At 42.0% G+C, this 121,896-nt stretch overlaps 1 protein-coding gene across 2 annotated transcripts; it reads left to right on the forward strand.

Moving 5' to 3' along the window:
- The first annotated feature begins 9,826 nt into the window (after positions 1-9,826).
- On the forward strand, positions 9,827-109,547 carry PAMR1 (peptidase domain containing associated with muscle regeneration 1). Of its 2 annotated transcripts, XM_050758749.1 has the most exons (12): positions 10,026-10,338; positions 43,841-44,017; positions 49,360-49,488; positions 67,374-67,488; positions 71,291-71,508; positions 74,008-74,115; positions 89,539-89,589; positions 99,419-99,631; positions 101,424-101,490; positions 105,010-105,242; positions 106,554-106,846; positions 108,482-109,547. In XM_050758749.1, exons 1-12 carry the CDS (start codon positions 10,266-10,268, stop codon positions 109,016-109,018), a joined length of 2,214 nt encoding a protein of 737 aa, XP_050614706.1. In that variant the 5' UTR covers positions 10,026-10,265; the 3' UTR covers positions 109,019-109,547. The 2 variants fall into 2 exon arrangements, with proteins under 2 accessions (XP_050614708.1, XP_050614706.1); XM_050758751.1 differs by lacking the exon at positions 89,539-89,589 and having other exon boundaries at positions 9,827-10,338.
- Positions 109,548-121,896: the final 12,349 nt, after the last annotated feature.

The following is a 121,896-nucleotide window of genomic DNA, read 5'->3' on the forward strand; positions in this document are numbered from 1 at the left end:
TAAAGGAAAAAGTGTTCCCTGCTAAAAATCCTCATGATTCTCCTTTACAGCCTATTGAAAGAGCTTTTTCTCCTGTCAATTTTCCAACCTATGACCTCAGAGGAGGTAACTCCTGCTCCTTTAAGTCCTTACTCCTCAAACTAGTACACAGACCAGCCTTTTTGGGGGCATGGCTTGGGACCTTGTTAGAAATGCAAAATCTCCAGTCCCTGTCTCATTCTTGGTGGGTCAGAATAGTGCCTTCTCAGGGAAGCAGCATTGGGAGGTTGAATATGCAGGGGTTTCAGTAGTTAGATTGGCCTTGGTAAGCTACTGCCTAGGCTGTTGTGGCCTGTGCAACACCTCTATCTGTGCTATTCTGTTTATGTGCCCATCATGCCAGGCCTGGGTGACTGATGACAAACACTGGCTAATGTCAACTGGATGAGCCATTTTTGTCTACTTGGTTGCTCAATTCCTCTTCCATGGTGGAGGCTTTCTTGTTGACCACTGTCACGCTTTCTGGTCACACTTGGTACCCACTCCCATATGCCCATCCACGTGCCTCTACTGTAGAGTTTCTTGCCTCCAACTATTCAGTCCATTTCACTTCAGGCTTCTGATCAGCCAGCAAAGCCATTCACCCCAGCCCATGAGTCTACAAATATATTCTTACCTCAGGCCACTTCTCCTTCCACACTAAGCAGATGAAAAGGTACACCACTCAAAGCTCCACCCATTGGAAAGATCTTTTCTCAGCACTGTCTTTCAAAGCTACTCTTGAAAGTGGCTGCGATGTACTCATCACCCACCTTCAGCTTGCACTCAACTACCAAGATATCCCACCTGTAAACCAAGCATGGGGTTCCCTTCTTCAGGTAGTTGTACTGGAAATTCCCCTAACCATATGGCCACAGTGCAAGCTGGGAGAGGGGCACTGGACAGTCATGGAGGATGGCATGTGGGTCTGGAGTTTCCAATTATGAAGCTTGATTGTTCCCTCTGGTCCTGCTTGGGCTTGATTCTGGATGGACCATTTCCATCTTAAGATAGATTGCTATGGGTTTGTGTATCTTTAGGACTTGGAGGGTCTGACAGAACTCAGTTCATGATGGAGAGTTTCATACTTGTGTCACTTGATACCCCAGAGCCAAGTGTTCTATGTCCACTGGGGTCCAGGAACATTCCAGTATTTGCTCTTCAAAAAGCATAGAATTCTGTGCTGCAGATGGCATGACCTTGGTCCAGAACATCAGGGGCTTAAGTTGATTCTCCCACTGGGGCTTGCATAAGATCCATAATGCATATTCCCCCCCCCATTGACATCTCCAATATAAAATCTTCCACCAGATCATATGTTCCATGTGGCCAAGTTACTTGCATTACAGCCGGGACTGATTATAGATCCCTTTCTTGCTCCAGGCCCCACGCAAAGTTAGCTATCTTTTATGTCTCCTGGGTTGAAGTGGCGTTGAGAGGTGTGAAATGTATTGTCTCCAGAACCCAACCCAAAGAGGGGTTCTGGAGGCAACCAATGTCAGACATTTTACTTCATTCTTTGTAATAGAGGATGCAAGATGCAGCAATTTATCCTTTACTTTGAACAGGATCTCTCAGCGTTCCTCTAATCACTGGATCCCTAACAATTTTACCAATGCACCATGTTCATGCATCTACATAAAGTTTATCTCCTACCATCAGAAGTGAGTTGTTTCACCAAGGCCTCCAGTATGCTAGCCACCTTTTACTCTCCCTGCTCTGCTACTGAAGTAATGGATCAATGTGTTACCCTGGAAGATGTCCAGATACTCCGGATTGTTTGTGACTATATTGTGATGACTGCAGGAGAGTTAACATACACTTGGGACAGCACTGTGCATGTATATTATTGTCCATTGCACATGAACAAAATTGTTTCCGATTTTCTTCTCTGATTGCAATAGAAAAAACTCGATGGCTGCGTATCATGCACCTGAGTTGACATGATCTTCTCTAGTAGTGAGACCATGCATGATAAGGCAGCCATAATTGGATCTACTACTTTGTTGAACATGTGGTAATCTACAATTATTCTACATTCTGCAGGGACTAGACTGGTGAATAAAGTTGAGATAGGGAGCTAAGAAAGAGATTATCAACACTGCATCATTAAGATCTTTAGGGGTGACAACAGTCTCCAACCATACCCTTGGAATGTGATATTGTCTTTGATTTACTATCTTGGGGAGAGGATGGCATTTTCAGAGGCTTTTTCTCTGTACCCTCATTGACTGGGGGCTGCCTGGGAAGAATGTGGCCTTTGCTCAAATGTGGGAGTTAGGTCATTTTGGATAGGCTTGAGAGGGTCCCCACATATCCTGAAACTGTAAGCAAATATCAGAATGCATGTATATTTTTCTAGAATCCATACCTTTTTATTGAATTCTCAAAGGATTCTTTAACACCCAAACGATAAAGTTACACTGATATGAAGCCTCACTTCATCCTCCCGTTTTCTCCAGGCGCTTTTCGTATTCTCTCTTGTTTAAAGAGTTGATGATGTACTTCGGTGCCAGCTACTCTGGCCTTCTTTGTGCTCTGCAAGAACACTAAGCCCATTCCCAGCTCAGACCTTTTACATTAGCTGTTTCCTCTGCCTAGAATATCTTTCCTCAGAGGCTCCCACGGATGGCTTTCTTTTTTTTTTGTTCACCTCGGTTTTCAGTTTAAATGTCACCTTCTCATAGAGGCCTGCTCTGATTCCACAAAATAGTCACTTTCAAGCATATTCTTCTGTTTCGTTTCTAACACTATCATCATCTGGTTTTCATTTTTTATTGCATACTTTTGTCTGGTAGTACATGAACTCCATAAAAACAGAAATCATTCATCTTGCTCACCATGTTATCCCTACTGCCTAGAATAGTGCCTGGCATATAGCAGACACTCAAAATGGTTTCTGAAATAAATCGATAAATGCTTGTTTTCTTTATCCATCTGAAAATAGTTTCCTGCATGTTCCCCCCTTATGTCATCTCTATAGCACTATAAAATTTACATATAATTATAAACAATCCAAGCATATAAAAAAAGCTTAGGTAATAACGGATACCTATGTACTCATCTCAAAGATGAAACACATGTTAATATTTTGCTTCAATTATTTCAAATTTCTCCTGTGCTTCTTTTAAATTTTCACTAAAAATTTCATATCCCATATTTTGCTCTGCCCTTCCTTCTCAATGGTAACTGCTATCTTGAAGAGAATGTCATTTCTTTATATGTTTTAGTAGTCTAATGATATGTGCTTATATTTATAAATAATGTATGCTATTTTTTGTGTGTTCTGAGATTTTATATAAATGCTTGCATGCTGTAGGTATCTTTTGGTAATTTGGTCCTGGGTATTTTACATTGTTGTTGAGCCACAGGATTAAACAACTCTGGAGCTGTTCTACCTGTGGACTCATTGTTATATGAGATAATAAAATTCCTTGTTATTTAAGCCACATGAATTTGGTTTGTTGTTATGCACAGGGAAGCCTCTTCACTGTGATAATCTAACTCTATTTAAACATTTCTCATTGTTGAGTCCTTAGGCTCAACAATGTATATTTACATTAAATATGGTTGGGCTGGCAGTTTTCATTTGACTGCATGTTTACTGATATATAGAAGGTTTTAGTTTCTCCTCTAACCCATGTTGCCCAATCCAGAAACCTTTTGTATTTGTATTTTATTTCTGTGTGCTATGCCTGATTGTTTATGATCTCCCCCAATTTATATATGTAACACTAATCCACATCATGACATGTTAGGAGGTGGGGCCTTTGGGTGATGGTTAAGTCATGAGGGTGGAGACCTCATGAATTGGATTGGTAGATGCGTAAGGGGCTGTCTTAGTACAATCAGGCTGCTATAAGAAAAATACAATAGACTGGAGAATTTATAGACAAGATAAATTTATTGCTCCCAGTTTTGGAGGCTGGGAAGTCCAAGACCATGGTGTCAGCAGACTCAGTGTCTGGTGAGGGCTCATTCTCTGCTTCATAGATGGTGCCTTCTTGCTGTGTCCTAACATTGCAGAAAGAGCAAACAATCACCCTCAGGCCTCTTTTATAAGAGTACTAATCTCCTTCATGAAGGTTCTGCCCTCATGACCTAATCACACCCTAAAGTTCCCATCTCTGAATACCACCACATTTGGGATTAGGTTTCAACACATTTTTAGGGTATATAAACATTCAGACCGTAGTGAGGACTGAAGAGATCAGGGCTCTTCCCTTCCACCATGTGAGGACTCAGCTGTGAACCACATCATCTATGAACCACATCATCTATGAACCAGAAAGTGAGACCTCACCAGACAACAAATCTCCTGGGACTTTGACCTTGGAATTCCCAGCCTCGAGGACTGACAGAAATACATTTCTGTGGTTTATAAGTCACCCAGTTTATGGTATTTTGTTACAGCAGCCTGAATGAACTAACACATTTAGTTGCTTAAAACAATAGAATGCATTATCTTGCCCAGTTTCTGAGTGTCAGGAATCTGGGAGCAGCCTAGCTGGGTGGTTCTGGCTAGGACTCTCTCATGAGGTTGCAGCCAAGTTGCTGGCTGGGGCTGCAGTCATTTGAAGGACTGGGGGATATGTTCTCAAGCTCATTCATATGACTACTGTCAAGAGGCTTCACTTCCTCTCCATGTAAGACTCTCCACAGTGTTTTTCCCAGATTCTCCCAGATAGAGTAATCCGAGAGAGAGAGAGAGAACAAAGGGGCTCCTCCAGCACACCACCATGCACCAGCCACCACCACGTGGTCATTAAACTGGGAATCATCTTTGACTTCTCTCTCACTGTTATCCTCCACGTATCATCAATCACAGATCCCATCCTTCTAACCTCTTCAGTGCCTCTCAGGTCAAGCCACTTCTCTCCATCCTATTTTTAAAAACTCCAGGATGAGGTGTTCATAGATAGATAGATAGTTATAGTAGTTATAATATTAAAAAATAGTACACATTGATTGAGCTCCTATTATGTATAACAGCATCATTGTAGTCTTCTTACCAAAATTCAGAGGTAGCTATTACCCCCTTTTTACGGATGAGGACACTGAAGCTCAGAAGGGCTGATGGACTTGCCCAGGTTCATACATAGTAGAGCCTTGATCCATGTGGGGATCTTTTGACCACAGTGACTTTTTTGTGTGCCACTGTACTCCATCACCTTCTCTTGGAGTTATTCTATTTTTTGTTTTCTTCCCTACCCAAATGACTCAACTGTTTTTGAGTTAGCCACTTGGACCGTGGTCAACGTTTTTGCCAGTGTTCTTTGTAAGGCTTTGCAGTTCAGTTGTGTAGCAGACAACTTTTTTAAAAATTGAAGTTTATAAATACACATTTAGAAGTCAAGAACAGGTTTCCCCAAGTGATTCAGGAGCATATTAACTATGAAGGAGAAAAGCTTGCCGGCTTTCAGCAATTTGTGTGAAGAATGACATAGAGCCAGAAGAATGTGGCCCGAGAAAGAACCACAGATGTACCTACCCCCTTGCTGGCTCCCAGTGGAAGGGAGTGGAGCTGAGCCAGACCTGAGGCAGAACATGATTGCTCATTGTGTAGGTGAACAGCCAGGATTCATTAGGGCTGGAGACTTCCATGAAGGGACCAGTTATAGCAGGCTCCAGTGGAAGGGTCCTTTGTCTTTTCCACAGTCCTGCCCTTCTCCATCTCTGGCCTTGGCTGACTTGAACTTGGTGTTTTGCACAGCTAATGGAAACCAAACTTAATTACCAGAAGTCTGGGATGCCTCTTATAGGTTTGCAGACCAGTTCCACCTCTGCCCTCTTTCCTCTGGCTTTCCCAGTGTGTGGTTGCTTCTTAGCTGCTGATCTGCAGAAGTGATAGCTGGGAGATTGAGGAAACTGTAAGAATTCACAAAGACAGTCTCCTCTCTGTCTCTCCCTATGGATTCACATGCAACCAGCCTCCCTGGTGGCACTGAAAAAGGTACAGGTATTGTTAGAGTGCCTCATCCTTTCAGGTGAAAATTAGTGGGTATTATGACTTGTAATTAAATGGGTGGCCTGACTCTAACTTTAGAGCCAATTTGTTTTTATTCCTGATGCTGATTATTAGTAGATAATTCTTAATTCCAGGTATCATGCCCTACGTCCCAGCATGCCACTTTGTCTTTTTCATACACAGCCTTTCTTGTGATTTATTCTCCCCTGAAGCAAGCAGTGATAGGAGGTGAGGGCAGAGGGGGAGATAAGCATCATAGAAATAACTAACATTTACTGAGATCTTAGTATATTTTAGGCACTGTTTTGAGCTCCTTACTCTAGCCCTATGGGGACAGGTACTGTTCTTCAGACTTAGCAGATGAGGAAACCAAGGCCATCATAGGTGAAATAATATGCCCAGGTGTATGCAGGTAGCGAGTGGTCCATCTGCATTCAACATTAGTCAGTAGAGTCCAGAGCAAGTGCTCTTAAGTCAGAAATATTTTTTAAAGGTGAGGAGGAGGTGAGAGGGCCCTCCAAATGTCCATTGTGCAGTTTATAGCCTAGACTCAACAACTGTATATATTCACAAAATCACTCCCCAAATCTCAGATTTGGTCCATTTTTCAATTTCAACTTATGAAGATTAGTGATTCTAAAAAAGTTGCAAGTTTGCAAATGAGAAGGCTATGGCTCCCTCTTATTCAAAAGCCTGCATGCAAAAATTTGCATATGATTTTGGAAGATTCAAAGTCCCTCAAAAAACCCTATCTCAACCAGGAGCTTCCAGATTAAGAACCCTTGATTTAGAACAATACTAAACTCTATCAATATGAAAAATAGAATTGACCATAATGGGGACAGAAAGGTAAACTTGTGTAGAACATAGAAATTTGTGTAGTGCTGAATGTCCTCGGTAAACTACTGACTTTTCTGTATCATAATAACAGTTCTCCTCTTTCTCTTCCAGCCCTGGGATTATTGTGCAGTTCAACAAGGTAATATCTGATTACTACTTTGACTTCTCCAGAAAAATACATCCTCCACCTTTGCAGAGCATCTTTTTGAGAGTTTCTTTCCAGGTTCCTCAGCTCTAGGAAATTTACAAACCCAAATTAGTGACAACAAACTGGCAAATCAACTCTTGAAGGGGATTCCAGAAACAGAATAAGGGCCTCTGTTTCCAGACCCCCGAACCTAGAGAAGTAAAGGCGCGGTGGCTCAAGCCTGTAATCCCAGCACTTTGGGAGGCCGAGGCGGGTGGATCACGAGGTCAGGAGATCGAGACTATCCTGGCTAACATGGTGAAACCCCGTCTCTACTAAAAATACAAAAAACTAGCCGGGCGTGGTGGCGGGCGCCTGTAGTCTCAGCTACTTGGGAGGCTGAGGCGGGAGAATGGCGTGAACCCGGGAGGCGGAGTTTGCAGTGAGCCGAGATCACGCCACTGCACTCCAGCCTGGGAGACACAGTGAGACTCCGTCTCAAAAAAAAAAAAAAAAAAAAAAAAAAGACCTACTACCAGGGACTTCCTTAGCAAGTAGCCAAACAGGTTTGTTGGGAAGGAAAAGTAATCTTTCTTCACTACCCATCTTAGATTCCTTGGCTGGGGCCCTGTAAATTAGAATGACAAACAAACAAACAAGCAAACAGAAAAACAACAAAAGAACAGATTAACAAGAGAAAAACAAACAAAAGTTTATTAACTTGTGCATGGTGCTTACACGTGGAGGTACCTAGTGAGGAGTAACTCAAAGGGATGGTTAGAATTTGGGTTTATATTGCATTTTAAAAAAGAACAATAAATTCACAGAGAAATGGCAAGACAACGAAACAGGCCTTTGAGCTTCTACGGGTAGCAAATTATGGGAAGATAAATAAATGGGGGTACTAATGGGAGATAAGACTACTTAGTAAGTTTTGCTATGTAGATTCTTCTGGGCTGATAAGGGTCTAGGGTTGTCTCCAGTGATTAACTTCTGTCCGTCCTGGTAGAGAGGGGGAGGTGGAGACCTCTTCTTGTATCTACTTCTTCTTAACTGCTTTCAGCTCAAAATAATCCTTATGCCAAAGGGGCATATTTGGGGGTGGTATATACTGGTACCCTTCAGGTTCATCACCTACAGCCCCATCCTGTCAGGGGGATGCAATTCATGTAGGGATGAGGCTGCTTGGTATTAACTCAGGAAGGTGTGTGTGGTGGGGGGTGGGAGATGGGGACCCGGGAGATGAAAGGAAAAAGGAAGTGGTGCTGTCAGCTGGAGTTGAAACAGGCGCCCGCCCGAGAGGCTCTTATGCCTACAGTTATTTGGAAACTAAGTCATCTTCTTCCCCATCCCATCACCAAAGGACCAGTATTGGTTGGCCAGCAACAAGGTGAACTTCCCTTCTTCTAACCTCTACCCTCTACCTCTTAGGTATATGCTGCCCTCTGGTATTCTGCTCCTGTTTAAGGCTACTCTTGGTGCTTATTTTAAACTGATTTCACCTCAATATGGAAGTTGAGTGTAGGAACAAGACTCATCCCATGCGACGTTCTTGGGGGCAGTCTCAGGACAGATAATAGAGATAATGATTAATATTTATTGTGCACTTAGTATGTGGCAGGCTCTGTGCTATGGGCCTTACATGCATAATCTTATTAAATTCTTCCAATGATCTACAAAGGAGGTTTGATTATTCTTTCCATTTTACAGATGTGAAGACTGAGTTTCAGAGAGTTACTTAACTTGCTTAAGGTCACACAGCCAGTAAGTGGCGAATCAACAATTAGAACACAGGCCTGCTGAGTTCTTGCTTCCAGTCACTTTACTGCAATAGGCCCCCAGAAGCAGGGCTGGAGTTCAGAAATTCTTTCTAGTGGAGCACCTGTGTCAGGGCTCCTGACCTTCTGATCTGTCCTGAGCCTTACAGATTCTATTCCTCAGGTTTCTCCCCTTATCTTTTCCCTTCCACTTCCGTTTCTTAATCCTCACTCCAGGCCTTCATCAATAGTCCAGGGTGACTTCTCTTCCTGAGACGTTGCTTTGAGCTCAGCACCCCCTACTCCTAAACCACCAGGGCTCCCCAATATCTAGAAAATAAAATTAAAACTTTTATTAGAGGTAACTGTCCCCATGATTCAATTATCTCCACCTGGTCCTTCCCATGACACGTGGGGATAATGGGAACCACAAGTCAAGATGAGGTTTGGGTGGGGACACAGCCAAGCCATTTCAAATGGTTAAATATAATTCTGCATATGCAGCATCGTAAGAAGCTCTATAACCTGGTGGCTAAGACTACAATACAGCCTGTGGACCTAAGCTAACCGGGTTCAAACTCTGGCTCTGCCCCTCACTAACTGTGTGGCCTTGGATGAGTTATTGAATCCTCAATGGTTCCATTTCTCTAATTGGAAAATACAGAGGCTAGGTTTATTGTGACGAATAGTTGAGTTAATACATGTAAGGTACCTGGCACGGAGAAGTTTATAAAAAATGTAACCTATTATCTTATAAAACATCCTTCTTCCTCACTTCGAGATGTCACTTGCTATCTTGTACCTAAGCTGAGCCCTCTCGGTGGAGGCAGTGAGAGTTCTTATGTGTTCTTCTCCGTTCCTGCCTGGCGTGTGTGCAGGGGCTTTTCATGTTGCTGAATTCACCATGGATCACAGGAAGAGGAAAACTTTTTCCAGTAGCCTATAGATAAGCTTTCCAAACTGTGATCACCTGGAGCAAACTGAGAGGAAAGGAGATAAACGAGGGGTGTTGAGTGCGGAGTGGAGGAAGGCTCCCTTTATCCTCCCATCACCAACTCCTCCTTCTCTTTAGGCCAGGCTTTTAATCAGGCTCTCCGTGTGCGGTCAGAGCGGGCACAGCCAGCTCCCGTCTCAGCCTCGTGTAGGAAGACCTCCCGGCCTCACCTGAGCGCCCCGCAGCCCTGTGTACCTTCGCTCCCACCCAGGGTCCTGCGGCCCCTCCTCCCAGCATCCAACACTGGGAGCCCACCTGGACCTGGGCTGGCCTCCCTGCGCCGCACCTTCCTTCGCAGCCGCCGTCCTCGGGCTTCAGGAATGGCCACACCTCCCGGGGCCCCGCAAGGGTTAAGGCAGCAGAGAGGAGAGGTTTGGGCTGACGTCGCTCTGGCTGAAGGTGGTTCCCCTCAGATGAAGATGGGAGAGCCTGGCGAGCTGAAACCCGAGCTCCCGCTCAGCTGGGGCTCGGGGAGGTCCCTGTAAAAGCCGCCTGCCCCTGGCGTCCCTAGGTCCCTCCTCTCCCTCCCCAGCAGACGCTCGGGCACCAGTCGCGGCAAGGATGGAGCTGGGTTGCTGGACGCAGTTGGGGCTCACTTTTCTTCAGCTCCTTCTCATCTCGTCCTTGCCAAGAGGTACTGTGAGTAGCGTCCGGGACACCCTAGGAGGGAGCATTTTCCTCCTGAGGTCTGCCTGGGAGCAGGACTGGGAGTCTCAGGAGGTGTGGTGTATGTGTGTTTGGGGTGGGGGGGTTGGAAGGGGGTGCTTTTCCAGTGATAATCTTGGGGACTTGGCTGGTGGTGCTGGAGCTCCTGTGGCCCTCCCTGAGACTGTGACATGGTTTTGTCATCCCAAATCGTGGGCCTGAACTGTCTCAGGAAAGCGGACCAGCTCCTATTTTATTTGCTCTTTTTATCATTTTAAAAGTACCAAATTGCCTTAGGGAATCAATTCTGAGTTGCCCGCTCTGACTTGCAAAAGCTAAGTTTCCCTTGGAAAGGGCTCCCTCAGAGGTGAGCAGGAAAGAAGGAAGAGAGGGAAAGAAAACGAAAAAGAAAAAGAAAGAAAAGGAAAGAGAGAGAGAAGGAAGGAAGGAAGGAAGGGGAGAGAGAGAGAGAAAGAAAAGAAAGAAAGAAAAGCAAGCAGGCAAGCAAGAAAGCAAGCAAGCAGGGCTTGCTTGGTGTTCTGGTGAATCTTGCTTCACGAAATCCTACAGTCATACCCCTTCAGAGCATATCCAAGCACAGGAGATTGACTCACTCAGCATATATAGACACACTCCCTTTCTGAGGAGAGTGAGAAATAAGAAAAAAGCCAAGGTTAAAAGTGCAGATTGTTTCTGGGGATGCACAGGGTTTGTTTTGAAGGAGCTCTGGCTTCTTTGGTTTTCATATGTCATTTTCTAAGCCACAATCCCCAGGTCAAATGGGCTTCTGGGGACAAATGAGGCTGGTACATGACATGGAGATCCAGCTAAGGGCAGAAGCGAGGGAATGGCAGGCTTGTCTTATGACAGCCCGCTTGCTGGTAGGCAGGGAAATGGGAACGTCATAGGAACATCTGTCCTTCTATAGCCCAGGGGTAAGGTGAGACCTCATGAGGTGAGGTGAGGGCAGGCTGAGATGTACAGATATGACCAAATGGGGCAGCTCTGAATAGGGGCAAGCTATGTGTGAGCCTTCGCTGCTTCCCTTCTGTGCTGGTTACCTGTCACCTGAACTCTACCTGAGAGCTGGGTGCTCTGCCGCCGCAAGTAGCTGGCAAGTTCCTGAGAATGAAACAGGCCAGGTGGGGTGGGGAGGATGCTAAATGCAATAGCCTGTATAGAAGGGAAACTCAGCCATGGGCACATCCCTTCATGATCAGCAAAAAACTGAGATACACAAACCCCCCTGCCCTTCATTTTGGTCAAACTTTCCATCTACCTAGAGCCTGCCTGCCCAGGTAGGATGTTGCTTAATGATTTACAATAAAGATGGTGAGTGTTTCATTTGAATTTTGCCTCCATGGTGTCTGGAGCAGCCCAAAGACAATAATAAAGGAAGAAGGAACCCTTCGTAAGGGCTGGCAGTCCTTACACCAAGGGTAAGTGGGTGACTTTGCATTAAGGCACCTCCCTACTTCATCTTCGCCTTTGGGCATGGTGTTGGTGGACCAGCTCTAGAGGACCTGGTTCTTCTCAGAGTGCCAGGGCTCAGTGGATTCGATTCCTCAGGGTTACATCAGTGTTTCCCTGCTTCCTTTTTTATTACATGGCAGGTGAGGCTCTTCAAAGTCATAGAAGTTTTAAAAAAATAAAAATAAAAACACCTGAGCTGCCTCTTTTTCCTAGCCCAGAATCTGAAAAATCCATTTATTTCTGACCCGAGAACCTCTTTTACCTTTGGCTGTGAAAAAGCTTCAGGGAGGATGCACAGTTTGTTGGTGGCTAAACTGCTGCCTGAACCAGAGCGCAGCTTCATGTATTTAGCGAGGATATTTTAGTTGTTGAATGTTTTACTCACATTTCGAGGGAAGACAGAGGAATCGCGTGGAGAAGGAAAATATTTCTTCAAGCAGTGAAGGGAGTCCACTCCCTGCTGGGATGCTGAATCTGGCCCCAGTCGAGAAAAACTTGGAAGCATATTTCCTCTAATTAACTTTTCTAAAAAGAGTATTTGCTGAATTGTAAACATCCATGGGGATGGTACGGGAGAGCGTTGTTGCTCACCGGCATGTGACACATGTTGGGAGGATGAGAATCCAAACACAAGGCCAAGTGATAACACAACATAAACAGAAGCGGGGGAGAAGCCCAACTCCACTGACTTCACCAAATTGCAGTAGCTCTGCCAGTGTGATTCTGCCGAAGAGGAAAACCTCATTTAAAATATGGGACTCTTGGGAATGAAAACTTAATCTGGAGAACTTCATAAGTGTTGCTTCCAACAGACACTAACTTGTGGGGAATGAACATAAATGCAACCAGGGAAGATAATTTGAAGTGCAGATATTCAGTGGGCAGGAAAAGCCAGCTAAGAAAGGAAATGTGGAAAGAAAGCAACGGAGGCGTGTCAAGAAAAATTAGATGTTAGATTACACTGGGATGTGTTGGCAAATTCCCAGGAGAAAGCTAGGAAAATTGGGCCTTCTTGGCAGGGGTGGATTTTTGTGGGGATCATGAAGAGGGTGTTTCCCTAATATATACTCTGAGATCTCCTGGCATCCCCAACAGGAAAATAATTTAATGATGGGATCATGGAGTTTAGGAGCTAAGAGTGACTTTAGAGATTATTTTAGTATGAGTCCCTCAATTCAGAGGACGAAGAGATTAAACATCAAGCAAACACTTAGTGAACATTTATTAATGTGTCCAGTCTTTGAGCCAAAGGCTTTATGTGCATTAATTCTCAGACCACCCTGAAATGGCCTTGCTATTATTATCCCTGTTTTACAGATGAGGTTCAGAGAGGTTCTATGATACACAGAGGTTTAAGGATACACAGGCATGGTTCCTCCAAAAATTGAACATAGAATTACCATTTGATCTAGCAATTCAATTTCTGGGTATATACACAAAAGAATTGAAAGCAGGGACTTGATTAGATATTTTTACATCAACGTTCATAGCAGCATTATTCTCAATAGCCAAAAGGTGGAAACCACCCAAATGTCCATTGGTAAACTGGATGTAGTTTACACCTACAATGGAATATTATTCAGCCTTAAAAATAAAGGATATTCTGATACATGCTATAACACAGATGAACTTTAAGACCTTATGCTAAGTGAAAGAAGCCAGACACAAAAAGACAAATGTTCTGTCATTCCACTTACGTGAAGTACTTAGAATAGTCAAATTCATGTAGACAGAAAGTGGGATGGTAATTGCCGGGGGCCAGGAGAAGGTGGAATGGGAGTTATTATTTGATGGGTACAGAGTTTCAATGTGGAATAGTGAAAAGTTCTGGAGATAGATGGTGGTGATGGTTGCACAATAGTATGAATGTACTTATGCCACTGAACCATGCACTTAAAAACGATTTGAGGCCGGGCGTGGTGGCTCACGCCTGTAATGCTAGCACTTTGGGAGGCCAAGGCGGGTGGGTGAGGTCAGGAGATCAAGACCATCCTGGCTAACACAGTGTGAAACCCTGTCTCTACTAAAAATACAAAAAATTAGCTGGGCGTGGTGGTGGGCGCTTGTAGTCCCAGCTACGCGGGAGGCTGAGGCAGGAGAATGGTGTGAACCCGGGAGGTGGAGCTTGCAGTGAGCCGAGATTGCACCACTGCTCTCCAGCCTGGGCAACAGAGTGAGACTCTGTCTCAAACAAACAAACAAACAAAAAACCCAACCAACCAACCAAACAAAAAAACTATTTGAAAGGTAATTTTTTGTATTTTTCCACAATAAATAAATAAACGACTACACTAGCAGATTAGTGGAGCCCAGGGTGAGCTCAGGCTGTCTAGTTTCTGAACCCAAGTTCTCCCGTTACCTGGAGGACTTACATTCACACATCCAGCATATGGACTGATTATGCTGACGGACATCTAACTTTGTTAAGGTTTCAGGACGCACATGAAGCAGGGGAGAGAGAGCCCTTGCTAGCTCCTGTTTTAGTGGCATTGTTGCTGTGTCTTGGCTGGCTGTGGCAAAGAGGGAGACTATGCTGATAGACCACAAACTGGCAGCCTTTGGAGCCAAAAGACCTGCAGAAGGTATTTAGTAGGACACAAGTGCTTCAGAGTGTTTTGAACCTGAATGTCTTGAGTTAGGCTGGATCCTCTCTAGGGTCTGACACCCCACTTCTCAACCCATATGTTTGATACCTGCTAATCCTTACTAGCATTTGAAGTTCTGACCTCCCATTTCTGAGAGGGATGGGACAGGAAGGGGGAATGAGAGGGAGAAGATGGAAGGCTGGATGGTGAATGGAGGGAAACAAGGGAGTTAAGCTGCTGAGGACTAATTGGCCAACAGGATTTTTCAGAGCATCTGGCACATCAGACTTTATCAGTGTCTAACATATTTTAATCTGTATATTTCATGGAACATAATCTTACCTATCTCTGTGACCTCTAACTCATTGGTAAAATGTTTTACTTTCATAAATGCCCTTGAGCATGAGCTTTCAATGGAAACTGAGACAGGGCTGGGTGTTATATCTGGGTCAATTACCTGTGAACAAAGTACCTTAGACATAGGAGCCCAGAAGCAGAGGTGACCTAGAGTGTGTAAGTCCCTCAGGAATATGCAGAAGTCTTGGGGAGGGCTTTAGAATGCCACTGGCATGGACCATCGGGTTGACTTAATCTTATCCACGTCTGGGTTATACTGGCTAGACAGAAATGGCCAAGATATTGGTGCCTGGGACCTAATGACAGGTCTTAAGTCTGAAAATTATTTCCATCTGCCCCACTGGGGTGGCCAATCCTGATGCAAAGGAAAACTTCTCTACCTGCCTCCCCTGAGATCAGCTGTAGAAGCTGCAGTTGATTTGGGGTGTAAGCAAATTGAGAAAAGCGTCATTTCCATGATAAATGAGGGAAGGTTGTGCCCTATTCCCCCCTCATGGGGGAGGAGCTGTCATCCTCACTTTGTGGATATTTGAAAGTAACAAGAGCCCAGCCTCCCTCCCCTCTTATTTTAAAGACGAGGGAAATGCAATGTTTACATTTTCCAGTTCCTGAATTCCAGGGCAGAGAACCCAGAGGCCAGCTGGAAAACTGAAAGCTACCAGATCAGTGGCAGAAACTCTATCAGATTCCAAGCCTGGTCTATGTTTAAGGAATTCTGTTTGTCAGTCATCTCAACACCTGGGCGAGAGCTTTAGATTAAAATGAAGAGAAAGAAGTAAAAAATTCAGGACACACCAGATCTCATACCTATAAACAGAACCACTCCAGGAAGGCAGAGAATTGGAGTTGGCTGGAGATATTCCTCTCTGAATCAGAGTGACTGCTACCCCTACTCAACTCTACCCCTTTTTCTTGGTTGTAATTGTCTGTGAGACAGACTAAGAGCTCATGTGGGTTGAGAGTGGAGTAAGTAGGGGTTGCACATCAGGGCATCTTTACCCTTGATGATAGAATCATCAATGGTGGAAACACCTTTGAAGAGGCTTCCATCCTAGCATACCTAAGGAAATGAATCCCAAGTTTGGCTATCCAAATAATTTATTGAGTTTGTGGTAAACACTAGGCACTCCCCTATATGCTTTTTATATATTTACTTAGTCCTCACCACAAACCTAGGAGGTAAGTACTATTGTTGTTTGCCCCACTTCACATACAAAGGAGCTTAGGCAAAGGGTTTCAGTACCTGCCCGGGTCATATAACTGGATATCCATGTTTTTGAATCCAGTCTGACTCCATAAGGCATGCCCTGAAATACGACACAACACCACTACAGTAAGCAGTAGGTCCAACGGTGGCAGATCTGCTGGCTGTATTTTGGCCAAATGATAAAAAATCATGGTGTTAGTAAAGGAGTCTGATTATCCCTGGAACATCCCAAGTGCCCAGATTGGCCTGCGTCAAGTCATGTGCTCACCTCTGTGGAGGTGGAGTGGATGCAGGAAAAAACAGAGGCATCAGCAGCCCCGGTAGCACCACATGGAACCCAAGAGGAGCCGTTCCCTAGGGGAAACAGGGGTGCCAGGCAGACTGAAAGTCCAACCAGTTTCTGGGATAGCTGTCCACGGTGTCATGTACCTTGCTCTCAGTAGATATGAGAGGTGAGAGTTTCTTTGTCCCATGGTAAATTTTTATCATCCAAATCACGTGTCTGTTTGCAGAGGAACGGAATTGCGAATGAGACCATTTATTTCCAGCGTGGCCCTGACATTGTGTACGTCTGCTCCTTTATGGATGTGTTCTGTGTAAACTCTTAAGCCATGGGATGGGAGGAGCAGCCCTGGAATGAATAAGGGGGAGCACTTTTCTCCCTTCTTTTTTGGCAAAAATAGTTGATGAATATTGCAGGGGATGGAGACTCAATCCCTTTTACTCTAATCCTAAGATGGGTTTTAACCAATTCATCTCAACTTTGAATGAGGATCTACTATCTACCAGATACCAACGTCCTGGATCTTATATCAGCTATTTAAGGAAGTGGCCCCCTTGGCTGAGCAGCTATGAAGACTACTATTTCTGTCACTCTTCTGTCTCTGGTGTTGGATAAATGCCTTTATTTTTGCAGTCTGGGCATCTTTATCATCGCCTTCTCTGAAGTTCTGGCTGTCTCAGAGGGTTGAATTAGTGGTTTGGCAGCAAGCATCCCTGTAAGTAGAAGTCTGGTCAGTTGACTTGATTGGAAAACCAGGCTGTTGCTGCCAGAACAGAGTGAGGAACACATTTAGCTAACTGTAGCTCAGGGGCGACACAGCAGTTGTCCTCACGCACTGAATTTATGGTGGGTTGAAAAAAATTCCAGCTGGCTTAATGAAAAACCACTGGATGGAGAGGGGATGTTGGGTTGGTTTGCTTGAAATCAAATGAATTGTTTGATGATTCCAAGAAACTAAAGCGTCAATGTTTTTCAAATCCAGTTGCACTTCTATTTACTTTATAATTCCACTGGATGGTATAAGGGAAAAAGACAAAATGAGGCTCTGTGGTCAAACAACTTGAGGTGATCAGAGAATTAACTGATCACCTCAAGTTGTTTGACCACAGAGCCTCTTTTTGTCTTTTTTCCTTATACTATACAGCCGAATTAGTGCTCCGTGGAATACAGTTTGGAAAACTCTGATCTCTCGTCCGTAAGGCATAAGACATGGAATAATATCTCACCATTAAAGAGGAAAGAGTAAGAAGGGAATTTGAAAATCTAAGAAACATGGGCTTCCCTTTAGACTTTTGCATTCACCATGGGATCCCTCCTTAGAAGTTAACGAGAATGATGGAGAACACCTGAAATGTCCTAGGACAAGGTGCCTGGGCTTAGCTTCTACCTGGTATCATCTACTCCTACAATTTTCAACCTACCTTTGCTTACTTGGATACAAGCAGAAGGGAGGACATGGCTGGTGGTAAAAAATCCTTTTTACAACACTTTTTGTTCTGGCTTTTTGCCTCCCAGGGGGTTAACTGCCTGCTTCTCAATGGTGTTCAGCCTCCCTTTTGGGCAAGCCTGATTCTCTGGCCAATCCACTGATAGAACACAATGGGTAAGTATCTCAAGCCCTCATGGAAATGAGATACAAATTGCAGTCAACAAAAATATTCACTAATGGACCCAGTGGATTCCTCTTTCTGTACAATAGAGACTCTGAGAAGTCACAGCAAGAGAAGATTCTAACATCAGTCTTTGTCGCAAATAGCCTTCACGCTGGGAATCACACATGCTCCCATGTCCATATTCATGTATTTATTCAGTAATCCTTATCAAGCCCCTATCAGGTGCCAGGCATGGTTATAGGTGTTGGGTATATCAAGATGAATAGGACAAAGTCCTTTTTCTGAAGGCACTTGCAATCTACTGAGAGAACTTATGGTTCAACTTGGCATTTCCCAAAGTGGGTTTCAGGAAATGCTAATCCTGGGAGACAGTCAGCAAAAGTAAACAGAATCCAGGATGTTATGATGAAATAAGTCTGGGGGATTTGAAGATTGTAGACTCTGCAGAGTCCTGCAGTAAAGAAAGCTATAATTCATTTTTACAATGAAACATTTCACAAAGTTGTTTAGCCACAGAGCCTCTTTTTGTCTTTTTACCTTATGCCATCCAGCGGAATTAGTACTTCATGAAATACAGTTTGGAAAACTCTGATCTCTTGCCCATAAGGCATGAAACATGGAAGGATATCTCACCATTACAGAGGAAAGGATAAGAAGGGACTTTGAAAGTCTAAGAATCATGGGCCTCTCTTCAGACTTTTGCTGAGGTATGGGTAGGAAGTCTGATGTCCTCATCACTTAACATTTGCTGAGATGTTGAAAGGGCCATGGGGATGATGGCACATCCATGTTCCTATAAGAAAGGTTCTCGCCAGCGCTAATCGGTTTGGGCTGTGGAGAAAACTCATTTCCTGTATTCCAGGTGCTTGTAGTAATGTGAGTGGTCTGGGATCACTTGGCAAACTGAGGTGTGAATCTCATTAGCACGCCTGATGATGTGGCAGTCTGGGGGAGTGAGAAGAGCTGTGCCTTGACTTCCCAGCTAGATGTATCATGTCAGATACAATTATCATCAGTCTACAGAGAATATTTGAGCATCCTTCTAATCCCTGGGACATTGAATCTAGGGTCTAATCACTCCCCTCCCCAGCCTCTTTTTTCCCCTCCCCTCCCCCAGAGGCTTTGTCAATCCCTTGCGATTATTTGTTTGAGGTGCCCCCTGCATTGTCACTGTTTCTACCTGATTGATATTTTATCAGATCATGATCGACTACCAAACATTTGACTACAATGTAAAGTAAGAATTGTGGTCCAATTTGTGGTCAAAATTACTCTTGTGTTTGCCAGTTCTGGTAGAGCCCAGTCACTGTGACCCTGATTTGCACAACCTGAAAGTGGTCTGTCTGTTTACACTGGGGCTGTATCCCACAGAGACAGCATATGGGTTTGAGCTGTTCGTTGACCCCTTGTTTGTTGTTTGTGGGACCTTCTTTATTCCTGCCTTTGCTAAATACTGTTCTTGTTGTCACACAACACAGTTTTTCCCTTGGCCCTAGCATTGTGTGCCTTTTCTCTCTGCCCGGACTTGTTTCAGACAGGATGACTGCAGTGACAATGGATGAGGAATGAAACCAGCTGCTCCTTAAAGGGCATCTTGCCTAGGTGGATTTTGGGAAGCTATGATCTTCTCAGCCCCCACTGAATATATATCGAATTCATCTTTGATACATATTTCTTGGAATGGATATACGTTTACATGTGCATGCACGCAGAATAATAAAAGTAGGCATAAGAGGTGCATATTTCTGTGTGTATATGTATGTATGTGCACATGCATGGGGTATAAAGCATTGTGGTTTGAAACACTGATCAGGGTTTGAATCCTGGCTCTGTCATTTATGGCTAGTTTTATTCAGCAAGTTACTTCCCCTCACTGATGTGGCCCTATCACCTTCCAATCTGCAGACTGAGGATAATTGTATCTATATCATAGGTTGACTGCAGGTATTAAATGAGATAATCCATTTAGCATACTTAGCGTAGTGCCTGGCAAAATGGGAAAACTTGAGAAATTAAAGTTGTCACATACTCCTCCCGTTCCTTCTCATACTGTTCCCACTAACACAAGTTTCACAAGGAATTGAGAAGGAATGATACTGGGTGTTTCCATCTATAGTTTGATGAAACTTACATGATCCTCATGAGGCTCCCTTTTTCAGGCCAAAGTCCCATTCTACACATCGGTGACTGTCAGAAAGAGAGAAAAAAAGAATCCCAAAAGACTTGTCATACGTCTATCTGTTGACACTTGCTCTCTCTCTGGTTTTAATATGCATCCACCTTCCAGCCTGAGGAGAAATGCCTTCCACATGCCATGGCTTCATTTCTTTGTGTTTGAAATAGGGCTGGTGGCAGGTTCTTGTAGGCACGTGAGGGATAATATCTTATAGAACAGGTGGTTCTGGGCTAATGATGTTCCACCCCAAACACTGAGGCCCCCTTAAAAGTCTGCAGATGAGACGTTGCTCATGACCATCCACCTGTTATAATTCAAGTTTAGAGCCAGCCAGGAATCCTTAGGCAAAAAGAAGTTTCCCTTGATCTTGTTCTAGCTTGCAGAGCTGGGGGAGGTAACTATAATAAGGACTAGCCTGCCTAAAGCTGCTGTCAGCTCAGGACTTCGGGACCCATTGGACATACCATTACAAATGCATCACCCTGGCTCAACATTTTTCTACACTTGACATCTGTTGTTGGCCAGCTGCCTTTGGTAGACAGAAAATCTGGCTTTGGCTTTGCATAGGGGAATCTGGATAGGAGGACAGTAACAGTAATTCTGGAAGCTTTTGGCAAAGAGGTAGACCATGGCAGATCAAGACCCCTGCTGTAGTCCTAATGCACTCTGACTCAGAAAGATTTTAAAGTGTGCAAGACTGGGAACAGGTGGGATAGTTTGTAAAATTCTTGGGTCTTGGGAAAACGAGATTGGATTTTTAGGGTATAGCTTATATTTCATTGTTTTTAATGTAGTCATTCTAGTGCTTTGATTGATATAATATTTGCTGAATTGTATTGCCAAGTTTTATTTATCTGTTTTTGAGGCTGGATCTTGCTCTGTCACCTAGGCTGAAGTGCAGTGGCACAATCATGGTTCACTGCAGCCTTGACCTCCTGGGCTCAAGTGATCCTCCCACCTCAGCCTCCTAAGTAGCTGGGACCACAGATGTATACCACTGTGCCCAGTTAATTTTTTAATTTTTTTGTAGAAACTGGGGGCGGGGGTGTGGTGGGGGTTGGGTTTGCTATGTTGCCTAGGCTGGTCTCAAACTTCTGACCTCAAGCCATTCCCCGCCACAGCCTCCCAAAGCTCTAGGATTACAGGCATGAGCCATCACACCTGGCTGCCAAGTATTTTTAGATGCATTATTCAATTATTTTTTTCGGTAACCAGTGCTAATAAAAATAAGACCTATTCAGCTCGTATTCCAACATTTGAAATAACCCAGAAGCAGCTGTCCTTCAATGATTTCGAGCACCACAGTTGTTGAGGATAATGGCAACTGGGGGCTCCTCCAAACTCCTAGAGTTTGGGTTTTGTTCCCTTTGGATATGGATGTAGAATTTCTGTTTTTAAAGTAAAGCAGCAGGGGGCAAGATAAATGGAAGAGGGATTAGAGAAAAGGGACCAGGAAAGGCAAAAGCAAGTGGGTGGAGCCCAGAATGCCATGATATAAACCTGAACAGACTGCTTGAAAAGGCCATGTATGTGTGGGCCCCTGGAGGAGACATTACATCTCGCCTCCTTCGCTCCCTTGCCATCTGTGTCTTTTTCTATTCTGCAGAGAATAAGGGTAATGTCTGATAAATATGTATTTTTTTCTTCAAAAACCCTTTATGCTCGTTGTGTTTTTTCAACTTCAGTGACATCAACAATCTCATCCCTGTGCCTCCATCCTCTTGAAGCTTTGGGGAAATGCCGTGGCAAGCTGTCTTGTCCATGGTTGTCCAGCAGCATAAAGGAGGGGCAGATGCCGTGGATGTGGGTCCAGAGTATAGCCCAGAAGGTCAGAATCCCTTTCAAGGCCACTAAGAAGTCAGGGTTATTATCCTTCATCTTTAGATAAAGTTCATCTTTACGTGGACTGGAGGGAAGCTACCTTTCTTGGTAACACATTCTCCTGGAAATTGTAAAAGCAGCATCATAGGGCTGTGATTCTTAAAGGAATATGCTTATTTGAAAGGTAGAGACTTAGCTCCTACCTCCAGAGATTCTGAGGGAAGAGGTCTGGTCTTTGGTCCGGGAATAAGACTTTTAAACAAGCATCACAGGCAGTTTCAATACAGGTGGTCTGGAGAGAGTGTTGTAAGTGAGAACATGGGCTTCTGATGCACACAGACTCAGTCCCAGCTCCGCCACTTACTGTGTAACCTTGATTAAGGTACTTAATCTTTCTGTGCCTTGATTTCTTTATATATAAAATGCAAGATAGTAATGCAATTGTGTCGACTAAATGAAAGAACACAGAGAAACACACGGAAAGCACTCAGCATGGTGTCTGGCTCAGAGCAAGCTCTCCATGTAAGTTTATTGCTGTTGTTGCCATTCAGAATGATGAATGACATACCTGAGAGCCAGACCAGCATGATGGTTAATGCTCTCTGACTCTGGAAACAGCCTACTTGGATTTGAATTCTATCTCTGCTACTTACTGCTTGTGAGTATTTAACCCCTCTGAACCTCAGTTTTCTCATCTATAAGATAGAAGTGTTAATTGTCCCTATGCTATAGGGTCGTTGTAATGATTAAATGAGATGATATAGATGAACAACCTAGAACTGTGTCTGGTATATAGAAAGTGCTGTGAAGGTGTTTGCTATTATTATCTGAAACAGGTTATTCATGAACCATTTTCAGTGATTTCAGAGTATAGCGATATCTCCCCTAAACTTTCCTTTGGTGTCACCATTAGAAGCAGAGTTCTGTTCTGAATAGACTACTGATATGACTCAGAGCATGATTGTTGATCTTAAATATGATAGTAACACTGAGTGCTTACTGAGCACCCTGCTAGCCACTTTCCTTTTTTATTTTTAATTTTTTTTTTAGACAGGGTCTCACTCTGTCACCCAGGCTGGAGTGCAGTGGTGTGATCACAACTCACTGCAGCCTTGACCTCCCAGGCACATGCAATTCTTTCACCTCAGCCTCCTGAGTAGTTGGGACTACAGGCACGTGGGACTGTGCCCAGCTAATTTTTATACTTTTAAAGACAGGGTCTCACTATGCTGTCCAGGCGGGTGTCAAACTCCTGGGCTCAAGAGATCCTCCAGCTTCAGTCTCCCAAAAATGCTTGGGTTACAGGCATGAACCACCCTACCCGGCCTAACCATTTTCCTTTTATTAGGTTTTGTATACTCATCACAACCATGAAGAAGTGCTATTATTACCCACATTTCACAGACGAGAAAACTAGGAAGTTTAGTGACTCTCCCAAGGCCACCTAGGAACTGGTGGAGCTGGGATTCAAATTTGGGCAGCCTCATTCCTAGATGTTTCTACTCACCAATGCTGCTTTCTTCAACTGTAAAGTCAGAGGCATGAACTCTCAAGAACCGATGTATTGTGTTGGAAAGAGCAAGGCTTTGTCCCTAAAAAGCTGAGTTCTGATCTTTCTTTTCACCTGAAAGCTGGGGCAATTTATTTACCCTCTTTCCTTATCTACTAAATGAAGAAAATAACCTACTTCAAAGGGTGGTTATGAGAATGTAATGAGCTAGTATGTGTCAAGGGCTCATATATATTCTTAGTGGGTGCTGGAAGTAGAGGAGGATGAATGAAAAGCCTCAGTGTGAGGTACTGTGCTTAATAAAGGGTGAGAAAGGAAAGAAAGCAACACATTCATTTTCACTCCTTTACCTCTCCCCAGGGTACATGATCAAAAATCAGATTTCTAGCAAATCCATTGAAAATTTTATCACTCCTGGTACCCAAACAGGGGGTGATGAAGGCCTTGACTCTCCAGCTGTCAATATGCTGTTAACAGGAGCAGCTGTGAGAAGGAAGGAGAAGACTGAGGTCACCTAGGTTGAGATGCAACCAGGATGGACCGAGGGTCACTTGGTGACTGGTTGGCTGTCAAAAGCTCAGGGGAGGGATAGAATCACCAAGGGCCCCAGCAAGAAACCCTCTGACTCACAGTCTCACGGTTCCTGCCTGGCCTTGTCGGTGTCATCAGCCCCATGGAGCCAGTGGTCAGATCCTCCAGTGGTTAGGAATGTTGTGTGCTGTTTAGACATCAATACCAGAGATTCAGACAGCACAAGATGAGGGGGCAGTGAGTAGGGATGGGTGAGGAGCCCAAGTTGCCTAGCTGTGTCTCTCTCTGATTCCTATGTCCTTTTTTCTCCCTCTGGTCTCAGAAGGCAGACGGTAAAAATAAAACCCCAGTAGAAATTTTAATTAAATGTGGTTAGAAGGGAGAGCTGTGGGGTTTTTGGTGGACTCAAAGGTAGGTTTTCACATCAAGGAAGAGGAGCAGGCACATGACAAAAGTGTCTTTCTTTGCCACCTTCTCGGGTGGTCTTGGCCAGGGCCTTTAGTCTGACATGTGATGTTTCTATCCGGTCTGGAACAGCCTGACCTTTATGTTCATACAGAATCCTCAGAGTCTTTTCAGGTTGACCTTAACAGCCATCATGGCAACATATTTTCTTAAAATATAATGTTGAAGACATTGCACTTGCAGACTATGCCTGAGGGGCACATTTGCTGCTCCTGTCCTTCTGCACAGCTAAGCCCCTGCTGTTTGAGGGATTACATGCTTCTCCATTTGTCAGCAGTAGAAACAGACCAGTATTGGATAGTCGTAAAGCACATTTTGTCAGCCTGGTGAGGGGCTGTGCAAGATGATGATGATGATGATGATGACAGCTTTCTTTCACTCACTCATTCATTCGTTTACCAAATATATGAAAGCTGAACCTGTGCCAATTGGTCAGCATTGTTTTCATTGACTTGCTATTCTCATTGATAAAACAGGACCAAGAGGTTAAATGTCTTACATTTGCCAAAGTGAATTCTGGAATAAATAGGGCTGGACTAATATAACTGGACTTCCCACTTTAGATAGGAGATACCAGTATGGCTGCCCATAGCCATGGAAGTTGAGAGAAGTGTTTGGACTTATGATGCCAAAATACTTTGCAACTCTGTTAATTTTTTTTACCCTGATTTTAGAGAGGGGATCAGGGGAGCACTTGCACACATAGAATAATTATGCAGCAATTTAAAATTTCTTGTAAAGACTATTCAATGCCAAGAGAAAATGTTCATGATACAAGAAAAAAAAAAGCAACTTATAAAATAAAATAATTTTGAGAGGTAATAAGACTCTATGTTTATACATTTATTAATACCTACATGTGGATATATATGCCCATTGAAAACATGACTTGAAGGATAGACATCAAAATGTTGACATTATTTTGAATACCTTTAATTTCCTTATTTAGACTTTCCTTCATTTTCCAAAGATTTTCACAAGGAACTCTTTTTTTGGGGGGGAATAAAAAGTGTACTGGTTTTTTTGGGGGTGGGTGCGGGGAGGGTTGTGCAGGGATGATAGGCAGAGCACAGAGAATTCTTAGGGCAGTAAAACCGCTCTGTAGGATACTCTAATGGTGAGTACATGACATTATACATTTTTCCAAACCCATAGAATGTACAAGACCAAGAGTGAACCCTAATGTAAACTGTGGGCTCCAGTGATAATGATGAGTCCATGTAGGTCATCAGTTGTAATAAATGCACAACTCTAGTGGGGATGTTGATAATGGGGAGGCTGTGCAATTGTGGGAGAAAGGGTATGTGGGGAATTTCTATGCCTTCCTCTCAATTTTGCTGTGAACCTAAAATTGCTCAAAAATGAAGGCTTAAGTGTTTTATAAAGAAAAAAGTATTTTATCCAATGGAAGAGCTAGTGATGAATGAATGCGTGTAGCACCCAGAACTCCCTAAGCTTGATTTTGCTGTGTGATCATGGGCATATGCTTGCTTTCTCAGTGACTTGGTTTATCCCAGTGTGGAGTCTATGAGTTCTTTGTGTTTTCTTTGTGCTTATTCACTGGGAAGCACTGACAAGGTAAAATTTATTTGCAGCTTTCATAAGGCTTTGCCTTTAAATGTGAAAAGCAAAGTAAAGTTTGCTCAATTCCAGTAGCTGGTAAAACTACAAGTTGGCCAGCTGTTTCCCCCTAAGTAGCAGGCTTGTTCACTGCCCCCTCCCTACCCCTGGAATTCTGTGGACCCGTCTTTTCTCCCAGAATTAATTCTCTAAAGAAAGATTATTTGGTATTTCTCTTTGTTTCAATAAATAAGACCAACTCTTCCCTACTTCACCCTTTTCTTCACTGGTAAAGTGAAGGAGATGGGTTAAATAATTTTAATTTAAAATAAAACTTATTAGCAACTTAACTAGATCATTTTGAAGATTAAATTGTATTAAGAATTTAAAAACATTTTAGCTAAAATAATGTTAAATTGCTTTAGCATACATATAAGAAAACATGCAATAATTTCTATTGCCGTTGATATTGCTCTAAATGCTAGTTTGGGAACTGGCCCTTACCGCCACATTGAAATTCCCTGAAATTCGTACAGCTGAAGCCAAATGGCCAATGTGACCTTTCCACAAATGTAATTCTGATAAATGGAGGAAAAAAAATGCAAGCAACAAGATGTTGTCTATTTATTGCATTTTAAAATATCTTTAGCTGGTTAACTTGAAAATTTCTCAAAATATATTTCATGTATCTATTTCTTACATATTCATTTTTTGGGGTACTTTTCTGTCTCTGTTCAAGCTGGGAGAGAAAGAGGGATAGTGGATTTATCAAACCAGAGGGGAAGGAGCAAAGTTACAAAATCATCCAAACCATCACCTCCTTATTGCTGGGAACTGGTTTTATTTTTGCAAATATAGTCATGTGCTATTTAATGACATTTTGGTCAATGACAGACTGCATATATGATGGTGTTCTCGTAAGTTTATAATAGAGGGCACTATTCATAATAGCAAAGACATGGAGTCAACCTAAATGCCCATCAATGGTAGACTGGATAAAGAAAATGTGGTACATATACACTATGGAATACTACACAGCCATAAAAAATCATATAATGTCCTTCACAACCACGTGGATGGAGCTGGAGGCCACTATCCTAAGTCAACTAACACAAGAACAGAAAACCAAACTGCATGTTCTCACTTATAAGTGGGAGTTAAACACTGAGTACACATGGATACAAACAAGGGAACAAAGGACACTGGGGCCTACTTGCAGATGGAGGGCGGGAGGAGAATGAGCATAAAAAAATATCGCTTAGGTACTATGCTTATTACCTGGGTTATGAAATAATCTGTACATCAAACCCGCATGATACATAGTTTACCTACATAAAAAAGCTGTGCATGTACCCCTGACCCTGAATAAAAGTTAGAAAAAAAAGATTATAATGGAGGTTCCTGTTTCCAAAATGGTGGCATAGAAGCAAGCTAGCTTCACTCTCCTGACACAAAACCAAAAATAAGTATATAGCACTGAGATTTTTAGCAGCAAAGTCCCAGAACTCAAATATGAGGATAACTGAGTTTCAAGGGCTACAAAGAATTGCAAAAAACTCCGAGCAGATGGTAAGAGAATTGAACTTCTTTATCGATAATGTCCCTCTCCACAGTCTTCCCAGCACGAGGCATATTGAAAATTTTCTTCTGACTCATGGTTTCTACACTGGAAAAACTGATATTGAGGCGGATAACCAGCTTCCCCACCATCTTGGGTTCTTTGACAGGAGATCGTTTCCTGCCTCAAAGTGCACAGGAAGCATTTAAGTACCTGAAGGGAAAAATATCCCTGGCAACAGCCAGAGATAAGCCAGAGAAAGGACTACCATCCACAGCCCTGGAAACTCTGCTCTTCAACTCGGCCAAAAGAAACACCAAATCAGAGTGGTGATTCAGTGACACTATGCTGCAGGAGGTACATCTACAAGTTCCCCAGGCATGAACTCCTAGCCAGCCTTTCAAAACTATTGGGGTATTCCTTTTGGGAATTCCCCAATTTGGAACAGGCAGTGTTTTGTTTGTTTACTAGAGCCAAGGCAAATCTGGGCTTAAGACACCATCTACTGCCCAAAAAGAAGCAGCAATTCAGCAGGAAGGAAAAAAAAAAAAGATTTCAATAGGTAAATTACAAAGAATCTCTAAGCAAACATACCCAATAAAAAATAAGGCATTCAGAGAAAAAAAACAACAGCAAACAGGGAACCATGACTTCCCCAAATGGACAAAACAAGGAACAGTGACTGACCCTAATGAGATGGCAATATGTGGGCTCTGACCAGTAATTTAAAATAGCAGTTTTAGAGAATCTCAGTGATTTCTAAGATAACACAGAATATTCATTCAGAAATTTATCAGAAAAATTTCACAAGAGATTAAATAATAACAAAAAAACCAAACAGAAATCTTGGAACTGAGAAATACATCTGCTGAACTGAAAAATTTATTTGAAGCTTTCAACAGCAGAATGGATCATGCAGAGGAAAGAATCAGTGAGTTTGAAGTCGGGCTATTTGAGGCCGGGCATGGTGGCTCACACCTGTAATCCCAGTGCTTTGGGAGGCCGAGGTGGGCAGATCACCTGAGGTCGGGAGTTCAAGACCAGCCTGACTCACATGGAGAAACCCCATCTCTACTAAAAATACAAAATTAGCTGGGCTTGGTGGTGCATGCCTATAATCCCAGCTACTTGGAAAGGCTGAGGCAGGAGAACCGCTTGAACCTGGGAGGTGAAGGTTGCGGCGAGCCGAGATTGCACCATTGCACTCCAGCCTGGGCAACAAGAGCAAAACTCTGTAAAAAAAAAAAAAAAAAAAAAAAAAAAGGAAAAAACAAAGTCAGGCTATTTGAAAATAGAGGAGAAAAAAGAAAGAAAAGGAACAAAGATTATTTGTACAATATAGAAAATTACCTCAAAAGAATAAATCTAAGAATTATTGGTATCCAAGAGAGAGTCAAGCAAGAGCAAGGAGTAGAAAGCTTATCAAAAAAAAAAATAATAACAAAAACCTTTCCAAACTTAAGAAAGATATAAATATCCACATGCAGGAAGGTCAGAGAACACCAAACAGGTTTGACCCAAATAAGACTACCCTAAGGCATATGCTAATCAGACTCTTAAAAGTCAAGGACAAAGAGGGGACCCTGAAACCAGTAAGAGAAAAGAAGCAAATAACATATAAAGGGAGCTCCAATTTGTCTGACAACAGACTTCTGAATGGAAACCACTCAGGTCATGGAGGAGGAGGATAACATATTCAAAGTGCTGAAAACAAACAAACAAACCCTGTCACCCAAGAATATGGCATCCAGCAAATCTACCCTTTGAATATGAAAGAGAGATAAAGTCTTTCTGAGATAAACAAAAGTTGAGAGAATTACCACCACCAGACCCATCTTACAAGAAATGCTAAGGGGAGTTCTTTACTCTGAAAGAAGAAGAGGAAAAAAAAAACACTAACATGCAAAAAAAAAAAAAAAAAAAAAAAAAAAAAAAAAAAAATTGAAGTTATAAAACCCACTGGTAAAATTAAATACACAGATAACCCTAGAATACTCTAATATTAAAATTGTGGTGGGTCATTCACTCATAACTCTAGTATGACACCTAAGAGACAAATCTGTCAAAAACAATAATATTACAGCAACTGGTTAAGAAATAGGCACTGTAAAAATATGTAAATCGAGACAACAAAAAGTCAAAATTTGGGAGGGATGGGATTAAATTGTAGAATTTTTTAAAGGCTGTTTTCTTTCCTTGTTCCTGTTCTTTTTTAGTGATACAAAGTAAGTTGTCATGTGTTTAAATAATTTGTTATATCTGTAAGATATTTTTGTAAACCTCATGGTAACTCAATGAAAAAAAGACTATAATAGATACACTAAAAATAAAAAGCAATGAATTCAAACATACCACCCAAGAATAACCCTTAACCACAAAGGAAGACAGTAAAAAAGGACAAAGGAAGAGATGAGTTACATGACAAACAGAGAACAAGCCACAAAATGGCAATAGTAAGTCCTTACTTATCAATAACAACTCTAAATTTACATGAGCTCAATTCTCCAAAATTGAAAGACATAGAATGACTAAAAGAATAAGAAACAAAGCTCAATTATATGCTGCCTACAAGAAACTCACCTCACTTATACAGATACAGACTGAATGTGAAGGGATGGAAAAAGAAATTCTATGCAAGTAGAAACCAAAAAAGAGCAAGAGTAGTTATACTTCCATTAGATAGAAGTAGCATACTTCTTCTATCAGATAGAAATAGCATGCCTGTTAAATACTGTGAAAACAGACAAAGAAGGTCACTATATAATATGAAGAAGTCAATTCAGCAAGAGGATATAACAATTATAAATATCTATGCACCCAACAATGTATGCACCCAAAAATAGAGCACCCAAGTATATAAAGAAAACATTAATATATCTAAAGGGAGAGATAGACTGCAATACAATAACAGTAGGGTACTTCAACACCCCACTCCCTGTAGTGGATAGATCATTCAATCAAAAAACAAAGAAACATTGGAGTTAAACTACACAGTAGACTAAATGAACCTAACTGACATTTACCCAGCAGATTTTACCCAATTGCTACAGAATGCACATTATTTTCATCAGAACATGAAACAGTCTCCAGAATAGACCATATCTTAGGCATTAAAGCAACTCTTCAACAAATTCAAAACAGTCGAAATTATATCAGTTATCTTTTCTGACTATAGTGGAATAAAACTAGAAATAAATAACAAGAGGAACCTTGGAAAATATGTAAATACATGGAAATTAAACAGTGTGCCCATGAATGACCAAGAGGTCAATAAAGAAATTAAGAAAGAAATATAAAAATTTCTTCAACCAGAATAGGAACAGCTCCAGCCTCCAGCTCCCAGTGTGAGCGACACAGAAGACGGTCGATTTCTACATTTCCAACTGAGGTACCGGGTTCATCTCACTGGGCCGTGTCAGACAGTCGGTGCAGGACAGTGGTTGCAGCCCAAGGAGCAAGAGCCAAAGCAGGGTGAGGCATCACCTCACCCAGGAAGTGCAAGGGGGAAGGGAATTCCTTTTCCTAGCCAAGGGAAACCATGACATGCAACACCTGGAAAATCAGGTCACTCCCACCCTAATACTGTGCTTTTCCAAGGGTCTTAGCAAATGGCACACCAGGAGATTATATCCCACACCTGGCTTGGAGGATCCCACGCCCATGGAGGCTCCCTCATTGCTAGCACAGCAGTCTGAGATATAACTGCAAGGTGGCAGTGAGGCTGGGGGAGTGGCGCCCACCATTGCTGAGGCTTCAGTAGGTAAACAAAGCTTCTGGGAAGCTCGAACTGAGTGGAGCCCACTGCAGCTCAAGGAGGCCTACCTGCCTGTGTAGACTCCACCTCTGGGGACAGGGCATAGCTAAACAAAAAGCAGCAGAAACCTCTGCAGATGTAAATGTCCCTATCTGACAGCTTTGAATAGAGTGGTGATTTTCCCAACACAGAGGCTGAGATCTGAGAACGGACAGACTGCCTGCTCAAGTGGGTCCCTGACCGCCGAGTAGCCTAACTGAGAGAGCCTAACTGGGAGTAGCCTAACTGGAGTGGACCTCAAGCAAACTCCAACAGACCTGCAGCTAAGGGTCCTGACTGTTAGAAGGAAAACTAACAAACAGAAAGGACATCCACACCAAAACCGTATCTGTACATCAGCATCATCAAAGACCAAAGGTAAATAAAACCCCAAAGATGGGGAAAAAGCAGTGCAGAAAAGCTCAAAATTCAAAAAATCAGAGCACCTTTCCCCCTCCAAAGGAACGCAGTTCTTGGCCAGCAATGGAACAAAGCTGGACGGAGAATGACTTTGATGAGTTAAGAGAAGAAGGCTTCAGTCCATCAAACTTCTCAGAGCTTAAGGAGGAACTACGAACCCAGCGCAAAGAAACTAAAAAACCTTGAAAAGAGATTTGACGAATGGATAATTAGAATAACCAGTGCAGAGAAGTCCATAAACGACCTGATAGAGATGAAAACCATGACACGAGAACTACGTGACAAATGCACAAGCTTCAGTAACTGACTCGATCAACTGGAAGAAAGATTATCAGAGATTGAAGATCAAATGAATAAAATGAAGTGAGAAGAGAAGTTTAGAGAAAAAAGAGTAAAAAGAAATGAACAAAGCCTCCAAGAAATATGGGATTATGTGAAAAGACCAAATCTACGTCTGATTGGTGTACCTGAAAGTGACGGGGAGAGTGGAACCAAGTTGGAAAACACTCTGCAGGATATTATCCAGGAGAACTTCCCCAACCTAGCAAGGCAGGCCAACATCCAAATTCAGGAAATACAGAGAACACCACAAAGATACTCCTCGAGAAGAGCAACTCCAAGACACATAATTGTCATATTCACCAAAGTTGAAATGAAGGAAAAAATGTTAAGGGCAGCCAGAGAGAAAGGTCGGGTTACCTACAAAGGGAAGCCCATCACACTAACAGCAGAACTCAAACAAATTTACAGAAAGAAACAACCCCATCAAAAAGTGGGCAAGGGATATGAACAGACATTTCTCAAAAGAAGACATTTATGCAGCCAACAGACACATGAAAAAAATGCTCATCATCACTAGCCATCAGAGAAGTGCAAATCAAAAGCACAATGAGATACCATCTCACACCAGTTAGAATGGCAATCATTAAAAAGTCAGGAAACAACAGGTGCTGGAGAGGATGTGGAGAAACAGGAACACTTTTACACTGTTGGTGGGACTGTAAACTAGTTCAACCATTGTGGAAGACAGTGTGGTGAATCCTCAAGGATCTAGAACTAGAAATATCATTTGACCCAGCCATCCATTACTGGGTATATACCCAAAGGATTATAAATCATGCTGCTATAAAGACACATGCACATGTATGTTTATTGTGGCACTATTCACAATAGTAAAGACTTGGAACCAACCCAAATGTCCATCAATGACAGACTGTATGAAGAAAATGTGGCACATATACACCATGGAATACTATGCAGCCTTAAAAAAGGATGCATTCCTGTCCTTTGTAGGGAAATGTATGCAGCTGGAAACCATCATTCTCAGCAAACTATTGCAAGAACAGAAAACCAGACACTGAATGTTCTCACTCATAGCTGGGAATTGAACAATGAGATCACTTGGACACGGGAAGGGGAATATCACACACTGGGGCCTGTTGTGGGGTGCGGGGAGGGGGGAGGGATAGCATTAGGAGATATACTTAATGTAAACGAGGAGTTGATGGGTGCAGCACACCAACATGGTACATGTATACATATGTAACAAACCTGCACATTGTGCACATGTACCCTAGAACATAAAGTATAATAAAAAAAAAATTTCTTCAAACAAATAATAATGGAAATACAACATACCAAAATCTATGGGGTACAGCAAAAGTAGTATTAAGAGGGAAGTTTGGAGCAATAAACACCTACACCAAAAAAGTGGAAGGAATTCAAAAAACCTAACAATGCACCTCAGGGAACTAGAACAACAAAAATATCAGAAATTAAATAGAAGCAAAGAAATATAAAGATTATAGCAGAAATAAATTAAATTGAGACCAAAATTTAAGAAGATTCAATGAAACAAAAAGTTGGTTTTTTGAAAAGATAAAATCAACAGACCTTTAGCTAAAATTAAAAAAAGAGGAATCCTAATTAAATAAAATTAGAAATGAGAAAAGACATAACCAAGACCACAGAAACACAGGGAATTATTAGAGACTATTACGAAAAACTATAATCCAACAAATTGGAAAATCTAGAAGAAATGGATAAATTCCAGGACACTTGCGACCAAGATTGAACCAGTAATAAATAGAAAACCCCAACAAACCGGTAATGAGTAACAAGGTTGAAGCTGTAATAAAAAGTCTCCCATCAAAGAGAAGCCTAGGACCTGATGGCTTCACTGCTGAATTCTACCAAATATTTAAAGAAGAATTAATACCAATTTTCCTTAAACTCTACCAAAAAAATTGAAGAGGGAATATTTCCAAATTCATTCTATGAGGCTAGCATTGCCCTATTATCAAAACCAGATGAGGATAGAACAACAGCAAAAAAGGTAACTAGAAGCAAATATCAATAATGAGCACAGATGCAAATATCTTCAACAAAATGCTAGCAAACTGAATTCAACAACACATTAAAAGGATCATTCACCATGATTCACCCCAAGGATGCGAGGATGATTCAAATAATATGCAAATAAACAGACATGGTACATGCATCAAAAAAACCAAGAACAAAAACCATATGATCATTTCAATAGATGCTGAAAAAGCATTTGATAAAATTCAACATCCCTTCATGATGAAAACCCTAAACAATTAGACATAGAAAGAACATACCCCAAAATAATAAAGGCCATATGTGACAAACCAACAGCCAATATCATATTTAATGGGGAAAAATTGGAAAGATTTCCCTCTAAGATTGGGAATAAGGCAAGGATGCCCACTTCCACCACTTTTATTATTCGTTATAATACTGGGAGTCTTGGCCAGAGCAATTAGACAAGAGAAAGAAATCAAGGACATCCAATTTGGAAAGGAAGAAGTCAAATTAGCCTTGCTTGCAGACCAAATAATCTTATATTTAAAAAAAAATCGAAAGACTGTACCAAAAAACTGTTAGAACTGATAAATGAATTCAGTAAAGTCATAAAATACAAATCAACCTATAAGAATCAGTAGCATTTATATACACCAACATAATCTGAGAAAAATCAAGAAAGTAACCCACTTACGATAGCTACAAAGAATATAAAATACCTAGGAGTCAGTTTAACCAGAGCAGTGAAAGAGCCATATGAGAAAAACTATAAAACACTGATGAAAGAAATTAAAGAGGTCACAAGAAAATGGAAAGATATTGCATGCTTATGGATTTGGAGAATTAATACCATTAAAATGACAATACTACTCAAAGCAATTTATAGATTCAGTGCAACCCTTAATCAAAATACCAATTACATTCTTCACAGAAATAGAAAAAGCAATCCTAGAGTTGATATGGAATCACAAATGATTGTGAATAGTTAAAGCAATCCTGAGCAAGAAAAAAAAAAAAAAAAAACCTAGAGACATCACACTACATGACTTCAAGGTACACTACAAAGCTGTAGTAACCAAACCAGCATGGTACTTACATAATAATAGACACATAGATCAGTGAAACATAATGGAGAACCCGGATACAAATCCACATTTCTTATAGCCACCTCAGTTTTGACAAAGGTACCAAGAACATACAATGGGGGAAAGAACAGTCTCTTCAATAAATAGTGCCAGGAAAACAGGATATCTATATGCAGAAGAAAGAAACTTGACCCTTATTTCTTACATACAAAATCAAATCAGAATGAATTAAAGACTAAATCCAATATGAAACTATGAAGCTACTAAAAGAAAACATTGGGGAAATGCTCCAGGACATTGATCTGGGCAAAGATTTTTCGGGTAAAACCTCAAAAGCATGGCAATGAAAGCAAAAATGGACCAATGGGATTATTAATACATTGAGCCAAAAGGCTTACACACAGCAAAGGAAACAATCAACAAAGTGAAGAGACAACCACAGAATGAGAGAAAATATTTGCAAGCTATCCATCTGACAAGGGATTAATAAGCAGAAGATACAATGTGCTAAAACAACTCAATAGCAAAAAAAAAAAAAAAAAAAAAAAAAAAATCTGATTTAAAAATGGGCAAACCCATCAATGACAGACTGGACAAAGAAAATGTGGTGCATATACACCATGGAATACTATGCAGCCATAACAAGGAATGAGATCATGTCCTTTGCAGGGACATGGATGAAGCCGGAAGCCATTATCCTCCGCAAACTAAGACAGGGACAGAAAAACAAACACCACATGTTTTCACTTATAATTGGGAGCTGAAAAATGAGAACACATGGACACAGGGAGGGGAATAACCCACACTGGGGCCTGTCAGAGGAAGGTGGGTTGGGGGAAAGCATTAGGAAAAACAGCTAATGCATGCCAGGCTTAATACCTGGGTGATGGGTTGGTAGGTGCAGCAAACCATCATGGCACATGTTTACCTATGTACCAAACCTGCACATCTTGCTCATGTACCCCAGAACTTAAAAATTAATTAATTAAATTTAAAAATGGGCAAAAGATCTGAATAGACTTTTCTCAAAAGTAGACATATAAATGGTCAACAGGTATATGAAAAACTGCAGATAAATGCAAATCAAAACCACAGTGAGATATCATCTCAATCCAGTTAAAATGGCTTTTATCAGAAAGACAGGCAATAACATGCTGGTGAAGATATAAAGAGGGAACCTGGTACAGTGTTGGTGGGAATGTGTATTAGTGCAGCCATTATGGAAAACTGTATGGAGGTTTCTCAGCAAACTGAAAATAGAACTACCATGTGATCCAGCAGTTCCACTACTGGGAATACATCCAGAAGAAAGGAAATCAATATATCAAAGAGACATTTCTACTCTTATGTTTATTGCAGCACTATTCATTATAGACAAGATACGGAATCAACCTAAGTACCCATCGGTGGATGATTGCTGAACGAAAATGTGGTACCTATATATAAGGGAGTATTATTTATTTATGCAAAAGAATGAAATCCTGTTATTTGCAGCTACATGGATAGAACTGGGGGTTATCATGTTAGGTGAAATAAGCAAGCACAGAACCACAAATATTGCATGTTCTTACTCATATGTGGAAGCAGTGATCCTGACCCTGTGTAGGCCTAGGCTAATATGTATGTTTGTGTCTTAGTTTTCAACAAATAAGTTTAAAAAGTAAAAAAAAAAAATTAAAAAATTAAAAAAAAAAATTAAAAATAGGAAAAAAGCAAAAAGCATATAGAATAAAAATATAAAGAAAGAAAATATTTTTGTACAACTGTACTTGTGTTTATGTTTTATTTAAGTTGTTGTAAAAGACTCAAAAAGTGAACACTAAAAAGTTTATTGGCTGGGTGCTATTGGCTGGGTGCAGTGGCTCACACCTGTAATCTCAGCACTTTGGGAGGCCAAAGCAGGTGAATTGCCTGAGCCCGGCAGTTCAAAACCAGTCTGGGCCACATGATGAAACCCTGTCTCTACAAAAATAATACAAAAATTAGCCGGGCCTGGTGGTGCATGCCTACAGTTCCAGCTACTTGGGAGGCTGAAGTGGGGGTATCGCTTGAGTTTGGGAAACGGAGGTTGCAGTGAGCTGAGATTGTGCCACTGCACTCCAGCCTGGGTGACAGAGTGAGACCCTGTCTCAAAAAAAAAAAAAAAAAAGTTTATAAAATTAAAAAGTTACAGAAAACTAAGGTTAATTTATTACTGAAGCAAATATTTTTGATAAATTGAGTGTAGGCTAAGTGTATGGTGTTTATAAAGTCTACAATAGTGTATAGTGAAGGCCTATGACATTCACTCAGCACTCACTCACTGACTCACCCAAAGCAATTTCCAGTCCTGCAAGCTGTGTTCATGGTAAGTGCCCTATATAGCTGTTCCATTTTTTAAAATCTTTTATATCATATTTTTTCTGTTTAGATATGTTTAGATACACCAGTACTTACCATTGTGTTACAATTGCCTATAGTATTCAGTACAGTAACATGCTATACAGGTTTGTAGCCTGTGTGTAGGTGTGTAGTAGGCTATACCACTTGGATTTGTGTTAAATACACTCTGATGTTCACACAACGATGAAACTGCTTAATGACACATTTCACAGAACATAGCCCTGTCGTTAAGTGATGCAGAGCTGTAGATGGATTCTTTCTGTAATTTTATTTAAACCTCGCTAACCCTATGAGGTCTGTAGATTTGGTGCTAATGCACCTTCATGACCACTCATTCATTCTTCTAGCATTCTAAGTTTTCCTTATCATGGTTTATGATTATGTATTTGTGGGGTCATTTGACCAATGTCTTCTCTATTGAACTGTGAGCACCATCAGGCTAGTGATGGTGTCCATTTTTTTTCTATTGCATTCCAGCGCGCCTAGGACGTAGTCAACAATAAATACTTGTAGAATGAAAGAATGAGTTCATCATTCACCCTTGCTCTAGGCATTGTGCTCAGTGGGGAAAATGAGGAACAGAGTGGTTCAAAGACTTGCTGTGGGCTAACCTTTCTTTCAAGAAGTCCCGGTATGTTAGTCCCCTGCAGATACTGTAACAAATTACCACAACTTTAGGGCCTTATAACAGCACATATGTATTACCTTCCAGTCGTGAAGGTCAGAAGTCGAAAATGAATCTTACAAGGCTAAAATCAAAGGGTTGGCAGGGCTGCTTTCCTTCCAGATGCTCTGCAGGAGAATCTGTTTCTTTGCCTTTTCAGACTTCTAGAGGCTGCCTGCCTCTTTGGATTGTGGTCCCACAGTCCATCTTCAAAGCACATCACTCTAACCTCCATTTCTGTCAGCAGACTTCCTTTCTGACTCTGACCCTCCTGTCTCCCTCTTACAGGGGTCCTTGTGACTACATTGGTTCTACCTGGATATTACAGCATATGCCTCCCATCTCAAAATCCTTAAATTAGTCACATCTGTAAAATCCCTTCTGCCAGGATTCCCTGGGGTCATTCCCTTAGCCTGAGATGGATCTTACCTATAAAGTAAATAATCATGAAGTCAAGAGGGCAGAGGTGGGCTTGCTCGTTGGAGTAGAGAGAAATGGATCTTATCTATGAAATAAAGAGTAATGGAGCAAAGAGGGCAGAGGTGGGCTTGCTCATTGGAGTAAAGAGAAATGGATCTGATCTATGAAATAAAGAGTCATGGAGTAAAGAGGGCTGAGGTGGGCTTGCTCATTGGAGTAAAGAAATGCCAGTGAAGGTATTTTAGGGAATTAATTCCTGGGTAAAAGGGAGGCCCCTGGTATGTGACAGGCCAGAGGTGACGAGTCTGCTGCTTAGGGGCAAACAGGGAGTGGAACAAACCTTAAATGGCCTTCCGTGTTGACGTACAGAATCTTATAAAAGTTGCAAATTATTTATCCTGTTGGTGTAGCCCCTCGAGTTATCAGTATTTACAAAATTCTTAGAAAACCTAGAAGAATGTAGTGCTTGCTGCGGGGTGAATAGAGGGAGGGGGTGTGAGGCATGAGCCACACCCCATGGGCATATTTGCTGTTCAGAGAGTGGAACAAACATACATCTGTACGGGGTGGGGGCTGGAGTCCAGAAATATGGACCCAAGGCAGGCCACCTGGACCTTCATGTCTAGATACCTCACTGTGGGAGGAAAGGCACCCAGCTCTGGTATCAACAAATTAGAGGCAAAGCCAGCTCTCCTGGCTCATGGCTCCAAGCTGAACCCACTGGATGGAAATATTTGACTGCTGAAGAAAGGTTAGCTCTTGAGTTCAGGCTGAATTCATTCAACAGATATTTGTTCAGCGCCTCTGTGTGCCAGCCAGCCCTGTCCTGGCAGTGGTGAACAAGTTTGATGTGGCTCCTGTTAGCTTATGGGCATGTAAGGGAGGCAGACACTCGGCAGGTAAATGAGAACAGAAAACGATTCTAAACTGTGGTAAGGACCAGGATACTGAGGATACTGAGACAGAAATAACCACAGATGGGATGGAAGGGGTGTGCATTTCAGAGGGGAATGCCAGGGAGGACCTCTGTGAACACACGTCATTAACGTGAAGGCCTGAGACAGAGGCCTGGGGAGAAGCACATGTGGGGTCCCAAGGTGGGCCAGAGCTTGGTGGTTTTGAGAAATGGAGAGAAGGTGGGAAACAGTGGCCAGAAAAGCTTGACGGAGTTGGGAGACCATAGACCTCAAAGGCCTTGTGGGCCGTGGCAGAGGATTTGAGGGTTATTCTAAAAAGCAGTGGGAAGCAAGGTGACCATTTTAAGCAAGAAATTGATCTGACATGCATAAAAAACAATATCCTTGAGAAATATGGGCGTTCTCTATTGTTTTTCTTTTTTTCTTTTTAAGCTATTAGTTTCTGAATGCTTAGTACATACTGGGTGCTGTGCTAAGCTGTTTATATGCATTATTTTGTCTAGTATTTTCAACAGGCCTAAATTGGAGAAAATGTACTCATTTTACTGGATACTAAACTGAGGCTGAGAGAGTAACGTAACTTTGCCAAGGCAAGTAGCAGAGGGAGATTCCAAACCTAGGTCTGTCGACTCCCATGTTTGAGCATCTAACCGATTTATTTTCTCTCAGTCTCCCTCCCCTACTTTTCACAATTAAAACACTGTGGCAATATATATAGATAACATAAAATGTGCCCTTTTTTGGTATCACAAATACCAAAATTTGAATAATTTGAATAACGGGCTATACCACATGGATTTAACACACTACAGCATATTATTAATAATACACATTCCACTAGGAAAACTTGGCACAGGTAGGAGCTTGTGATCTAAAAAAGAACTTATGCAGGATTCATAATCTTTGCTTCTTTCAAGCAAGCTTAGTTTTTGTCCTGTGCATATGGCCTGTGTTTATTTTCATCCCGTGGCCTTTGGGTGTGCTATTCTTTCTAACTGGATGACTTCCCTTCATTCTCTCAGCCTTTGAAAATATTTTTTTTCTATGTTAAAAAGAAGCTATATATATGTATAAAAGAAAGCTGTATTGAGTGAGAATTTTTAGATATTTTACTTGCAATGAGAAAGAAGAAAAGAAGTTGAATGTTATAATGTAGTACAATAATAAACATCAGTAGAGTGACATGTTATAGTTGATCAATCACCATTTATTGAAAATTCAGAGTGGCCAACATGTTCTTAGGGTTTATGGACACACAAAAACATTTTACCTATAGGAAGATATAAATGTACAATGAGGGAGAGAGAGCTAAGGGGTAAAGCAGAGTGCACATAATCAGAGGAGGAATGGAAGGATAGAGAAGGCTAAGAAAATGTGCCATTTTAAGTGTGTAATTCTGTGGCATTAATTAGATTCCTGTGACTGTGCAACCGTCACCTCAATCTAGTTTACCACCCCAAATAGAAACTCTGTAACCATTAAGCAACAACTCTCCATTCAGCTTTCCCCCAGCTCCTGGTAACCTTTAGTCTACTTTCTGTCTCTATGAATTTGCCTATTGTAGATATTGCATTGAAGTAGAATCAGACAATATTTGTCCTTTTGTGTTTGGCTTCTTTTGCTTGGCATGATTTCAAGTTTCATCTACATTGTAGCACATAGCAGCTCTTCATTCCTTTTCATAGCTGAATAATAGTCCATTGTATGCACATACCTCATTTTTTATTTTTTATATTATTTATTATTATTACTATTATTATTATTTTGAGACAAAAGTCTTGGTCTGTCCTCCAGGCTGGTGTCCAGTGACACAGTCTTGGCTCACTGCAACCTCTGCCCCCTGGATTCAAGCGATTCTTGTGCCTCAGCCTCCTAAGTAGCTGGGATTACAGGTGTGCACCACCGCTCCCGGCTAATATTTTGTATTTTTAGTTGAGCTGAGGTTTCACCATGTTGGCTAGGCTGGTCTTGAACTCCCGGCCTCAAGTGATCTGCCTCCCTCGGCCTCCCAAAGTGTTGGGATTACAGGTGTGAGCCACTGCGTTCGGCCCATATGCTTCATTTCATTTATCCATTCATCTCTTGATGGAAAATTGGGTTGTTTCCACCTTTTGGCCATTGTGAATGAACATTGGCATACAAGTATCTCTGAGTCTCTGTTTTCAATTTTTTAGATCTATACCTAGAAGTGTAATTCCTGGTCTATTCTGTTTAGCTTCTAGAGGAACTGCCAAACTGTTTTCCACAGGGGCTGCACCATTTCGCATTTCTATCAGCAATGTACAAGGGTTCCAATTTCTCTGCCTCTTTGCCAACACTTGTTTTCCATTTTTTCCCTTGGTTTGGATCACAGCCACCCTAGTAAGTGGTAGCTCATTGTGATTTTGATTTGCATTTCCCAAATGACTTGTGATGTTAAACATCTTAGCATGTGCTTGTTGGCCATTTATATAGCTTCTTTGGAGAAATGTCTATTCAAGTCATTTGCTCTTTAAAAAACTATGTTGTTTGTCTTTTTTATGGTTGAGTTGTATGAGTTTTAGAAATATGTCCTGGATATCAAGCCTTTATCAGAAATATTTTCTGATATTTTCTCCCATTTTATGGGTGGTCTTTTCACTTATTTGATAATGTCCTTTGCTGCACAAACATTTTTAATTTCAATAAAGTCGAATTCACTTTTATTTTGTTGCTCCTGATTTGGTGTCATATCTAAGAATCCATAGCCAAATCCAAGATCATGGATGGAGATTAACTCCTGTGTTTCCTTCTGCTGTTTCTTGCTTTTAACCATTAAATTATTATCTAGATTTTAGAAGTCATTCACTTTGTCAGCAAATCATCAGAGACATGGGAAGCACAGCTAAGTAAGTCATGGGGGTCCCCCTGAAGGGCCTCAGACAGTAGTGGTGGAAACAAATCTCAGTGGTGATTATGCTGTGATGATGTAGCCACTCATTCCCAAACACCAATGTAAGGATCTTTTCTGGTCCACTAATGTTTGTGGAAAAATGATTTAAAAAGTCAAATTTTCATAAAACTAAATTTATTTCATTTAAATAACTGTCCCACATTGTGCAAGTGGCTACCTTCTATGATATTGGCATGTTCTTATGACCTGAGGCTAAGAGTAGATGATGATACTATCTTTAAATGGCTCTACTTGGAAAATTGAGAGTGACCAACCCTGTGTCACACTTCCTAATTTAGGGAGGAAACTATGAAATTCAAGGGTTTAGAAGCCACTGCAGACGCTAGAGTTCATTTATGCGGGCCTGCGAAGCATGCTGGTGATCCCTGCCTGGAGTTTCTTGGGAAGGGTTTGTGGGGATCTTGTCCAGATTCACTTCCTCAAATATCTGACTCATTTCAGCTGTAATTGTCATCTTTGTGCAAAATTTTTAGAAATGGAGAGTGGGGAAAATGAAGAGGAAATCAAAACTAGAAGGTCTGTTTCTTAGCCTGACTTTTTTCAGGCAGCCTCTGACTGATTCCTCTTATAGGTTTTGCCAGATGGTTTTTGTTTTTATTGAAGGTATATATAAAAAAAGAAAATGAGAAGGAAAAAATCCTGCACAGAAAGGGATTTTTTTTTTTTTCTTATGGGAAAGAACACTCAGTTGCACTTGGCGCCTGAATGAAGTTGGGCTAATGAGTTCACCATTGTAAAACAGTGAAATTCTCCCAAACATACTAATTAAGGTGCTTTTTGTCTTTTCTGTTGGTTTTCGCTTTGGAGGTACTATGAAAATAGTACACTGAAAAATTGAGGGGCCGAGTTTGGAAGAAATGACATAGTCTCTACTGGGCAATCGGCCTTGCACTTGAATGACCTGGTGTGGAGACTGGTCTCCAAATTTTCTGATGGCCCACATTCCTGGGCTGCAGTGTGTAGTCATGCAGTTTAATGGCTGCCTATGGATCTGTGCAGTGCACAACCTATGTAGTCATAAACAGCGGCCTGATGTATTCTAACAAAAATACAAATGAGCATAGACACCTAGAGATGTGTGCTGGTTTATAAATTATATACATTAAGTTCTATTGCCAATCCACCTAGATTATCTAATGATGAAACTTGATTTCATATTTTAAAGATAAAAATAAAAATGAATAGCAGTTAAAACAGATTTCATCTATGCTCCCATGGGTGGTTTCAAATATTCCTTGGGGTAGGTCTCCCTACTTTGGAGACATTGGCCTGGGAAGAATTCACATGGATCTTCTTTCTCATTCAGGCAGGGCAATGCATTTATAGGGCAAAGTTGCCTCTTAGCAGTAGAGTACTTAAGAGTCTTACCACTCCCTGCCAGGCCCTAGCCTCACCTGCTGGTTTTCCATTTCAGAGTACACAGTCATTAATGAAGCCTGTCCTGGAGCCGAGTGGAATATCATGTGTCGGGAGTGTTGTGAATATGATCAGATTGAGTGCGTCTGCCCCGGAAAGAAGGAAGTTGTGGGTTATACCATCCCTTGCTGCAGGAATGAGGAGAATGAGTGTGACTCCTGCCTGATCCACCCAGGTGAGTGTGGAATGGGAGACTTCAGGTTGCCTTCACGTTGTTGGAGGCAATGAACAGGAACAGACTGAACGCCTGAATTCTAGCAGGCAGCCATCAGGAGGCTGTGGTCCCATGATTATGAAAAGTGACACAATTCAGTGTATTCTAACCAAAGGCACAGCAATAAAAGGAGTCAGTACTCTTTTCAGTGTTAAACTTGTACAACTTTGAATTCATTCACTCATTCATTTAACAAGCTGACTGAGCAGCTTTATGTACCAAGTCAGATACTAGGAATACAATGATAAAACAAAAGACACACTCCGGCATTCCCAGAACTTATAGCCTGGGGGGATATGGAGAACAGGCAGCTACCATACAGTGTAGTAAATGCTATGATAGAGAAGCATGGGGGACTATGGCAACATGGATGGGAATGGGGGCAGGTGGGAGGAAAGTCAGTGAAGACTTGCTAGAGAAAGTGGTGAGCATGCTGATGGGAGAAGCAGACTAAACAAGGTGAGGGGGCTTGGGAGGAGAAGTCAAGCCACAGAGGATAACATGTGCCAAGGTCCTGTGGCAAGAGGAAGCATGGGGTTTTGGGAGATGCAGGTAGCAGTCTGGCAGGAGAAATGTGTATGTGATGAGAGACCTGGATAAATGGAGAGAGGGAGGGAGAGGGAGAGGGAGAGGGAATGAATGAATGAGAAAAGATTAAGAGAGAGCAATCTGAAGGGAGGAACAGGAGCCAGATCCTGAAGTGCTTTGCAAACTGTGCTTCAAAGTTTAGGCTATATACTGAAGATATTTTGGTAACACTGGAAATCTTTTAGTAAAGAAGGAAAAGCAGATTTTTCTCTTTAGCTGTGGTATGGGAAAAGGACAAGCATGACTAGAGGCAGGAAAGAAATAATGGGGACCTTAATAAAGGTACAAGCTCTATGAATGCAGAGAGGTAGAGGGATTTGGGATCTGAGAGTGGAACTGACCACACATTGGGATCTGTTGGGTAGGATAGGAGAGGGAAGGCAAGAACAGAGTCAAGTCTGATGCTCTGGTTTCTGAGCTGGACACTTGGGAAATGGTCCCAGTGATATGAATGTGTCTTTGGATGAAATGAGACCTTCTAGCAGTTACTTCTTTGTGGTGATTATTGATCTTCCAATATCTCCCACTTGATATGTACAGTCAAAATATTACATGTTAAAATCAATTGATATAGTTCCTTTCTCTGTTTTGTGATGTCACCTATTTGATATACAAATAGATTTGTTGTTTTTATGTGTTTTCCATATTTGAAAACACAAGCAGATGTATATATACATACATATTTTTCCTCTTCTTACACAAAAGATAGCATATCATAAGCCTTGCTAACCATCTTGCTTTTTTCTCTTATTATTTTTTGAGACACCGTTTCACTCTGTTACCCAGGCTGGAGTGTAGTAGCTCAATCATGGCTCACTGCAGCCTCTGCCTCCCAGGCTCAGGTAATCGTCCCACCTCAGCCTCCTGAGTAGCTGAGACTACAGGCAAGTGCCACCACGCCTGAGTAATTTTTGTATTTTTTATAGTGATGGAGTTTCCCCATGTTGCCCAGACTTGTCTCGAACTCCTGAGCTCAAGCGATCTGCCTGCCTCAGCCTCCCTAAGTTCTGGGATTACAGGGATGAGCCCTGGTGCCTGGCCTTGCTTTTATCTCTTAACAATATATGCTGGAGGTCACTCTATGTCAGTATGAAACCATGTTCTTCATTTGTTTATATGGTTGCATGTATCTGCCTTGTGTGGATTACCATAGTTTATGAACATTTGGGTTGTTTCCATCCTTTTGCTGTTAACAGTACTACAATGACTACCCTTAGGCATACATCACTTAGTAGTTTTGCAGTGTATTTTCGAGGTAGATTCCTGGAAGAGGGATCGCTGAGTCAAAGGGGGGCGCATATGTCACTTCCCAGCCTTGCTTTGCCATGTTTTCTCCATACGTTTGGCATTTTTTCCAGCAGTGTGTGAGAGTACTGTTTTCCCTAAGCCTTGCAACACGATGTGTCATTTGGATGTTTGCCAGTCTCATAGGTGGGATCATGGACAGTTTCAGTTTGCATTTCTATCATTATGATAGATAATGATCTTCTCTCTGCTGGTGGCAGTGGAGCAGCAGGATCAGTGTCGAGGGGCACCAATGGCAGGGATGTCAATGGTGACTTCTAGTAGCATCTGGTAGCACCAGGGTCCTCACTGGGCCAGTGTGGTTTCCTGTAGTTCTAGGTTGTATAGCTCTGCATTTGGTCCCCTGGCCCTTCTAGCAACTTTGTGAACTATCTAATGTCTTTTTTTCCTTTTTAATTGATACATAATGTTTGTACACGTTTATGGGGTACATGTGATATCTTGTTACTTGCACAGAATGTGTAATAATCAAGTCAGAGTATTTAGGGTATCCATCACCCTGGGTTTTTATTATTTCTGTATTTAGTGTCTTTTTAGTATAGCCTTGTTCATCTTAATCACCAGGCTGGTGTCTGTGGCTTATATCTAAGCACTCTGATGTGACTGTGCTAAGAAAGAGAGTTGGCCAGGGCTGCTGATAGGATTTGGCTCTGTGTCCCCACCCAAATCTCATCTTGAATTGTAATAATCCCCACAGGTTGTGGAAGGGATCTGGTGGGAGGTAATTGAATCATGGGGGCAGGTCTTTCCCATGCTGTTCTCATGATAGTGAATACGTTTCACGAGATCCGATGGTTTTATAAGTGGCAGTTCCCCTGCACACGCTCTCTTGCCTGCCACCATGTAAGACATGACTTTGCTCCTCATTTGCCTTCCACCATGATTGTGAGGCCTCTCCAGCCATGTGGAACTGTGAGTCAATTAAACCTCTTTTTATAAATTAACCAGTCACAGGTGTGTCTTTATTAGCAGTGTGAGAACAGACTAAGACAGCTGCTGGGGGCAGACTCAGTCCATTTGCCTCCTCAGCAGTGATGAGATAGGGAGTTAAAGAGGGGGAATTGGCATGTAAGTAAAGATAGTCTTTGGAAGGCACAGTGATCCTGCAGGGACCCAGTTATGGGTCACATGACTACTGGAATTTGACAAATCATACAGTCATATCTCAATATCCACGAGGGACTGTTTCCACAACCCCTGCAGATACCAAAATCCACAGATGCTCAAGTCCCTCAGTTGGCCCTGTGGAACTCCAGGGCTCTGCATCCTGTGAGTACTGTATTTTTTAGCCATGGTTGGTTGAATCCATGCATGTCAAACCTGTGAATACGGAGGGCCAGCTGTATTAGCAACTCATCTTCTCTGATAGAAGGGGACACTGGAAGAAGGGAAGCAAAATCAGGATAGTGTGGAAAGAGAGAGCTATGCATCTCTCTCCTACAGTAACCACACGTACATACACTACAGCCCAAGGAAAACCTAATTTCAGCTGAAAGCAAAGAAGCATACTATCAGCTTGAGGAAATGCTGTTTATCTTAAGAAATTCAGAAGCTTGGATTAGCCATTCCTTCTTCCTTCCTTCATTCACTCAAATAATATTTATTGAACACTTACTATGTGCAAGCCACTGTATGGTGCTGTGGATACAATGTTGGACAAGATACAGTCCTTGACTTAAGTCTATTATAGGAAAACACATAATAGGCTGTTAAAATTGAGCATGCTGTATGCAGTGGCAGGGATAAGAGTTCATATTTTGTATTATAGATACTATGTGCAGGCACTTGTGATAATTTAATTAAAAATTAAAACAGTCTGAAGAGGTAGATACGATGTCTAATCCCAGGGTTAGGCCATTCTCACATTGCTATAAAGAAATACCTGAGACTGGATAATTGATAAGAAAAGAAGTTTAATTGGCTTACGGTTCTGCAGGCTGTACAGAAAGGATGGTGGCATCTGTTTCTGGGGAGGCCTCAGGCAGCTTTTACTCATTGAGGAAGGTAAAGCATGAGTGAAAGTAGGAGCACAAGAGAAGGGGGAGGTGCCACACAGTTTTAAACAATCAGATCTCAAGAGAACTCACTCACTATCGCAAGGACAGTACCAAGGGGATGGTGCTAAACCATTCATGAGAAAGCCACTCCCATGGGCCAGGTGCGGTGGCTCACGCCTGTAATCTCAGCACTTTGGGATGCCAGTGTGGGCGGATCATGAGGTCAAGAGATCGAGACCATCCTGGCCAAAATGATGAAACCCCGTCTTTACTAAAAATACAGAAATTAGCTGGGTGTGGTGGCACACACCTGTAGTTCCAGCTACTCGGGGGGCTGAGGCAGGAGAATCACTTGAAGCTGGGAGGTGGAGGTTGCAGTGAGCTGAGATTGCACCACTGCACTCCAGCATGGGTGACAGAGCGAGACTCCGTCTAAAAAAAAAAAACAAACACACACTCCCATGATCCAATCACCTCCCACCAGGCCCCACCTCCAACATTGGGGATTACATCTCAACATGAGCTTTGGGTGGGGACACAGATCCAAATCATAACACCCAATTGGACAAATGAGGACACTGAGTCACAGAAAGCTTAACCAATTTGCCCAAGGACACACAGCTGCACAATGGCAGAGCCAGAACTTAGTTCTCTGTTTTGCTAAGTGGGATTGGATCATTTGTACTTTTTCTCACGACCCCCGACTCCCTCAAGAGACCATGTTTCTAAACTGGTCCTTGTTGCAGAATCACGCAAACCCCTCTGGTGTGGCCTGCTGGTTGTGGGGAGCCTGACACATTCCAGGGTGAGCCTGTTGTTAGACAGGAGAGTTGTTTCCAATGGCATACTTTCATCACAGAAGTATATGACATAGAAGAGTATTTAATAACACAGGAAGATATTTACTATCTATTATGAAATTCAAAAGTAAGTTACAAAAACAATGTACCATAAGTCATATAAGTCTAATTTAAAAAATGTATGTGTATATAGGCAGAGAAAGACTGTTAGCAATAGTTTGGGTGATGGGGTTTTAGATATTTTTTATTTAATTCTTTTTGCTGGTCTAAATTTTCTAAAACTTCCACAATAAACATGTAACTCATTTATACAAAAGACTCTATATTGATAGATTCTTCCTTTTCCTGCAGGCAGTTTCGTGTTACTTTAAAACACCAGCCACTACCTGGGATACTCGTTGAGACCCCCCTTCTAAACTCTCCAGTCTGAATTCTGGCACCTCTAGCAGTTTCTTTGAGATGAGAGGTTCTTCCTCTGGGCTCTGACACCTTTCTAGGCCCAGATGCTCTTAGTTGAGACAGGACCCTGAGAAGGTGCAGTTGTGCTCCCATGCAGCTGATTAGAACCCGCAGGTGCTTTGGCCTAACACTCCTCTTCTTGGGAATGTTTCAGGTTGTACCATCTTTGAAAACTGCAAGAGCTGCCGAAATGGCTCATGGGGGGGTACCTTGGATGACTTCTATGTGAAGGGGTTCTACTGTGCCGAGTGCCGAGCAGGCTGGTACGGAGGAGACTGCATGCGTAAGTAGACCTTGACCTAGCTCTGTCTCTAGTGCACACTGTCTTAAAGTCTTAGCTTACAATGGACCAAGATTTATCTCCTTGGAATCTGAGTTTTGGAAAGCCTGCAGCCAGAGGGCTTTCTAGGTAAAACTATAAAAACAAAGATGGGTTTCCATCTGCGAGGTGTGGATTGTGAACATTTGTTTGAATTCTTGGCCACAGGACGTTTATGTCTACTCTTCAATCTCCTTTTCTAAGCGAGGCCAAGGCTTTCTGCTCTATGCATTCCAGAAGCAATTGCATGGTAGCCTTGGTCAGCAAACAGTGACTAAGTCTTCAGAAATGTTGTCTGTAGTGCACTGTACATATGAATTTCTGTTGGTAAATTTCTTGAATCCTGAATTAAATTCCTGGAACCCACAGCAAATTGCTAGCATGCCTTTTGTCCAAGGGAAGAGTTTCTTTCTGGCATCTGCTTGGTGTGAAAGAATTACTTAGTTTTTATTAGAGTTCTGTGAGTTTCAATTCTTTGAAAATGGAGTGGAAATCTAATCTCTCGCTCAGTCCAAGATTCCCCTCCGCAGTGCCCTGATTGATAAATGTCCCTCTGAGAGTCTGTATCTCAAGCAATGTACAAATTGCTTTTATTTCACTAACTTATTCCATATGTCTCCTACTTGAATCAGAAGCAGTTAGAATGGTCTTACAGTCTAATTTTCTCCTATGAATGATATTTCCAGTTTACAGAGATGGAGGATCAGGTGTGGTTGGTATCTTTGACCGATATAATCTGTACTGAAATACCATCAGTTTCAAGACTCTGTGGCTAAGGATGAGTGTATGGTCTGCAGCTGAGAAATTCAACTATACCAGGAGGAGAAGGGGCTTGTTGGCACTTCCAGGTGAACTGGGGAGTTCAGTTATCCATAATACAGATACTTTTTTTTTTTTTTTTTTTTTTTTTTTTGAGACGGAGTCTCGCTCTGTAGCCCAGGCTGGAGTGCAGTGGCCGGATCTCAGCTCACTGCAAGCTCCGCCTCCCAGGTTCACGCCATTCTCCGGCCTCAGCCTCCCGAGTAGCTGGGACTACAGGCGCTGCCACCTCACCCGGCTATTTTTTGTATTTCTTAGTAGAGACGGGGTTTCACCGTGTTAGCCAGGATGGTCTCGATCTCCTGACCTCGTGATCCGCCCATCTCGGCCTCCCAAAGTGCTGGGATTACAGGCTTGAGCCACCACGCCCGGCCAATACAGATACTTTTTAAGTGTTGGTCTCGGTTGCAGGTTTAAAACTTCAATGTCATTTTAGATGGTTTCTCGTAAATCAGTACCTGGCAGATTATGTTCCAGGTAGGTCAGCCGCAATATTTAACTCTGGTCTTCTTTGGCAGCTGTTCTATGGAGACTGTATCGCATAATGAGCAGAATACAAGCTCTCGAATGAAACAGACCTGGGTTTAAATAATGTTTTTGTCTATCGCTGCCAGTATGACCTTGGACAAGTCATCTAATCTTGCTAATATCAGTGTCCTTTTATAAAAAAGGAGAATAAGGCTACCTACCTCATTAGGTTGATTTGAGGATTAAATGAGATAATGTATGTGAAGCACCTAGTTCTCTGACAATAGTAAAAGCTCAATTAATGCAATAAATACATCACTATTATCCTATATGCTCCTTAATTACTGAATTGTTAGGTGATTCAGAAAGAAGACTACTCTTCTTCCTTTCGTTTCTTTTCCTTTCTTCCGAGATGGGGTCCTTCTCTATTGCCCAGGCTGGCCTCAAATTCCTGGATTCAAGCAATCCTCCTCTCAAATAGTGGGGACTAGAGGCACATGCCACCATGCCTGACAAAACTACTTTCAATAATAGTTTGGGATAGTCATAATTAAAGCTGTAGTGCACAGCTTTGGACTTCACATTGACCTTTGGATTATATAGGATCACTTTGGGTTCTTTCCTGCTTTGGATCATATGGAAGATTGCTCTTTCTCTGTGCACATGAGAGGGAAAGGGGGATTTGTTGGGGCTGGAGTGGTAGGCACCAGTGTGATCACACATGGCCTTTGATATGGTTTGGCTGTGTCCCCACCCAAATCTCACATTGAATTGTAATAATCCCCATGTGTCAAGGGTGGAGCCAGGTGGAGATAATTGAATCATAGGCGTGGTTTCCTCCATACTGTTCTCATGGTAGTGAATAAGTCTCACGAGATCTGATGGTTTTATAAACAGGAGTTCCCCTGCATAAGCTCTCTTGCCTGCTGCCGTGTAAGATGTGCCTTTGCTTCTCCTTTGCCTTCCGCCATGATTGTGAGGCCTTCCCAGCATGTGGAATTGTGAATTCATTAAACCTCTTTTCCCTTTACAAATTACCCGGTCTCAGGTATGTCTTTATTAGCAGTGTGGGAACAGACTAATACAGCCTTGTATGTAGGTAAGCTAGGTAAGGAATTTAGATGCTATTCCAAGTGCAGTGGGGAGCCAAGGAAGAGTGGTGAAGTAGGGGATGGACCAAGTGCTCTGAGAACTAGCTAAGAGAACAGTTGATGACAGGGAGAGGGAGGGAAAGTTTCAGACAGGAGATGAAGATTGAGCTATGCCTTTGCTCATATGTTGGCAGAACAGGAAGATATTTCAGGCAGAGGGATAGTATAGTCAGGGTGTGGAAATGCAAGGTGTGTTCAAGGAAGCGTGTGACATGAGGTGTGATCAGAGCAAGGTGATGGTCTTGGGGTGGCAAGCTCTGACTGTGAAGGGCATAGTGTGCCAGGGCTCAGAGCTTAGACATGGTTCTAAGATGATGGATGGTTTAATCAGGGGAGTACCATTTGACAGATAACTCTTGTAGCATAACTCCAGTAGAGTGGAGGAAGACCATATCCAAAGGTAGCCATTAGGAGTGCAATTGCAGTGGTTCAGGGGATGAAGAAGGGAGACTAGAATTAGAAGAGCTTAAAGGAAGAAGTGACAGGACTCAAGACTCACTGAAGGTAGGGGTGAGGAACCTCAAGAGTTTACCTTTCAAATTTTTAGTTTGATCAACTCTCTAGAAGTTGATGCTGTTACGTGAATAATAAAAGGGAAGAGGTTTGGTGGGGGAAAGAAGGTGAGTTCTACCTGAGATAAGTTGGAATTTGGACACCTATAGGAGACCCTGCAAACAGTAGGAAATAGGTGTCTGCAGCTCGAGATAGTTTTGGAGACTTGAGAAGTGCATATGGCTGTTATAGGTGGAAGTAGGAGGTGAACAGAGCACCATGGTCAGAGGAAATAGCAACAGATGTAAAAAGAAAGGAAGAGAAAACCAGGAAGGAGATGGGAAAAGATCGAGAGATGGGAGGAGAACCAGGAAGGAGTGGGGTTCTGGAAGCTGGGGGCAGTGTTTCAAAATAAGGCAGAAAGGTCACATAGGATGAAGGCAGTAAAGAGGTTTTTGTATTTGATGGCTAGCATGTGATTGGTGACCTGAGCAATAGCAACTTCATATAAAGATTTGGTGGGGCACAGTGGCTCATGCCTGAAAGCCCAGCACTTTGGGAGACCAAGGCAGGTGGATCACTTGAGCCCAGAAGTTCGAGACCAGCCTGAGCAACATGGTGAAAACCCATCTCTGCAAACAATACAAAAATTAGCCATGCCACTGCACTCTAGCCTGGGCAGAGTGAGACAGTTTCAAAAAAAAAAAAAAGGCAAGATTTGAAGGGTGAAAAATGGACGTAAAGAATACAGACAACTTTTAAATAAGCTTAATCAAGCAAGGAAGGGGAGAATTAAGGTGATAGTTTATACGAGTAAATAAACTGCTGTGGAAAAATACCAATTAAGATGGGAAAGGCCAGGTGCAGTGGTTCATACCTGTAATCCCAACACTTTGGGAGGATGAGGCAGTCAGGTTACTTGAGGACAAGAGTTCAAGGCCAGACTGATCAACAATAAGAGATTCTGTCTCTGTACAATATTAAAAAAATATCAGCCAGGGCCGGGCGCGGTGGCTCAAGCCTGTAATCCCAGCACTTTGGGAGGCCGAGGCGGCTGGATCACGAGGTCAGGAGATCGAGACCATCCTGGCTAACATGGTGAAACCCCGTCTCTACTAAAAATACAAAAAACTAGCCGGGCGCGGTGGCGGGCGCCTGTAGTCCCAACTACTCGGGAGGCTGAGGCGGGAGAATGGCGTGAACCCGGGAGGCGGAGCTTGCAGTGAGCCGAGATCGCGCCACTGCACTCCAGCCTGGGCGATAGAGTGAGACTCCGTCTCAAAAAAAAAAAAATATCAGCCAGGCATGGTGGTGCATTGCCTGTAGTGCTAGCTACTCAAGAGACTGAGGAGGGAGAATCACTTCTGCAGCCAAGGATTTTGAAACTGCAGTGAGCTATGATTGCACTACTGCATTCCAGCCTGAGCAACAGAGCAAGACCTCATCTCTGTCTCTCAAAGATGGGAAAGGGTGAAACAGGTTTTAAGCTAATGTGAGTAACGTGTCAGTAGGAGAGATTGAAGATATTAGAGTAAGAATAACTGAAGAAGGTAAGACCATGTTATGCTGAAGGAGAAGAACTTCCTGTGAGATCAAGAACAAAAGTGAGAGTTAAAGGAGAGGGAGTTTCCTTTTCTGTCCTAGACTGAGACAGGAGGGAAAGAATTATTTATAGGTAGCATATCTGGTTTGTTCGTAATTATATGGTAGGAAGTGTGCTGAGCACTTTATGTGCCATGTCTTGTTTTATCTGTAACGTATGAAAATACCCTATGAAAATACATACTCCCACTTTATAGATAATGAAACTGAGGCTCAGAGCTGTGAAGAAACTTGCCTGAGGCCATACACTTAGGGTAAAGCCCAGGATGATTCCAGACCCCTTATTCTTGTTCTTAACCACGGTCCTAGCCTGCCTCCCGCTGGTGAGTTTCCCTGTTTTCTCTGAGAAGTAGGGAGTGAAATCTCTGCTGAGAATGAGTAGAAGAGAGGCTGGGGCTTGAAAGAACCAAAGGTTTGGGGCAGCCACTTGAGGAACAAGAAAAGGCACCAGCTGGTGTTAAGCTTAAAGCATGTGCAAGCAAGACGGAGGACCCAGTCGAAGCCAGAGTTCTTAGGGAGATGATGCAGTCAGTTAGGACATTGACTGGTACTTTCCAGAAGTGCAGTAGCAGAAGGGAATAAAACCAGTTGTTTTGTTGATCCAAGAATAAGCTGAGACGTGACTGACCAAGGATCCCAATTGAGAAGGACATGAAACCAGAAAGAGCCTGGTGGGGGGAACAGGGACAGGAAGTGTTAAGTGGAAAAGCAGGCTTGGTGGTAATAAAGTAATGGAACACGTAGGTGGGAAGGGTATTATGATCGGAGAGTTTCTAAGTTGAAGCTTTCAGGGGTGGTGGTGTTAAAGTGTTCATTTTTTTTTTCTGGGTAACTAACAATCTCAAAGGACAAATGTTTGTTTTTCTTTCTTATGGGTCTGTGAGTTGGCAGGGGTTCCACTGATTTCAACTGGGCTGGTCTGGGTTGGTTGTGCTCCAGGCTGCAGGGCTCAGGCAGAAGGGACAGCAGCCATCAGAGGATGCTCTTCTCAGGGTGGGTCGCAGAAGCACAAGAGGCGAAGCCAAACACACAGGTGCACATAAGGCCTCTGTGCACATCACACTCACCCATATTCCACTGGCCAAAAGGAGTCACATGGCTAAGTTCCCAATGAATGAAGTAGGGAAGTATATGCCATCCTCAAGGAAGCAGGGTGGATAAATATTTCTAAACAATACTCCAGTCACTCCATGTGAGTAAGGGGGTTTGTTCAGGGTACAGGGGACAGGAGGGAAAGAATATTTGCATGCACGAGGTCAATAAAGCAAATGGTAACAAAACAAGGATAGTAGTTACCCAAACGTTATGAAACAGAAAATATTAATATTCAGAAATCCTGAGCATGTGTCTTTTTAAATAGCACCTACTGTTCGAGTCTTGGGTTGCGCCTTGGTGTAAGAGGCTTTTTATGGAGCCTCATTGGTTAGGCTGGTGATCGTGTCCATGTGAGGGTCCCGGCTTTCTCAAGGACAGCAGAACTGGCTCAGAGCAACCAGTCTATCACCTAGGCAGGTAGAACAGAGAGCTCACGCCTTCCTTCATTAATCTACCCATCCAGTCAAAAGATATTTCTTGAATGGTTGCTTCTAGGTACTGGATGTACAATGATAAGCCAGACGGACATGGTCTCTGACATCTTAGAGCTTGTGGTTTAGAGAGGAGATTTTTTTTTTTAAGTTAAAAACAAACGGAGTGTGGTCAATGCTATGCAATTTAAAAAACAAACTAACGGTCAGATTCCTATCCGATCCTGTGTTGGTTCAGTGGTGCTTGTTCAATTCCATTATGCTTGTTCTGAAAGCCTCATTCCGCACAGTGTATGTTACCACCACCATGAGCACTGATGGAGCATTTCTTATGGAGCACTGGGCTAGGCACCAGGGAATACAATGATTCTGCAATGAGTTTACAATCCATCTGTGAAAACGGTGCTTGACCATAAGAAAACATCAATATGATGTTATTAGTTTCTTATCACACTCACCTCATACTGGCACTAAACATACATGCAGGGAATTCATAGGAAGAAGTAATTCATTCCACCCTTTGTTGAATGCCCTCCTGGTGCTGAGCAGTATGCCGCCCGCGTTGTTAAGGGTGGCCCGTGTATGGCTGGGACACAGCGCTGGAGCCCCATGGCAGTGTAAGCATTTTCCCACTAGATGGCGCCCAAGTGATCCTTTCAGACAACGTTATCCTGAAGGCGCTTCCTTCTGAGTGTCTCTGAAGAGCCTGGGCATTTTTTTTTTTCCTTTCCTGAGTACTATACAGAGCCTTAGAAGGAGGGAGGAGTGGCGGACAAGTGCCAGAAGGATCAGAGCTGTTTTATATGTGAATTAGAGAGCATCTGGCACTGAACAGATGCAGTAGCACCTTTATATGCTCACTGTCCTTGACAATGTTTGTGTTACTAACCTAACTAATGATGACCTTAAAATTCATTATGCAATTGATTCATGCATAACCATTGGTGGGTTGTATTATCCAGGAGGATGGGCAAACGACCTGAGGCTATTGGGCCCAGGAGAGAACTCATTTACATCTTTCTGTCCAGGAAAGATTGGTTTAGTAATCTCAGAATATCCAGACTAGGAGCTAGTGGCACTTTATTGCCATTTAAAAAAAAGAGCTGTTCTTTCTACCTTTCTCTACTTTTTAATGTAAAAATTTCAGTTCTACAGAGAGATGAAATAGCATACATCCACATGCTCCTTTCCAGGATTCGCCACTTTTTATCATTCTCCAACATCTGGCTCGCTCTCTTTTTCTGCACTATGAGACTCATGAATTTTAATTTTTTTCTGTTTCATAGCGTTATCATATTTTTTCTTTTGATGCTTAGATTGTTTCAGATTTGGCCCTTCAAGCTGGCTACACCTCAGTGCTCCTTGAGCACTTACTTGCATTCTACCCCTCACCCTCAAATGTTTTAAGTTCACCTTGATTTTCTATGCCAGGTCTTGAAACCAGCCATTTCTCCATGCATCCTGGTTTCTTATAGTGGGAAATTGTATTTAGGAACTGCGATTTGGGTGCTGGCTATTAGAGGTGCTGATATCCAAAGTCGAAACCAAGGCTTCCTCTTAGGGTTTCTTAAACTCAAAAGTTGAGTTCTGAAGTGGAACCACTCTGCTGACTTCCACTGCTGACCACCAGACTGGTGTTGGTTTACCTTGGCCCTAGGCTGAGTTCCTTGGCCATCAAAAAAGATGAGCAGCAGGAGGGCCCAAGAGTGACCCAGAATGCCACACTTCTAGCTGGCATGGCAGTGATCCCAGCTTTTCAGTCCTTGAAGGATACTGGGCATCTGAGGAGGATAGGAAAGCAACCCAGATGAGAGGATTTATGGGGAGAGATTATAGGTCCTTAATACATTTATCTTCTTAGTCATATTTTGGACAGAGGCAGAGAAACAGAGGAACTGGCCATAAGCCATGCCCAAAAATGTTTGTAGGGCAAGAGTTATCAGAGAGGAAGAGGATTTGTGCAGGCTGATTCCTGAGCCATAAGCAGGAATGATTAAGAGCAAACTTAAGGGGAGTGGGGAAAAGGCTTACAAAGCTGTGTGTTACTGACTTTTGGGGCTGCCCTCCAGGGGAGTTGTGGAATCGCCTAGGGCGGTGTCACTGAAAACTGCCTCATCTCGCTCCAGCCTTTTGTGTCTTGATGCTCCCAGAAGAAGAACAGTGCCCAGGCTGATTCAAACTGGGGATGGTATTAGGTGGCAGTTAGCAGCCTGGGCTTGGATTTAATCTGTATTCCTTTCCTGGCTTTGGGCAAAGTTACCCAATCTTTGTGAATCTCTGTTTCCTCATTTACAAAATTGGGACCCTCATAGTGGCCCTCAGAGTTTTTGTGAAGTTTAAGTGAAGAACTGTCTATAAATCCCTTAATATGGAGTCTGATATATAGTAAGTGCTCAATAAATGGTGGATGGAGTCTGGTATATAGTAAGTGCTCAATAACTGGTGGATGCTGTTCTTATAATCCAGAGCTCTGTTTGTTAGTTGTTGTTTTAGGGGGCAGGGGAAGAAATCCATAAAGGGCCAGAGAAGAAAGATAATAAAAGAGAAGTCTTTAAGGGTAAAGAATACACACTGGACACAAGGAGGTAGTCTTCACTAGACAAAGTATTGTATGGCAAATAGTATTTTATATTTTATGTGCTGAAGCTCTTTGACCCCAGAGAATTAATGTTTAAATCTTTGTAGAGGATTTTATGTTATTAAAGAACTCATCAATCATAGCTCAGCTTCTGATGAAGGTATAGAAGGATGTGAAAGACCTTCCCTCCTGCTTAAACAGTAAGAAATCACTAGATTAAACCAAAGAAAATAACAATTTTCATTAAAGCCATAATATGTCTGTGAATATGAAATCTGAAAGAATTTAAACTCCAGAGGGATGAGTTCTTCCAGGATGAGCAAGAGATTCGGGCTGCTTCATACTTGAAGGCAGTTGCTGAGGTTGGGGGCAGGGCAAGTGCAGGAAGAGGCCTAACAGAGGGGGAGGAGGGCCAGGAAAACTTTTGAATCTGTGGGCTGACTGCTTGAACTTAAATCTAGAGGAGACCCCAAGGCAAAGACAATTCTCTCCACCAAGTATTTTCTTAAATGGAATTTAGCTGTGCAAGCAAAGGCTGGAATGAGGCTACGAAGCAGGAGATCTTGGGATGTCGTCACCTTACAGCTTCATAAGCCTGTGGTCTCAAAGTCTCACAGTCTCATGGGCTCACAGCTTCCCAGTCTTGTAGTCATGGGAGTGCAGGAAGCTGGGGGAAGGAGGAGATGAAAATCAAAGAGAGATTTCCTTAAGTTTATGGAGTTTGAATTTCAAGGCTCTTCTGATGAGGTTATAGCTTCAGTCCTGCCCCAAATCAGCTTAACCCTTGATTGGGTCGAACTGATTCATCCCTCATCAGTTCTCCTGCCAACGTAATAGAGGAAAGGGCATTTCCAATCAAAGGAAACAATAGATCTCCTGTTGTGAAGAAGCAAGAAAATAAGATCTACATTTAAGAGAACACTCAGTCAAAAGAAATAGAGCATGGATGATGAAATGGAAATTTTCAAACAAGAAACTTTTACATAACTTTAAAATAAATGCACTAAAAGATTGACAGGAAAAGATGAATATAATGGATGAAGACATGAAAAATTCACAAAATCAATGAGCAAAAATCACAAACATTCCTATACACCAACAATAGACAAGCAGAGAGCCAAATCATGAATGAACTCCCATTCACAGTTGCTACAAAGAGAACAAAACACCTAGGAATACAGATAACAAGGGATGTAAAGGACCTCTTCAAGGAGAACTACAAACCACTACTCAAGGAAATAAGAGGACACAAACACATGGAAAAACATTCCATCCTCATGGATAGGAAGAATCAATATTGTGAAAATGGCCATACTGCCCAAAGTAATTTATAGATCCAATGCTATTCCCATCAAACTACCATTGACGTGTTTTACAGATTTAGAAAAAAAAATACTTTAAATGCCATATGGAACCAAAAAGAACCCGTATAGCCAAAACAATCCTAAGCAAAAAGAATAAAGCTGGAGGCATCATGCTACCTGACTTCAAACTATACTACATGGCTACAGTAATCAAAACAGCATGGTGCTGGTACCAAAACAGACATATAGACCAATGGAACAGAACAGAGACCTCAGAAAGAACACCATACATCTACAATCATCTGATCTTCAACAGACCTGACAAAAACAAGCAATGAGGAAAGGATTCCCTGTTTAATAAATGGTTCTGGGAAAACTGGCCAGCCATATGCAGAAAACGGAAACTGGACCCCTTTCTTACACCTTAAAAATTAACTCAAGATGGATTAAAGGCTTAAATGTAAAGCCCAAAACTATAAAAACCCTAGAAGAAAACATAGGCAACACCATTCAGGACATAGGCATGGGCAAAGACTTAATGATGAAAATGCCAAAAGCAATTGCAACATAAGCTAAAATTGACAAATGGGACCTAATTAGACTAAAAAGCTTCTGCACAGCAAAAGAAACTATCATCAGAACAAACAGGCAACCTACAGAATGGGAGAACATTTTTGTAATCTACCCATCTGACAAAGTTCTGATATCCAGAATCTACAAGGAACTTAAACAAATTTACAAGAAAAAAACAAACCCATCAAAAAGTGGACAAAAGATATGAACAGGCACTTCTCAAAAGAAAACATTTATGGCCGGGCAAGGTGGCTCATGCCTGTAATACCAGCACTTTGGGAGGCTGAGGTGGTGGATCACGTGAGATCAGGAGTTTGTCACCAGCCTGGCCAACATGGTGAAACCTCATCTCTACTAAAAATACAGAAATTAGCTAGGCGTGGTGGTGTGCATCTGTACTCCCATCTACTTGGGAGGCTGAAGCAGGAAAATCGTTTGAACCTGGGAGGTAGAGGTTGCAGTGAGCCAAGGTCATGCCACTGCACTCCAGCCTGGGCAACAGAGCAAGACTCTGTCTCAAAACAAACAAACAGACAGACAAATAAACAAAACAAGAAGATATTTATGCAGCCAACAAACATATAAAAAAAGCTTAACATCACTATTATTAGAGAAATGCAAATTAGAAACACAATGAGATACTATCTCATGCCAGTCAGAATGGCGGTTGTTAAAAAGTCAAGAAATAATAGATGCTGGTGAGGCTGTGGAGAAATAGGAAAGCTTTTAAACTGTTGGTGGGAATGTAAATTAGGTCAGCCATTGTGGAAGACAGCATGGTGATTCCTCAAGGATCTAGAACCAGAAATACCATTTGACCCAGCAATTCCTTTATTGGGTATATACCCAAAGGAATATGAATCTTTCTACTATAGAGACATATGCACACGTATGTTTATTGCAGCACTATGTACAATTGCAAAGATATGAAACCAACCCAAATGCCCATCAGTGATAGATTCAATAAAGAAAATGAGATATATAATACATCATGGAATACTATGTAGCCATAAAAAGGAATGAGATCGTGTCCTTTGCAGGGACCTGGATGAAGCTGGAAGGCATCATCCTCAGCAAACTAACACAGGAACAGAAAACCAAACACCACATGTTGTCACAACAAGTGGGAGCTCAACGATGAGAATACATGGACACAGGGAGGGAAACAACACACGCCAGGGCCTGTCCGGGGGTGGGGAGTGAGGGGAGGGAGAACATCATGACAAATATCTAATGCATGCAGGGCTTAAAACCTAGATGATGGGTAGACAGGTGGAGCAAACCACCATGGCACATGTATTCCTATGTAACAAACCTGCACGTTCTGCACATGCATCCTGAAATTTAAAGTAAAATAACAAAAAAAAGAAAAAAATTCAGGAGAGATTTGGAAAGTATTTAAAAGAACAAAATGGAAACCCTAGCACTGAACAATACAATAAAAAAGAAACCAGCTGGAAATCCTGGAACTGAAAAATGCATTATCTGAAATAAAACAAAAATTTATTGGAGGCGATTAACAGCCTATTGGTCAAAATAGAAGAAAGGATCAGGGAACTTAAAGACATATCAATAGAAATCAACCAAACTGAAGCATAGGGAAAAGAGACTGAAAGTATTTAGCAATCTTAACTCTTTGTGCTACCCTAGCCAGACTCTGTCCATTGAGTTCCATTAGCAGAGCTATTTCCATGTGAGTGTTTTATGATAACCCTGGCAACTTTGGGGGAAGAAAGGCTTTCTGAAGCAAAGTGGTAGATGCTATTCTTTCTGGACAATCATTTTCTCAACTGAATGGACAGGCCATTGGACACAGGGTGGTGGGGAGGGGCTTTAATAATGGTTTGTTTGGACAGGAATAATTTTGAATTGGTTTTTTGGTCTAACCATTCATTCAGTTAGTAGCTATGGTAATTGAGCACTGACTTGATGGACATATAGGTGTAAACAGGACAGATGATATCCCTGCTCTCGTGGAACTGTGTCATGGGGGAGGCAGACAACTCAATAAACAGTCATCATAGAGTCAGGTGGATTGGGGTTACAGGTCAACTCACAGGCTGAGCTGAGGACCTGTCATTGTTCCTGATGAACACCTGAGCCCCTGAAAAAAGCCAACACTTAGTACTTACTATGAACCAGGCATTATTTGGAGTACCTTCCTGTGCTGACTCATTTAATCCCCATTGCAACCCTTGTCACAGCAATGTGACAGACGAGGACACTCAGGCACAGAGGGATAAATAACTTTTCTGCTGTCATACAGCTTGTAAGTGGCAGAGCCAGGATGCAAATTCAGAAGCCAGCCCCAGAGCCCCTTCTTTTATCCTCTCCATGAAACCATCTCTTGATGTGGGAGGGCCTTGGGTCTTCATCATCCAAGCCTTGGCTCTGCTATCACTGTCTGGGATGCTAAGCCTGATGAGTTTAGGATTCTAGTCAGTGATGAGATGAGGCTCTCATGAACCCTGGAGCAGTGGGTCAGAACCTGAACTGTCCCCTGTGATTCCTGGACCAAAACAGTCAGTGCCTCAGATCCAGACAAGACTCAAGAAAAATAACAGTATTTGTTGCCACTTATTGAGCATTTTTATGTACCAGGTGCTGTGCTAAGTGCTTTACACACAATATCTCATTTAATCCCCAAGACGACTGAGAAAAACACATTGTTGTAGGTACAAATATTCTCATTTCCAAATGAGAGACCTTGGCTCAGAAAATACAGTGGCCTTTTTTAGAGTCACACAACTAGAAAGTGGTCGAACTAAGATTTGGACCCTGGCTGGCATCACAGACTGTGTCATCTTTGAAGGAGGAGAGAAAATGCAAATGCCTCTCTCTGAATTTTTTTTAAGTCCTCCTTTTCTTTCTAAGAGGAAAGAGTAAAGAAAAACAAAACCCAACCACTTCTTAGAAGTGTGTGTGTCTCTCCTGCAATCCCCTTCCCTGCACCAAATGCTGAAGATAAGAAGACTTTTGAATGAGGCTAAGGGTGTTCATTTTTTGTTGAGAGCCTTTTCCAGCTGTCTTACTGGTCTAGAAATTAATAAAGATTTCCTTTCAGTTCTGTAGAAGCAGGGTCTATCCAACTGCCCCTTCTGTTTGGGAATGTAGTCATGGGGGAAGATTGGCGATGATGCCAGAATTTGAGAGCTCAGGGCACGGTCCAGCTTCACTGACAGATATCACTACACACACACAAACACACACACACATGCACACACCTATACCCCTCTTCTCCTGCAGTAAGATATTGTTAAGGAATCTGAGCACATCTTCCAGGCTGTTTGCCTGCTCTGGTCTTTCAGACTCAGGACCACCTGCTAGGTTGGCCAGCGATACTTCCTTGGCAGGAACACTCAGCTGTGTTCACTGTTCTGCCCTGGACAGAGAGGTGTAGTCAGGCTGCCCCTGGACCCAGGCTCGCCAGCTCTTCAAGTAGAGGCAAGAGTGGAGAGGGAATTTAAGGCGTTCCTTGATGTGGGGAGGGAGTGCAGCTCTCTCCTCCTCTTGCTGTTTCCCTAATATTCCTTTTTCCAAGCACATTTCCAAGAAGTGGCCCCTTTGTCTCTGGTTGTTTGGAAGTTGTTCCCCATCTTGGGGCCAACTCTGCCCTCCCCTTCAGAGTGAAAAGGAACCTCATTAAGAAGAATGGAGATGTTGCATGTGTTTAGAATCCTGGCTACTTCTGAAGGACAGCCCCTGAGCCTACAGGAACAGGTGGTCCAGCATTTCACATGGCCAGGGATCGGGCACCTGGTTGAGGGTGGGAACTGAGCCCTCTAGAGACTGCAAGAGACCCTGGAGCTGGCCAAAGCCCAAATGGATGTGCCAAGGAAGCCTAAATGGAGATGAGCACTGCCTTCCCTTGGATTTGGGGAGGGGCCTGAGGCACAGCTGTCTGCTTCCAGCTTCCATATGGAGAGAAGAAACTGGGAGCAGGCTGGCAGCATTTGCTGCTGGTTCTAATTTGGGATCCCCAGCAGGAGGTTTGCTGAGGGAGCTGGGATTTAACACCTTGCAGGCTGGGAAGCTGCCCGTCCCTGAGGGCGGGGGCTGTGCAGGAAGGCTTGTTTTGTTGTCTCTCACACCCTACATATCGCTTCCGTAGCCCAGCAGCAGATGGGTAGATGGGGGCGATGAGGAGTGTGAGGTGTGCAGGAAGAAGGAACGTGCATTATAAAAAGGGAGCGGGCAAAGATTCCATGTATCTCTCTTAGGGGTGGAAAAATTCTGCCGTTTCAAAATGGAGTGGGAGAGGCCTGGGTCAGAATGACCCAAAGACAGTTTAACATACCAGCAAAGACTCAGCGTTGATACTAGACAGATCCGAGGTCAAATCTCTGCTCTGCCACTCAATACAAACAGCTAACATTTACTAATTTTCCTGAGTTTGCCATGCACAATTTGATTTAAGCCTTACAAAACCATACACAGTAGCTGCCACTTTTATTCACATTTGATTCAAGCTGACTGAGGTTCTGACAGAGGAAGTAACTTGCCCAAGGCTGCACAGCTAGGGAAAATAAAGCTGAGTTTCAAACTAAGGCCAGTCAGATTCTGCAGTCTCTGTTCTTAACCACTGCTTTACCATTAGGACAACGATTTACAGTCTTCTAACTTCCTGGCATCTGAGTTTAGGGAAATAACTTAACTTCTCCATCTTTAGTGTTCCACATCTGGAAAACGGGGAGATGAATGTTGTTCTCTTTGGTTTTTTATGAAGATTAAATGAGAAAATGCAAAGCTTTAGTGCCTGGCCTATAATAATATCATCATCCATTTATTCAACAAATATGCATTGAGCACCTGTTACATGCCAGGTACCATTCTAGGTGTACACGCTAGAAAAGATCCCAGCTCTATCAAAGGGAGTAAGCAAGTAAGCGAGATAATTTCAAATAAGCATGTGTACTATGAAGAAAACAAAACAGAGTAATGATATTGACCATAGAATTAAGAGGGCCTATTTTAGCTGGATGGCAAGGAAGGCCTTTTGAAGAAGTGGCAGTCGTGCTTATTATTTTTATTACTATATCTTTTTAGGTGAAGTCTTGCTCTGTCACCCAGGCTAGAGTGCAGTGGTGCAATCATATAAGCTTAATTCTTACAGGAAAGAGATGCAGACGAAGAGGGGCCTTCTAGGTTTAGGAAACAGCAAGTACAAGGTGGCAGTGGGGCACAGAAAGCAGGCGGTGTCTGGGGCATGTGGACAAGCAGATGAGTGGTACGTGAGATTGGGAGGAGGGTTGCTTTAGGCAGCCAGCAAGGCAGGGCTACAAATGTCATAGGAAGGTGTTTACACAGTGGAGAACCTTTGGAAGGAGAACCTCTTTGAATCAAGAGGATAATGTGATCTGATTCATTTATTTAAAAGGTGGCTTTGGATGCTGGGTAGACAATAGAATGTTAGGGGACAAGGGTGAATGGCAGGCGTATTAGTTTGTTTTCACGCTGCTATGTAGAAATACCTGAGACTGGGTAATTTATAAAGGAAAGAGGTTTAATTGACTCACAGTTCCGTGGGGCTGGGGAGGCCTCAGGAAACTTACAATCACAGCAGAAGGGGAAGCAAACACGTCCTTCTTCACATGGTAGCAGGAGAGAGAAGTGCCAAGTGAAGATGGAAAACCTCTTATAAAACCATCAAATCTCGTGAAAACTCACTCAGTGTCACGAGAACAGCATGAGAGTAACCACTCACATGATTCAGTTACCTCCCACCAAGTCCCTCCTATGACATGTGGGGATTATGGGAACTACAAAGATGAGATTTGGTTGGGGACGCAGCCAGACCATATCACCAGGAGATCAAGGAGGAGATGAGATTACAAAGAGACAGGTGATGGAGGCTGGGACTAGACAGAAGCCCCAAGTAGAACCTAGTGGATGATGCTTCCCATCATTGGCACAGGGCAGCAGCAATAAAGATCTTAGTGAAGAGATAGATAGTATGACCTAGCAGTAGTTTTCACAAAAGTAAGAAGCCTCAGACCTCATAGCTTTGTCAAAAGTGGAGTTTGGGCTCTTTTCCTAACACTAGAAATGTTACTACTGTCATCTTGCCATGGTGCAGTATCCACTGATAATATTTTTATTTTCAGTTATGAAATCTTATACTTTTGGGGAGTTATTGAATATAACTATGTATCCAGAGTTTAAGAAGGCAATCTGGATTTCTGTATAGAAATAGGGGAGGTAAACTTTTTATGTAAAGAGCTGGATAGTAAGTATTTTCATTTTATGGGGCCTACTGTCTCTTGCTATAATTACTTAACTCTGCCATGATAGTCCAAAAACAGCCATAGGCAATACATAAATGAATGGGTGTCACTGTGTTCCAATAAAACTTTACTTACAAAAGCAGGCAGTGGGCTATATTTGGCCCAAGGATCATAGTGTGCCACCCCCAGGTAGAGAATATAATTTATTTCATTATCCAAATAATTTTTCCATAGAACCACTTCAAGACATTTTCCCCAAACTTTTGGTTACAAAAATACAGTGCATCTGGTATACCTGTGCTTATTTTAACACTAGAAAACATGATCTAATTTAAAGACTATTCAATACAGTGTTTTTCAAATCTCAGGGATTCCTTGGAGGTAACTCAGCAGACAACTAGGTAGGGGTCGAGGTGGAGGGTTTTGGGCCCCTCATTCTGCTTTAACCAGGAGCCCCTTTTTGATACATTTAGTTTTATTGGTGATCTTGATAGGAGTTCATTTGAACGAAAGGAGTTGGGAGCAAGAAAATATGAGAAAATCATCAATCCAGTCCGACTGGTTGGAAATCATCTCTCCTTTCCACTGTCATGCTTTAAAGAGGCATTTATTACATGACTGCTCATAGAATAAATTAGTGCCTTGGTTTCCTGCCTGGATGGTGGAGGGAAGAGAGTAGAGCTGTGGGGAGGGTCTACTTTCTGAGCCTTTTAAGGTAGGGGCAGTAGGCTGGCATTTGTCAGGCCTGGAGAGGAAGGATGATAGGGTGGCTTAAACTTTACATTCAAACACAGCTAGGTTTGAGTCTTTGCTCTGTCACTTAGTGGCTAGACAAGTTATTTATTTAACTCTCTGATCTATGTTTTCCCAGCTGGAAAATTGTGAGGACACCACTTCCCTTCCCAAGCTGTTGGGTGGATTAAATGAATTAATCTATGTAAATTGCCTGGCACGTTGCCAGCTGCTTAAGAAATATTAATTTCCTTCTTCCTTTTCCTTATTCATCCTGTTCTCAGGGGTGTGACATGAGCTCAAAGTCTCTTTGAGACCTTCTCCAGTCTCTTTCCTATTGACCTCCATTTTTATGTCCCAATCTTTTCTTCTTTTCTTAGGATGCGGCCAGGTTCTGCGAGCCCCAAAGGGTCAGATTTTGTTGGAAAGCTATCCCCTAAATGCTCACTGCGAATGGACCATTCATACTAAACCTGGGTTCATCATCCAACTAAGGTAAGGAGCTGGGGTCAGAACTAAGGAGTCTGAGGTTTTAAGGACACAGCAATGGGATAGAAGGCTTTTGGTCACTGGAATCCTCTGGAGTCTTTATATATATTGGAGCCTTTCTCTTTACCACTCTGTGATTCTCTGGGATAAGGCCTGGCTGAAACTACAGCCAACTAAATGCTTGTCATCACTGCCTTAGAAGTGTAGGGCTCAGATGATTTTGACCCAAGGATAACACCAACAAAGCAAAATACTGAGAGCAGTCTACCCATCCACAAATCTTCAACAGTGTTTCCTACTTACTCAGGACCGGGCTGGTTCCTATGGGAGGGATGTAAAGAAATAAAAGGCACAGGCCTAACTTTCAAAGAATTATACTTTAGATTGGGGCTGATGCTTGTCACAGCTCCTTTAATTGGAGCTTTCAGAAAAAAAGCAAACATCCCACAACAAATAAACTAATTCTCTCACCTGTGTGGAAGACGAGTCATTTCTTTTTATGGAGCTTTAGGGCCCTCGCAAATGTTGTTTATGCCATAGTCCAAAGTATAGACCCTGTTTTATTGTAACTATTGATAAGTGCTACACAAGGGACCTGTTTGGTGAGAGCTGTTCATGACTGCATCATCGTGCTAGAACAGTTCATGGCACACTATAGTTGCATGATAAATACTTGTTGCACGAATAAATGCCAAAAGAACTGCTTTCTGACTCCAGCGTATCTTCTCTCTCTGAAAAACACCTCCCCTTTTCCTCACTCACCCCTAGAATGGCTAGGGTCATTGTCCACTTAGCTCTTCTCATTTTAACTCTGTGGTGACAGTGAACGGATTTAAAATCCCTGATCCCCTAGGGCACAGGCTTTCACTAAGTATTTTCTGGGTGGATAAATGGACACAGAGGTTACCACATGCTACCTGGCTTCTTGAATGTCTCTCTGTCCTCCAGGAGGGGCAACATGGTACCCTGAATTAGAAAAATCCAGCAAAACAGGTCCCCTTCTCAATCTTCCTCTTCAAAACTAGCGCTTGTCAGATTGTGTTTCTACTCCCTGAGGACCCGGGGTTGGGAATGAGTCTCATTAATTCCTAGAGGAAGGCTGGCTCAAGGAACAAGCGATGAACCACACTGTTCTGCCCAGTGGGCTCAAGGCTGAGTCTGCAGGGATGACAAAGGTAGGTGTTAAATGCTGCATGTTAATAGTTCAGCAGCTCAGGAACCAAGACCAATGGTCCCCTCTGGGCCTCTCAGGAGCTTCTCCAAAATCCAAGACGCAAAAGGAAATTCTAAAATAGCAACACTGTGGAGGATTGAGAAGCATATTAGCTGCCCAGGAAAGGGCCTTAGGGAGGCATGGAAATGTGTGGATTTCTTTTCCTCAAGTGAAGTCTGGAGCACCTGGCCAGGGATAGTAATAATGATGGAAACACTTGGAGGTATAGACACAATGTTCAGCCCCAAAGCCGAGAAGGTGTGCCCGATGCCCCTTTTCCTTCACCTACCACCAGACCACCACAAAATCTATTTTCTTACTTGAAAAATAGTCCATCCACAGCTGTCTGTCACCACTGTCACCATTCTGCTTCAAGCCACGCCCATCTCCCACTGGGATTCTGTCATGCCCTCCTAACTGGCTTCCTGGCTTCCACTCCTGCCAGCTCTGCCATCTCCTCTCTGCAGAGTGGCTGCAGGGAGCCTTTAAAATCTGCATTATCCCCTTGTTGAAACCTTTCAGTGGCTTCCTATAGACTTGGAATAAAAGCTAGTTTCCTTACCACACAAGATCGGTTACAGGCTCCCCTCACTGGCCTCGGATCCTATCACTCTCCCCTTCATTCACCACCTTGCAGCATCCCTGGTTTTCTTCCAGTTCCTCGAACATACTAACCTCATCATTGCCCCAGGGCCTTTGCACTTACAGATTCCCCTGCCTGGACCACTCTGCCCCCATGACCTTCACATGGCTGGCTCTACTGCATCATTTAAACCTCTGCCCAACTAGCATCCTCAGAGGGGGCTTCTTTGACCACATTGCATCAGAAACTTAAGACCTTAGTCACTTTTCATGCTCTTACCTGGTTAATTTGATTCGCAGCACTCAGCACTCTAAAATTACCTTGTTTTTTAGTCTCCTTGCTTATTATCTATCTTCTAACCCAGAATTAATCTCCATGAGGGCTGGTACGTGTCTAGTTGGTAGTTGGGGCACTGCAATGCTGACAGCACCTAGGACGTTGTCTGGGACAGAGCTGGCCTCCAGAAATATGTGTTCAGTAAGTGAACAAAAGGACAAATGAATGCATGAACGCAAATATAGTTGCAATGTCTCTTCAGCTTCAGGAAAAACTGTGGTTTCTGTCAGGCAGTAGCCTCTCCATTACTCTGTGGACAAAGATATCAAGGCCAAGAGAAGAAGCTGATTCCTTAACACACACAGTGAGCGTGTGGTGGCATCTGGATAAGAAATCAGGTGTCCTCTTAGATGTTAGAGCAGGCTGTACAACATGCGATTCACAGGACCTACACCCCAAAAGCACTGTGATCAACCCTTTGTGAAGTAAACACTGATGAAACTCGATTATTGGATTTCTTTGTTATTAGTACCTTTTAGAACACTTAAATTCGATATACTCTTTGTCACTGTATTCCAGTGTTCCCTAATGCTAGTGTGTTGGGTTTTTACTGTAGTTGGCAGAAATATCCCTACTCCCAACATTTTAGGCAGCAGTTATGAGCCTTTCTATTTCTATTTTTTCTCCAGAGTGTGGAGAAGAAGATACAGATACACATTTTGTGAACTTGATACTCAGGTATTCCCTTGGAAATCCTGGAAAAATGCTTTTGCCTGTCTTGCCCTGGGATGTGGCTGCTGCTTTTCTTGTCTTTTGGATTTGGGGGCTTAATGTCATCTTCTGTGTTTCCAATCTGGTGTATCTCAATGCTTTCAAACCCAAGACCCCTTTTGGATAAGCATGGATGTATCAGGTTTCCTTAACCCCTGAAATTCTGACTTGGTGCTACTTTGTCTGCTCTTTGGGCGAGAATTATCGTCGCCTAGAAGATAATTACCTTCTGATTCTTCCGTCAAACAGAAGAGTGTGCAGAGGTTTTTTGTTGTTGTTTTTTTTCCCCTTTATTTAGTCTTGGAAAACAATATGAGCTTTTTTCATTCTCCAACTATAAAATTACAATAACGTAACCATTCAGTCATATATTTGGCAATATCTGTAGCATCTCCATAGGCCAAGCACTGTGCTGGACACTGTGAAAACCGTGGAACGAGACAGGTGTTCCTCCCTGCCTTCAAGTAACTTGCAGGCTAGTGGAGAAGACAGGCCACACATCCACACACAAAAAGCCAAGGAGGTAAATATAAGAAGTTAAAATTTATGTCTATATTATGAGAAAAATAAGGGATCTTCTTTGGAAAGACTGGTCAGGGAAGCCTCTTTGAGGAGAGAATATTTAAGCTTAGGCCTGAGGATAGGAAGGAACCAGCCATGCAGACTGGGAGGAAAAAGGGCCCTGGAAAAGTGACCAACACATGCAAAGACGCTCTGCATGGATTATGGCACCTTGCTCCACCTGGGCAAGCACTTGCATGTGCGTATACACACAAACAGTGCACAAATACATACTTCTCCACTAAGAGAAATTCGCCAACCTCCGAGGACCATTTTCCTATCAGATCAGGCCAATGACACCATCTGTTCCTCAGGCCTGTTCCTCATCTGGCCTTGAATGTGCCCAGCGGTCTCAGGACTTCCAGGACCCATCCGCTTCCCTCTGTCACCCTGTCCACCCGCAGGTTTGTCATGTTGAGCCTGGAGTTTGACTACATGTGCCAGTATGACTATGTTGAGGTTCGTGATGGAGACAACCGCGACGGCCAGATCATCAAACGTGTCTGTGGCAACGAGCGGCCAGCTCCTATCCAGAGCACGGGATCCTCACTCCACGTCCTCTTCCATTCTGATGGCTCCAAGAATTTTGATGGCTTCCATGCCATTTTTGAGGAGATCACAGGTAAAGGCCAATGAGACAAATGTGGCATTTTGTGGCTTGCTCCAGACAAATACCTCCTTTCCATGTCCCTTCCTTTCTTCCTCTCAGGCTTATTAAAACCTAGCAGACTGTGTTCTCAGAAACAGCCTACACACTGAGAAAAAAGAATAGCAAGGTATATTTCAGAAAAGCTTACCCAGAACCAGAACTAGGAATTATCTCCCTTATACAAATGCAGTGGCTAAAGGACAGAGAGGCTGAATGACTTGTCTGAGGTCACACAGATATATGGGCAGAACCAGGGATTTGTACCCAAGCTGTTCGGCTCTAGAGCTCACACAAGGGGACGTCTCATGGTTGAGAGCATTGGCTTTAGATCTCTGACAGATCAAGCTATGTGACCTTGGGTAAGTTCTTCTACCCCTCTGGGCCTCTGTTTCCTAATGATAGTGATCATTAGGAATTATGATAGTGATAAGGGAGTAATAGTAGATCCTTCTCCATTAAAGAGGCTCTGAGAGACAGAACAAATGGAGAGCTTAACATAGTCTGGTACCTAGTAAGAACTAAACAGCTGCCTAACCCTAGGCATACCCTTACCCTCTGCTTGCCATCTATAAAATAGGTATTAAAAGACTATAATGGTAAATGTCATTGACTTGATGAGTAACTCTAAGCCTGACTGTAATTCTTGCTGTGATCACATTAGGAAGTAGGATTTGACCAAACTGAACAAAATGCTCAATCCTAAGCCATCACCCCACTCTCATTATTCTGAGATCAGATTGCATCAGGTTTTATAAAATAAACACATGCTTGAAGTTTGATTAAAAAAAACTGAATTAAAAGAGAACTTGTAATAGTATTCTGATCATTAAGGTTTCCTTATTTACAGGGTATGACATGAAAGTCTCGGGAAAGAAGGTGGGTGGCTAAATAATCAGTGTTTCTTCAGTCCTGTCTGTTCAGAAAGGCCAGGAGACCCTGCTCTCCTGTCTACCCCTCTTTTAGGATGCTGCCTACAGGAAGTCTCGGCAGGCGCTCTTGCCAGTCTCTGTGCCTGCTCCCTGTGGAGCTGTGCAGGGCCTGGCAGTTCTGAGGCTTTGCTGCTGTGGTGTGATCAGCCTGTGGCTGAATCCTCATCCCTTGGTGACACCCTGCAGGCATAGGCTGAGCAAGGTCCCAAGTGAGAGGCATCTGTGGGGGCTTAGGACAGTCAGCAAACCAGGTAGGGGCAGCAGTGACTGGCCGGTCTGTGACTCTGGGACTGAGGGACGGTCAGGAGAATGTCTTTCTCCTCGGAAATGATCTCCTCAACCTCCCTTGGAGAACTTTGGCAATACTGGCCTGCGTTTTATCAATGCTGTCAAATAATACCACTTCCCATTTTTCAAACATCCCTGTTTGTTCACTTGCCCTCAAGATATTTCCTCTGGCTAAAGTCACCTGTCTGCAACCTGCACATCAAAATCCATCCTTCACAGTCCCTACTACATTCTTTCTCCTCTCCTAAATCTTTTCTCTTGCTCCAACAAGCTATGACTTTGCCCTTTTTTGAATGTCATTGCCTCTTCTTTCTTCAAAATACACTAACTATATACTTCAAGTCATAGTTGTTTTATATTTTCTTCAAGTAGCTTTAATCTGGTAAATAGGATGTCCCGTTCATCTTTGTATTGCTCCCATGCCTTCCACAGAGCAAGTACTCAATACAGATTTGCTGAACTGAGCCAAGGAATTTACTTCTACATTGGGATAAATGAATGTAGGATTGATGGATAACACACAGATGAGTGTTTCTCAAAATCTTTTCTGTAGAAAAATAGTCCCCAGGATGCCTTGTAAAATGCATGCTTTGAGGTCAAATGAGCTTGAAATTCACAATGTATTTTAGGAAACTCACAATGTATATTAGGGCATTGAACTGAGAAGTTCTGCAGTAAGGAAATCTGGTTAATTAGCATTGAAAGTAAGCAACATTTCTCTAACATATTTGAGCTCAGAACCCTCAGTAAAACATATCAACATCTCAAGGGACTAATGATTACAGAATATAAGTTTGGAAATTATTGAATATACCTTCAACAATGTCATAAAGATTGTCTTCCAGTTGTATTGCCCCTGTAGCCAGGATGCTGAGCTTTTATTTGAAAAAAGATGGTCTTCAGCTACCCAAAGATGTCTCCGTACACTGAAATCCCTATGGGAGAGATACAAGCATGGCTCTGCTTTCATCAGTTTAATATTGTTGTTTGCATTGCCTTGTGGTCTTCAGAATATAGGAGTGTTAAGCATACTTCTGGGGCCCTCAAAAACATCAAATAATATCACCAACATTTGATATTTAATGAGTATCTATTTTAGGCATTTTCAAATAATCATAACATGAATTCAGTAAAGGGAATAAAAAACATTGCAAGAAGACTTTAATAAGCAATTAAAAGACTTTGGTCAAGACTCTGGGCCTGAAGACATCAACTCAATGCACAGTGGCACTGAGGGATGCCTTTTCTCTTACAGCATGCTCCTCATCCCCTTGTTTCCATGACGGCACGTGCGTCCTTGACAAGGCTGGATCTTACAAGTGTGCCTGCTTGGCAGGCTATACTGGGCAGCGCTGTGAAAATCGTGAGTATGCTTCCTAAGTGGGAGTTAAGGTGTCAGATGGGGCTGGTATGGAAGGATTTTAAGAGCTTGCAGGGCCTACTCTTTCTTGATGTCTAGGCTGGTCTGTCCAAGATGGTGCACAGTGTGGACCTTCCCAGTGAGTGGTTCTCAGAAGGGCAGAACTGCTTCTGAGTCAGGTTGTCTGCAACTTCTTAGGTTTGTCCATTGGCATTTCCAATCTGCAGATACTTGCTGCAAATATCTCTGAGAAAGATACAATGGCCTCCAGTAATATTCAGAGCTCAAAAACACTGAAAACACTGAAAAAAGGTCAACAAACTTTCCTGTGGCTCAGTCTGTATCCCTGTCCATTCTAAGATCTGTATTTTAGATTTATACTCCAGGCACCATTCACCGACTCCAATGTGAGTTATTGCACATCTTGAAGCCCTGCAATGAGGGGGTAGATATTTAGGGGGACCATGAGCTCCAGTTTCTCAGGGATAATCTCAGTCTATACATTTTGCTGAGCAAAATTATTAGTAGCATACTCTTTCATGGGCAAAGTGTCGTGAATTGGATGACAAACTATATGGTCATGTTTTAACACATGTCATATATAAGGCCTTGGTTACCAGACCAAAAACAGGTGTCACAGATGGAAGCCATCAGCATGGAATGAGATGTGCATAAGAACAAGAATTTGGGGGAGAGCAAAGGAGGACAGATAGTGTCCTAGGTAGATTTCCCCAAAGCAGATCGTGAGTTGAGAATGTGTACACAAGGGAAGTGTTAAGGACAGGCTCCCTGGAGAAGCTGATAGGGGAGTGGGAAGCTGACCTGGGATGGGAAGGAGGCCAAGTAGGGGTGCGATTTCAGGCAAAATACCAACCCCAATGTTAACCTGTCATGAGATCTGGAATGTACATTACTCTTTAGAGTAATGTTCTAGCTTTAAGGCAAGGGATCTGGGCTTTCATATCCCCACAGCAATCAGTCACTGGGTACAGACTGCCCTGGGGGACTGGAGGACATAAACCGTGGACACACTTGGCTTTCTATGCATGTGGGCAAAGTGGTTCCAGTAGCTCCTGAGCAGTTCCCTGAAAGAGAGTCACAGATACAGTCCACTGGAAGTAAAATACCATAGGATGGGGAGGGGAAAACGGCCCACAGAAACACTGAAAATAGACCTGAGGGCAGAGCACCAACAGTGTCTACTACAGTCGCTTCTAACTAGCATGCACAGGTGTTCTGTTGGTCATCTAACAGCCTGGTCTGGCAGTATTCTCTAAAATTTGTGTATGTTTTGAATTAATTTTCACTAATGTTTTCTTGCAAACAACGCAGATGGAAACCATGGTTTCAATAGTGGGTCCCTGTGTGTGCCATTGATTTCTACTAAAAGCATCCTTGCCCTGGTTTGGCACAGCTGACTTGAGTGTGACTATGCTAGAGACGTAGAAAATGATGTTCTGCTTTGTGGTTCTTGCCTCATTTGAGCCTGCCATGTTGTGTGCAAGGCAGACCAGAGAAATGTTGCATTCTCTTGGCTTCAAGAATTTGTATGTAGAGTGATTCTAGTTTCTTGACAATGGCAAATCCTGAGCTTCACTCTTTGGATTCAGAGGAGGAAACAAAAAGAGGAAAGGCTTAATTTCTTGATGAATGAACTACACAATCCTTTGATAAAGAAGAGTAGAATTGGAAAGAAGAAAAATATCACCAAATAAAGCCAAAATGCCTTTAAGAAGCTGAGTCAAATTAGGAAAGAAAAATAAATTGGTCCAAAACTTATGATTAAAATATTCATTGGTAGCTTGTGAGTCAAAACAGATTTCTCAGCATTGTTATTCAATCAAGAAAAAAAGAAACATAATGAAAAAAGAATGTAAAATATATCACCATGACCTGATTCATAACTTAATTCACAAACTGTCTCAAATTACTTTAAAACATCAGCATAGATGGGCAGGAAAATTCTCCCTTGCTGGTTTTCAAAATATTGTTCAAAAGCCATAATTCCCTTAGTACCACGTAGTTATAGCAAGGTGAAGGTGTTACCGATGGATATCTGATATGTCATTTACTGGCATCGATATGGGGGGACTAAATGTTTTTTGTTTGTCTGTTTTCTATAAGATCCAGGTTCGTTTTTCCTTCTAGGAAATTTGGCATGAGTTTCAACTAACTCACTGGGGGATACATCACAAAAAGTGGCTATGGCAGTTTATGTTATAATTTCTGAGTAAACCTTAGTTAGCAATTTTTCCAGAGCAGTCTATCAGTTAGAAAAGCAAAAAAGAACGAAAAGATTTATTTTCTTGTTTTCCTCATGAGGATACCAACAAATTCAAAAAATTCTGGCAGGAATTATTTTGAAATTAGGAAGAAACCCAAGCATCTGGGATTCCCCAAACTCTTAAGTGCCCAAATTAGACTAGGTTCTTTTTTTTTTTTTTTTTTTAAATAGCTTTAAAATCAATATTAATGACCAAAATCAATATTAATGAGAATTCTTTCATTTATGCAGTGCCACATCTGATGAGGGGAAACCATTTCATAGGTGCTGCTTTAACGATCTCTTCAAGTCTTTGTGGAAAGGTAGATGCTCAGTTTTGCAGATGAGTGATTTGAAGCAGAGAATGCAAGACACTGGTCCCCATCAAATTCAAAACCAGAGGCCATAATTTCATGTTTCTCATTTAGTTCACAATCTCTCAGACACGACACTTGCTGTATGTTTTGGTGAGACTCCAGATGCTTGACTGATGAACTCTGATTACCATTATGCCCCATTAGCGAGTCCTCTTAAAGGACTTCCCTTCCCAGGTAGAGCTCATCTGTTTCTCTTTTCCAAATAGAATTCTGATGTGCAATCTCTTGATAGAAACTATTCTCTTTATTTTCCTTATGTATGTGTATGTCTGTGAGTGGAGTGGAATAGAAGTAGATTTTCTACTTAATTGCAGAAATATATGTCAAAAAAATCAAATAGTACAGAGGTGTATAGAATAAAAAGAGAACATTGTTTTTTCCTGCCCAATCCTGGTTCCCAGTGGAAGCATTGTAAGAAACTTGGTGGCTATTCTTCTAGACTTTTTTTCCTATGGTATGCAAACCTAAGTGATCTATGTGCCATTATTTTAAACCAGTGGTTCTCAACCAGGGGTGATTTTGCTCTCCATCTCTACCCACAGGGGACATTTGGCAATGTCTGGAAACAGTGTTGGTTGTGATAATTGTAGGAGTGAGGTGGTGTGCTGCTGGCATCTAGTGGGTAGAGGCCAGGGATGCTGCTAAACATCCTATAACGCACAGGACAGGCCCTACAACAGTTATCTGGCTCAAAGATCAGTAGCGCCAAGGTTGAAAAACCTTGTTTTAAACACAAGTGGATTAAGTATTCATACAATTTTTCAATTGATTTTCAGTCCCTATGTTACGGATATTTTTTCGAGATCTGTCCATGTTGTTATACTGATTTGAAAAAATGATTGCTGAGTATTCATTGTATGGCTAAATGTATTAATATAATTTATAGTCATCCAAGTCCTTAAGATGGACTTGATATTGCTTTTAATATTTTGCTATTATGAAGAGCACTGCAATGAATATCCTTACATATATTTCTTTGCTCGTACGTAGAAATATTTTTGTAAGATAAATTCTTAGATGCTGAACTGTTCATTCAAAGGGTACACATATTTTGATTTTGAGAGCTACTTTGGTCACTAAAAGGTTTTGGCAATTTAGAAGATGAGCCATTCATTATCAACACCTGTCCTCAAAATAAGACTTGGGACCTGCATTGCAGAAACTAGGATCTATCCGTGTCAAGCTGGAAATGAATTTATTTTCAAAGGAATTCCATTGGTCTGGGGAGAAATTTCTCCTTCAGACTTTTGTGGGACAGGTTAAAGAATGCAAAATAATCAGCTAGATTTGGCCTACTACCAGCGGTCAAGAAGGTGTGAGAGCCCTGATGGGACAGTCTTCAAGGTCCACTATCCCGGGCCTCACCTGCCCTAGATTGCTTCCGAAGGAGGAAAACCTTCCCCTGGTGCCTGGGTGACCTCCTCGGAAGCATAACAAGGGGAACAGCCCCCTCCTCTGCCTTGAGGCCAAGCTAGCCTCCTGCCAACACCGTCAGCAACCTCCAGCCTCCCTGGGCCACCGTGTAGGAAACTGGGGCCCCTTCTTCCCTCTGAAGTTTCCTGTTTCTTTGTATGGAACACAACGACAAAATGGGTCCTTGAGTAAATGGTCAGAATCTTGTTTTGAAAAAGTGGAGAGCAAGGGATTCATCGTCCTGCTCTAATTTCCATGTTGCCTTTGTTCCCCCGGCCCAGTTGACGGGCTGGGACTTCCCCCTGCATCCTAATGAAGGACGATGAAACGGGCTAACTCTTGGGGCACAATGCTCACACTGCCGGCTCTGACGCGCCTTGGAGCAAAACAAATCGGCCTCCACCAATTAAAGAAAAATGGTGAATCTGGATTCATTTGGGTTTGGGAGTCTCAGAAAGTTCCCACTGGCCTGTCCCAAGGCCTGGGAAGAAAAGAGCTCAGGCTGAGAGGCACACTTTATGCTTCAGCTTCAAAGGGGAGACCCGCGCTTCTCATCAGAATAAACAATTAGGAACTTTGGGATGTTCATGAAAACATGAAGCCGAACCAGTGAGAATGTACTGAGACCTCTAGTGGGTAAACTATCATCTCTCCCATCAGGGACAGATACATATACTGCAGCCTAGGTGGAATTATTGCAAAGTATTTTGAAATCTCTGAGGATGAGGCATTTAAAAATGGAATTATTTACTTCCTTTTTCACAGTTCTAAGACCTCTCTTATCCTTAATACACAGAAGACGTGCATCTTTGTCCATCGTGAGATGGTACACCCCAAGGTGAAGAATCACCTTAGAATCTGTGGCCAGAAAAACCTTGGTTTGACACTGAGTCTTCAATTAACTAGTCAGGTGGTCTTGAGCGAGTCATTTAGCTCCTATGAGCCTCAGTTTCCCCATTTATAATCTCCAGAAAAATAATACCAAATTCCTCTTAGGGTGTTTGTAGGGAGGGGATGAGATGATCCACATAAGGCACTGAGTTGAGTAATAGGAGCCATCCCACTGTTTCTGATTCCACATTACGGCCATTTAAAAGTATGACAGAAAGTAAGGGATTCCCTGGATAAGGGATTAGGGCAACAACACTAGTTTCTACAATCTAGACAATTATGACATAACTTTCTCAAAGTCCCAGGATTTAAGAAAACTCTTCCAAGACTTTCTGAGTTTCCTTTGCAAATCTCCCGAAGCCATTGCTAAACACTAAATATTGCTACCGCTGCACCAACATACAGGCAAGAAAGATCTGGTTTTAAAAGGATAAGTAGGTGCTGCTGGTGTCATTGTTGTAAAGAAATACTGGATCCCAGGAAAAGACACCCACATTAGGCATGTTGAATGCTGAGACTTTGTACCCTGGACAGCCTTGGGAGGGGGCTGTTAGAAATGACAAATAGAGTAATGTTGGGGAGAAACTAGATTCAGACACTCCAGAGCAGGTTGCTCAAAGCATCATGTTATCTGGCCAGCCTCCCTTTTTCTCATGGGGTTTTATTAGTCACTCATTTAGTGTGGTCTGTGTCAGTCCCCTGCTCGTCATTTTGGAGACAAGACTTCAGAGTTAACATTTTGGTATTTTGTTAAAAGGACAGGGAGAAGAAAAAGAAAGAAGCAGTCAAGACTTCAGAGTAACATTTTGGTATTTTGTTAAAGGGGCAGGGAGAAAAACAAAGGAGCACTCTGTCTTGAGAGGGTATGAAGGGCATAGGGCTAATTCCATGGAGAACAGTCCCAAGGAATCCATGGCTATTACCCATATGCTCTTGATAGCCCAGAGCCTTTGCAGACTGGAGGAGCCCAGAAAGACCATTAGCTAGCGGGCCACTGTCTTCTTACACATTACCTGGGTCTCTCCTCTATTCACCCTCCCTAATATGAAATGAATCTGTAATGTCCTCCTTGGTGTATTCAGAGGGATGCCATCCCATTTGGATTTAGATCCAAAAAACAAAAGCTGTCACTGAACATGGTAGAAGCTGCCCTTTTATAGTTACCAAGGTGTATGTATGTGTAGTTTTTTTTGTTTTTTTTGTTTTTTTTAAATTTTGGTGAAAAGTTTTCTTTTCATTTAGATCAATCCTTGTTAGATGAGCTTGGGTCTACCTAGCCCAAGTGACATCTTAGTATGAACTCTCCTGGGCTCCATGGGCCTTGTGGCCTCTTGACCAAAACACTGCTATGTCTCATGCAGGGCAAGAGGCTTGGGGATTGTGACATAAGGGGTGTATTTTACTACTCAGGAATTATTTCAGCATGGGCAGCATTCTAGCCAAATACCAAGACTAGAGCCAAATACCAAGGTGAGGCCATCTGAACAATGCAGCAAGACTACCTCCAAGAGTTGGGAACAGAGCACCCATCAGTGTTGAAAGGGCCAGACCCACCATTGCTTTGCTAAGGCTTTGCTTGCACCTGTCTGATTCTTGTCAAGGCCCTTTTGGCTTTTTCTTTGGCAGATGAGGTCATTGAGACAGGACGTAATGTGGGAGGCAGATTGTATTTGGGTTCTAGGTTAAGAGCTATTTCATTAGAACTGGGATGGACTGTCTACCTACTGAGGGTTGAAAGAGAAGGGTGCAAACAGCGAGAGCACAGCACAATTAACTTCTCTTGGAAACAAGCATCCCTGACATTATGGGATGCAAGACAGATACCAGCCTGTTGGCAATGGTTATAGAGCCCCACTTTTCCTTAAAGGCATCTGCCTTGTGGGACATTTACCACCTGTCCCTCCCCTTGTGGGACATTAACTACATGTCCCTCTTCCTGTGCCAGAAAATGAAAGCTTCCCTTTTGCAAAATGCAAGGTACTCTTGTTGATATACATGTACTAAAGCAATAGTCATTATTCTGTCTATCGTTAGTATAGGCCAGGCTCTGGGCTTTATGTGACGTGGTCCATTTATTTGTCTCAATGTTCCCATGTAGTAGATACTTTGATCATTTGCACTTTACAGATTCACCCAGCTAGACATTTTTGAGTGTCTACTAGGTACCAGGCACTGGGGAAATAAGGCAGGGCTATCCAGTATATATTTTCCCCTCCTTTTGACAAAGCTATAAAACAATTCCAATCTTAGCCCTTTCCTAGTCCTTAGAAGAATGTTACATGCCATGCAGTTTCCAGCTACAGCTTCTTCTAGCAAGGTTTTTGGTAATAGTGATGGTGATGATGAAAGTTATTACATGCATCCAGTATGCCATGAACTGGGTGGGATCTGCTAGGACTCAAATGTGCTTAGCAGCCGAGGACTCTTCTGCAAGGTCATTCTCTTCATCCCCAAGGCTAAACAGAACAGAATTGCCTAGCTCGGGCTATTTTCATAGCAAACATTTCTTATAGTTTGAGAAGTTGGCTATGAATACCACTGGGGAACATTTCCCCCAGTAGTTTAGAGTTATTATCCACCCCCAAGGAGCTGAAGCAGAAATCTTCTGAGATTTGGGGAAACCCCAAGAAAACTAATGTTACCAAGCAGATTGTATTTGGACAGTGAAGTTTCTAACACCTACAAAGGTTACCCATCTACTCTATCAAATGAGAATGTATCAGGTTGATTTTGAAGAAGAAATGAAATGACCAGAACTTTTCAAAAAATTTTGCAAGTTGACCTGTCTCTTAGGCACAGGCAGTTTCAGCTGTCTAATTAAATAGGCCATCCAAACACCGGAAAAGTGGTATCCGAAAGACATAGTGTACCATGCCCAAGGACAATACTGATTAAGATCAAATAGCTAATTGTAAGCCTCAGCCTCTAAATTGCTGCCGGATGAAAAAATAACAGTGTGTGCAATCCAAGCATAATTTCACATAGAGAGAGAATGAGAATTTCTCATTCACACCCCCAGAGGGCTAGAAAACATCAGGGGGGAAGAATTCCATTGGCTGGAAAGGGATAAAAAGAGTTTTCAGTGGGGATTACATCACCAGTTGGTGTCATTATTCCTGGTTGGTGAAGACCTTCCCGGGAGTAAAAAATATTTGGTTTGGTCCAGAGTCACAAAACTCAAATATAAGCTGAACAGGAAAAAGTGAGGAAGAGAAGAGAGGCCATGTGATGGCTGTCTCTAAGAGTTAAGTAGAATTAAATAGAGTCGTGTTAAGTAGATTTCCAGGATGAACAATGCCCTGATGAGAAAGTTAATGCCTTTTCTAAACAGAACCAAAATTCTGTCACAAGTTGTTTCCTTGATTTTGGTGACAAGTGACAATGGGCGGATGGCAAGAGTATGCTAAGATTTGAGACAAACATCTCTCCATCCCTGGCCCTTACTACCAGTTAGATGACAGTCATCAATTTTGCTGACTCTGGATCTGTTTCCTTTCCTGGAACTCTCAGATAATCTTATAGCTCCAAAACTCAGCTCATATTAAAGAAACAAAATAAGCACCCTGCCTGGCTTGGTTTTTAGCTCAGGTGGTATCTGGCAATCATAAATATTTCATTAACATAACATTTGCAAAAAAAGAAGTATATTTTTTTATGTATAGTTTTGTAAATCACTGTAAACTCTTTCTGAAAGCAAGCAGGGTATAAGTAATTAAAGTAAAATAAAATAATTTAGAAGCTGAACAAGAACAATAAAAAATAAGTATTAGATGGGATGGAGATTAAAAGAAAGTGGACACACATTCATCTGGAGATGCAACCATTGCTGATTTTATTCTAAACATCTACTCCTTTCTTCCCCTTATCTAAGGATGGGTGCTGAGGAAATGTTGTTCACTAGAGTTTTGTAAATTATAGAAATGTTAATTTTTAAATATTATATCTTTCTAAAAAGTAGATCATTCTCCCTTTCCTGAAAAGAAAAAGGTAGCTGGACTTGATCATGCACACCATTTCTGTGCATGCCAACCCAACTGTCTTGCATTTTCATGCGCCTTCTGCCCTGTCTGAGACTTCCTCTGGCTCTCAGGGTGCACAGGTTTCTATAGGTGGGCAAATGGGAGGTATGAAGAGTTAATGTTCATCTCATCATCCTTCAACAAATGATTAATGGCAATTGGTAGGTTATAACTCATATCCTTTCCTCTGTGAGTAGGATAATGATGAGACATGCTCCACACTGTCTCCCAGAGTTTCTAAACATCATTCCAACTCAGTTATCCCCTGTGGTAACCTCCTTGATAATGCAGTCTTATCTCCTTTCTCATTTATAATAATCCCCACCTCATTTCCCTCATTCCACTGTTGGTTCTTCCTAAGACTGTCACCTAAATGAACTACTTGCACTCAAAGCCTTGTCACACAGGCGACTTCTGGGAGAACCCAACCTAAGACACCTCATGAAGGTGTTTCCTTGAGGAACTAACTTAATAGAGGTCTACAGCTTTGTATTAGTCATGGTTCTCTAAAGAAACAGGACTAATATAATTTGTATATATGTGTGTGTGTATGTATATATATATATACACACACATGCACACACACACACACACACACATGCACACACACATATAAAGTATTGGCTCACACAATTATGGAGGCTAAGAAGTGCTATGATATGCTGTCTACAAGCTGGAGACCAGGAAAGCTAGTGGTGTAATTTGAAGGCTGGAGATCCAATAGTGTAGACTTCAGTAAGCATCTTAAAGTCTAAGAACCAAGAGTGCTGAGGGCAGAGATGGATGCCCCACTGAAGCATTCAGGCAGAGAGATAACCCAGATTATCCCTTCCTGCACCTTTTTATTCTATTCTGGCCCTCAGCAAATTGGATGATGCCTGCCCACATTGGGAGACAGCAATCCTTTTTACTCGTTCTACCAATTCAAACACCAGTTTCTTCCAGAAACACCCTCACAGACACACCCAGATATAATGCTTAACCAGATATCTGGCATTTCATGATCCAGTCTAGTTGACACATAAAATTAAGTACCACAGTCAGGCAGATCACCATCTGGTTGTTTCTCTAAACTATTAGATAAGCCTTTGATTAATGCTGAATAACATATATTTTAGGGTTGCATTATCTGAAGGATACTCAAAATATGAATCATCTGCATTGCTGATTTAAAAAAATAATGTTAGATCTAAGAATTGATATTCTGTACATACACGTGTGCACATGCACAAGCTCTTCTCTGTGTGTAAGAGCAAGCCTAGTCCTTTGTAGGGTCATGGGAGTGAGTGGAGACTACAGTGTTATTTGTGGAGAGAGCCTACAATACTTCCCAGAGGATTTGATATCTTCTGAAGGGTTTGTTCAAACTTTGCCGTGCAGCATATTGGAAAACGGCTGCTCCTATCATAAAGAAGTGTCTCTGGGTCTCTTCTAATTGTCTCATCTCTTGTAATTGTGCCCTGATCAACTGTCCACACTGCATTAACTACACAAATGTGCCCTGGTTAAATGGTGATCTCTGCATCAACAGTTCTATCTAGTACCACAAGGAGAACACAAATAAAAAACTGGGAGCTCCAATTCCAACAAATCTCCAATGATTATTCTCAGCAGAAGCATTTAAATTAGAATTTGGTTCCATTTAACTCAGCACTCTACCTGTAGATTAAGAAATTTCTTTTCAGACAGCACGGCAGGCTAAGTAGTATGAACCCACTTCAATTAATTGCACCTGATGAAATCTTTGCTGCAATCTAGACTACAGTCAACTTCTGGGGTTGGTTAGTGTTTGCTGAGACCCTGCACCTCATTCAAATTCATCTAAGGACCCATGATTACCTTTACTGTATTCATTGGTTCACAACTTATCCTCTGATGTAATTATAGAAGCAAAATTAAGAAAGGTACTAGTCACTTAGGAAGAATTGGTGCAAGTGAAAAAAAATTATATATATTTATTCTCCCCATTCTTACTCTCTCTCTCTGTCTTTCCCTTTTCTGGTCAGAATGAGTTGAGTTGGCCCAAAGAAGTAAAGCTGAATTTCCTGCAATGACATCCCTTCAAGTACTCGTTGAACTATTAACTCTCTTTTTTGATTGAAAAAGATTGTGCTGGGTAAAAATCTGACCTGGGGAATAAGTGGAAGGAAAGCCCCAAATCTTTTTTTTTTTTTTTTTTTTTTTTTTTTGGTGAGTGTTTAAGTGAAGCTGGGAGAGCCTTGAAAAGTATAAAGCACCTTAGTAGAATAGCTTGAACTGGCATCACTTCTATTTCAGGGTTTAAATAAAAAAATTCTAAATGAAACATACAGAAAAACATCTTCTAATGGCTTATTCAGCTGGGCACAGAGGAGGCACTCATTAAATATGTGAAGATCCAAGAAAATGAATCAAATCAATAGTTAATAGCACTTCGTCATTCTGTGTGACATGCTGGACTTCTGAAAGGCAAAGCAGTGCTTGAACTATTTGGCTTCTAGGGGCTTTTTGTAGCTCTCAGCTCCAAATTTGAATTTATGGCTTGGAGACTTAAGCAAAAGGAAAAGGCATATATTCATGCAAGGCTGGTGTATCATATTAAAATTCTAGATTCATTTGTTCATTATAGACAGGCATACACTGGTGGATAACAATAAATTAAAGAAGAGGTCTGTTGTCTCACCACAGCTAGGATCTACTCCTGAGTTTTGTGTTTATAAGAGAATATGGAGGGGGCATCTGTTCCCAGGTTAGGAATGAAGAGTATGGACTTCCTTTTCACACATTTAATATTATTGATTTCACTGGAGGACATAGAAAATGGTGTCATGAGTGTGCACTGAGGAACCACTTTTCCTGAAAATAACTCCACCTTGTCCTGATATAGTTATTCCCTGATATCACCATCATCCTGTCTACTTCCTATAGAATTTATGGACCTGGTCATCTCAGCTACTTTTATGTTGAGTATGACAATCAGGTGAGAAAAGGATGTCACTTTACTTGCCTTGAATCCACTAAAATCCGTGTCTCAGACCTGTAATTGAGGCTCATGAAAAAGGCAGTCGCTGTCATTCTTGGGGCCTCCTCTGTGCCCCAGACTTGTAAAAAGGTTACTTGCTTTACACGGACAGCACCAAATCATCAGAGGGAATCCTCTCATGGCAGATTTTAGGTCCACGCTATTTAGTCAGGGAAGCCCAATGTCTTAGACTACCTAATTCTTTCAGGTAAAACATCTTGGCTTGTGTGGGGCTGGCCTGGAGCCCGAGGCGAGTGTATCTGTGGAGGTTGGAGGTCCTCTCACGAGGACCTGGCCTCTACTTGCTTGGCTAATCATACTCCCCAAGATCTTTTCACCGCCGAGGAGTGCTGCACACAGGGCCTGATGCCCAGGGTTAAGACAGCTGCCTTTCTGTGGTATATTCACCTCCAGGAGTGAGACTGAGGGAAGGCATGAGGGACCTTGATGTCCAGGGCTAAGAAAACAGCAGAGTTGTCTCAGGTTAGTTTTCTTCCCCAAGCAGACCTTGAGTCAGGTGCTTGGGTCCAACTGATTTATCAAAGGAAGCACTCCCAGGATCAACCAGTAACGAGTTGAGGAAGCAAGATAAGAATGGGGATGGGAATGATGGTTTCCAGCTGCATCCATGTTCCTACAAAGGACACAAACTCATCCTTTTTGATGGCACTTGGACTCAGGAAGGGGAACATCACACACCGGGGCCTATCATGGGGAGGGGGGCGGGGGGAGGGATTGCACTGGGAGTTATACCTGATGTAAATGACGAGTTGATGGGTGCAGCACACCAACATGGCACAAGTATACATATGTAACAAACCTGCACGTTATGCACATGTACCCTACAACTTAAAGTATAATAATAATAAATAAATAAATAAATAAATAAATAAATAAAAAGAATGGGGATGGGATCAAGCAAGAGCATTTTCAATTGAACTCCCAGACTCAACCTGATCTCACGGGCTCTGTGGAGTATCAATTACACCTCCAGAAACACTGTTTGGGCTTGGAAACTTCCATACCCCTCAGTCATTGCCCACAGGCAACCCTGGGGTTGGCATAGGGAGACAAAAATCTCCTAGGTATTTTTCAATTCATATGAAGTACACATATCAAGTGCAGGGTGGTGGCCATGCCCAAGGGCAGTTCTCTAAAAGTTGCAAGTGCCAGTTCTCAGCTGCAAAGCACTCATGTAGAAGTTGAGGAATGGGTGCTTTGAGCTGGCAAAAGAATCTGGGAGACTTAAGTGTTCACTATAGAGCCATTCCAAAACCATCACATATGCTTCTGTAAACTGACCTGGCAGTGAACCACCTCATACAGTTGCCCAAAGGAAAAAAGAAAACAAAAATAAGAAAGGTCTTTCTTTAAATATTTATCTGAAACAATATCCCAGAGAAATGCACCTTTGATTCCTATTTTTTGTTCATGCAATAGCACGTAAGGGCATGCTAAACCTAGTGCGTTTCTGTCTGCAGGATGAATCCTGAAAGTAGCATGGCAATGTGCTATTTATTATTAATCACAGAATATTTCACTTAGCGAAGTAGGATCTTGATGCTCCTTCAGGCCAGAAATGCAAATATTTTAAATTCTCATTTGGCTTTGCACCAAAAAAACCCCATCCCACTGAAGATAAATGAAACACTCATTAAAAACTCAAATAGGAAAGAATCATAAATCAGTTCAATGGGGAGACACAAAGGTTTCTAAAAAGAGAATGAATAGGAAAAACAAAAGATTGTTTTGAAATCTGACCCTGGGGAGGAGCTCTGATGAGGTGCAGATGGCCTATGTACCCACCAGGTAGATGTCTAAACTGGGAAGGCAAGTCTTAGAATTAACTTCAAAAGCATCATAGGAGACAGTGTGGCTTTGGGAAGCACAGAAAATAAATGAGAGATAAGAGATAAGCACAGTGGTTGTTTGATATAGGATGAAATTTGAAGGCTTTATTGTGCAGGATTAAAAGATACCAATGTACGGACACCGTGGTTGGCACCCAGAAGTGTGATCAACACCTTGGAATGAGGTATGGAAGCCCGTCATGGGTAGACATTACCAGGATCCCAGAAAATGGAGTGGAATATTGCATTACGTTTGAATAGGCCCAACAATGGGCTTTTATACTTCTCTGTGGGGTTTTCTTTAAGATGTATTTGGGAAATTGGCATTTAAAGGCAGTTGGGGGCTTTGTGAACAAAGGCAAGTAAGGGAAAAGGAAACTGTACTATTTCAGTTACTTCTCAAAACTAGCCCAGCCAGGTAAGTGTTATCCTGTTTTACAGATGAGAAGAGCAAGGCTTGGGGAGATTATGTAATTTTTCCAAACCCTAGTTCATTAAGTGGAAGAATGAATATATTTCACCCTTTATCCCTTCCACCCACCAACAAATATTTATTGAACACCTACTATGTGCTTGCTCTGGACACTGGGGAACCAAATGATTATCTGAACTCATATCTATCTGATCCTGACGGCCATTCTTTTTCCATTGGAGTCTAGTGAATAAACTTATTTAAATAATTTCATAGAAAATTATATTACTCTATGATTATGCAAGATATTAAAGAGATTTGTATGGGGTGGTGAGACTATGGGAACACATAAAAATAGGCGTGGAAGACTGAATAATGCTAGATTTAGACACTTGGCAGGGAAGACCCAAGCCATTTTGCTTGATATATACTTAACCCCAGAAACAACAAATATAATAACAAACTTTTAGGGTCACATTTTCTGATTATAGAACTTTGGAAAAAGTTATAAAGAAGCAAAATTTATTTTTAATGTTATAAGCCAGAGATAATAACTATAATTATTTTAAAGTATGCTCTAGTTTCTCCCCCCCGCAACCCTCGGCTGCTTCATATTTATCTGGCTTTGAACTTTGTGAATCTGTAGGTTGATGTCTTTCATCAATATGGGAAAAGTTTTAGCTTTTATTTCTTTGCATATTATTTGTACTCCATTTTCTCTCCCTTCTCTTTCTTGGATGCCAATTACATTTATTTTTTAACCTTCTCACTCTATCACTTATGTCCCTTATTTTTTCTCATACGTTTTAAATCTTTTTGTCTTTTTTTGCTTCATTCTGAGTGTTTTTAAGCCATCTTTTAGTTTACTAATACTCTTCAGTGGTATCTGATTTGCTATCAAACTTATCCACTAAGCTTTAAATTCCTGCCCTTACACTTTTCAGTTACATGTTTTTCCCTTATTTTTTTTAAGGTTTCCAGTCTTCTGCTTAATCTTGTTTTATTTCCTCAAACATATTCAGCATAGTTATTTTTGAGTAGTGGTAGATAACAACATTATCTGTATTCTTTATAAATGTGTTTCTATTGTTTGTATTTCTCTTGATTTTCAGTCTTGCCTTCTGTCTTAGTCAGTTTGGGCTGCTAAAACAGAATACCATAGACTGGGTGACTTAAACAACAAACATTTATTTCTCACAGTTCTGGAGGCTGGGAAGTCCAAGATCAAGGCGTCAGAAGATTCGTTGTCTGGTGAGGGCTTGCTTCAGATGCTGACTTCTTGCTGTATCCTCATGTGGCAGAAGGAGGGTGGGAGAGCTCTCTGGGTTCTTTTTTATAAAGACACTAATCTCATTCATGAGGTCTCCACCCTTACGACCTAATCTACCCCCAAATGCCCCACATCCTAATACCATGATATTGGGGATTCGGATTTCAATATATGAATACTGGGGGGACACACACATTCAGTACATTGTACCTTCTATTGGATCCTAACTCAGAAGCATCACTTGGCTCTATCCTTATGACATTCTGTAAGCAATAACTTAAAACCAAATAATGGTTCTCATAGTTCTCCATTCTAAGATCATGTCAAGTTAAAGTTGTACCGTTGATTTAATATAGCTTTTCTGGGTTTGTGAGGAAAGAAATACTACATGAAAAGTACACATCCCATGTGCTTTGATTTCAGAAATGCCAGATTATAAAAGAATACACATCTAAGCATTATGGAAATATAGCTATATGCCTTGGGCACAGGTGTTTGTATGTCCTGATTCAGTTTCTCTTTAAGTCTTCTTTTAAAGTTTGCTTAGTGAAAGAAACAAAGGATCTAAATTGTTCTAAATCTCTCTTACTTTCAACGGCTCAAAAACTCTCTAAAGTTTCTGCTAGTTAAACCCACATTAAATATAGTAGAGCTATGAGCCGTTAGAACCCTGCATTTGGAAAGTAATGGGGTGGGAGCCTAGTGGACCATGAAAGCACTTCCTTCCAAGGGCAGAAAAACCCAACTATCAGGCTTACCTGTCAAAGCCAACAATAGAAAGGATTTCTTATCCTCTGCTGAGGCACACGTGGCTAGAGTATAGTTCATTTTCTCTTAGTATTCCAAGACTGGTCTTAAATATCACTCAATCTTTCTTGGCCATGAGCTCTATCTAGCTATGGTCAAAATCGATGGGAAGCTCCACTTAAATTACACAAAATATAGCCCTTTAATAGGCTAATTGGCTACATATTCCCATGCCTGCTAGAACTAGGCAGCCCTTGGGGGCTGTGAAGAATAGGGCTCCCTTCTAAGCAAAGATACTTTTCAACTCCAGTTGATTATTGCTGTATGGGAATACAGACCCAGGGTTTCAGATCTGAATTATGTTAGAAATGAATAATATTTCTATTTTTAAATGAAATCTCCCGATTTTTATGTCTGCAATGAATTCCATTTTATAAAACTTTCAGGCATAACATATTATGCTTTTGAGACAATTTCAGTCTGTGGGCCCCAATGGGTGCTTATTAAGCTCAATTTTCAGAATGAATGAGTCTGTGCTATTAGAAGCTGCCACCATCAGTGAAGCAACATGGACTGCTTTATCTGCCTTTTCCTCCCACATCATGGAGGCATTTCTGAAAATATAAGCACTGGAGTTTTCTGAGTTCACTTGAAGCTCAAGAAACCCATTACCCTTTTTATACCATCACAGTATTTTTAAATAGTTTACTCAGTGGAGTCCCTTTTTTATACTTTTACACTTTTATAAAATGGGAGTTTTGGATTCATTTGCCAGAAAAAATGCTAATATTACATAGTCCAAAGGCATACAGAGTGTCATTGAGATCAACTTCGACATAGTCTATGGATGGTCTTAGAGTGGACAAACCAGTGATTTGGCTAATTGTTGCAGCCTTGCCAAGTTGCACATAGGAAAGTTATTTATTTTTAATTCTCAAATATTTTAGAGGTGTTATCTGAATGGAGAATTTTTTTTTTGCCTGGAGGCAAGCAACTGAGTTGCTTGGAAGGCAGTTGTAACAGTTACAGGGAAGAAAGCATATCAAATGCATAATTGTGGGGGCCAAGATGGCCGATTAGAAGCAGCTCTGGTCTGCGGCTCCCACTGAGAAAAATGAAAACACCAAATGAATCCTGCACTTTCAGCTGAGGTATCCAGGTCCTCTTATTGAGACTGACTAGGTGGTTGTCATGACCCGTGGAGAGCAAGGAAAAGCAGGGTGGAGTGATGGCCCAGCCGGGAGCTGCATGGAGTAAAGCAAACTCCCACCCCAGCCAAAGGGGGCAGTGAGTGATGTGCTACCCTGCCAGGGAAACCACAATTTTGCCATGGATCTGTGCAACCCATGATCAGGAGATCCCCTTGTGAGCCTGTGCCAACAGGGCCTTTGGTCTCAAGCACAGAGCTGTGCAGTCTCTCGGAGGCTGCTTGGGTTGCAGCCAGTGGCAGCAAGCTGGAGACTGCCTAAGATGACCAAGTTCCCAGGGGGAGGGGAGGCAGCTATCACTGCAGTTTCAGTTGGCCATTTTTCCGCACTGGTCCAGAAAGTTTGGATGGTTTGGATGGAGAAGAATTCCTCACAGTGCAGTACAGTGACTGTGGCAGATTTTGGCCAGACTCCTTCTTTAGGTGGAACCTGGATCCATCCCTCCTCACTGGGTGGCACTTCTCTGCAGGAATTCCAGCAACTCCAGCCAGGGATTTATGGACAGAATCCCAATCTTCCTGGGACAGAGCCCCTGTGGGGAGGCAGTCATGATCTCCTGTTCAACAGACTTAGTCTTTCCTGCTTGCTGGCTCTGAGGTGGCTGGTAGTCCAGACAAGTGGAATTCCCCCCAGTGCAGTGCACCTGCTCTGCTAAGGGGCAGCCAGATTGCTTCATTAAGCAGGTCCCTGATCCCGTGCCTCCTTACTGGGTAGAACCTCCCAACAGGGGTTACCAGACACCTCATACAGGAGAGTTCCAGCCAGCATCATGTTGGTGCTCCTGTGCAATGGAGCTCCTGGAGGAAGGAGCAGGCAGCCATCTTTGCTTTGCTGTAGCCTCCACTGGTGATCTCTCCAGGTGTGGGAGGGACCCAGGTGAATAGAGTCTGGAGTGGACCTCCAGCAAACTGCAGCAGCCCTGCAGAAGAGGGGACTGGCTGTTAAAAGAAAAACAGAAAGCAACAACATTGACAAAAAAGACCCCATAAAAATCTCATCCAAAGGTCACAGCCTCAAAGATTGAAGGTAGATAAACCCATGAAGATGAAAAAAAAAATCAACATTAAAAGTGCTGAAAATTCAAAAAGCCAGAGTGTCTCTTCTCTTCCAAATGATTGCAACAACTCTCCAGCAAGGGCACAGAACTGGACTGAGGCTGAGATGGATGAATTGACAGAAGTAGGCTTCAAAAGGTGGGTAATAATGAACTTTGCTGAGCTAAAGGAGTATGTTCTAACCTAATGCAAAGAAGGTAAGAATCGTGATAAAACACTACAGGAGCTGTTAACCAGAATAATCAGTTTAGAGAGGAACATAAATGACCTGATGGAGCTGAAAAACACAACACAAAAACTTCACAATGCAACCAGAAGTATCAATAGCTGAATAGACAAAATGGAGGAGGGAATCTCAGAACATGAAAACTATCCTGCTGAAATAGGACATGCAGACAAGATTAGATTAAAAAAAATAAAATGAAAAGGAATGAACCAAACCTCTGAGAACTATGGGATTATATAAAAGGACCAAACCTGCAACTGACTGGGGTACCTGAAAGAGATAGGGAGAATGGAACCATGCTAGAAAACATACTTCAGGATGTCATCTAGGAGAACTTCCCCAACCTAGAAAGACAGGCTAACATTCAAATTCAGGAAATCCAGAGAACCCCAGCAAGATATTCCAGGAGAAGGTCAACTTCAAGACACATAATCATCAGACTTTCCAAGGTTGAAATGAAGGAAAAAATGTTAAGGGCAGCCAGAGAGAAAGGCAAGGTCACCTACAAAGGGAATGCCATCAGACTAACATTGGATATCTCAGGAGAAACCTACAAGCCAGAAGAGATTGGGGGCCAATATTTAACATTCTTAAAGAAAAGAATTTCCAACCCAGAATTTCATATCCGGCCAAACTAAGCTTCATAAGTGAAAAAGAAATAAAATATCTTTCAGACAAGCAAATGCTGAGGGGATTTGGCACCACAAGACCTGCCTTGCAAGAGTTCCTGAAGGAATCACTGAATAGTGAAAGGAAAAACTGTTACCAGCCACTACAAAAACACACTGAAGTACATAGACCAATGACACTATGAAAGAACTACATAAACAAGTCTGCAAAATAACCAGTGAGCATCATGATGACAGGATCAAATTTACACATAACGATATTAACCTTAAGTGTAAATAGGCTAAATGCCCCAATTAAAAGACACAGAATGGCAAGCTGGATAAAGAGTGAAGACCCATGGGTGTGCTGTGTTCAAGAGCCCCATCTCACATGCAAAGACACACATAGGCTCACAATAAAGGGATGGAGAAAAATTTACCAAGCAAATAGAAAGCAGAAAAAAGCAGGGGCTGCAATCCTAGTTTCTGACAAAACAGACTTGAAACCAACAATATCAAAAAAGATAAAGCAGGGCATTATATAATTGTAAAGGATTCAATTAAACAAGAAGAGCTAACTATCCTAAATATATATGCACCCAATACAGGAGCACCCAGATTCATAAAACTAGTTCTTAGAGACCTAAAAGGAGACTTAGACTCCCATACAAAAACAGTGGGAGACTTTAACCCCCCATTGTCAATATTAGATTGTCAAGACAGAAAATTAACAAAGATATTCAGGAGTTGAACTCAGCTCTGGACCAAGTGGACCTGATAGATATCTGCAGAACTCTTCCCCTAAAAACAAAAGAATAAATATTCTTCTTGGCGCCACATAGCACTTACTCTGAAATTGATCACATAATTGAAAGTAAAACACTTCTCAGCCAATACAAAGAACTGAAATCATAACAGTCTCTCAGACTGCAGCACAATTAAATTAGAACTCAAGATTAAGAAACTCACTCAACCATACAATTATACGGAAACTGAACAACCTGCTCCTGAAAGACTCCTGGGTAAATAATGAAATTAAGGCAGAAATCAAGAAGTTCTTTGAAACCAATGAGAGCAAAGAGACAACATACCAGAATCACTGGGATGCAGCTAAAGCAATGTTACAAGGAAAATTTATAGCACTAAATGCCCACATCAAAAAACTACAAGGATCTCAAATTGATATCCTAGCATCACAACTAAAAGAACTAGAGAACTAAGAAAAACAAACTCCAAAGCTAGCAGAAGACAAGAAATAACCAAGATCAGAGCAGAGCTGAAGGAGATCGAGACACAAAAACACCTTCCAAAAATCAACAAATCCAGGAGCTGGTTTTTTGAAAAAAATCAATAAAATAGATAGCTAGCTAGATTAATAAGAAAGGAGAGACTAATTAAAGAATAAAATAGACACAATATAAAATAATAAAGGGGATATCACCACTAACCCCACAGAAAGGCAAACAATTATCAGAGAATGCTATAAACACCTCTATGCAAATAAACCAAAAAATCTATGATAAATGGATAAATTCCTGGACACATACACCCTCCCAGGACTGAACCAGGAAGAATTTGAATCCCTGAATAGACCAATAACTAGTTCTGAAATTGAGGCAGTAATTAATAGCCTATCAACCAAAAGAAGCCCAGGACCAGACGGATTTACAGTTGAATTTCACCAGAGGTAGAGAGAGGATCTGGTCCCATTTCTTCTGAAACTATTCAAAACAATGGAAAAGGAGGGACTTCTCCCTAACTTATTTTATGAGGCCAGCATCATCCTGAAAACAAAACCTATCAGAGATGCAACAAAAAGAAAAACAAAACTTCAGGCCAATATCCCTGATAAACATCAATGCAAAAATCCTCTATAAAATACTGGCAAACCAAATCCAGCAGCACATCAAAAAGCTTATCCACCATGATCAAGTTGGCTTTATCCCCAGGATGCAAGGCTGGTTCAACATGTGCAAATCAATAAACATAATTCATCACATAAACAGAACTAAAGATGAAAAACACATGATTATCTAAATAGACACAGAAAATGCCCTTGATAAAATTCAACATCCCTTCATGTTAAAAACTCTCAATAAACTAGGCATTGAAGGGACATACCTCAAAATAAGAGCCATTTATGACAAACCCAAAGCCAATATCATACTGAATGGGCAAAAGCTGGAAGCATTCCCATTGAAAACTGGCACAAGACAAGGATGCCCTCTCTCATCACTCCTATTCAATGTAGTACTGGAAGTTCGGGCCAGGGCAATCAGGCAAGAGAAAGAAATAAAGTGTATTCAAACAGGAAAAGAGGAAGTCAAATTTTCTTTGTTTGTGGATGGTATGATCCTATATCTAGAAAACCCCATCGTCTCAGCCAAAAAGCTTCTTAAGCTGATAAGCAACTTCAGCAAAGTCTCAGGACACAAAATCAATGTACAAAAATCATAAGCATTCCTGTACACCAACAACAGACAGGCAGAGAGTCAAATCATGAATGAACTCCCATTGACAATTGCCACGAAGAGAATAAAATATCTAGGAATTCAGCTAACAAGGGAAGTGAAGGATCTTTTCAAGGAGAACTAGAAACCACTGCTCAAGGAAATCAGATAGGACATAAACAAATGGGAAAACATTCCATGCTCATGGATAGGAAAAATCAATATTGTGAAAATGGCCATACTGCCCAAAGTAATTTATAGATTCAATGCTATTCCCATCAAACTACCATTGACATTCTTCACAGAATTAGAAAAAACTATTTTAAAATTCATAAGGAAACAAAAAACAGCCCATATAGTCAAGATAATCCTAAGCAAAAAGAATGAAACTGGAGGCATCACACTAACCTACTTCAAACCACACAAGGCTACAGTAACCAAAACAGCATGGTACTGGTGTAAAAGCAGACACGTAGACCAATGGAATAGAACAGAGACCTCAGAACTAAGACCATACATCTACAACCATCTGATCTTCAACAAACCTGACAAAAACAAGCAATGAGGAAATGATTCCCTGTTTAATAAATGGTACTGGGAGAACTGGCTAGGCATATGCAGAAAATTGAACCTGGACCCCTTCCTTACACTTTATACAAAAATTAACTCAAGATGGAATAATGACTGAAATGTAAAATCCAAAGCTATAAAAACCCTAGAAGAAAATCTAGGCAATACCATACAGCACAGGCACAGACAAAGATTTCATGACAAAAACGTCAAAAGCAATTGAAACAAAACCAAAAATTGACAAATTGAATCTAATTAAACTACAGAGCTTCTGCACAGCAAAATAAACTATCATCAGAGTGAACACACAACCTACAGAATGGGAGGAAATTTTTGCAACCTATCCAACTGACAAAGATCTAATATCCAGAGTCTACAAGGAAATTAAACACTTTACAAGAAAAAAGAAACAATCCCATTAAAAAGGGGGCCAAGGACATGAACAGACACTTCTCAAAGGTACTGGTTTTGTACCAGTACCATGCTGTTTTGGTTACTGTAACCTTATAGTATAATTTGAAGTCAGTTAGCATGATGCCTCTAGTTTTGTTCTTTTTGCTTAGGATTATCTTGGCTATATGGGTTCTTTTGTGGTTCCTTATGAATTTAAAGACATGTATGCAGCCAACAAACATTTGAAAAAAGCTCAACATTACTGATCATTAGAGAAATGTAAATAAAAACCACAACGAGATACCATCTCACAGCAGTCAGAATGGCAAGTATTTAAAAGTCAAGAAACAACAGATGCTGCCAAGGCTGTGGAGAAATAGGAACACTTTTACACTGCTCATGGAATGCAAATTAGTTTAAGGTGATTGAACTAATTTGGTGATTCCTCAAAGACCTAGAACCAGAAATACCATTTGACCCAGCAATCCCATTACTGGGTATGTACCCAAAGGAATATAAATCATTCTATTATAAAGATACATGCACGTGTATGTTCATTGCATCACTACTCACAACAGCAAAGACATGGAATCAACCCAAATGCCCATCAATGATAGACTGGATAAAGAAAATGTGGTACATGATACACCATGGAATACTATGCAGCCATAAAAAGGAATAAGATCACATCCATTGCAGGGACTTGGATGAAGCTAGAAGCCATTATCCTCAGCAAATTAATGCAGGAACAGAAAACCAAACACTGAATGTTCTTACTCGTAAGTGGGAGCTGAATGATAAGAACACATAGACACATGGAGGGGAATAACACACACTGGTGTCTGTTGGGGGGTTAGGGGAGGAGGGGAGGGAGACCATCAGGATAAATAGCTAATACATGGGGGGCTTAATACCTAGGTGATGGATTGATAGGTGCAGCAAACCACCATGGCGCACGTTTACCTAGGTAAGACACCTGAACATCCTGCACATGTATCTGAAACTGAAAATAAAAATAAAAAGAAGGAAAGAAACAAAAGCATAATTGCATTGCACAGAGACTGTTTTACAGGGATGAGCCTGTCTGTGTCTTAGAATAAATGATTTTAAGGAAACCAGAGAGTCTATTAGAAGAGGAGACAGAAAAGGTGGCAAGGGTTGAAAACTACTGGATATCATGATCAATGCCTGTGTGACAGGATCAATTGTACCCCAAAGCTCAGCATAATGCAATATGCTCAGGTAATAATTCTGCACATGTACCCCCTGAATCTAAAATAAAAGTTGAAATTATTTATTAAAAAAAGAAACTAAGATCAGTTGTGGTGGCTTACACCTGTGATCCTAGCACTTTGGGAGGCCAAGGTGGGAGGACAGCTTGAGCTTAGGAGTTCAAGACCAACCTGGGCAACATGGTGAAACCCCATCTCTACTAAAAATACAAAAATCAGCTGGTGTGTGCCTATGGTCCCAGCTACTCAGGAGCCTGAGGTGGCAGGATCACTGGAGCCCAGGGGATGGATGTTGCAGTGAGCCGAGATTGTGCCACTGCACTCCAGCCTGGGTGACAGAGTGAGACCATGTCTCAAAAAAAAAAAAAAAAAAAAAAAAAAAAAAAAAAAAAAAAAAAAAGAAAAGAAAGAAAGAAAGGAAAAGAAAGAAAAGGGAAAAGAAAGTAGGGAGGCTGGTAGAGTGGTACCCAAATCAAGTAGTCAAAGTTAGAATTCTCTGGGAGCTCAGTTTCCTTAAGGCAAGTCATGTTCAGTACAGTGTCATAATCTATTTGAGAGAAATATGTTGCCTATTTGATAGAATATTTCCAGAATGTATCTAAAAATCCTGTTTAGTGCTCAGAATAGCTGCTGATGCCATTTCTACTTTAAATAGCCATTCAACAGGAGTCAAAGAATAGAAATACCTCTGTAATGAGTATCAATACTTACATGGAAAGTTGTATTTGGAGATCAAGGTAAATTTATTATATCTCTACAATTATATTGTCCTCTAGTATTTTTAACTATAACTTTCAACACACTTATTTTCCTAGAGATTAAATATGAAATCTAAATTAACTTCACGTATCTACTCTTATTTCTAAGCAGCTCTACTTTCTGGGTACAATACAAATAGGAAATGGAATAGTTTTTAATTGCCCAAGCTTTAAAGAATGAAGGAGATAATACAACAACACTGAAAATCAATAATCCTTGTATACCAATAATGAAATTTAGGCGAGATATTTATTTTACTCAGGGCTGCCTAGCTCCTACAGTTTGAGAAAGAAATGGACAAGATGATATAAGAGCCAGATTTGGCATCAAATTTATTTCTATATAGAATTAGATACTTTTCAATTTAAGAATAAATTATGAAAACAAGGGAAATACATGTCTAATATATGAATTTTCTATTATGCAATTTCTTTTAGTAATACTTTTGAGCACCAAGTCCTATATCATTGTATTTTCAGTTCAATGAAACATGAAAGATTCTATTCTAAAATGGAATAACTCAGACTTTTAACAATTCTCCTTTTCTTTTACTTTCTTTTAGTCCTTGAAGAAAGAAACTGCTCAGACCCTGGGGGCCCAGTCAATGGGTACAAGAAAATAACAGGGGGCCCTGGGCTTATCAATGGACGCCATGCTAAAATTGGCACCGTCGTGTCCTTCTTTTGTAACAACTCCTATGTTCTTAGTGGCAATGAGAAAAGAACTTGCCAGCAGAATGGAGAGTGGTCAGGGAAACAGCCCATCTGCATAAAAGGTAACTTACAATTGTTTCTGAAGTCTACAGACATTGATGAAGTTGCTAGACCTTTTGGTAGCTCGTCTGCATGTTTTTAAGCCCCTGGAAAAATGCCTTTCTCTCTTAAGTCCCTTCTGAAACCATATGTAACTCTGAGGTTGGAAACCATCCTAAAAACATTTGCTTCTTTTTTTTTTTTTCCCTCAAGAGGACCTGCTTTCCCTAATCACAACACCTCGAGAGGTGATCAAGAAGAGGAATGTAGTTATCAGAGCAATTTAGGAAAGATGACAGGGCTGAGTTTAATATACGCAAATCCAAGTATAGAATTGAGGCAATGTATAAGCATTTGCATAGCTCCACTTATCTACTTTCTATGCAATATTAAGTTGATGCGAGAAATAAAAGAACAAAATAGATGCATCATCCCTACCAGCCTATGGAGGGGGAGGATTGAAGATGTTAAGATGTTTAAAAACAAAGAGAGAGAGTAAACCCTTGTACATTCAAGGGATAGTTATAGGAAGAGATGAGTGGTGTAAGTTCAGCAAAAGGAGAGATCAATGTTCCTGAAATAGGGACAATTGCATGAATCCAGTAGGACTGGAGCCAGTCTGGAAAGCTGGGGAGGATTTGTACATGTGAAGAGGAGTTGGGATGGTATTCCAGATGGAAGACAGCGGAAAAGAAAAGAGGTGTAGGCAGAAGTGAAGTCATCATGGTAAACTCAAAGTGAGGCAATCTGGGAATCAAGGGGTAAACTTAAATATGTAGGTTGGACAGAAAAGTGGAATACTGAATAGAGACGTTTGAACCTTCTCTATTGGCAGTGGGGATGTATAGTTTCTCACTGAGTTGATTCACTAGTTGCTTCAGGTTAACAGCCTCTCTATTTGGGGGCAGGCCACAATGATCTGGCTGTTTACTGGGAAGAAAACATGTCCTTGTCCTAGATTATCCAGATAATTGTCTTAATCCTCCACTTTGCCTTCTGGGTGTTTGTCAACAACCTGAATCATGGGAAAAGGAATGAAAGGGAATGGTTTGTGAAAGGAATAAATCACTTTAGACTTTAGCCAGAAGCGACCTTCATCCCCACCAGCACAAATTCTGATTTTTATTTCATTAAGTATGGGAACGGTGTCACATATGTCCTTGGAGATTTTTGTCCACTCTTCTCTTACAAATTAATACAACCAAAGTTCTCTAAGTTGCTAATTAGATGAATGTTGGCTGCCTGATTGGGAAAGTGAGATGGGAAGGATTCCTTTTCACTCATGAAGAAAGAGAGACTTCAACAAAATTAAACTGGGCTTTGAATTGCCCTCAAGTGATTGTTAGGGGCCTTAACGGCAGAGAAAGAACACGAAGGAATCAGTTTTCCAAGACTTATCTATGGTTGACACTGCTGTCTAGTGTCAAAAGAGAACCTTCTAATTCCCCATGTGGGCTATGTTTTAGAACCTTCACTTTGAATTTTATTCCACTTTGATCAAGTTTGCGAATTACATTCACATGAACAGATGATCCTACTCTATGATGCCATTGTCCCAAATCACTCAGGTGGGGCAGCCTTTCAGAGGCATCTGGTCTTCTTAGATTCTTCAGAGGGTGCTGTCAATCAAGATTAAAGGCAGCAAGCTCTTTTGTAAAGTGAGATGTTCAAGCTTGGCTGACATGTCTTGCCTCTGAGAGCCTGGGGAATGGGCACCTGGTGTCCAGAAGTGGGAGTCAGGTATGAATCTGAACTGAATGATGTGAACAGTGAATATGGAAAAGGATCGTGCAGCATTGTCTTTTTTATTTCTAGCCTGCCGAGAACCAAAGATTTCAGACCTGGTGAGAAGGAGAGTTCTTCCAATGCAGGTTCAGTCAAGGTGAGGTCAAAACACCTGCACTCTGCCCTAAAGGCTAATGAGTATTTCCCCTTCCTTTCCCCTTCCCCACTTGTGTTTGGCCAAAGATGGTTTGAGGTTTCTTAGGGACATTTAGTGCTAACTGGTCATGAAAGAATAGGGCTTGTTAGATGGAGGCTTATTAGCCAGCTGCCTTTAGCCAAGAGGTAGCAACTGTTGGAAGATGTACAAATTTCACTGGATCGTGGGAAAGTAGATGACTGGTGGAAAGCAAGACTTTCAGATGATCTTTGAGAAAATGGACTTGAATCTTTGAGTCTTCCTGAAATTACTATGTACTTGTTATGGCAGCTTCTAGGAAGACGACATTTCTGTTAAGCACAGCCAGCTATAATTTAGGAAGTTATGCTTGGAGGTAACCAGTGAGATGAGGCAGGCTGGGGGAGCCCAGGAACTGGAGACAAATGACCAACCACACAGAAGGATGTGAGCCCTCTGGTATGCTCAGCCTTTCTCCTGGGAAGACAAAGGTGGGGTCCACCTGGTGGGGAGGGAGTAGCCCCTTTCTACTCATCTCTTCTACATTCTCCTTCTCACTCTCCCCACTCAGCTACACGGGCCTCCTTGATTTTCCTCTATCACTTCAAGCACAGTCCTGCTTTGGAAACTTTACACTGTGGCTCCTTCTGTCTGGAACCTGCTTCCACAAGATCTCAGTGAGGCTTAATGCCTCTCTTCCTTCAGTTCTCTGCTCAGTTTTTGCCTAACAGAGAGAGATCTTCCCTAAATATCCTTTTAAAGATAGCAATCCTATCTTCACCCTGACTGTCTAGTGGACCCCTTTAGCCAGAATACTCTAGCCTTTACTCTGTTTCTGTTTTTATCTTAGCATCTCTCTCCACCTGTTGTCTCATATTTTTTAAGGGTTTATTTGTCCAATTTCTGTCTCCCTCACCCTCCCCAAAATGTGAAAGTTACACGTACAGGAACATTATCTGTTTTGTTTATGCTGAAAGTTCTAGTGCCTACAACAGTATCTGCCACATAGTAGGCATTCAGTAAGTATTTATTGAATGAATGAATTGGATTGACAAACAAAGGATCAAGACCTGAGTCTACCTCTGTCTTTAGTGCTGAGTATTCTTCAGCAAGTTCCTAAACCTGCTGAGCCTTAGTTTTTTCTTTTGAAAAGTAGGGATAATCATAACAATCTGCCTCTGGGGATTGTTTTAAGGATTATATGCAACACTAATAGCTAACATTTATTGCATGTTTGCTCTATGTCAGTTGCTCTTCTGAGCATTTTCATGCATTAGTTCATTTAATCCTCACTATAACCTCTGAGGTCCGTATTTTTGTTATCACCACTTTATTACAGATTTTATTATTTATATTACAGAGGGGTAAACTGAAGCTCAGAGAAGTTAAGTAACTTGTCCAATGTCACATTGCTAGAAGTGGCAAAGCCAGGATGTAAATTCAGTATCTGGCTTCATGGTCTGCTCCCTTATGCACTATACTTTGAGTCTTATGTAAAGGCTGTAGCAAAGCACCTTGCACACATAATTCATCGGAAAGTGATTTCTCACCTATTGTTAGAAATAGTAACAGCGAATTCCGGTGACTGAAATTGACCACAGCCAAGTTCCCTGGAATATTCATAAGTCCGAATATCCATCAGTCTCTCACCCCTCCTCAGGCTGTCTCCTTCCATTTTTGTCTTTTTCCTTTCAGGGGCAAGGCATTTCCTTGGAAACGGTGGCAGTGAAATTCAAATTCTGCCCTCTTTCCTGATCTGTGTGATTTTCCTGGGCTGGACTCTCCACTAAATGGGATCAACCTGTTCTTCCCAAAGACACATGCTGTAGACAGGCCCCTGCACTATTCAAAAAGACTACTGAGCTTCCTATTTTTAAAGCAATATTAATGGGAGGTTAGGTGGCAAGGTGCCAGGTTTCTCAAGTAAATGAAAAAGCAAGGCTGAAATTTGGTTTTAAGTATCTGTTGGGAAGACAGGCTGCTGAAGTGGAGGGTATCCCTATCTCCAGCAGCTACCTCCTCATCCAGAAGCCCCCAACAACAGTGTATACCTTCCATGGCCAAGGGAGGAGCTTGTTTGCAAGTTCAGGAGCTCCCTGAGCTACAGACCTCGTTATAAACACGAGCTAAAGATTTGTTGAATGAAATCAAGAGGATTGGAATATTTGCTCTGAGCCAAGCACTGTATATGAAATAGATTTCTTATGACGATATATTGGTGTGGTGGGGACACCAGGGTGGAAATTGTGACTGCTAAGCACTGCCTTGGGTACAGGTTTCTTTACTGCGTGCCTCTGCGTACTTCCACTTGTCTCTCTGCGCTTCCTTTGCCCATTCATTAAACAGGGATGCAAACATAGATTCCTAAAGGAATTTCAGCTTTTCAGGTGACAGTCATTAGGTGCCAATATAAAATGAACACAACCCGCAGAATGTGTGCACGTCTTCCCCAAGAATCCCTGAGTTGTCTCTGATGGCTCCAACTTCAAGGCTCATTTAATATCCCCTTTTCCCATTTATATACAATGCTTCATATTTCTCCCAATCAATATGCCCTGAGAGAAAATTCTACTCTCTGAGGTGTACTAATTACACCTGCTAATTGCTAAATCAAGCTACTGTATCAACACAGTTTAGTTCAAGTCAATTCCTAATATTGCCCCATTATGATAATGTTTGGAGAAAAAAAATGTCTAGATTTCTCTCATTCAAATTAACTCCCTTTTCTGTTTAATGTTGCAATTAATTTCTTTGTGTGTGCATGTATAATGTACCTTTGGATAGCAGCTATTATGCCAGATAGTATTCTCTTTGGTTAAAATCTTAAGCAGTTGGAATCATGCCAGTAATAGACATGGAGACAAAATGAAGATTGAAGTGTACAAGAGAATTTGCTCAGTGGGAGAGTCGAAGTGTGTGTGTGTGTGTGTGTGTGTGAGAGAGAGAGAGAGAGAGAGAGAGAGAGACAGAGAGAGAGAGAGAGAGAGAGAAAGAGAGACACAGAAAGAGAGAAACAGAGAGACACAGAATGAGAAAGACATTTTTGGCTGGGCAGGGTAGCTCACACCTGTAATCCCGGCAATTTGGGAGGCCAAAGGGGTGGATTGCTTGAATCTGGGAATTGACCCGGGAATTCAAGATCTGCCTGGATAACATGATGAAAACCCATCTCTACAAAAAATACAAAAATTAGCTGGGCATGGTGTTGCATGTCTGTAATCCCAGCTATTCAGGAGGCTGAGACACAAGAACTGCTTGAACCCGGGAGGTAGAGGTTGCAGTGAGCCAAGATCACATCACTGCACTCCATCTTGGAGTGAGGGACAGAGGGAGACCCTGCCTCAAAAGACAGACAGACAGAGAGAGAGAGAGAGAGAGAGAGAGAGATTTTTTCTGTTTCTGAAACCAAATATCTACGTGGGACATGGCATGAATGCTAAAGAGGCCACAATGACTTTCTCTTGCCCTGCCCTTTCTCTGGGCCCATGTTTCCTGACCCAGGGAGACACCATTACACCAGCTATACTCAGCGGCCTTCAGCAAGCAGAAACTGCAGAGTGCCCCTACCAAGAAGCCAGCCCTTCCCTTTGGAGATCTGCCCACCGGATACCAACATCTGCACACCCAGCTCCAATATGAGTGCATCTCACCCTTCTACCGCCGCCTGGGCAGCAGCCGGAGGACATGTCTGAGGACTGGGAAGTGGAGTGGGCGGGCACCATCCTGCATCCCTAGTGAGTCAAGGCTCATTCTTGGGCTTGAGCATGCGCCATCTTTTGTGGCTGCTTGAGAAAAACCATTAACCCTGCCTTTTGGGAAAGCATCTCCAGTGCTTTCTCTAGTTTGGTGATATCTGAAATTCCATAGTTAGAACTTTTTTTCCTTTGGCTTAACCTTACTACCCAGGAGAAATGGACTCATTAAATCTTAGGGGCATACGTTCTTGGGTGATTCTGTCATATTTACTTAGAAAAAAGGGTCATTAAGTGGTGACTTCCCCACTTGGGTGACTTCCCCACTTGGGTGACTTCCCAAGTGGGGAACGGGGTTAAAGGTGCCAGAGGGCCTCAAGTTACATAATCTTGGCTACCCTGTTTAAGCCCCAATTTTTACACTCATCACCCAATGATACTAATTGGGTACTTGTTATTAAGCAATAAGGTATTAGGCCAGGCACCGGTGGCTCATGCCTATAATCTCAGGACTTTGGGAGGCCAAAGTGGGCAGGTCATTTGAGGTCAGGAGCTCGAGACCAGCCTGGTCAACATGGTGAAACCCCGTCTCTACTGAAAATACAAAAAAAAAAAAAAAAAAATTAGTTGGGTGTGGTGGCACATGCCTATAATTCCAGCTACTTGGGAGGCTGAGGCAGGAGAATCATTTGAACCTGGGAGGCAGAGGTTGCAGTGAGCCAAGATCATGCCACTGCACTCCAGCCTGGGTGATAGAGTGAGCCTCTGCTTCAAAAAATAAAAAATGTAATGATGTACTAATTACATCGTAAGGTTATGATGATGAATACTGAGATAATATGTGGAAGTGTCTGGATTAGGGGCCTGCATTTACTAAGCTGCCTTCCCCACCCTCTTTGAGAAAGGAGAACAGTATGGTTTAGTTCGTTGTGGTTATGACTATGAGGATAGTCAGGATATTTTGAGTTTGTTTACATGTACCATCTCATTTAATCTCCTCAAGAGCTCTGTGAGACCATTATTATTGTTCTATCCATTTTACAGGCAAGAAGACAGAGGCTCTAAAAGATTAGACAACTTGCCCAAAGTTCTACTGATAGTAAGTGCCTGGGATCAGAACTCAGGTTTCATTTGACTGCAAAGCCTCCAATTTTAACCCTAGATTTATAGCTAGCCATGTCAAGGTGGGTTGATTCATATTTAAGGGAAGAAGAAAACCAGGTTACTTGGCTTAGTGGTCATCACGCCCATAGGGTTCACCTTTCCAGATTTGTGCTGTCTGGTTGAGTGATACATTCTCCTTTGGATGGCAAAGTCTGAGTTTATCTTACTAATCCGGTACTTTCTTCATAGTCTGTGGGAAAATTGAGAACGTCACTGCTCCGAAGACCCAAGGGTTGCGCTGGCCATGGCAGGCGGCCATCTATAGGAGGACCAGCGGGGTGCATGATGGCAGCCTTCACAAGGGAGCATGGTTCCTGGTCTGCAGTGGTGCCCTGGTGAATGAGCGCACCGTGGTGGTGGCTGCCCACTGTGTTACTGACCTGGGGAAGGTCACCATGATCAAGACAGCAGACCTGAAAGTTGTTTTGGGGAAATTCTACCGGGATGATGACCGGGATGAGAAGACCATCCAGAGCCTACGGGTAAGAGAGGGCTAGTACTTGGAAGCTGGGGCTCTGGCTCAAAAAATTCCAAGCATGGGAGAGCAGTGATTATGCCAAGCCCTGTCCCCTTAGCATGTCAGCAGCCAGCCTGGAGCCTGGCATATAGCAGTGTTCAATATTTCGTATTAAGATACTAGATGGGGCCATCTAGAAAGACTGTGGAGTCTTTTTTCCACCTAGATTATTTTATACACAAGATAGAGGCAAAGTCATCTATCACTGTGGTCATCAAAAGTTAATCACCTAAGAGCAAAATGTACTTCTCCTAGTAGCATATGTTACTTGGTAGCATATGTCATAAATTGTAACAAATTAAAACTTAGTGAAATTATTTGTTTAATGCCTGGCTTTGCCTGAAACGGTTAGCTCTATGAATGTTGCGATTTGTCATTGTACCCTCACAGCGTGGCACAGTGCCTGGCTCAAAGTAGATTATCAATAAATATTTTTTGAATAAAAAAAGGCTAATCACCTATTACATTTGGGCACTGTTCTAGGTAGACAGAGATATTTTAACCTAGATACACTCCTAACAAATTTATAATATATGTCTGTCTTTCCCTTCCTTCCTCCCTCTCTTTTATTCACCTACCCATCTGTCTATCCATCTATCTGTTCATCCATCCATCCATCCATCCCTCCATCTATCTATCCATCCATCCATCTGTCCATCCATCCATCCATCTATCCATCCCTCCATCTATCTATCCATCCATCCATCTGTCCATCCATCCATCCATCCATCTGTCCATCCCTCCATCTATCTATTCATCCATCCATCCATCTCTCCATCTATCCACCCGCCTGTCCATCTATTGTTGAGCCCCCACAATGGGCCTTCCACTGTAAGTAGACACAGAAAAGAATAGAACACGTTTTATTTTCTCTGAAAAGTCCACAGTTGAGTGGGAGAGATAGACAAATTTATCATAATCAGTGTGACACAAGAGAAGCCCCAAGGCAATATACTCAAAGGAGATTGAGGTAATAGAACATATACATAAAAATTTTACAAGATGTGTGCTCCTACAGGCTCCTATCAAAAGGCATGACCAGCAAGGACTGGGAAAATCAGGGAAGACTTTGTGGAAAAGTCTTGTGGAATATTCTGAGCATAGCTCTATTTGCTGACTTGAATGTAAATGAAATGTTTACAGTGGACCAGAGGTTGAAAACTTAGCCTGTGAGGGTTTGTGCCTTGATGGTACTGACACATATTTTTAATCATTTATTTATTTGCAAGCATTGTTTAACATCAAGATATTTCAAATAAAGATTTGGAATTCATTTTCTGGCAAAACTAGAATGCTGGTCCCATTTCAGCATGGAGTGGCTGACTACAGTGATGTGGCCGCTGCCCACCTTAGATGGCTGTGCAGCCTCAACTGTCCACTTCACTTACTTAATCCCACTTTCCAGGCTGTAGAAAGCACTTTGGTTTGCAATCCTGGAAGTAGAGCAGTTGTTTTCCATGATTTCTCGAGTAAGGTATCTCCAAATAATTGTAGCTGCCTCTTAGACATTTTCTCCCAAAAATTTAGCCCCAAGCCTTGCCTGTTCTTGTGCACTGTGGAGTGGCTCCTCACCATTGCTGCCCATTCCTTGCATTTGCAGATTTCTGCTATCATTCTGCATCCCAACTATGACCCCATCCTGCTTGATGCTGACATCGCCATCCTGAAGCTCCTAGACAAGGCCCGTATCAGCACCCGAGTCCAGCCCATCTGCCTCGCTGCCAGTCGGGATCTCAGCACTTCCTTCCAGGAGTCCCACATCACTGTGGCTGGCTGGAATGTCCTGGCAGATGTGAGGAGCCCTGGCTTCAAGAACGACACACTGCGCTCTGGGGTGGTCAGCGTGGTGGACTCGCTGTTGTGTGAGGAGCAGCATGAGGACCATGGCATCCCAGTGAGTGTCACTGATAACATGTTCTGTGCCAGCCAGGACCCCACTGCCCCTTCTGATATATGCACTGCAGAGACAGGAGGCATCGCAGCTGTGTCCTTCCCGGGACGAGCATCTCCTGAGCCACGCTGGCATCTGATGGGACTGGTCAGCTGGAGCTATGATAAAACATGCAGCCACAGGCTCTCCACTGCCTTCACCAAGGTGCTGCCTTTTAAAGACTGGATTGAAAGAAACATGAAATGAACCAGGCTCATGCACTCCTTGAGAAGTGTTTCTGTATATCCATCTATACATGTGTCATTGCGTGAAGCAGTGTGGGCCTGAAGTGTGATTTTGTCTGTGAACTTGGCTGTGCCAGGGTTTCTGACTTCAGGGACAAAACTCAGTGAAGGGTGAGTAGACCTCCATTGCTGGTAGGCTGATGCCGCCTCCACTACTAGGACAGTCAATTGGAAGATGCCAGGGCTTGCAAGAAGTAAGTTTCTTCAAAGAAGACCATATACAAAACCTCTCCACTCCACTGACCTGGTGGCCTTTCCCACCTTTCAGTGTCACGAATGCCATCAGCTTGACCAGGGAAGATCTGGGCTTCATGAGACCCCTTTTGAGGCTCTCAAGTTCTAGAGAGCTGCCCATGGGACAGCCCAGAGCAGCAGAACTGGGATGTGGTGCATGCCTTTGTGTACATGGCCGCAGTACACTCTGGTCCTTTTCCTTCCCCGTCTCTTGTACACATTTTAATAAAACAAGGGTTGGCTTCTGAACTACAAAACAAATGTGCTATGCTCTTATTTCTGCATGCTGTTTCTCAGAGCTACATGTATCAGGGCTGATGGCTTGGTGATAGCCCTTTAAAATAGTGCCAAGGGCTGTCATTCCCAAATAGTGTGTTTGACAAAGTCAATATCATCTTTTTAATACCAACTCTTAGAGCTCAGTGGGTCATGGGCCAGGGGAGGAGGGACATGGGTACCCTACAATAAGGCACAAACAGAAACACCAGAGATTCGATGATTTTTAGGATTGCCTCTGCTTCTTGTCTTCTAGATCCAGCACAGAGTCCTGCTTTGAACCTCCATAAATCTTCATGGAATGCTTTTATAGCATATGAATTGGAGTCACATATTAACTCACACTAAGTTTAGATATGCCAAGAAACTGTAGCTTCACTGTTGTCTGTAACTTATGTGATTTTTCTCTCAAGCCTCACTCTCACCTCCCACTGGATAGTGAAGGAAAGAACATGAATTCAGTCTAGTCAGACACCTTAAGTAATTTTGGCAGTGACCCTCTTTTTGGGGTGACTTACTCTTTTATCCTTTCTCCCCTGCTCTCCTCGCCAGTTTTCTCTTCACTAGGCTGGTGCTTTGGAGGCTTACCTTCCTTCAATCATTGGGATAAGAGTGGGGACCGCCAAGTACCTGCTGGTTCTTGGGTGTGTGTGGTGGGTCTTTTTGTTGCTGACATTTAATGCTAGAGTCTGTAATTAGTGTAACTTGTGCTATGTTCTCTATTTCATGGGGCCCGGCCCTCCTTCCTGCAGACTGACTCCTGTTTGACCCTTGTCTGGGTCACTCAGCCTCATGGCCACAGTGACAACCTCTGGCAACTGCCCAGCCAGCCTCTCTGCAACCTCCTCTTCCTCCTTTGGGCGATTGGGGGAACTTGTTGGTCTTTTCCATAACACATGACAGCTGAGAGCCCAGGCTTGTTACAGAGCTTTCTGGGAGACATTTGCCTTCTGTAGACCCAAACAGGAACTCCCCTGTTCCCTTAATCTATCTCAGAAAGCTCAAGGACTTTAGCCCAAGACAGGAGGTGAGGATTTTGTTTGTTTCCCAACCTGTCTTCCCCCATGTCTGGGTCTTGAGCCACAAGAGAATTTCTTCTACTTCTCTTTTTGTCAGCCTTTCCTGGGGCTTTCCATAAGTCACATCCTCCTCCTTTCATTCAACCCTCCATGCCCATCCTCCTGGCTTAATCAAAGAGGGATGTGTTAGTTATCAATGGTTGAGTACAAATTACCCAACACTTAGTGGCTTAAATGGTAAGTGTTTATTCTCTCACAGTGTCAGTGGGTCAGGAATTGGTGAGCAGCTTAACCTGAGGTTGTCATCAACCGAAGCCTTGACGGAGGCTGGAGGATTTGATTCTATAAATATTTATCAGGTCACTCAAAGGTTTTTCTTTGTTAAGCCTAGAAAGCTTGGATCTTAAAAGGTGTAATGGAACTTGGATCAAAGAGATAGATCTGAATGCAAATTCCTGTCTTTTAACTTCTTTTCTAAAGTGATCTTGGGCAAGTACTTAGCCTCTCTACCTCAGTTTCATTATCTGGTAAGTTGGCATAATAAAATATTGAGATTTTATTGTGGTAGCTGTGACAATTAAGTGAGATGTTGTGTAAAACAATGAACATAATACATGATATACCCGGCAGGGTCAGCGCTCTTCAGCTAAGCACAGCTCCACAACTGCCTCGGTAGGTGCTCCACACATACGTGCCTACACCCTCCGTCTCCTGACTGTGTCCTGACCCTCCACCTGGAATATCATGTTCTCTACTTCTTTTTAATGCTCTCTTTACTACTTGTGTTATTTTCTCTTCTTGTCTTACTACTCAGATTTGGTTCACATGTACATCATCTTAGCTATGACTCTGGCCCCCTCAGAAGCTGAATCTGGCCTGAAATTTTGGTAATGACATCCCAGGCTGCTTGGTTAATAGCTCCATGGCCATTTGCCACCACCCCTAGATCTTCCTACCCTAGCACTGCTCTTGTGGGCTATGAACACTCGATCACACTCACCTAAGACTTTGAGGCAGGCAAAGAGGATCAGATCCAAGCTTGTCCCGTGGCCATATCTGGCTGCTATCAGAATGTTGTCCATCTCTTTTTGTAACATAGCCCTTGCCTCCTAGCATAGAACTCTAAAGCTAGAAATCTTGAGCATATATAAGTCAGGGGCTTTTCAGAGAATCAGAACTTTTAACAGTCCTATAGAATAAGAGATTATGATAACCACACAAAATTGTGACCACTGATGGAGAAGTCTGTGCAAGACTGTTGCCTTTGTTTCTGGTGTTGGATCTAAAATCAACCACACCAGTGGTCAGGAAGGAAAGCTGGATGTGAAGTCAGCAAAGCAAGGACAAATGGAAACCTGTGTTTGTCTCTTGCTGCCTCCAGTCTCCATGATGTGAGTGACTTGTAGTAGAAGCGGGTGCCCTTTGCTCATAGCTGCACACTCACCCAGTCCAGGACTCAGGGAAGCCAGAGGAGGATTTTCAGCAGGCATTGGAAGAGCTGTGGGCCTGGGTGCTTTCTCACCCCAACAAGGTGAGCTGACAGATAGTGACATTGTGTGTGAGCTGCCACAGAGTCTTATGTGCTTAAACAACTCCCAAAGCATGAAAGTAGGCATTGCTTCACTCTCCTTTCCAAATCTCATGTCAATTTCTCTTGTGCTCACTAACCTGGAACCATACAGGGAAGGGAATTCTGCAACCTAGTTTCAGTTTCCCTAAGTTGACACGGAACAAAGCAGTCACAAGTTATGGAATACTAATGCTGAAAAAGTGGCTGTCGACTGAGGACACCTTCAGGGAGCACCAGAGAAGGCTCCTGCTTCATCCAGAGTACTTTGGTTCTGATTTCTTTTGTGATGATTGCTTTTTTTTTTTTTTATGTATCCATGTAGCCCCTGACATCTGACATTATACCAGCTGGGCTTTGGTGCCCAGGGGTTGATCTGGCACTCCCAATGAGACTGTGATGCTCTCTTGTTGAAGATAAATACTTTCACAGAATGCCAATATCGTCAGAATTATTCTGCGACTTTGATGGATCAAGACCCAAACAAGACCACTTCATAACTTCTGTAATAACAGACAAAAGCCAGGTGACTATGCAAACTACAAAGGTGCTAAATATCCCCCTCTGCTAATTAGTATGAGTGACTGCTGCTTCTTCATCAATTACAGTGGTAGCCTCTTTATAGTCTTTTTTCCTTTTAGATAAGATTTATTACATGGCCAATTATAGAATTACTCCCATCCAATCCAGAACAAAGCCCCACTTTGAAACCTAAGATCACTTAATAGAAACTCAAATCCTGTAACTCCTTTCTAACACACTCTTGATGAGACACCCCATAGTTGGCCATGATGTGCATCCTACCTCATTGCAAGGAGCAAAAAATCCCACTTGTTCAATTACGGGTATGTTTCCAGTGGTCTTTGGTTGGAAGGCATTGACTATATATATATAAAATACACATACATATATAATATATATGTATATATATACTATATGTATATATACGTATATTCATATATACATGCATATATATACACGCACATACACACATATACATATACAGATGCAACACACATATACATATACAGATGCTCCCTGGCTTACAATGGCTTGACTTAAGACTTTTTGACTTTATGATAGTAGGAAAACAATATGCATTTAGCACAATCGTACTTCAAGTGCCAATACAACCATTGTTTTTCACTTTCAGTACTGTGTTCAATAAAGTACATGAGATACCTATTTAATAGTTTGTTATGAAATAGGCTGTTAGATGATTTTGTCCAACTGTAGGCTAATGTAAGTGTTCTGAGCACATTTAAGGAAGGCGAGGCTAAGCTATGATGTTAAGTAGGTTAAGTATGTTAAATGCATTATTGACTTATGATGTTTTCAAATTATGATGAGTTTATTGGGATGGAACCCCACAGTAAGCTGAGGAGCATCTCTGTATGTATATAAGCATCTTCCCTAATCATACAGATTTTACTTAAATTTTACGTATCACATAAATTTAGTCATATGGTACACAAACTTTAAGTAAAATCTGTATGATTTAAACAAGACTTACTTTCCTTGGGAGTGATCAGGTTTATACACTAAATGGACTTTTCATGAGTGACTGGGTAGTCAACTCACTCTGTATTTTCTTATGTAAACTCCAAAAGAAATTGAGAGGAAGGGGCAATTCAAGTAGGACTGTTAACTTTTCATTCACAGGTAGTTAGAACTTCAATCAAGTCATTGGCATGATGGACAGGAAGAAAGGAAGATGCTGTAAGTAAGGAGTGAGTTTGGAAAATACATAAGATGAAACACGGGGTTAGAGATGGGATTTCTCCATGTTGGTCAGGTTGGTTGCGAACTACCGACCTTAGGTGATCTACCCACCTTAGCCTCCTAAAGTGCTGGGATTGTAGGCATGAGCCACTGCTCCCAGCCCAAGCTATTTTTTTTTTTTTTTTTTTTTGTATTTTAGTAGAGACGGGGTTTCACTGTGTTGGCTAGGCTGGTCTCGAACTCCTGAGCTCAGGCAATCTGCCTGCCTTGGCCTCCCAAAGTGCTAGGATTACAGGCATGAGCCACCGTGCCTGACCTGAATTTGGGCTTTTGTATTGTCCTAACCTGGACATGAATAAAGACCTTGAGTCTCATTGCATTGACACAACTGCATGTTGTTCTTAAATGATATCAGATGAGTTAAAAGAAGAAAGCTGACAGCCAATGGATGAGCCAAAGAAGTAAGACACATATCTTTACTCCTGCCTTATTTTTTCTCCTTCTTTAGTATCCTGTGAAAATTTCAAGTGAAATACTTTGGATCCCTAGGGCTTGGGGAAGTTTATCTTGTCAGGGCTGTTGGAAAGATAGGGCTGTTGGAAAGAACATTTTGGAGTGGCTTGGTAGCAATTTGTGGTCTCTCCTTGCTTTTCTTGGCAGCAGGACTTGCTTTCCCTGGCAGAGCTCTGCCCGGATGTGCTGTTGAGGCCCAGCATTTTAAGAAGACTGTCTCAATGGCTGAGTTTTTTAGGGCTCACTTCACGTTTGTATTCCAATTCACTGAGTGTTTATCCAGAAGCTTGGACTAGGTTTGATGGAGAGCTTTGTCAATAAAGAAAAAAAAAGTCAGTAGATAAAATTAGGGAATAGCTTTCTCAGGTGAGGAATACATTCAAGACTGAATTCTTGGAGAAAAACGAACCACTGTTATGTTCCTGAACTTATGGTTTCTAGGAAAAAGTAATTCCACACAAGAGAGAAGGAAAGAATGATCTTCCTTTGTGCTTAAATATGTGCAATTCAGGAAAAGTTGTTTATTTTCGATTGAAAGGGGAACAGGGTGTTACAAATGAAGCTGTGTCCAGGTGCTAATGAAATGAAACCTCGGAGTGAACTGGGATAACTTCCAATTCACTGCAGTTACGAAAAGGCGTAATTTAGTCCTTTAGTCTTTGATTAAAAAAAAACAACAACAACTCTGAATCTGTAATCTCAATTTAAAACTAAATTACCTGGTTGCTCTCTCTGTCTTTCTCTTATTAAGGAAAATTGCTTTATAAGAAAAATACTTTTGGGATGTGATACACAGCCTCTTTCAGAATGACCAAGGAATTTCATAAAGAAGTGAACAGATAAAATAGAACAAGAATAACATAGCTGGATTTTCTGAGGTCATCAGATTCTGGCTTGGGTCCTTGATTCAGTCCTTTATCCAAATCACTTAGCATTTAATCACAGTGAGCTGCTGTTCAGCAAAGAAATCCCCCCAAAGATAAAAAAAAAAAAAAACCTCTCCATTCTTTTGTTCCTCATGAGGCTGTCACTGCTGAATATTGTAATGTCCCAGGAGAACAAAGGGAAGAGGGAAGATGGAGGCATTACTGGCAATCATTGCCCAGGTTAGGAGAAACTGGGGGTAGAAATTAAAATACCAGTAATCACTCTCAAAGAGTATTTCTGCTTCATACAGGATCAAGCAGCTAAAAAAAAAGACAGTTGCTCTAATTCAAAATGTTACGGTTTTTATGGTGGGCATAAAGAATTTGCACTACCCCTGACATTTAGCCTCAAGTCATCTTGCAGCAGAAATGCTGACAGAGGGAATGATATACTGAGAACTCACAATTCATCTTTTTCCATTGTCTCCTTCCTTCACCTATACTAAACAAATGGGATGAATTCACACTCTTTCCGTTAGAATTCATCAGGCAGTAAGCATAGCTATCCACTGTTTGAGCCTTCCCGAGCCCTCTACTTAATGAGACAATTTCTGCCTGCAGAATGGATTATATTTAGACCAAGTTCTCAGTCTGAATTGAGATTTCTATGAAGTAATATCTTTTTTCTCATCAGCTAAGAGAGTGAGGTAAAAATAGAACTCCCAGACTTCTCTTTTGCTAATGTGTATTAACAAGAAGAGTGAATGAACTCAGCTTGTATCTTACAGCTCCAACCACCCTTAAGACAGATGATTCCCTTGAGTCTACTCAGTGACCACCACCAGACTGACAGGGCTACGGACTGGCTCATCTGTAGCTGTACTGTGTTGTTGAAACCAAAGCATTACCACCGATCTTTTGGGTGATGAGAGTGCCAGCAGCTAGGAAGCTGACGTCATAAAGATGATAACAGCTCAGTGTGCCAGGAACTGTGCTAAGTGCTTTATGTGACATAGCCTCATTCAGTTCTCATATAAGCCCAGTGGATGGGGTCACTACTATACCCACTGATGCTCAGAGGGTTAAATAACTTACTCAAGGTCACTCAAAATGGAAAGAAAGAATGATGAACTCAATTTGAATCTCACTGCTCCAAACATGTTCAAGATGGATGGTTCCCAGGTTGGTCTAATTCGGAAGACTGTTATAACTTCTGTGGCCACATTAGCATTCTTAATTCAATGTCCTGGTGGTGCCACTGTGAACATTCTCCTCCTGCTACTTATTGCTCTGAACCCACTTATCTTTCTGAAATCTTTTCAATTTGGGTTCAGGATTCTCCAGTTTCTCTCTTGCATGCTCTTGGCTTCAGAACCAACACTGTCAGAGAATACTATCTTTCCTCTGAAATTGGAACACTATATAATAATTTTCCATTCAGGTTCTTCATTCATCCTAAAATAGCTCATATTTTTGAAAACTAGCAAACTCGTATTAGTTGTCATACGAAGGAGCCCTTACTGTGTCCTCTGTTTTATTTAATTAAAAAAAAAAACGTTAAGGTATCTAGTCTTACAGTTAATGAATGGGTCAACGTGTTACAGATAGATCCAGACACACAGCTTGTAATTCCTTGGTTATTTAGGCAGGCAGAGGACATTGTATACCAACAGTGTATTCACACTACATGCCAGGACCTGTGATATCTGCTTTACATATATAATTTTTGAAGCTACAAGGATTATTTCCATTTTATAGAGGAGGGAGTTTAGGCTCAAAGAGATTAGGTGACCCACTCAATGTCAGTTGTGGAGAAAGTGGGATTTGAATACAGTCCTGCCTAGATTTACTTTACCAAGAACAGCTGTGTGGAAAGTGTAAGGACAAATCTGTTCCCAGAGTGGTTCTGACTTTGCAAAGAACCACAAATATGAATACCCCACCTAACGAGCTGATGGTGGATAGTTTTCTCATTACTAAGTTTTGGAGGGCATCAATAATCTTAAAAAGCAAAGCAGATGAAACAGTAATTGCACATGGGGGGAAAAGTCAAATTCATATTTCTCAGACATTACTAAATGACAGTGACTTTCGAGTGGATAACCCTTGGGTCACTTGGCTATTTCTCTCTCTAGGTCACTTTCTTCTGATAAACTTTGAATGTTGAAACATTTCTCCTTTGTTGTCATCATGAGGGGGAATGATTTTATTCAGCAGCCTTTCATGGGAAAGCAATGTAGGACTTTTTTTTTTTTTTTTTTTTTTTTCTATATTAGGAGTTCACTCCCACCCCACCTCCCTTATGTGGAGCTGCAATGACCAATCTGAAGCATTCTGCAGGAGAGCCAAGACATGGGATGAATCCCTTAGAAGAGCCCAATATAAGGGAGTCTTTGTCCCTTCTTTGGTCCAACTAAGCTCCTACAATAATTGCTGAAGAATGTTGAGAATTGTAGCATTTAGGACTGAAAAATTTGAGGCCATGTTGTGACTTCTTCCATAGTATAAATATACCTTCTTCTGATTTCTAGTAAATAGTCTGACTAAGTCTATTTATCTGCTGGAAAACCCCACAGTGGAGAGGTCCCACATGTTATGGGGGCTACCTGTTCCAATAATGATAACATCGTCACTCCAAGTTGCATAGCAGAGAGGTTAGAAAGCAAGATTCTGCAGGAAGACTGCCTAAACGCAAACCCTGCCTTCATCCATTAGCCCTGTAGAGCCATTCTTCACCCTTCTCCATCCTCTGTTTCTCAGGGAGATGGAGCTGTAAGGACTGCATGTGAATTGTTTCAGTGGGACTCTCCTGCCCTGAAGCTTCCATCTGGCTTTGGCCAGTACAGAGTCCCGGAAGGAAAAGAAGGACTGGAGAAAAGTGGGCATTGGGGTATTTATTCCCAGACCTCCTTCCAGCAGGCTGTTATGGCCACAGTCTCAGCTCCTGTCAAGTGGCCTTCTGCATGCAGGACTCTCCTGTAGGTCCTGGCACCCTCCCTTTGGCTTAGGATGGGCAACTGTTCCCTACTATTAGTAGCCCAGGGAGTCTGCCCTATCCCTTAGAGTTTCTCTACCCCCTCCCACACCCTTCTAAATGACTCCTTTATTAAACTTATCACAATTTACTTAATTTAAATATGCCATTCTTTTTTTTTTTTTTTTTTAAGCTGGGACTCCGACAAATACAACCTTGGGCAAATTCCTTAATTCCTCTTGGCCTCAGTTTTCTCCTCTGTAAAAAGGTGGTTTAATAATATTTTCTGCAGAAGGTCATCTTAGGAACCCAACAAGATATAATACATAAGGTACAGTACGTTATGCATATAGGAATTACTAGGGGAATGCTAAGCTCATACGACTACCACGAAGTTCTAGCTCACACACTACCTTAACTCAGCTATAGTAACTCGCTTCTGGGAACTTGGGTTAAGTTTCAGTCAAGAATCAATTAGGCAACAAATAAAAAAAACCCTTATGATCAAAATTCATTTTTAAGAATCCCTTACATCACCTATCAGAGTATAGTACAGTTGATTTTCTTGTATGCAGTCCTGCGGAGTAGTTCTTGTTGACGCTGAAGTTCGAGAACCCATTAGCTAGACTTAAGAAAGGTAAATCTATACATAAATGTCAGTCTTCTGCTTTCGCCATGACTATGGGATCCCTAGAGGAGACTGAGAGATGCCTATGAGAGGAATTCATAAGTATTCCTGCAGCTTGTGGGGTTGGCCTTGTTCTGTTCTCCTTCCAACGTTCTATTAACTTATTGCTGGTTAAGAGACTTGTAGTTTGCTGTGAAGATTAAAAGGAGACCCTGAAGTCACATGGTAGGTGGGGAGGCTAGGTTCTCGCTGTAAATTACACTGGGTGAATGCTGCTGTTCCCGTGTGTCTAGGATGGTTCTCTATTGAGCATGAAAAAGATGTAAGCATTTCCCACACATCCCTGGGGATGAGGAAGCTAAGATCCTGTGCCCAGAATAAGGTAACACACAGTCTAATACTTAGCAGGGATAGTATTTAAGGCAGAACTGTCTGACCTAGAGCTGAGTTTTTATTCAGCATGGTCGCATGCTGTACAGTAGCTAACCCCTAATGCTTTGTGTGTGCACAACATTAGAAGAAAACTCTATGTTTTTGTAGCTGCTCACATTGGTTTCCTCGAATAACATACAAGTGTTTGTTTGCCTGGAAAGTTTTTTATTCCCTGTCTTTAAAGGCAAGAGGATCAGCCCTATATCATATCTTCCCTAGCAATTTCTTTCCAAAGGCTAAATGTATCATGCTCCAACTACTTCTTGGAGCCCTATTCTAGACCCTTCTCTATGTTGTTGAACCACTTCTAGTCCAGCACTTCCTGACTCTGGCGGCACAGTGGGCTCAATCACCTGGGGAAGTCCTTTAAAAATACCCAAGTCAGCCCCCGCCTAACCCCCAAGATGGATGAACCAGAAATCTCTGAAAGGTGGCCTGAGTATTATTATTTTCTAAAAGGCTCTCTCAGAACGTTTTAATGGGCAGCCAGTGTTGAAAATAACTGCTCCAGTTTGTTAAAAAATAATTGGTATGAATATTGGCAAAAGCCCTCTGGCATGAAGAAAGAGAACCAGTTTCTTCTAGCTAATGTTTGTTAGCCAGAATTATCTGTGGCATACTCCATGTGACTTAATAGACCTGGTCTTCCAGGGCAGCTGAATGCAAATGTTTCTCAAGTATAGAACGGGACGTCAGGGCTTACAGAGAAAGTGGCAAACTGGAATGATGACTCCATCTAATTCGGCCATGCTGGATGATTCACCTGGATTCTCTCATGTCCTGAGCATTGAAAACATAATGAAGAATTTTTAAATTGAATGTTTAAAAAGGTGAAAACAACTCCATCCCTTTTTCTGTTTCCTTTTTACCTTGTATTTATGTACCACCAGGTGCTTTGCTCTTGGCGGTGAGTATGAATGAATGGCACAGCTCAGCCCCCAAAGCCTGTGTGTAGAGACTGAGGGATTGTGATGGAGTAGTTCATTCATGTTCATGTTAAGGGGGGTGCTAATAGCAGAGTAGTGCCCCTGGGATTATTAATATCTAGGCCTGGGAGAGATGGAGATGGCTTCTTTTCCAGTTGCCACCTCAGCAGAAAGGGAAATAAAATGCCTAAATTGTAAAGTTAGACAATTAGACTGTAAAGTTTGTATATGTGACAACTTCAGATACAAAGCCACACACTTACCCTTGACGGGGCTTAAGAGGAGAGAGTGTCAAACATAATACCAAAGTGAAAGAAGGTAGCTTTTCATCTACAAATTATTTTTAAACACATTTATCAGGGTAAACAATAATTTTTTGGAAGAGGAGAGTACCCAAAGTCAAATGCCCTAAGATGAAGGATGCTTATGGTATTTTTTTTTTAAATAAAGAAAATGCAAAGTTAGAGTAGTTCTGAAGGATCCTAGGATGAGTAAGATACAGATGATTATTCTAATGGTGCAGACAGGATTGAGAGAGAAGAGGGGAGGGGAGAGATGGAGAAAGGCATGGATGGAGGAAGACGTTTGGATTCAGATTTTGTAAAGGATAGTAAAGGAAGGAGGTGAGCTGAGATTTATTTTTTAAATTCTATTAATGTGTTTTCCCTCTTTTTCTTGTTATTTTTCTCATCTGTCTATTCATACTTGGATATTTTGTCCAATAAACTATCTTCTAAGGACTCTGAGAATGCACTGAACATTTTTGGAGGATTTACTGGGTGCCAGACGCCAGTTTAGGAACTTTACACATCTTCTCCATTTCATTTAGTTCTCTTAGCACAGAGAAGTGGGAGAAGATAGTCCCATTTTACAGGCGGGATGAAAAAAGAGATGGAGGAATTTGCCCTCGGTTACTCAGCTAGAATGTGGTGAAGAACTCAGGCCTTCGGGTATCAGCGCCGGATATCAGCGCCCGGCATTTAACTACCAATCGTCCTGCTGGGACCCCGGCTCCTCTGGCACCATCCCCAGGACCTGCTGTGAGAGTTTGCACGTGGCCAGTAGCGTTACATCGTCTAACAAGGTCCAGCACAGCGCAAATCCGAAGAGCGTCTACCCTGGGGGAAAAGAGAGTCTGTTTAATTTTCCTGTGGCCCTCCAAGTGAGTTCTTTTGGGTTCCATTGTCTAGACGAGGAAAGTGAGGCTTTGCCTGCTCTGCGGTCACAGGGTCGGCAGGTAGCGGGACCCTAGTTCCTGCTGTGTTCCAGAGATAATCAAAGCTGCACAGGTCTTGTCATTTTTATGCAAAGCCATCCGGAAGGCTCGAACTCTTCCTTACACAAGCCCATCTGTCTCTGTGCGCCGCCCCCGGGGCTCGGAAGCAGGCGGCGAGCAGCGCCCAGTGGGTGGAGAAGCGTCCGCCGCCACTCACTTCGGCCAACTCTCCGCGCCTTCTCAGCCCGCACCCACCGACCTCTCTCGGCCTAAAAAAAAAAAAAAAAAAAAAAAAAAAAAAAAAAAAAAAAAAAAAAATCCCGGCCTCCCCTGCACCCCGCCCGCCGCCCCCAGGGAGCTGCATTAATATTAATCTCGCTGAATAATTGAAGGCCGGAGATTTATTCGAGCTTCGGCGGGGGAGGGCGCGCAGCTGGGCCGCGTTTGGGCTGCACCACCCGCGTGTT

This window comes from Macaca thibetana, chromosome 14 (assembly GCF_024542745.1).
Source record: "Macaca thibetana thibetana isolate TM-01 chromosome 14, ASM2454274v1, whole genome shotgun sequence".
NCBI classification, from domain to species: domain Eukaryota; kingdom Metazoa; phylum Chordata; class Mammalia; order Primates; family Cercopithecidae; genus Macaca; species Macaca thibetana.

Bases quoted from the DNA above. Each gene is read 5' to 3' on its own strand.
- PAMR1 (XM_050758749.1), top strand. From the start codon at position 10,266: ATGGAGCTGGGTTGCTGGACGCAGTTGGGGCTCACTTTTCTTCAGCTC. The intron at 89,590-99,418 runs GTGAGGGCTTGC...ACTTTCTTTTAG, and splicing joins GTCAGAAGATTCGTTGTCTG to TCCTTGAAGAAAGAAACTGC. The intron at 99,632-101,423 runs GTAACTTACAAT...TTTTATTTCTAG, and splicing joins ACAGCCCATCTGCATAAAAG to CCTGCCGAGAACCAAAGATT.